The sequence below is a fragment of the Talpa occidentalis genome, unplaced genomic scaffold (assembly GCF_014898055.3).
Source record: "Talpa occidentalis isolate TD23 unplaced genomic scaffold, MPIMG_talOcc4v2.1 talOcc4.10, whole genome shotgun sequence".
NCBI classification, from domain to species: Eukaryota; Metazoa; Chordata; class Mammalia; order Eulipotyphla; family Talpidae; genus Talpa; species Talpa occidentalis.
Window position 1 is genome coordinate 61,231,061 of NW_023600993.1, and position 121,896 is coordinate 61,352,956.

Here is a 121,896-nt window from a genome sequence, read left to right on the forward strand (position 1 = left end):
TGTACACTTTCTGAACTTCTGCCTACTACTTCTGCAAAAAAGGGCAATAAACTTCTCTAATTCAGGAGGCTCTTATGAGGATGGCAATTAATATGAGACATAATTCTAAAATTGGCAAAGCAGTAGCTGGCAAATGGTAGATATTCAGCAGAAGTTGTGACGCTGTATTATATTTTGCTACTTTTAATATTATTGGGATTCAAACTTATACCCTTTCAAGAGTTTCCCAGCCTTCATAAATGGGATATTTTAAATACTTTCCTAATACGTTAACATAATATGGGAGAATCTAGTGCTTGATCTACGCATTCTTTAAACATTCCTTCTGAGGCCGTAGGCTGTGTTCACTTTTTTTTAAATTTATTTATTATTATTTTTATTTTATATATTTTTTACATCATTTTTCATTTTTGCACAATGTATGCATTTTTATCTTGGTTATAGTTCCCATACAATTCTCACCCCCCCTCGTTTTGATCCTACTCGCTCCTCCACCCCACCAGATGGCCTCACTCATAGCAGGAATTTAGAAAACCTAAATGAGGGACAAGGAAAAAGACTAATTATAATAAAGCAAAAATCAAAATCAACAAGCAACTGTGTTCACTTTTGTCTTGGGTAGAATTTTTTAAACCTGCAAGGGAAGTGATTTTCACTGATGGCAGAATGCCAGTTTTTGTGTAAGGTATTCTGGGAGATGGCTGCTCATTTACATATCATGAATATTATAACCATGGGCTCAGATAAATTCCAGTGTACACTTCAATGATCTCATTTGTTTTGTGCAGAAAGAGAATAGGACCTCAAATAATGTTTATCCCTATCTGCCAGGAGAGAGTTTCTTTAAGTTTAAAAGTAATGTGTTTATTGGCGTGTAGGGTAAGTAAAAGTATCAGACTTTTCCGCCCTCCCGCCATTAGATTAAATGCATGCCTGATGGCGGGTACCTGGAATAGGGTGTGGACTACACCTGGGCTAAGACTGGGTTTATAAGGGCGGCGTCATAGGGACGCCAGCAGAGCGAAAGAGACACTGGAAGAGAACCATCAGAGAAGCAGAGGTCACGAGTGAACGCCAGAGAGCCCAGTAAGAGTGAAGTCTTGCTGGGGGCTGGAAGGCCTGGCAGCCTCCTGCCCACCCCGGCACCCCTGCCTACCTTGTGCCCGATAAACTGGATAAAAGCCAGAAAAAGCCATGGAGGGCTCCAGGTCTCCTCCTTTACCAGTCTGCTCCAATCATGGAAAACCCACTCTTGCAGGCCCTGCATGGAAAACCTTCCTGGCACTACAGGGAGAGGTAACAAGGAGCATGGAGTTGGAAGCAAGGATATGAAGCAGACAGGATAGGAGGCAGAGGTAAACAATAAAGTAAATTCAGCCCCTTCTTGGTGTTATTCCTCAGTATATTGGATTCCGACTGAGTTCCAGCCTTTCAGTTCCCTGACTCAGTGGTAAAGAAACATTCCTGCCTTCTGTCACAGGGGTTTGCCATATGTGGGCCTGGGGTGAATTGCATGTTGAAGTCCAGTGTTGGATTTTCATTGGGCACTAAATGAACCATGAGGTGGATGAAGAGGCTGCACTGGTGTGGCCACCATGCACAGAGCTGAAACTGTCTACTTTGGTTGTTTTCTTCAATAACCTAGCTACCAACATGAGTTAGCTCTTATAGGTATCTCCAAATTGATAACATCTTTTGTTTTGAAACCACCCAAAAAAGTTATCTTGAATTCCTAACCCCTGGTATCTCTGAATGTGACCTTGGAAATGGACTTTGCAGATGTAATCAAGGCAAGTGAGGCCACTGGGTGGTAGATCTTAGTCCAATAATACTGATATATAAATAAAGCAGAGATGTGCAGAGGTTAGATGGCCATGCAAAGAGGAAGTCGGCGGTTGGAGTCACGCAGCCACAAGCCAAGGCACTACCAGAAGCTGGAACAGGCAAAGAGGGATCCTCTCCTTGGGGCTTTGGAGGGACCATGACCCAGTTGACCTCTTTATTTCAGAATTCTGACCTCCAGAATGTTGAGAAAACAACTTTCTGGTTTTTAAGCAAACAAGTTTGTGGTACTTTGTTCCAGCATCCCTAGGAAACCAATGCAGTATGTTCTTATGACTTAAGGGCAAGGTGGTAGAATGATTAACAGCAGGATCAGTGGAGTCAATTTTTCAGAGTTCATATCTCACCTATTTGACTTACCAGCAGTTTTCAGGGTTGTTGGGGGATAAACTGAAGTGACATCTGAAGAGCATGTGGACCAGAGTCTGGCCCTGGTGAGAAAAGTCCACATGTTTGATGCTGTCAGTACAGATGGGTGTGCCCTTTTGCTGCACCTCCCCCTGCAGTGACCTTTAGGGCTAATGGCTTTCGCCACGGTCCCTAGGTCCGGCTGGGCAAGGAACCAGCGCGCAGGGGGAGAACAGCAAAACCCCCTGAAGACATACCTGCTGCACCTCCCCCTGCAGTGACCTTTAGGGCTAAGCCACGGTCCCTAGGTCCAGCTGGGCAAGGAACCAGCGCGCAGGGGGAGAACAGCAAACTCCCTGAAGACATAGATAAGACGGAAGCCTGTTGAAAGATAACGACCACCAGGAGCCACTACAGGAATGCTGTCCGCACGGAAACTTATCTCACTTTCTCAAGACCCACAAACTTCATTCTAATACAACTGTCTCTATAAAATCTTTTCTCTTTCTAAAATCTTTTCTCTTTTTCTGTCTAAAAAGGTCATTGGTTTGCCGATTAAAAAAGAACATACGAAATCTAATAACTAGGCTAATTCAAATGAAACGTTTCTAAACTCTGTGTATTAATAGAACTATTAGCTTAATAATTTCTCTATTGTATGCTTAGCCTTGTTAGTATTAATCTTAATGATAAAAATATTACATTGTGAAAAGTAAAATTTACCCGTGCTAGTTAATAGTAATTTAGTGGTAGTGAGTAGTTTAAACAAAAAGTAATCACATAAAATAAAAAGAAAAATTAATAGCCTAACTACTTAGGAATGTGCCTGGGTCCAGATGTAAATCACTGCCCTGTGAATGATAAGCTAAACCTATAAGCAAGCTGATTTCTTCACTGATGTTCGCCATTCCTATGCCTTTAGAAAAACATATATATACTGGTCACCAACTCAAAGAAAATTACACTCAGATTTTCACTCTCTTGAAGTGTGTCTGTTTGTCATTTCTTTCACCGACGCCCTGACCACCCTGCACGCTTCTCTCAACCCTGAGGCGGCCTCATCTACTGCTGTGCTGGTCCGCGGCAGGTAGCGCCCGAACGTGGGGCCCGACATTGCATTTCATTGAGTCTTCCACCCAAAGAAGAGGTGAGTAACGAAGGGATCGTGTTGGGTAAGCTATCTCCCTTCTTGTGTATGAGTGTGAATGTGATTCCCTTAAAATACCCTCTTTTAAACAGTCAGGGATAGGATCCTCACTGGAGCGTCCGGAGCTCGCTGAAAGGGTGATCAGTTTGAGATAGTGAGAAGTTTTTCTAAGTGTGAATGCTCGTGGTGCTGCGTGTGTGTGAGAGTGTATGATTACGGCTCCACGGCCTCATGGGTACGGAGTCTGAGTGGGTTGCACCCGCGATTCCCGTGGAGGAACGTCATATGGCATAATGGTCATCTGCTCTTCGGAGTAGCCTGGTCCGAAACTTATACGGACAGACCGAGTTTCATGATTAGTTTTGACTGAAAAGCAACCCATCCTGTTGGTGATGTTCGTACTTTTTATGCTTCTCAATCCTTCTACTGTATAATGTTACCAAACTCTTATTTTCAGACCCTTGGAATCTGAGGTACAGGAGCAAGCTTAAGGATTGTCTGTTTTTCAGTTCATGTAGGAATTCCCTTTACCACTTCTTTTTTCTTTTTTTTTTAAAGATTATTTATTTATTTATTTATTTATTTATACAAGAACCAGGGTACAGGCTAGATGTGCGGGAGGGTGAGAAGATTCACTAGAGACAGAGCGGGGAACAGAACAGGCAGACTGACGAAATACACTGCTGAGGGGAGCAGTGGGTGAGACAGAAGAGGTCTGTCCTGCCATGTGGGTTGCTCCAAGGCCAGCAGGGATGGAACCAGCACTACAGAGGCTGTGGACAGCTTTACAGAGCTGCACTTAACCACCTGCGCCACCAGGGGAGGCCCTCCCTTTACCACTTCTCAGTGTTGGGTTCTCCTCACTCCACTAGAACACCCATGATGGTGAAAGATGCACTGCCCCATAAGAAAGCACATTCCATTTGCCGCCCAGGTGACTTTTCAGTTCTTGATATTGAAATATAACTGTCTAACTCTGTGATACTCGGTCATGAAGGTATAACATAATCTCCATAGAAAGTGGCAGTTCCATGTCCCCTGCCCCACATAAGTAAGGGTGGGCTGAGCTGTGAGGGTAGGCTAGAAAGGACTGGGGCAAGGACTTGGGAATAGAAGACTTGGAGGAGAAGAGAAACGTGCGAAGAAGAAACTGCATTTGCTTCTCGGTCTTGGTCTTGCACCAGGGACTTAGGGAACATAGGAGACACTTGGAAGAGACAGGGTGAGAGACCTGAGGGGAGGCTGACAATGGCAGCCATTATCTTGACTTGTACTTTGATTTTGCTCCTTTCATCCAAGACTTGTCTCACCCCTTCTATCTCTTTCCTATGGGTTCCCTCCAGAAGATGCCTTAGACTTGTGGCAAGTTTTCAGGCCTCAGTAGCTTCACTTTGGGCCAGCCTTGTTTGGCTGGGCATTTACCTGTAAGGGGTGGGTAACTTTGGGTGTTTCATTGAAAACTATCGTCCAGTGTTGGTGGATTCTTCTTTTCAATCTTCACCATAGGGTCTCAAGAACCCTTCCTTGGGCTTGGGAGCTGGGCCCCTCGGCCCCTCCCTCTGGCTCCTGGCAGATAGAACAGTGGACAGTGGCAGGTGTGCTGCTCGCTTACCTGCTTGTTTTGTGGGGGAGGTTGGGAAGGGACTGAGGGCCCCAGGTCTGTTGCCTTGTCTAAAGACAATCTGAGCAGTCTCTTTGCAGCAGTCCTGGGGGTCCCAATGGTCCGGTCCACACCTCCATAACATGATGGAAGTTGAGTCTGGTTCATTGATGGGCAGAGAATGAACAACTTGATGAAACATGATGGGTGACTATGTGGCATTTGTTATATTTTCAGATTTCTGAAAAATGGATAATTTACAGTTGCATAAATATCAGAGGTTTTTCCAATTAAATCATACCTATACCAAGAACACTTTCTGAGGGTGTTTTTGATAGTTCTGCAGTATCCAAGGGATAAGAACTAATTCTGGTATTAAAAGCAAAAATTTCAAATATAGATTATTTGGGCACATGGTGTATGTTATTGGTATTTATGTTTGTGAGAGCACCTCAGTGGTTTATTAATCATGATACAGATTAACTGAGGAGGCCAAGGCCCATCATACCAGTGGGACTTGCATTCTGGCTATTACTTGGTCCCGAATTTATTTCTTTAAAACTTGAATTCAGGGCCTCCCCGGTGGTGCAGCAGTTGAGCGCTGGGTTGCGAAGCTGCCCGCAGCCTCTGCAGCACCGGTTCAATCCCCGGCTGCTCCCCGGCCACCGAAGGAGGGTCCCGCATGGCGCGCAGACCTTTCCTGCCGCCCGCTGCTCCCCTCAGCAGTGTACTTCGGTCCTTCAGCCTGTTCTGCTCCCTGCTCTGGCTGTGGTGGATTCTCTCACCCTCTCATGCTTCTGACTGTACCCAGTGCTTGTATAAATAAATAAATAAATCTTTAAAAAAAAAAAATGAAGTCATTGCCAAGTAGCACTTCAGTGTGGTTAATGCATTTAGAACAGTGTCTGACATGTATTAGACAGTTCATAAACATTTGTTGAATAAATAAATGCCGTCTAAAAATATTCAAGGATGGGGCCTCCCCTCGTGGCACAGCGGTTGAGCACTGGACTACGAAGCTGCCTGCAGGCTCTGCAGCACCGGTTCAATCCCCGGCCACCGGCAAGGGTCCCACATGGAGCAACAGACCTCTCCTGCCGTGCCCGCTGCTCCCCTCAGCAGTGTACTTCGTCACTCTGCCTGTTCTGTTCCCCACTCTGGCTCTGGTGAATTCTCTCACCCTCCCTACTTCTGACTGTACCCAGTGCTTGTATAAATAAATAAAAATAAATCTTTAAAAAAAAAAATTCAAGGATGCCATATCTCTGGTTATTCTGAATGTCTAAGCCCATTGTACAACAATCATTTTGGTATAATTAGAACAGGAGGCTTATCAGACATAATTATCATTGCACTTCAGATTGTTTATTAAGCATTAAGTCACACTAAACAATCTAAGGGTCATAGGTATAATCTCATAATCACAGATTGCCCTAGGGAATATTTCAATAAGCTTTTCCCATAGCACTCACTGCTTTAAAAGCATGATAAAGTATGATTTTTTTAACCATCGATAATCACAGCCAAATAATGAATAAAAGCTATATCCACTGGACTAACTTTTTATGTAGCAAATAATACTTCTTCATTGATGAGTGGCTTAATGGATGTAATCACAGCTTCTGGATGACTATAGAGGAAGAAACATGTGGCCACATACAGGCGGGGTCCATGGAGTCAGGATGACATTAACTTTTCTGTCATTCTCGTTTTCAGATACACTTCTTTTTAACTTTCAATCTCTACAAAGGACAAAAAAAAAACATGAACATATGGGTGTATTAAAAAAATTAACTATCAGAATTTTCAAATACTTTTTGCAATATTGTGATTTATAAGAAATATATAATCATATGTCCTTGAGACATAGCTCCTGACTCATAACTCCTAAAATCCTTGTGTACAAGGAACAGTGAGCAGCAATGTCAGAGTCAGTGGGAGGTGCTCAAAGCCAAGTCCATGTAGAAGGTGGAGCCCTCCAAACTCCACCCCCTGAGAGGGGGCTGATGAGAGATGGGACAAGCTGAGGTGATTGTTGTGTGTGTGTGTGGCATTTTTCTTTTCTGGTGTGTGTGTGTGTGTGTGTTTCGTAGTAAACTGCCGGGGCTTTGACAGTTAAGCAGTTGAGGCTATAGGTAGTTAAGTGGATAGTGGGGGGTGTCTGTGAAGAAGCTTCCAGTTTATCACATAGGGCTTCAGCTTGTCCTTCTAGATTTCTGCTCAGCTGACGTTATCTGGGATAGGTCAGACTGCATCTGGCCATGGAACTGCCCGTAATTACTCTCTTATTTTCTCTCTCGGCTCTCCCTTTTCTCCTTGTGTAAATAAATCCTGTTATTGTTTCCCTTCATTGTCTGCTTTTGGGTCCTGTCCTGCATTTTTAAGCAGGTGGTTGAAGATGCACTAACCAGATCAAACCCAGGAATTTGCTGAGTATAACAAATGTGTCTACCATTATGTCAATGAGGTGACATGTAGATCAACTGAGATAGGGCTTGTTGTGAGGGGAACCAACAAGGCAATTAGAGAATTACAACTTTCAGTTCCATTCCCTGGCTTGGGGTGCAGGGGGCATGTAAGAGTTATTGAAAAGCCAGTGAGTTAATCATGCCTATGACATAAAGTCTCCATAACATCCAAAGGGACAAGTTCAGAGTTTCCAGGTTACTGAACATGCAGAGGTTTGGGAGAGAATGGCACACCTGGGGAGGGCATGGAACCTACTTAACTTTGCCCCATGCTTTATACATATGGTTGTTTCTGAACTACTTGCTTTTATTAAAATACCCAGTTAACTAGTGATTAAAATGTTTCTCTGAGTTCTATGAACCTCTAGCAAATTAACTGACCCCAACGAGGGAGTTGTGGGATCTCCAGGTCTCTAGCCAATTGGTCAGAAGCACAGATGACAATCTGAACCTGTGATTGGTGTGTGATGTGAGGTGGGAGCTATCTTGTGAAACAGAGCCCTTAACCTGTGGGGTCTGACGCTACCCTTCAGGCAGAAATGTTAAGACTGAATTGAATTGTAGGAGAGCCAACTGGTGTCCTGAGCATTATTTGTAGGTGTGAACATTGGACATTTGGTCTTAGAACTCCAAAACACTTCTTATTTGAATACAATGAAGGAATATAGTTTTCATTTGGTGAGATGGAGACAACGTGCAAGGTGAAAGGGTTTGAGCTGTAAGAAACTTCTTTGTAGTGCTTCTCTAAATTCCCTCATGATACATTTTATTTTATTTTTATAGTTATTTATCACAATTTATTATTAGTAATAAATAATAAGATCCACACAGGTAGATCTTGCTAGTATTTTGACAGTATCGGATTTAATTTTATCAAGAAGCATAGTGTCCTACTTTCTGGAAAATAGGAATAGTTCCTTCTTTCTCCTAGAGCTATGACCATAGCTCTATGACCATATCATTTGACATGATAACCTCATATACACAGAAGTAAAAACCAAGGTATTAAGATTTTCATTGCTCTAATTTATCTAGCCAAAACAATATACATTCATTATGATTTCTATTATACCTTTTATATTAAAAAAATGTTTAATCACGCTCTTGCCTTTTGAATTAATAATAAGCATAATGGGGCCTCCCTGGTGGCGCAGTGGTTGAGCCCTGGGCTACAAAGATGCCTGCAGCCTCTGCAGCGCCGGCTCAATCCCCGGCCACCAGCAAGGGTCCCACATGGTGTGCAGACTTCTCCTGTGCCCGCTGCTCCCCTCAGCAGTGTATTTCAGTCGGTCTGCCTGTTCTGTTCCCTGCTCTGGCTCTGGTGGATTCTCTCACCCTCCTGCACTTCTGACTGTACCCAGTGCTTGTATAAATAAATAAATAAATCTTAAAAAAAAAATAATAAGCATAATGATGCTACAGTTACTGTGACTTATTTCAGACTCATGCCCTCCTTTCTGATAAATTTTTTAAAGATTTATTTATTTATGCATACAAGAACTGAGGTACAGGCCAAAGGTGTGGGGGTAAGAGGATTCACCATAAACAGTGGGGAGCAGAACAGGCGGATCTGCTGAAATACACTGCTGAGGGGAGTAGCAAGTGAGATAGGAGCGATCTGTTGTGCCGTGTGGGTCATCTCCCTGACTGGGGATCGAGCTTGTGCTGCAGTGGCTGCGGATAGCTTCATAGTGCTGCGACTTAGCCCCTTGTGCCACCAGGTAGTCCCTCTGATAATGTTTCAAAGCTACTCTGTTACTGTGGACAGATGGAAATAGGAGCCTATGCTATGGTACCTCCTGATGAAATACATGCAAACATAAGGTTGCAGAAATGTTCATCAGGAGTGTTCACCTAGTATGTTTTTGCTTTGTGTGTATCTTCTAGCAGTTCTCTCCCCACATCCACATGCATTCTTAGCTCAGAGAAACAGAATGATTTGAAAAAAGGAACCTCTCCCTAGTGCCTTCCAGAGATGCTCATGAAACTGATTGGGAGTTGGCTCTGGGCAGGGTTGCTTCCCAGCATGTGAACAATGGGCCTTTTAGAAAGGCCATAGCAGGTAAAAGACCTGGTAGGTCAGGACAAGCTTTGACAAAGAACATAGATTGTTCTCCTCGCCAACCAGAAGTTATGGATAGACCACCCATAAGTAAAACACAATTTCTAACTTTTGATTTTTTGAGCACTATAGTAATTCAGGTATTTACAGTTAAAATTCAGAGTAGAAAAGATAAAACTGTATGCAATCAGTAAAATTAATTACATAAAAAACTTAGGGTCTAGATCTCCCAACAGGTTTTGCTAAGTGGGCAAAGGGTGTGAAAAAGAGGTTGGAAAGTTCATAGAGCCTCATCTACCACCCATCTCCCCCAACATGGGGCAAAAAGACAGAAATAGAGAGTGGAAGAAAGTTGACAAACTCCAGTGGGGATGGCATTCTTATGATAATCTAATAAAGAGGATTTTAAGATCATCATGGCTCCTCTAGACGTCATTTTAAAGACCCCCCCAGTTGCCAATCCTGCATTGTTTCCATGTGTTTCTTATAAGTTAATACTGATGGCTTCAGGGTTTCCATAACCTACAGGATAAATCTTCACACATGTGAAGTCCAAACATTTCCTCTACTGCACAGGAAAAGGTTCAGTCTTCCTCTTTTTGGAGGCCATGAGTCCTGCAGTCTTGAGGCACAGGAGGTAGCACTTACCTGTGGTGGCTCACTTTTGCTCCTGTTCTGCCAGAAGCAGGTCTGTCGCCAGCTCTCTGATGTGTTCCCAGGCAAGCTGCACGTGGGTAGTCTCCACGGTGCGGGAGCAGATGGCAAAACGCAGCACAAATTTGTCTCTGAGGTGACAGGGGACCAAGTGGATTTTTTTGGCACTATTTATTTTTTCCAGAAGAGCTTCATTCAGTTTGTTGGAACCCTGAAGGCATTCAGAGGATACACGGTCAGATTACTGAAGATTCCAAATTCCACTCATCACAAACTGAGACTTGAGTTTGGCAACTCTGCAACATACCAAAAAAAGAAGCTAGATTGCCACTTGTCTTTCATTTACAGAGGTGAACAGTTCACCTAGATACTACGATGTGGCTCAAGAGACTGCGGTTCTCCCGAGAAGATAATTTCTTTATGTTCTACCATGCAGTCAGAGGACACTTCTATGGTCTAGGTATTTTTTTGTATAGAATGAAGATTCCTAGGTATGTTATCTGTAAGTTGATGAACTTAAACAGAACTGGAGTTTCTAATGTACTTGTGAAGGGTCTCTGAGTCCTCACTGAAACATAGTGAAGAAAGTCTCAACAACATAGCAAAGCAGGGCCTCCCTGGTGGCGCAAGGGGTTAAGCAACACACTTTGAAGCAATCTGCAGCCTCTGCAGCACAAGTTCGATCCCTCCTTGGCCAGGGAGCTATCTACATGGCACAGCAGACCTCTCCTGTCTTGCCCACTGCTAGATCTAGATCTCCCAACAGGTTTCGCTAAGTGGGCGAAACCCAGCAGTGTATTTCAGTCAGTCTGCCTGTTCTGTTCCCCACTCTGCCTCTGATGAATCCTCTCACCCCCTGAATCTCTGGCCTGTACCCTAGCTCCTGTATGCATAAATAAATAAATCTTTAAAAAAAAAAAAAACATAGCAAAGCATATCACTAGAGTCTGGAAAAACTGCCATGAGCTGTAGCACCAAGGGGTCACTGGTGGACTTCCCCTTCCTCCCTCCAGCCTGGGGTAGGAGCAAAGAGATGAAAGACATGTTTGTGTCAGACAGAAAATAGAAAGCCATTCCTTTCCTGCCTGGGTGCTGCTTCCCTAGACAGTCCATTCTCCCATTTCTTTCCTCTCTATCATTTTTTTTTTTTTTTTTTGGTTGCCATGCAGTGCCTCCATCCTCTGTGAGGTACATAGTCAAAAGTAGAAGTGGGCTGGAAGTGTGGCCTTGCATCTTTGCTCACACAACATTCACAAGACTGGACTATTCATTGTTCTCACTCTGTCTTGAGAGATAAGAGGCAGGAAGGAAGGGGGGAGGGGAGTCCAGTTCTGCATGACGCTGGTACTGGACCTTAGACCTGTGCCGACCACTCAGCCCTCTTCTGGAACACTGGGTGGGGTTCCCATTGGTGGGTGGGGTTCCCATTGCTGCTAGCAACAGGGCCAAAGGCAGTTGAGAAACTGCTGATATAAGTCAGGACTAGATAAAGCTCATCCTATTCTGGCAGAATGCTAGAGGAGGCAGAAATTATGATATGAAGGGTATTGAACTATAGCAGAAAGACTCAGCTTAAGAGCAAAGTGAGCTACAGGAGACATCACAGGACTGGCTGAGATGAGGGTGAAGTGAAAGGGAATTAAATATGCAACACCAACAGTATAACTGCTTTATGTTAAATAGAATTCATGTTGAAGTGACCAATGACAGAGAGGACTCCAGACTCCCAGACCAAGAGCAGTGGGACAGAGACCCACAATGACAAGATGGTTGTTGTGGAGGCAGGAAAGTGATCAGTGCTGTCTGAGTAACATGCCTCCTTCATGTACTGGAAGCCACATTGTTCCACAACGGAACACTTGCATTAGCCGAAGAGAAACTTGGACTTAAGAATATGACTCACCATCTCACACGGGAGTGGACAGAGACTACATACATGTGGGTTTGGCGTCATCATAAATTACAAGAAGAAAATAAAAGTTTCACCTTGACATGCTTAACAAAAGAAGCCTGTTGCAAAAGGCAACACAGTTATGAGCCCATTTATAACATGGCCCAGAAGAAACAAAGACCAAAAACAGACAGTGGGGGACTGAAATGGGCAAAAGGTTTCTTTTGTAGTAGACAAAGATGCTCTAAAATTCAATTTACAGTCTATGCAAGCTCAAGCCCATGGATAGACAGGTATACTAAAATGTACACTTTAAACAGACAAAGTATGTGTTAGGGAAACAGTATCTCAATTTAACTGTTAAAATTTTAAATGGAAGTCCTACAGACTTTCATTTCAGTAGTAAAAGCACTGGTAGTAAAAACAAAAGCAAAACAACTGCTTGAGGGCAAACATGGCTAAGCAGGATGTCAAATAATGCTGAGAGAATGACTACATTGGGTGGTGCCATGGCACAGGCATTGGGACAACAGGATTTGAGGCTACTTCCCGTGTCTGCCCAGAGCACCCCTTTTCTGTGCCTCTCCACACATCCCTCAGTTCTCCCTTCTTTAAGCTGAGAGAGCTGGTACACCCCCACCCCTACCATACTGCCAGCTAGATGTATGAATTCTACTCTCTCTGTGTATTGCTTCTAGGCTTTTCTGTAACTGGTTGTCATCACCTAAAGGCTCTGAGAATCATGAGGGCAGGGCATGGTAAGAGGAGCCATATTTCTATTGGCAACACCTTGACCGTGCACCTGAGTCATTGCCACCTTTCCCCATGCCCTTCTTGGATTTAAACAGGGGCCGTGTAGAAAAGGGAGATTCTGTGAAAGCAAAGTTGACTAGAATGAAGTCACGGCAAAAGGCTGTAGTCCAGCCTCATTTACACAAGGTAATTTGTAAATGACACATGTGCTGCACGGCCTGAGGCCCTTTTAATAAACTCAGTCAAGGATCCCACAAAGTTGGCCCTCAGCCCTCCTGACTCCTCTCACAGAGCGATCACACCAGTCATGAGGCAGCCATGGAGCAGCCTCCTCAACCACCTGGAAGGGGGCTGTTCGGGTACAGACAGTGTTTCTGGGCTGGGGCCTGAGATCGGCATTTCTTACTCTCTCCCAAATGATGCTGATTCTGGTCCATAGGGTTGATACTCAGGCCAGAGGATACAGGCCAGAGTATTCCAGTGCAGAGATGTATGGATGAAGGAAATGAGGATCAAGGAACTACATGAACAAGAAGTTTCAGAGGACACCCAGGGAACAGTGAAGAGGACACAGAGAAAGTGAATGTTTGCAGGACATAGTTAGGAGTTGAGTGGGGTCAAGACCAGGAAGCTTGGAGAACATACTGGAAATGCAGACCAGGTGTTTTGTCTCTGGTTGGGGGGGGGGGCTGTAGGGTAAATGTTTTTTCAGGCTTTTCTGCTCTCCCACCATTAGGATTGCCCTGCCTGATGGGTACCTACAGTTGTTACATTGTTGTGTTGTTTACTTCTATGGGCCATGGGAGGAGTATTGAGACAGTCACTGAGAGAAGGAGAAGCAGGAGAGAGGCAGGATAGAGATAGGAAGAAAGAAAGCCAGAAGAGAGGGAGTGGCTTCCTGGCCCCCCAGCATCCCTGCTTGCAGTATACCTGTTTGCCACACTACATGTAAAGCTCAATGAAAGCCTGAGAAAGCCGTTGAGGGCTCCAAGACTCTCCTTTACCCATCTGCCGGATCATAGATAAACTGCCCTGTGGCCATCCTGCCACTACAGGGGCGGATGCATGTTTTGAACACAGAGGTCATGAAGGATAATTACTACTTTATTAGAAAGAAAATGAAGACGAGTGGAATCGACTCAACCCTACCTTTAGCCGAAAGCAGACCAGCCCCAGCGTGACTTCTGCGCAGATTTCAAAGCGGGGATCCTGCTGCACCAAAGACTCAAACTCGTGAGACAGCTGGACATGCTTGAGGGGAAAGAAGAAAATCCATCTGAGTGTCTCATCTCCACTTAATTCTCAACTTAACCATCTAGAAAACCTTATTAGGCTGCATATCTATAATTCATTTATATGCTTTTAGCTATTTCCAAATGTTTATGTCACCACTTACCAGCTGTTACCACACAGGTTGAAAAAAAATTCATTACCATGGGGAAAGGCCATGTTCTTCAGGAAAACACCAAGTACCATTTTCTTTTGTTTAGGGAACTGTTTTTATTGCTCCAAAACCATCTATTCTAATTTTAGAATAAACAATGTGAAGATGTATTTGAACATTCTGGAAAAGACAGAAGCTAACATTTGTGAAGGAGCCCACAGTGACATCTGTGGAGTGCTGGCTGAGGACTGAGGACTCTGCCATCATGTCATCCTCACAACCGTCTACACCGTTATACCCATTTTGCAGGTAAGGAAACCGAGGCTGTGAGTCTACTGTGTTGTCCTAACTCCCATCTTCAGCTCTAAAGTTTCTATAATTATTATTCTACATTTTGTCACCTTATGGAAATGAAATGTCATACTAGAAAACTGCCTTCTCTCAGGGAATAAGCTAACATATTTGATTTCTAAATGTTCACGGAGCTCAAAAGCTGATTCTTACAGGTTGTGATCTGAGAACAAGCTCTCCCTAGTCCAGGCACATGTATTGCTAATTTTAAGCCCAGGAATCCTGCATGTACTGTCACTTGTAAGGTACTCACGGAGTGTCTGAGCAGAAGTTCCATTGCTAGAAGCCTTGCCGGGACTGAACCCTCCTTTTTAAGCAGTTTCATTCACATAACAAACCCTCTGCCACTAGAGGGAGCCAAAGCCTTTGGTTTGGCCTATGATTCCCCAGCCAGGTTGGGGCCGCAGCACTTGCCCAGGGAGACACACAGCCGCAGAAGGATAGGCTTTGATCATCCAGCACCCACACAGGAGTGCAACCCCACTCAGAGTGAGGCATGGAGTATTTTTAACATAAAACAGCTCAGTCACACCCAGTTGTCCCTGAACTTAAAGCTGAAATCACTATGCAGAGATAAACCACTAGTTTTTCTTTTTTCTGCAAAGAAGCTTAATCTTCCCTCATGACAATGTTCTACAGTAGGAAAAGGAGGATCTTTTATCCATAAATCCATACACACACTTCTTTTCTAGTTCTATTCCCAAAGAGACTCTCACAGTGCTTTACAATCCCACATTTATCACAACAGTCTTGGAAGGCAGGCACCGGCCAGCTGTGGCATCTGGAATGGCTGAGTCAACGCTTGCAGATTGATGCCTTGCCCCCTGCTCTGTCACAGAGAAGGGTCCTGAGGACATTTTTCCCTGCCCACAGCTGCACAGCTTCAGTACTAGGACAGAAAATGAAGGGCTAGCTAAGTTACTGTTACTGGAGTTAGAAATCAAGTCATGCCCTGTTCCTGTGAAACTTGAGGACCTCTGGCCACCGAGATGTGCCACAGCTGAGGAAGAATGAGAATGGGAGCTATCACTGGAAATCAGGGGTCTTTGCAGATAAATCGGTGGTCCTGGGCAAGTTCCAGTCCATATTTAGGCCACAGTTTCTTCAACTCAGGAAAAAAAAAAAAAAAAAAAACAGCAGGTGATCGGGCCTGGAATAGATTGGCAGTTCTTTTTTTTTAATGTGTAGAAGAACTGGGGTGTAGGCCAGAGGTACAGGAGTTGAGAGGATTCAGCAGAGACAGAGTGGGGAGAAGAACAGGCAGATCTACTGAAATACATTGGGAAGAGGAGCAGTGGGCAAGACAGGAGGGGTCTGCTGTGCCATATGTGGGTAGCTCTCTGGCCAGGGATCAAACTCAGGCCATAGTGTAGCACTGAGACTAACCCCTAGGCCACCGGGGAGGCCCCCCCAGTTCTCAAATGTTAATGTTCATCACAGCTAGCACATTCACAGAGACTGCTGGGACCCTTAGGAGACCAGCAATATACACACTCAAAGTTGGGGGCTTGTTTGAAAACCACAGAGCTACAGGACACCCACTGCCACACAACACAAAGACTCTCCTTTGCTGGAGAAAAGCGTGTTGTGTGCCCAGTATTGTCGCTGTTGCCTGGTCCTTGCTACTGTGAGGTGTGGGTCAAGTACCAGTTCTGCAATGTTAATGCTGTCTCCATCTCCCAGAGATCATGACCTGCACTATCCATGGAAGCATCTAAAGGTTTCACAGCTGGGCACTGACCACGTCTCTCCAAATAGTCCAAGCCAACCTTTACCACTATTGTTTATCAAAACATCTTAATTCTCTTCTAGATGCCCCCAAGAAGCCTCTGGTATTCCCCAGATAAACAACAAAAGCAAGTCACCTTGCGGATATAGGCCTGCAGGCCCTTGACTCCATACATCCGGAAAACAAACCACATCTTCAAAGAACGGAATCTTCGACCCAGCGGTAACTGCCAGTGCTGAAATAAAATGCAGAGGAGGCCTGAGTGAGGAATGTTAGAGCAGGTTTCCTTTTCAACTTTTGTTTCTCTTGGAGGCAGCCTAAGTTTCCTGACGGTCACCCCCTCCAGCTGCCATGACTGGGTAGGTGGCAAAGCCAACAGCGCCGTGGTTTTCTTTGCAAAGCTCAGGAACAGATGGGGACATGGGAGCACTGGTGTTCCCTGTGTTCACCCAGGGAGGCTTGTAGAGCCACGGCGGGACTCATGACGCATGGTGACAGACGGGGAGGGCATGGCCCTGCTCCTGGGGCCCTTACAGCCCAGCCGAAGTGGGAAAGGCCTTTCAGTGGCTTCTCTGCCTCCAGGGAAGAAGGAAGAAGGAACAGAAACCCACATCCTGTACTGCACATTTCCTGTGATGTCTTGGCACCAAATTTTAGAGCACTTTTCTCTCCTGCCCCATCGATGTCCATGGAACCTGCCCACCCTCTCACCAGACAAGACATCAGACAATAGGTTGGTTCTCAAATAAGCTTTCCCATATTTTTCTGTATTTGTCTACTGAGCTTCTCCATCTCTTGCCTTTCCCATGGTCATAAATGTACTGATGCAGGCAAAGGATGACCCATGGGAAGGACACTGGGGCCATTTTGGGCCAAAAAAAAAAAGTGCTATTATGATTTTTTTTAAAATATTCATATTCTTTTTTGTTTGTTTGTTTGTGGGACCCTCCTCGCAGGTGGCGGGGGAACGGACCGGCGCTGCAGAGGCTGCGGGCAGCCTCGCAGCCCAGTGCTCAACTGCTGCGCCACCAGAGGAGGCCCTTAATTATTCACATTCTTTCAGAGCTTATAAAGGAGATGCAGAGGGTGACTCTCTCTTTCTCTCCTATTCCTGGTCCCTCTCCACAGAGCAGGGCTGAGACACAGGCTTCCTTTGGGAAGCAGAGCCCTCACCCAGGACTGTCTGTGCAGGGTGGGCACGGGGTAATAACATGCTGGGGGTTGGGCTCCACCAAAAGCATGCCACTTCTGAACTGCAGTTAAAGCACCAGGGTTCCAAAAAGGAGGCATCAGCACAGGTGCCTCTGTTTACCCCAGGCACTGCACTAGGTGGAGTTGCCACTTTTGGTGACAACTCTGTGAAGCAAGGTTCATTTTACTGAAGAGAAAATGGACAGGGAGAGGTTGTGGGACTCATCCAGTGCCACAGAGCCCAAATGCGGTAGAGTCCAAATGGCACCCACTGGCACAGAGCTACCTTTTATTTAGCAGAAATTTATTTGTTGTCTTTGAATGTGCAAGTTGTTAGGAGATCTTCAGTAAAATTAATCTAACTTCCATTTTTGGAAATTCAAAAAGAGAAATCTATAATCGCCACACTAACTCACTAAACAGGTAACTAACTAACTAAGCAAGGCTCTCTAGCATTGCTCAGTACAGATGCCACATTAAGTGCTTTAGACCAAAGTTCTTGGTTGTGTGTTTTAATTAGGTTCAGCAAATTCTTTAGATTCTGCAAACCTCTGTTTCCACATCTATAATGATTCCCACTTTACCCAAGGCCAGGTAAATTGCTGGCAAATGGCATTAAGTTTCTGTCTTCAGTCTACTGTTCACAAACATAAACAATGCAAAGCTCCTTTGCCAAAGCTGGTGTCCCACCTTTCTGCTTGGCGCTACGACTGTCCTTATGCCTGCATCCGCTAACGGGCATCAGTCCTGGTGGACCTGCAGTTTCTTTCAGCCCACACTCCCTGCCCCAAATCTTGGGGGTCTCTTCCCTAGTCTGAAACAGTGATTGGTTTCCAACCTTAGACAAAATGATGTCCAACCTTATGTTCAACTTTGGACAAAACGATGTCTATGTAATCTTTCTTCCCCACACCGAATGTAGTGTTTCTTCCCAAGGGAAGAGCCTGCACTGAAAGACAGCTACCCAACATTCACTGTGTAGGTGGAAACCACAAAAGAGCTCCAGAAGTGCATAAAAGCACATCAGAAAGGGCACAATGTTACTACCTCCTAACTAAAACAGCAGTAAATCTGCCTGCAATCTGGTCGGTGGCAGAGGGATGGGGCTGTGGGAGGCAGGTGACACTTGTGTCTATGAGAAGGGGAGGGAGGGAACAACATTCATAACACCAGACTGGTGCCCCAGACTCTGTGCACACCCAAGACTCAAAGCTAGGTTCCTCCACGCCTGTTTCATTCCTGTTGGTGATTCACTGTGACCTCTCCTACTTTGTGGCAATGATATTCTGAGGACTAACATATTTACATTCGTTTTGTAGGAGACCCGATGCTTCCAAATAATCTCACCAATTTCTTCATTCAATCCTTCATAAAATATGTCCATTTGTTCTTGGATGAACCCTGAAATATTTGCTGAGATATACTGTGCTGCCCCTGTGTTCTTTCTAGGGGTGCAGCAGAATAGTGTAACTATCCAAGAAGACCTCACAAACTAGGTGGATGTCAAGGGGGCAGCTGCTACATTCTCCCAGACAGCAACAAATGGGCCAGAGGACAGCTGTCCATATCTCACGTATATCTTATACACTGCCTGCGTATAATGCTGGGACTTCCTATCACAAGGAACGAGAAATGGCATAAGGAAGAAGCTGGAACAGCAGACGACCAGCAGAGGAGTTGGAGCTTCCCTTAGGACAAAAACAGTCATCGGAGTGAAGGAGATGTCTCAGGTCTTTTGGGAATGGCAGTTCCTTTGAACGTCCAGTTAGATTGGGCCTGTCATCTCAGAACTTCTTATGTCCTGACTCTTGATTCTCCCACTCCCCTCAGGGTGCCAGCTCCCCACACACAGTCACATCTCAGACAGAAGGCCAGCACCTTTACTCCCTGAGGAGTCAGAGTACACAAGTTCCTGCCCCATCTTGAGGACTGTAGACCACTTTTTTTCCTTATACTGCAGTTGAAAGGCCCAACAGAGTTGCCCCTGCCCTGTCTCATGTGCTAGTTATAACTCGCTAGAAGGTGTCTTCCAGCATGACAGCTGGAACAGCTCCCAGCTCTGCATCTGCATTTTGGATTACCACAGACTTGGGATTCCTCCAGACAAATCTCCCACTTACCCTGTAGTCAGTGATCAGTCCTGGAAGAAAGAGAAATAAAACAGAAACCATTAGACATCTGTACTGACACGTAAACCTCATCTTCTTGCATCCTACCCATCATCTCCTGAGCCACACATTAAACCACTGAGGGCAGGGGCTGGGAGCTCCTCCCCAAGTGGCAGATTCCAGTGTAGACCCAGAGAGCAGGGTGCCCAGAACACAAATGAGAGGTGCTGGATTATGAAAGAATATTATTCATTTCACTTCCCACAGTTTATATAAGCATGAAAACCTGAGATTGCACCTAGTATCCAGTAAATTGGCATTCAGAACATGTAAAGCCTTCATCATTCACTCGTGCATATGAAAGTGATTTTGCGACATAAAGAGTTTTTAGAATGTATATATATATATACACACACATAATATTACAAACTCCTGATGAGAGTGCATCATCATACTCTTGGATCTTAGCACAGAGAAGACACTGGTGAGTATCATTTGAATCAATTTAATAATCCTGAACTGAGAGCTTCACAGAAGTTATGAAAATTGCTCACTTGCATTTAGTCTCCCCTTGTGCCCAGAACAGTGAATCTCATATCATATGGGGAAAGAACACTGGGCCAAGAGTTCATAGCTGGGAGTTTCTATGTGGTTTTCCTGGGCAAGGAATCAGGTGGAATTATAAACATGAACTGTCGTCATTTTTTGGACTTCTGATCCTCTAATATAGTCCATACAAGACATTTTGTGAGTCATAAGCACCCCCACTTCTTGGGTCATAGCAGGTGTGGCATGGCCATAGTAGTTCTTCACCATGGGCCAATGCACCCTCCACCTTTGATTCACTGTGCAGATTGGTCTTTTTTTTTTTTTTTTTCAAGAAAATTGAAAATCCTGTTATAATTCCTTGACTGCCATCTGGCTGGTAGATACCAGGTCTTCTCTCAAATAGGATCATAAAAAGGCCAAGATGGAAGAACATGCAGTTTCTACCTCTTGATTTCATGAGTGACCTTAGATGGAAGTTCAAGGTTCCACAGCCTGTGTCAATTCCCAACCAGTATTTTCTTCCTTATACCATATGGGACTGAATTGGTAAACAAACACCAACAGCAGAGTCCTTAGAAATAACCTGATAGGGACTCATAGACACGAACATAAAAACAATAGCATCCAAAAGCATACTTGGCACAAAATAGACCCTCAGGGAGAATTTTTTAAAAACCCAGGAGATGTTGTGACTGAAGATAAATGCATGGCCCTCCTTTTTAGCTTACTCTACTTTTCCATCTACTATGATAGCCACTACTACACGTGGTTATTTAAATTTAATTAAAATTAGACATTTATTTTTCAATCGTACTAACCACACTTCAAGTGTTCAGTAACCACTTGCAGCTTAGCGCCTGCCATGTAGGACAGCACAGAACTTCAGTGTAGGAAATTCTGGTGGATGGTACAACTAGAAGTTTAGGTAAAAGATATTTGACACAGTAGTACCTACAGCCAAACCACCTAATTACTGAAAGAAGGATTCCACCCCTCAGTGAACCTGCTTCCTGAAAAACTGGATGAAAAACTGGTTCAATTAGAAGCATTCTAGCACAGTTCTGTCAACATAGAGAACCTCAGAGTTCTCTTAGTCAGCAATTTCCTATGATGGTTTTACTTACACTGTGGACTACTCAACACGTCTTATGTGCCTAGAAGGTCTTTACAGCTATGAAATATATATTATATGTGGAGAGAGCAGCTTCCTAATTTGTAAATAGTGTACAGTAAAAAAAATAAACACAAACAATGTGTAAGCAAAGACTGGCAAGAAATACAACCACCTATTAACATCTTCATTTGGATGGTGGATTATGGGAACTTTCTATTTGCTATTTATTTTCTAAATGTGCAGTTTTTATATGAAAGAATATAAAGTTTATCGGGTGTGGCCACTTTTCCATCACCTACATTGTGAAAGAAATTTGTTATAATTTTTTTTCTCCTTTATTTTGGGTTCTAGTTCAACATCTACCATGGGTCAGTTATTTATGTTGGCAGGGGTTCAATGAAACAATATATTCAAAGTGTAAATCAAGCATAGGGATGTGTTAGAACCCCAATCACTGCCACTGTTGTTGTTCCTGATGTTGCTACCACAGTCATCACTCCCTCTGTCCACATTGTGCCAGCAGGGGCAGCAGGACCCCAGTCTACCCTAGGGGCCAGAGGTTCTAATGGGAGAGAAGGACACATACAAGCAACCGATGAGCAACCTGGCTGTATGCTAGACTTGCTGCTGTGAGGAACAATTGAGGTACAAGTGAGAGGCCACTGCTTACAAGGGGTGGGCTGGGAAGACAGGCTCCCCATGGAGAGAGGAAGGCATCTTACGACTCTTGGGGGCAAAGTGGCCTGTGACCTGGTAATCTGGAGGTATGTGGTATGAGGCAGGGTAGGCCACCAGGGTGGCATGGACAGTTGTGGGAGGTTTTATTTTAGTAGTTAAATAATGAAGAGATTTTATTGAATAAAATGGGTCTTAAAAAAACTCTCAGCATATTTTCATTTCACAATGAAGAAGATTTAATAGCACTAGAATGAAATCCATCCAGACAAAATATATACTTATGTACCCAGTGGATAACTATTAAAATGTAAAGTTGCTATAAACATAGGGGTGCAGGTACCCTTTTGAATTAATGATTCTGTGTCCTTTGGGTAAATACTTAGGAATGGAATTGCACAATTCAGGACACAAAACACAAATTTCTTGAGAAAGCCTACTTTAATTGCTCTAGATACTATTACCTTCTCACATATTTAAAAATATATGGGGCCTCCCCGGTGGCGCAGTGGTTGAGCGCTGGTTTGCGAAGCTGCCCGCGGCCTCTGCGACGCCTGTTCAATCCCCAGCTGCTCCCCGGCCACTGGAGGAGGGTCCCACATGGTGCGCAGACCTCTCCTGCCATCCGCTCTCCCCTCAGCAGTGTACTTCGGTCCTTCTGCCTGCTTTGCTCCCCGCTCTGGCCCTGGTGAATTCTCTCACCCTCCCGCGCTTCTGACTGTACTCAGTGCTTATATAAATAAAATAAATAAATCTTTAAAAAAAATTTAAATAAAATAAAAATATATGTGGAATTTTTCCACCAGGAATATAGTGTAAGTCTGCTGGGCAGGGTGATTTTACTAATAATGCCACCAACTATCATATTCAAAGCATCCGTTCCTTGCTTGAGTACTTTCATCTAGTTGAAAACATGTTTTTTTTTTTTTTTTTGTTACATAAAGATTTGCTTTTAATGCATATCTGCCAGCAGTCAATCTTTTTCTGACAAATTTAAGTAATTCATGGTCATAATTTGGCAGACACTCTGGAATTATATTTCCCATCTGTCAATTCTATCCAACATAAAAAAAAAAAGACACTAATGAAATATAAACAACTCTTTCAAGGCAGCTCTGTCATAAAATATAAAATCTTTTCATTAATAAGCATAATAATTTATATTCTATAACTTTAATATATTATTTAAAATTTTCATTTTTAAAAATGTGCACCTTCATAATAATGCTTATTTCTAGTATGTTCAGTTTTTAAGAAACTTTTTTACTATGAAACAGTCTACATAGTTCATTATTAATATATGATGTCCTTGATCAAAATTTTGCTTCCATTCTCTGAAACTGAAACTTTCCAAAAAAATATTTTTAATGTCAAAAAAAATAAAATGTTAAGTTAATTTTTGGTGATCTGTTTAGAAAAAACAAAATGGGTCATTGCTTGTGTTGATTAATAGAATTTTTAGGGAAAATGCAAAAGCAGATTTTTTTTTTTTTGGCCTCAAATAGCCATAGCAAATATTTTGATAGGAAACAGCTTTTCTATAAAAGTGGGATAAAATAAAAGAAATACTGTGTGGGGATTTTTGTTTGTTGTTTTTTTTAATTCTGAGCCCAATAAAGTTTAATCAGATGTCCTTGGCTTAAATCCATTCTGAGAATTCCTTCATTGTTCTTGAACAACATTTTGCTTTTTTGCTATTTTTTCTGTTTAAGATAATTTGATTTGATTTAAATACCATTTTTTCCCTTTTTGACAGGAAATCAGAAACCTCAAAGTCACTCTTAACTTCTTTTCTTTCACCAATCCTTCCCCCAAGAAAATCACCTGTAGATTTTCCCCTAATTATTCCTTGAATCCTTGTTTAAAAAAATTTTTTTTGAAGTAACATTGGACTATAACACATATAGGTTTCAGAAGTACATCATTATAACAAAAACTGTATGTAGTACATGATTTTCACCATTAAGTCTATGAATCCCTCTTATCTCTAATTCAGGTACCACCATCCCAAGTCAGTCTTTGCAAGAGACATCTAATGTTTTGTCTGTTTTGTCCCTTTTGTGTAGGAACTGCCTCTTGTCCAATTCTATTCACATGGTTCCTGCTGGAGATTACACATTCATATTTAACTTTGCCTATCTATTTATGGTTGATTGGTGTAAGGGCAGTCATTTGTACCAAACTGGGCCAACAAGTTCTTCCTACCATTTTGCTTTTAGGACCAAGAGAGTAAGGTTAATCTTTCTTTAGTAACAATAGATATTTAATGTAAAATATCTAATATAAAATACTGTTAGCTATATTATCTGCCATGTGGATCAGAGCAAGAAAAGACAACTAATTCAAAAACTAGAGAGCAATAAGGAGATAAAGGGAAGAATTGCACTATTCCAGCTTCTTCCAAAACTTGCTTGTTGAATTCTTATTCACTTTGTATAATTTGTTTTATTTTTAAAGATTTATTTATTAATGCATGCAAGAACTGGGATGTAAGCCAGAGGTGAGGGGGATGAGAGGATTTAGCAGAGAGACCAGGGAGCATTAACAGGCAGATGTACTGAAATACACTGCTGAGGGGAGCATTGTGCCAGACAGGAGAGATCTGCTGCGCATTGTGGGTTGCTCCCTGGCTGGCTCAGGATCAAACTCCTGTTGCAGGGCCTCCCTGGTGGCTCCTCTGTCTTCCTGTTCCACCATCTAAGGAGATGTGAGACAAGGCAGTGGCCATACCTTCTGGAGAGTCTACTTTCCTATCAAGAGGAGAAGGAAAGGACAAAGAGATAAGGAAGCAATTGAAAATTAGCAAAGCAGGAAACTTCTACAACCCCTAGGGCAGGCATAGAATCAGAAGAGAAGGTGGTGTTGACAGAGGTGGTGTTGAATTGGAGCCATCAGTGAGAACTGAAACTGCAGGGGAAGGACTGCCCTATGGGAGCTAAAATAGTGGGGCCTCCCAGGTGGCACAAGGGGTTAAGCACAGAAGCTATCCACAGCCTTTGCAGCATGAGTTCCTTCCCAGGCCAGAGAGAAACCCACATGGCGCAGCAGACCTCTCCTGTCTCGCCTGCTGCTCCCCTCAGCAGTGTCTTCAGTCAGTCTGCCTGTTCTTTTCCTCACTCTGTCTCTGGTGAATCCTCTCACTCCCCACACCTCTGGCCTGTACCCCAGTTCTTGTATGCATAAATAAATAGATCTTAAAATAAAATAAAATAAAATAGCACCTCCCTGGTGGCTCAAAGGGTTAAATACCACTCTATGAAACTATCCGCAGCCACTGAAGTACAAGTTCGATCCGCAGTCGGCCAGGGAGAAACCCACATGGCACAGCAGACCTCTCCTGTCTCACCCGCTGCTCCCCTCAGCAGTGTACTTCGGTCAATCTGCCTGTTCTGTTCCCCATTCTGTTGCTGGTGAATCCTCTCACCGCCACCCCCCACCCCCCACCGCATCTCTGGCCTGTGCCCCAGCTCTTGTATGCATAAATAAATAAATAAATCTTAAAAAATATATAAAAATAAAATAAAATAGGGGGAAGTGACTGTATAAAACCTGGAACCACAGAAAACACACAGCCTATGTTGGAGATGATGCCTTAGAGATATTCTAAATCCCTCCCAATAAGTCAAAGTAACCAGGTTAAGGAAATTTAGACATATAATTTGCATAAATCAATCTTCTGCAAGTTAGAGCAAATGCATTTGAGACTAGCACAATGAATAATGGTTTTAGTTCATAAAGAGATCTCCAAGTCTATTCGGATTTTAAAAAAAGTTCACCTCAAAATTATAAAACTTTGGGCCTCCCTGGTGGTGCAAGGGGTTAAGACGCAACCTATGAAGTTATCTGCAGCCACTGCAGCATGAGTTAGATCCCCAGCCAGGGAGCTATCCACATGGCGCAGCAGACCTCTCCTGACTCACCCGCTGCTCTCCTCAGCAGTGTATTTCATCAGTCTGCCTGTTCTGTTCCCCACTTTGTTTCTGGTGAATCCTCTCATCCCCCACACCTCTGGCCTATACCCCACTTCTACACATAAAAAATAAATCTTTTAAAAAAATTATAAAACTTTAACAAACTGAAGTGCCTGGTTAAATGGATTTTCTTATCTGCCATTGATTAATACAACATAGGCCACATATTTTATTTGCTTCATCTCTGGACCCTAGCTCCCCCTCCCACTCCACCCCTCCACCCCCATTAAAAAAAGATTAATTAATGAATCAATAACTTTCTAGCACACGTTCAATGGGATTTTTGGAAAGGTACATTGTCAAAACATGTTCTGTTCAATATATCAAACAAAGCATCTTCACTTAATTTTGTCAAAACCAGTGCTAGTAGATAAATGGTCAGAAGGGACATTTTGGTTTTAAACTGCCATGATGATAACTGAGATTGTAATTATTCAAACATGAAATGTATTTTGAAAAATATGAGAACTTTGACAGTTCTGGTTCATAATTTTGCATTATTTTATGCCATTTCCATATTTTTTAGACTAGACTTATTTGCCAAGGCAGTTTTAGGTTCTGAGCAGAATAGAATCTTGTTTCTATGTTTACATTGTGTCTGGTTGTGAGGAGACAGTGGCTGCGCTTCTACTTTAGTCGCTGCCGCTTCCATTTCTGCCATCGTCTTCAAAATGACATTATTTTCCACAGGGGTCAAAATGACATTATTTTCCACATTATTTTCCACAGGATTCCTCATCAATAAATTAGGAGGGTGGGTCAAATATTCTCCATTCCATGGCCCCCCAGGATCCCCAAGTATCCATTTTATCTAAGAAAACAAAGTGAAGATGACAGAACTTTCACAACTCAGCCTGCCTTTCCCTCCAGGGGCTGCGCTGTGCCCCAGTGAGCCAAGTGGGCACAGTTCTGGCGGCAGAGAGCTTGCGAGTGATTCAGGTATAGGTTCTCAGGAGCTCCTTGTGGGAGGAGCTGCCTAGCAAATGGATGAAAGTAAGCCAATCACTGTGGCAGTGGAAAGCTTCCTTCTCGTCATGGTGGTATCACTGCTAAATTTTATTTTTTTCTCACATTAAATTTATTATATATATACATTATATATATATTTATTACATCATTGTTCATTTTTGTACAAGGTTTGCTTATTCCTCCCAGGTGTAGTCCCCGTAAATTGTAGTCACCAATTCACCTATGCACCATCACCATAGTCCTTCTCCCCGCTACCCTGCCACCATTTTTATCCCTTTCCCTCCCTCTCCCCTGCAGAATGTCTCTTATTTATACTTGCCTGCTAAATTTGTTTTTTTATTATTATAATTATTTTTTTCCTGCTCTCTTATTTGGCTCCTTTATATTCCTCATATAAGTGAAACCATCTGATATTTTTCTTTTTCCTTCTGGCTTATTTCACTGAGCGTGATCCCTTCTAGCTCCATCCATGTTGCTAGGAATGGCATGGGTTTATCTTTTTTGATTGCTGAGTAATATTCCACTGTGTTTATGTATCACGCCTTCTTGATCCAGTCATCTGTTTTGGGGCATTTGGATTGTTTCCATATCTTAGCTATTGTAAATTGTGCTGCAATAAACATAGGGATTCACTGCTAAATTTTAAAATTAACCCCTGACTCCTTGCCCAGAAAGCAAATTTGGGAGGCTTGAATGCATAAAAGGAGTGGACAGGACTGCCATGGGAACTGGGCTTTTAAACTGATGGTTTATTTTGCTAATTCAGATCAGTAGTCAGGACACACCCAAAACCAGTCACCTTAACCAATCAGCAATACCTGGAGTGTAAATAAAGCCTGGGGTTCCTCTCTGTCTGTGATGATAGCCCTTTTTGTCTTGCCCCCTTCTCCTCTCAGCAAAGCATTTCAATAAATCCCCCTTTTCTATTCTCCATGCTGTCTTTTTTCACCCCTGCGCCTCCAACCTACACACCGATTCTTCCCCCCAAACATTTGTGGGCTGCCCCTATGCGTTTTATTTCATCAGGACCACATGTATTTTTTCTTAATAGCCTTTTTTTTTAAGGAATCTGTACTATTTTAACAGGGAGGAAGTAGGCACTGCGGAATCTCACAGGAAAAGACAGCCTTAGATGCACTAGTTTGCGTTTTGGAGGAACTGAGATGCATGAAGAAGTCCTGAGTAACCTCTGGAGAAATGTCTCTGGAGATGTTTGTAGCTGCTCTCAGGCTACCTGCCCATTGCTTCCCCACCAGACTTTGCAGGTGTCCATATTGAAGCCTCATTCTATTACCCTTCACTTTTTATACTCTTCATCTTGCAACTCAACAATCTTCCCCTGCCACCATCACCTCCCCACCTCCCCTGGCCCCACTGGAATTGATAATAAGTGGAAGTAAGCTCTTTCAGAGAGATACCAGGCAGTCATGATCTTAGGTTTCTCTGTTGGAGGTGTCCATCAGGATTGATAGCCATGTGTGCTGCCAATCATCTCCCCTTGCTGCTCCTGTGCTGAGCAATTCTGGAGTGGGGGTGCCAACAAGTCCAAAGCCTCACCCCTGCCCCCTCAGGGAGATCTCTGTGAACAGGATTCCTTTCTGGCTCCCTGGCACTTTGGTATAGCTCTGATGACAACAAAACTGGACAGAGACAATAGAAAAGAAGGCCAGGGCTTACCTGAATCCTGGTGACTGTGCTTCAGGTAGAGAGGGTCCAGTTTGAAGGCTCCAGTTAGGTCTGTTCTCTTTTTCACCCTGGTTTTAGAGAAGAGAGAATGGCACTCAATAAGGATGTGCCTGAGATGGACATCGACAGCTTTGCTCCTCCTATCCCCTCTTCATCCTTGCTCAGTTCAGCACACTAGCTTGGGGACTCCGCTGCAGGCCCCAGTCTGCACAAATTCATCGCCCCACCTCACTGTAGCACAGCAGTCACCAGCAGACCTTCAAGTACTGGTGGGAGTATAATAAAGACAAATATTTGGTATTTGTCTCAGCTTACTGGCATACGTCTCTTAAGCCCTTGGGTGCCATGATACATATCTCTCATATATTTATGACATAACAGGTGCTGGCCCTGATAGCATTAAGAGGGAGTTGACATCAGGAAAATCCAGTCGTAGAGGGGTGGAAATTTGCTTTGTTTTTTTTTTAATTAATTTATTTTTTATTAAACATTTTTATTTTCATTCATCGTTATTCTTTTTTTGATTTTTCCCCTCAGGTGTAGTTCCCATAAGTCTTCCACCACTACACCCCCTGTCAACAGTTACCATGGTCCCTTGTGCTCTTCCCCCCCATTTTGATCCCTCTCCCTCCCTCTCCCCTGCTGTATGCCTCAGATCTACAGTTTGCCTGCAAGTTTTGTCTCTTTTTTTTTTTTTGACCCTTTCTTTGGTTTCCCTATATTCCTCCTATAAGCAAAATGATCCAGTATTATTTTTTTCTTCTGAGCATAATCAGAGGGGTGGGAATTTGCCTCCCCCATCCCCAATCTCTGCGAAAGTGAGATAGTTGGAGATTGAATTAATTACCAATGACCAATGAGTTAATAAATTATACCTATGGAATTAAAACTGCCATAACCCCCTTAAATTGTAGAGTTCAGAGAGGCTTCTGTGCTGGACACATCATGATGCACCCCAAAAGGACAGGGGAGCTCTGTGCCCCCCCACCAAGTTCCACACCTTGCCCTATGCATCTCTGCCATCTGACTGTTCATTTGCACCCTTTATTATAAACAAGTAAATGTGAGTGAAGTGCTTCCTGAGTTCTGTGAGTTGTTCTAGTGAATTATCAAACCTGAAAGAGCAGGGGTTGTGGGAATGACTGTATTTGTGGTCAAGTTGGACAGAAGTTTGGGTAATCTGGGATGCACTATTTTTTGATTTTTCTGACCTGCAGTCAGTCTGTGGGACTGAGGCCTTTAAACTTCTGAGGTCTGTGCTGACTCTGGGGAGTGTCAGAATTGAACTGAGTTATGGGATGCCTAGTGGTATCTAGAGCTATTGCGTTGATGTTGGAGGAGACAACTAGTAGGGTAGTGTTTACCCGCCTATCCTTCCAGGACTACAAGGTGCCTGGCTGTGGCAGGCAACACTAGTGAAAATTGAGAGGACGCACTGAGGAGCTGTGCCTGGTGCTGGGCATGCTGCCCTCAGAGCCCAGGTCTTTCCCACCTACTTGTCCCACAGAACACGAAGGGTGTTACTGCCAGCTAAGCTCCAAATTCTCCTTTGGACTGGGACTTGAAGGTCTAGCACTTGCTTCTCTGCCTCAACTGGCAGCATAGACATCATCTCAACATAATTTGTACCAAATAGAGTGTTCTTGGGGCAAACTAGAGAAGAAAGGTCAATGTGATTGTAGCTTAGGTTTGAAATCAAATATAATATGAGAGTCCTTGCAGATCAATGCCAGCAAGCATAAAATAAGGAGGTCAATATGTGACTTACAAATGAGGAGAGAGAGAGAAAGTGTTATTTTTTTTTTTATGCAAGGCAATTGTTATTTCTTCAAAGGGTTAAAAGACAGACCATGTCAGTGAGTGGCAGTAAGCAGTCTAATGGGTGCTACTTATGACTTGTGGTTCTTCCACTTCTTAGTGGGTGCCATTGATTGTGTGAATGTACAGTCATTTTGGTGCATTTTGATGTATCATTGGTATTATATGAGGAACCAATGGAGGAATTTCCTTGGGATTCTCCGTACTGGGAGAGCTCTGAGCCTAACTTTAAAGAGAGGGGGAACAAAAAGAATGGGGTAAAAAACTGGCTTTTGTAAATGAAATTCACATTTCTCTTCCCATAGACTACTAGCAATGACTAGCAGCAATTTTTTTTTTTGAAATCAAAAAACATGTGGTGGTCAAACCATGTTACCATTGGACTGATACATACCTTGAAAGTTTGATAGAACTTACTATTAGGAGTATTGGATATTTCTGTTGTATGAATTTAACTACTGGCACGTCATCTTTAATAGCTACAAGATCTTTCAGTTTTTCTATTTATCCTTGAGTCAGTTTTGGTAATATACTTTGTAGTTATTGAATATGTGTTGAACATGTAGAATATTGAATATGAATTATAGGGGCAAATGTTATTAATCCCAATTTGGGGCAAAATGTTATTCATAGTATTCCCCTACTTACTATTTAAAAAAATGTCTGCATCTGTGATTAAGTCCTTCAATTTCCAATAAAATTCATCTGTGTCTCTTCTATTTTTGATCCATTTTCCCACTGATCATCTATGTTTTCAGGTGGGTCAGGGACCAACATGTGACTTCATTGCTTTACTCTACCCTTATTTTCTATTTCTTCTTAATATTTTTAAATCTTTATTATTTCCCCTTCTAGTTCTTGACAATTAATCTGCTGCTGTTTTCTAGCTTAATTTGGGCTGTTAGCTCATTATTTTCTTGAGTTGCACTTTTCTATTATGTCTCCAAGTGTAGCTGTAAGCATAAGTCTTGCTGCAGTTTACATTCAGTGAATTCTTTGTATTTGCAATTTCTTATTGTACTTTATTCATTGTCTGTGTGTCCTGTGGGTCTGTGATGTGGTGGTCTGCTCCTCAATATTTAGGTCCTGTCTTTGCTTTTTTGGGTAAATTTTAATGTTATTATAAATTATAATTTAAACAAGCAAGCAGATAGTTGCATATGTGCAGGTGCACCTGCATACACACACAAACACACACACAGAGAAACATCTTTTGTAGGCATCAGGAGCTCTTTCATGGAATGGGACCCAAGGTGAGGAAGGTCTCTCCTTGTCACCAGACACATTACTGAGGATGACTTTAAGGGAAGAGAGGAAGAAGAATTCTATGTTATATTGAAAGTACAGCTTCTTAAGTTTGTCTTTAAAATCTACAACACTGCATCTGGCCAACTGCATGAGGGCCAGACCACTTCTTGGTAATAGCAACAGCTGGAACAAATTCCAACTGCTAAAGGGCATGGGGGCAAAGGGCAAAGAAACCAAAATGATACACAAAATTTGTATCCTCTTCTGTTTGCTTCAGTAGCACAGACGTTAACATTGGAACAATAAAGAGAAGATTAGCAGGGCCCCTGCACAAGGATGACACACAAATTTGCTTTACTTATAGGAGGAACATGGGAAACCAAACAAAGTCAGAAAAAACAAAAAACAAAACTAGCAGGCAAACTATAAATCGGAGACATACAGCAGGAGAGGGAGGGAGACAGATCAAAACAGGGGAGGGCAGAGCACAAGAGACTAGGTGATTTTGATTTTTACTTTATTGTAATTAGTCTTTTTCCTGGTCCCTTATTTGGGTTTTCTAAATTCCTGCTATGAGTGAGGCCATCTGGTATTTTTCTTTTTCTTTCTGGCTTATTTCACTAAGCATGATCCCTTCCAGTTCCATCCGTGTTACTGCAAATTGCATGTAAAAATCAAAATCAACAAGAAACTATAAACCAGAGACACACTATGGGGGCGGGAGGAGGGAGTAAGATGAAAACAAGGGGGGGGAATTGTATGGGGACTATAACCAAGATGAAAATACATATATTGTGCAAAAATGAAAAATGATGTATAAAATGATGTATAAAATTAAAAAAATAATAATAAAAAATAAAAAAAGAGACTAGGTGAGAGTTCTTGGGTGAAATAGTAATGGAAATTTTATGGGGATTACATCTGAGAGGAGGAATCAAACATTGTACAAAAATGAACAATGATGTAAAATATATACACATATAGATATAAAATAAAAAAAAAATTGTGCACTCTTGGTTCTAAAACAAGTTCTAGACTCAAATCTTACCATAACTAGAGTTATTAAAAATCTTCCAAATTAACCAAAGCAAACAACCCAGTCATAAAATGGGTAGAAGAACTAAAAAGATACTTCACTAAAGAAGAAATGCAAATGACCAAAATGCATATGAAAAAATGTTCAATATCACTAATTGCCAGGGAACTGCAAATCAAAACCACAATGAGATACCCCCTTACTCCAATAAGAATGTGCCACATTAAAAAACCTGAAACAAATGCTGATGAGTGTGTGGAGAAAAAGGAAACCCTCTTACACTGCTGGTAGGAATGTAAATTTGTCCAGTCACTATGAAAAGCTGTGTGAAGTTTACTCAGAACACTAAAAATGGAACTACCATATGATCCAGTGATTCCACTTCTAGGAATCTACCCCAAGGACACAAAACACTAATTCAATAGGAAATCTGCCCTCCTGTGGTTATTGCAGCACTATTTACAACTATTTACAATAGCCAACACATGGAAACAACCCAAATGCCCCCAAATAGATGAAATGACCAAAACTTGTGGTATATTTAAACAATGGAGTATTATTCAGTGATTAAAAAAGACTAACTCGGGCCTCCCTGGTGGCGCAGGGGTTAAGACGCAACCTATGAAGCAGTCCGCAGCACTGTAGCACAAGTTTGATTCCCGGCTGGCCAGGGAGAAACCCACATGGAAGGACAGACCACTCCTGTCTTGCCCGCTGCTCTCCTCAGCAGTGTACTTCGGTCCATCTGCCTGTTCTGTTCCCTGCTCTGTCTCTGGTGAATCCTCTCACCGCCCCCATCTCTGGCCTGTACCCAATTCTTGTATAAAATAAATAAATCTTTAAAAATAAACCAAGTTTTTTTAAAAAAAAGAAAAACTCATGCCATTTGTGGCAATACGGATGGAGCTGGAAGGGATTATGCTAGCAGAAATAAATAAGAAAGAAAAAGATAAAAACTGATGGTCTCACTTATATGTGGAATCTAGAGAAATCAAACAAAAGATCAAGAAAAAGTCAAAACTAGCACGACCATAGAACTGAGGCATACAGCAAAGTGGGTAGAAGTCAAAACAGGATAGGAAAGAACACAAAGGAATATGGTGAATGTTAATGGGTGTTATGGTGGAGGAGAACTATGGGGACTACAATGATGTAAGAAAAACAATTTAATAAATAAAAAAAGGAAATTTAGAAAAAAAATCTTTCAAAGAAATCGAATTTTTAAAAATCCCCAGTGTAAGAGAGATGCACAAAAGCTATAAGACCATTGTGAGGACATTCTATTTTCTTAAATCAAACTTCTTTTTTTGCAATATAGATAAAATATGATCTTAGTGTGTGGAATTTGAAGCTCTCTTTGGAAAATATTTGATAGCAAAGAGACATTCAGATCTGAGCAGAATGATACTTATTTTTATATAAAAGACTCAAAAAAACCAAATGAATAATAAATGACTTATGAACAGAATAATGAAATCATTATGAAATGTATTTACTATGCTTATGATGATTGCAAGTTTTAGAAACTTCAATTATCTTGTCCATTTTGATATTTGGAGAATATAACCAATGTGTTTACTTTAAATTATGAACTAACCATTGGTAAAATTTCATTAAACAAAAGAGAGAGCCTTCTTATTTTAAGGAATACAAAAATGTCCATGAGACTTCTTTGTTGTATTACCAAAATCTTTAAACATATCTATAAAATATTCATCACTTAAGATTATTTGTTTGCTTGTTTTCAAATCTTAAGAGTAAAGGGATGATTATCCATTTCTAAAACTGGTTCTTATACCAGTCCTTTTATTTGTATGCAATTGTGTTGGGATTGTTCATATTACTGCAATAATCTCATAGCAAAATATATACTTTGGATTCTACAAATACACAGGACAGGGCTAAACAACCTCTAAGTAGATTCCCCGCTTTCTCCCACTCCCTGTCACCATGTTACACAGCTCTTCCTGTCTTGCATCCTCCGCAGACACACTGACTGTCCATACTGGACCACAAGTGCATAGCACACCCATAGCAGGGAGCAGCTGCCTTGCAAACAGGAGGGATGATGCAGTCCAGCTATTCATCTTTGGCTTTTTAGGCTGTACTTACATGGTTAAAAATCCAGGAGTATTCTTAGCAGTTAGAGAAAAAGTGTAATCAGTGACAGCTTGAATGAAAGTGGAAATAGGATCTGTACCTGAATTTGCTTCATTCAGACCAAAAAACAGCATAATGCTCCATTTTCTTTTTGCATCCAACTGGAACAATTCCCACATGTTCTATATGTGTCCTTTTATTTGTGTGTGTGTTTGTAAAATGAGTATTGCTTTAGATATATGTGTATACATTCTCCACCTGCATCCGGTGAGATAGGAAATTCTCTGTTTTTTCTCACTTCTAGTTATTAATATGTTACCCCTATTGCTGTTAAATGCTGCATCTGCAAGCCCTGGCCTGGGTAGTGAGACTGTAAGCAAATCTACAACACATCTTGGGTTTCCAGTTGCCTGTTGCATTCCAGTTGAGTTGCCCCATTTTAACAACAATTCAAACAAATTAACAAAAAATCAAATTAGTTATAAACTGGTATTCCCCTCCTCCTCCTAGTCATCATTATTTTTTAAACATCAATGTGATGTAAAATTATCCACTTCAATTATTAAGTTCTTTTTCTTGCTCTAAGTAGAACTAACATGATTATGGCACTACTATTAATATTTTCCCAGGTAACTTCTTAGGAAATAGGATGACTTTCATTTTTTGTTAGCAAATGTTTTTAAGCATTTGAGTGAGATTCATTATGCATCCAAGAATAAAAACACAGAAGCAACTGAATTAGAAATATGTGATGAAATTTCCTTGCACTTGATTTGTGTTATTCTGCATAAATCAAATGAATTTTTTCTTTATTAGCTTCCTCTTTTCCTGTATCACTATGTTGCATTAATATATTCTAGGTAACAGTACAAAACCAGGGTAAGACTTAGCAAAAATTCCATCCATAGTTCAGAAGTGGAAGTAAGCAGTGAGTGAGAGGTGCATGTGCTCCTATGGCACTGGTACCTTCATCCGTGGAGTTTCTTTCATTGAAGTCATTATTCAAAGATTGGTGAATATAGAGTAGATGGTTTCCTCTTCAGAGAAGTTTCTTTTAAGCTCTTCTGCCCATTTTTTGACTGGATTATTTTCTTTGTTGTTGTTGAGTCTCATCAGCTCTTTGCAGATTTTTGTGATCAGTCCTTTATCATTAGTGTTGGGTGCAAAAATGTTCTCCCAGTTGGTGGGGTTTCTCTTTGTTTTTGTTATTGTCTCTTTTGCTGTGCAAAAGCTCTTTAATTTGATGTAGTCCCAGCTGTTTATCTTTGCCTTCACTATCACTGCTTTGGGTGATGTGTCTGTAAAGATGTCTTTGATGTGCAAATCACGTAATGTTTCGCCTATATTTCCTTCTATATATTTTATGGTTTCAGGTCTTATGTCTAGTTCTTTAATCCATTTTGAGTTGATTTTTGTGTATGGTGTGAGGTGGTGGTCAAGCTTCATTCTTTTGCATGTAGCGACCCAGTTTTCCCAGCACCATTTATTGAACAAACTTTCTTTGCTCCAATGCATATTCTTTGCTCCTTTGTCAAAGATTAGTTGACCATAAATCTGTGGGTTTATTTCTGGATTTTCTATTCGATTCCATTGGTCTGTATGTCTGTTCTTGTTCCAATACCATGCAGTTTTGATGATTATGGCTTTGTAGTATAGTTTGAAGTCTGGGAGTCTGATGCCTCCATTCCCTTCTTTTTTTTTTCAGGAGAGCTTTGGCTATTCGGGGTTTTTGGTGATTCCATATGAATTTCATCAATAATTGTTCTATTTCTTTGAAGAATGACATTGAAATTTTGATTGGAATAGCATTGAATCTGTATATTGCTTTTGGTAGGATGGCCATTTTAATAATGTTTATTCTTCCAATCCATGAGCAGGGGACGTCTCTCCATTTCTTTGTGTCTTCTATTTCTTTTAACAGTGTTTTATAGTTTTCTTTGTATAGGTCCTTTACCTCTTTTGTTAGATTTATTCCCAAATATTTGATTTTTTTTGTTTCAATAACAAAAGGGATGGTCTTTTTGATTTCTTCTTCTTCAGATTTATTGTTTGTGTATAGGAAGGCTACTGACTTTTGCGTGTTGATTTTGTATCCTGCCACTTTACTGAACTGATTGATGAGTTGAATTAGCTTTTCTGTGGAGTTTTTGGGGTTCTCTATGTATAATATCATATCGTCTGCAAATAGTGATAGTTTGACTTCTTCTTTTCCTATTTGGATTCCTTGGATGTCTTTCTCTTGTCTTATTGCCCTGGCTAGGACTTCCAGTATTATATTGAAAAGCAATGGTGAGAGTGGACATCCTTGTCTTGTTCCAGATCTTAATGGAATTGCTTTCAGCTTTTCACCATTGAGCATGATACTGGCTGTTGGCTTGTCATAGATGGCCTTTATGATGTTGAGGTATGTTCCTTGTATCCCCAGAATTTCAAGGGCTTTTATCATGAATGGGTGTTGCACTTTGTCGAAAGCTTTCTCAGCATCTATTGATATTATCATATGGTTTTTATATTTCTTTTTGTTGATGTGTTGGATAACGTTGATTGATTTTCGGATGTTAAACCATCCTTGTGCCCCTGGAATGAATCCAACTTGGTCGTGGTGAATTATCTTATGGATACATTGTTGGATTCTGATAGCTAAAATTTTATTGAGGATTTTTGCATCAGTGTTCATTAGGGAGATTGGCCTGTAGTTTTCCTTTTTTGTGTTGTCCTTGTTCGGTTTTGGTATTAGGCCAACAGGCATATGAAAAAATGTTCAACATCACTTGTCATCAGGGAAATGCAAATCAAAACTACCATGAGATACCATCTTACACCAGTGAGAATGGCACATATTAAAAAAACTAGCAACAACAAATGTTGGCGAGGGTGTGGAGAAAAAGGAACTCTTCTGCACTGTTGGTGGGAGTGCAAACTGGTCCAACCACTGTGGAAAGCTGTATGGAGATTTCTGGACCTACTAAACATAGAGCTTCCATATGATCCAGCAATTCCACTCCTAGGTATTTACCCAAAGGACACAGAAACATCAATTCCAAAGAACACCTGCACCCCTATGTTTATAGCAGCACTGTTTACAATAGCTAAGCTTTGGAAACAACCCAAATGCCCAAAAATAGATGACTGGATCAAGAAGATGTGGTACATATATACCATGGAATATTGCTCAGCATTCAAAAAAGATAAACACATGCAATTTGCAGCAACATGGATGGCACTGGAAGGGATCATGCTCAGCGAAATAAGCCAAAAAGAAAAAGAAAATACCGGATGGTCTCACTCATAGCAGGAATCTAGAAAACTTAAATAAGGGACCAGGAAAATGAATAACTATAAGAAAGTGAAAATCAAAATCAACAAAAAACTATGAACCAGAGACACTTTTAGGGGGGCGGGGGTGGGAGGGAGGGATTGGGGTCAGAATGGGGGGGGCTGCAATTGTATGGGGAATATAACAATAAAATTTATTAAAAAAAAAAAAAAAAGAAAAAAAATATAGAGTAGATGGTGAAAGGGAAACTTACCACATGGCAGAGCAGTCAAAATTCACCAAAAGCCATTTGTGGGGTTAAAGTTAAATGAATCTGCAAACTGCCAAGGAATAATAACAACAAAATAAAATAGTTGTTAGTGTTTGGTTATAACACAAGATCCCATTCACAATAAAGAACAGTGTGCTTTCTCACATGCAACACGAGTCCTTAAGAAGATGTGGGTCAATCTGCTCAAAAGGGTCACATAAACTTTTCTCAATAGGCCCAGAACAGACCTCTTGTAAACTTGGAATGAAAATTAGAGGTCAACCAAGGTCCTGTAAACCTTAGCAGTTTTATTACCATTACTTAAAAAAATGCAGATTGTTTTGCTTGAGAAAAGTGAGGGCCCGAAAGGAGGGTAGGAAAATTTTCTGTTCTTGCCTAATTACCCTTTTCTAACTGCAGAAGAGATCTATATGTCCTTAACTAGCACCCCTTCCCCAATCAAAGAAGCAATCATTACTCTATCTTTTATGACCCAGGAAAATAAAGTTTGGGGACCTCAACAAGTTTGAAATTTATCATTAAACATATTCTGTCTACCTAAGAATCTCACTTTTACTCTCAGAGTAAGAATCAGATCATCCCCTTCTTGTCTGTCATGTAAAGTCTCCCCCCTCTCTATTCTTGATGCGCCAAGCCCCCAAACACAATATTCCTGGCCCCCGTTATCAATTAAAATTTACAACAATGAGGATTCCTCATATGCATATTATTAAATTGTTTATTTTTCCCTTTGTTAACCCATCTTATGTCTGATGCTATTTTGATTCCTTGCTCTGCTTGAGAAGGACTCAGAGGTATACAGGATGATTTTTGTTTTGTGCTCTGACAAAGGAAAGGGAATAACAGGTGTAGGACTTGGGGATGATGCTGACTGAGGCCATTTGAGAAGGTCTGGATCCTGGAACTCACTAGGACAGCCCCTGACCTGTCTGAGCCTTTTTGTATTCATTTAAAAATGGGAATAACAATGCCTCATCCCATATGAAACATGAAGCTGGAGCACAAAGAGAGAGAGCGAGCTCAGATAATTAGGGTTTGTAATTTCTCAACTGCTTACTCCTTGAAGACAAGAATGGGGAGATACGCTTTGTGGAGAAGTCATGAAATTACAGTCATGAATCCCCAGCTCTTGAATGAAGCAACTCCTCAGTACAAACACAGCAACTATTGATGATTTGTGGTTGCTAAGTCAGTCAGGAGGTGGCCTTGTGGAACGTAGGGATGAGATTACAGTACTGTCTTCCTACTCCAGTGTGAGTGGGGTGGTTTGATAAGACCTATTATAATACGACATGGACAGAAGCTTCAGGTGGCCCTAAACTAGGCTCCCTGCAGGAAGTGAAAGGCTTGCTGAGTTGGGCTGATATGTGCCAGGTGTCCTGCAGAGGGGCATCCTCTGGGACAAGGCTTAGGGTCCACTGGCTATGAAGATCATCGGTACAATTTCTAATGTTCCGGGTTCACTGTGCTCAGGATGCAGTGCCAGGCACCCAGAGATGTCCAGAGAGTGTTTTTGGGAGAAGAGTAATGAAGAATCTCATTCTTTATGTGATGGAAAGACCAGGGGATTTGGAGTAAGAGTCCCTGACTGTGGCCTCAGTTCTTCATGCTCTATTTGAGGGCCATTGGTACAGTGATTCTACAGAGATTTATAAATGAAGGGTTGGCAATGACAGATGAGTAGATTAAGAATATGTGGTAAATATGCACAGTATAATCAGGTCTAGAAAAAGATGAGCTTTTGCCATACGCAACAAGATGGAACTGGATGGAACTGAGGGGACTATACTAAGCAAAATAAGTCAGAGGCAGAAAGATGATTTTCACTCAGGTAAAATATAGATGAACAAAACAAAGGGACAGAAAAAAAGCTAAGCAAAACAAACTCTAGAAATCTGATTCTAGATTTGAGGCTACCAGAGAGGAAGAGTGAAGGGTGATAAAAAAGGGCAGAGGGGGTCCAATTAACTATGGCGGAGGATTATGAACATTTTGGTGTTGGGTGTGGTGTGGTAACTGTGAAGGTATTTGTGAAATTTTCTGGGGCACCAAAACTAACACATTACCCCCACCTGCATCTCCTATCTAGCAAGCAAGAGAGCAAAGTTATCTTCTCAGAACAGGACAGACTGAGGGAATCAATCTTCTGCTTGAACTTTGTAAAATCAGTCTTTTCACACCCACCAAAACCAAGGAGTCAGATGAAGATTTAATCCTGAGTACCCATCTCTCCTGTAAGGGTACCATTTAATAATATTTAAAACTAAGCCCCCACTTCTTGCCCAGCAGGCAGGTTTGGGAGGCTTGAATAGATCAGGGAATTGGAGATGAGGACCAACCATGGAGATGATAGACCAACCACCATGACCAGAAAAACCAGCCCGGCTCCAGGAATGCAGAAGCAGAGGCCAGGACACATTGTCAAAGGTCAGCATTTGAGATCAGATATCCCAGCAGATAAATGGTGCAAACTCGCATCCCAGGTAAGAAAGCCCTCAAAACAGAACTTCAAATTCTCCTTTGTGTGCACCCCTTGCTCTCTTACAGGGTATTTGAATAAGTCAGCCTTTTCTGTTCTCCATTGTCTTTGGTGAATTCTTTCAACCCTGTGCCTCCAGTCTCAACTCTCCACCCCTCCTACCCCAGTCCACCCCATGTTTCTCCCCACTACATCTGCAGTGCATTCTTCTGGAAGGAAGAGATTAAATCCTGATTTGCCTGCTTCTAGATCAGCATATCTTTAGGTTGGGACACATTTAGAACTAGAAATCCTACCAAGAATACATTCTTAACATCACCAACTGACTGTTCCTACTTACATAAACTAAATTCAAACTTGTGTTTATTAAAGCAGCTCTCACAGAGCAAAATCTGTCAGACTGTTTCCTGGGTTAGAATATTCACTTTGATTATCTAATAAACTCTATGTCTAAGTATCATTAAGATTTTTTTCCCAATTAACACACCATACATCTAAAATGTGAAACTATACCCCACAATCATATACTGTGCTATAAATCCATGCTACCTCAATGAAAAATAAAAGTATATATAAATGAGGGGTTAGAACAAGATAATAATACCAGAGCCGTCCAATTAACACTTACTGTTATTTTGGTGTGAAACTTATTTGGTGTAGCACTTACCACAATTGAATCAAGGGCTGCACCTTGAAGACATTTGATAAAATCAAAATATGCAGAAACTCAAAGTATAACAAAGAGAGACTGAAGAAGGACATAGGGAGTTATTTCTGTGTTAATCCATGAGGTGATATTGACTCCTTGGTGGCAACATAAGCCACTTCACAGTTCCATGGACTCTCCCACTTTGAAATTGTGTCTCAATTCATTTTTATTTGGGAAAATTAATAGCTCTACTTTTCCTCGTAAAATGAGATATTAAAATTTGTGTCTATATTTTAATATCTGTTAAAAGATATTAAAGATATTCTAGTTCTGCAAAGACTAAAGTCACATGAAATGTATCCACATTCTCTTTCAAACTACTATTTGAATATTAGTAATAATGGGAATTTTATTTCATATATACCACATTAGGAAATTGTACTGATTTAGCCTATGAAATAGTTTATGCCTATCATGGTTTCTTCAACTTCATGAACTAGCAAAGTTCTCAGAATACATGCATCTTTATAAATGATAGCAAAGTGAAAATTTCATAATTAATCTACAGTAATCAGAAATAACCCATTTTTCATTTGATTACCAACATCGATGTAAAAGATCAACAATTCTTCCTGTTATCTGAATATTTTAAAGACAATCTTCATTATATTTCTAACATATTGTTGGAAGCCAATGGATAACAAACGTAAACAACTGGCTCCAACTTCACACATCAATTCTTGGTACCACCCTATTTTCCAGCAGAAAATAAAAGATTTCATTTCAACTAACAAAAGTGGCCAAGGAGGGCACCTTGCATTTTCACTGAGCTATCAGAGTGGTGCATTCTTCGGATTTAGAAATCTTAGGATTTCCAAACATGTGCCTGGTTTATCTTGACTGCTGAACAGGACCTGAGTTCCCTGAAGACCCCAGCACTAAATCCACAATTGAAGCAGAAATAAAGATAGGGCCCCAGTCTGGTTGAATCTAAAGGAAGCCTTGATATCATCCTAAGACCTGTGACTCCTCTATTTACTCTGGCTTTAGATTTGAGGTCTGAGGAGGAAAGGAGGGGCCTGGGCCAGATGAATGACAGTGTGACGATGGGGGCAGGAGACAGCATTTGGTCAGCTGATGCTACCTCATGTCAACCCACTTGGGGGCTGAAGATTCATTTCCTTACCTTTTTTAATAAAAGTAATTTTGAGAAGCAGACAGGGAATTACAATGAGAATGGACTTTATTTGTTGATAAAAGAGAACAAAAGGTTAAAGAAGCACTTTGTTTGCTAGGAATTTTATTAGTTCCCTCCTAGGGGGCTGGCTGATCTGTTTAAATTTCTTTCATTACCCAACTGTGATATTTTCCTCCTGCAGACAGAGAGAAAGCTTCTTTATCTCTAGGGTAAGGCTACAACAGGATATTGCAGTTCTCTTATCTGACCCATTGAGTAGCAAGGCAAGGAGAGAATCTGTAATAATAGAGGGGAAATGGGAATGACTCACTGTTGGGCATGAAATCCTGACTGCAGCTGATAGAATCTCCTGCAGTGCCTGCCTAGGAGGACTGAGGGTGAGGCCTCTCTCTCCACCCCCATGAAAGATGAAACCTCGGTATGTCATGTCATGTGAAAGGGAGGGGAAGTGGTAATAGGAAAAGACCCTGAAATTCTGAACCTGATAGAGTTGGAATGGGTATCTTGTCTCTCTTCCCTGGAGTCTTCAGGGAAAGACATTTCCAGCAATGTGTAGCATCTCCATAACAGAAAGTATATGGTGTGTGGGCTTCACCTCCCCAAAAGGATCAGATAGACTTTTCTCTGTAGGCAAGAGTTGCTCTCTTGACCCCTTGGTATGGGACCTGGAGGTCAATCCAGGCTTTGTGAGCCTCAGGAGTTTTATTACCATTGCTTAAGGTACACAGATTGCTGTGCCTTGAGAGCAGTGAGGGTTCTGAAGCCTAGGAAAAGCTTCTATTCTTGTCTATATCCTCCCCTAAGAGGGCTAAGGGATGTTCAAGGTGATTTCTTTTGTTCTCAGACAATGGTATGGAGATTTATTCTTCATTCTTCACACCAAACACTTCATGACTAACCACCAGATCTAGAGATTGGATGCTAGCACTCAATTTTCAGGACTTCTCCCTACCATACCTGTCTCCCCAATATTTATTGAAGCCTCCTGAAGCACCATTTACCTGGAGATTGATCTATTCAGAGCTCCAGAATAATTATTGAATGAAAAATTGAGTAAGTGAATGAATTCAATGGAGATATAAACCAGAAAGCTCTTTATACATTAGTAAAACTAGATTATTCTGTTCAAAGAAAGATGGAAATATTTGCATTCTATCCCGCTGATGCCCACTTTCCTGGTATTGTGGAATTATGAGAATTCAAACTGGTAATTAGAAAGCTGATTGGCAAGCGTGACATGATATCAGAGAGAGATTCTGGGAGACAGTTTCTCCAGGACATGGTGAAAAATTAATAATAGCACGTAATGTATGCACAGTGCATGCTGTGTGGGAGATATTATTTTTTTAAGGCTTTTAAATATTATTAACTTCTTCGATTCTTTCAACAGTCCCTCAAAGGAGGAACCATTACTAGATTTCATTTGTGAGGTGTAGAGAGGAAACTTAACCTCCCCAGTGGGATAGAACCAGTCCTAGGGTAAAATTGGGTTTCAAACAGGCAGTCAAATGCCATAGCCATGCTTTCACTCCCCACCTGCATATGAGAGGGGTCTCAGGAGACCTCTGCCTCTGAGCAGACAACCCAGAGTCACAGCTTCACTGACTTACTGTCTCCTTCTCACTGCCCAAGTCTGCCTCTCCAATCCTTTATTGCATTTACATCTGAATTTCTGGCAAATAGGAACTCCTGCCCCTTGAGCTGCTCCAACAAAACCATGCTGGAGTCCAAAATGGCCCATCAGAGCACATTCCTCAGGACATGGCTGTGTTAAGTCTATGCTAGACTTAACTTAGGCAGACAGAGCATTGGTCAATAGTTTTAATTGCTCTCTCTCAAAGAAGGAAGTGTTTTAGTTGGCATTGCAGGCCATATTTAACAAATTCTGGACATGACATAGGACATTAAAATGCATTGGTAGCTGCTCGTTTAATATCGATAGCAGTGAATATCAAGTTTGCTTACATGGTCAAAACATGATTATTATATTGAGCCCGGCTAGATAGAATTGCAAGTCAGAATTTTAAGTTAGGGCCTCCGCAGTGGCTCAGCGGTTGAGCACTGGGTTGCAAAGCTGCCCGCAGCCTCAGCAGCACCGGTTCCATCCCCGGCTGCCGGGCGAGGGTCCCACATAGCGCGCAGACCTCTCCTACCGCCCGCTGCTCCCCTCAGCAGTGTACTTCGGTCCTACGTGTTCTGCTCCCTGCCCTGGCTCTGGTGAATTCTCTCATCCTCCCGCGCTTCTGACTGTACCCAGTGATTGTATAAATAAATAAATAAATCTTTAAAAAAAGACAAGGAATTTTAAGTTACCCTTGATCTGAAATGCATTAAGATCTTATCTTATTCCTACATATGTTCCTACAGTTTCATATGCTAAAATATACCATATCCAGTTATGCCTAAGATTTGAATACATTAAAAATAGTTGTAGGCACACTATTTACAATAGGTAAGACTTGGAATCAATCCAAATGCCCAAAAATAGGCGACTGGATCACCAAGATGTGGTATCTATACACAATGGAATACTATTCAGCAATCAAAAAAGATAAACTAATGCCATTTGTAGCAACATGGATGGAGCTTGAAAGGATTATGATCAGTGAAATAAGTCAGAAAGAAAAAGAAAAATACTGGATGGTTTCACTTACAGTAGGAATATAGGGGATCAAGGGAAAAATAATAACCAAAAAAAACCTGCAACAAAATAAAACAAAAATAAACAGTCAACTATAAATCAGAGACATTCTGCAGGGGAAGAGGAGGGAAAGGGATCAAAATTAGGGCAGGAAGAGCACAAGGGACTATGGTGATGGTGCACAGGTGAGATGATGGTGGAAATTCTATGGGGACTACAGCTGAGAAAAGAAAGCAAACATTGTAAGAAAAAATAAATAAATAGATTTATAAAATAGATTAATTAAATTAAATAAAAAAATAGTTGCAAGTATCAAGAAGACAGGCTGTATGACCAGGGAAGGCTCTCAACATGTTATAAGAAATGCAAGTTCCAATCATCACTGGGACTGGTTTGAAAATAACTTCTGAAACAAACACAACAGTGAATTTAATGTCACATCTTTATAAGAAGTCACTGATAACATGACACTTTAAAAAAAAAAAGATTGTATAAAAGAGCAAAGAGCGGGCCTCCCTGGTGGCACAAGGAGCTAAGTACATCCCTGTGAAGCTATCTGCAGCCTCTGCAGCATGAGTTATCCACATGGTGCATCAGACCTCTCCTGCCTCACCTGCTGCTCCCCTCAGCAGTGTATTTCAGTCAATCTGCCTGTTCTGTTCCCCACTCTGTCTCTGGTGAATCCTCTCACCCCCTGCACCTCTTGCCTGTACCCCAGTTCTTGTATGCATAAATAAATAAATCTTTAAACAACAACAAAAAAAGAGCAAAGAACACACCCACCTCCACTCCATTTAGAAGATGCCGGAACTCAGGGCAGATGAAGGCACTGCCCGCATAGGCAGCATCGATGTGCAGCCACAGGTTCTCTTGGTTACCTAGAGTTCAGATGAAACTTGTGAGTTCTCAAACAGATGCCTTCATCATTTGGGGGTAACAGTTGGGCTCATCCAATTCCAGAGTCCTTGCACATAGTCCATCAATAGCATTTGTTGACCCGTGTTCTGGATTCCTAGTAGGGCTCCTTTCCTCTGAAGGCCACAAAACTGAGGACAGAGGTTGTGTGCTGTGTCCCCACAGTGTGTGGTACACACCAGACATTCAACATGTACATGGAAAGTGAGGGGAAATGGAAACAGTTGTGCCCTTGACTTTTAAGGCTCCTGCTTCTGCTCAGCCTGACTCCAATGGACCAACAAACTCAACCCACCAGGCTACCCCCATCTGCTTCTAGTTAACTTACCTGCACATGTGCTCCCCCACCTGGAATTTCCTCTTGATTCTCTTGACTCACTCATATGAAGTCTTTCCCATGAGAAACACTGGAGGAAGGTTGTGTAGACACTCCACAACACCTTGATCTGACTCACTCCAGCCCTGTGTGACCTAAATCCTTTATTTTATACTCTCAGAATTTCAGAGATTATCCTCAGCTCCTTTGTGGATACAGTGTTTTCTTTTTTTTTTTTTTAAGATTTATTTATTTATTTATACCAGAACCAGGGTACAGGCCAGATGTACAAGAGGGTGAGAAGATTCACCAGAGACAGAGTGGGAACAGAACAGGCAGACCAATGAAATACACTGCTGAGGGGAGCAGCAGGCATGACAGGAGAGGTCTACACCACCATGTGAGACCCTCACTGGCCAGCCAGAATCGAACCAGCGCTGCAGAGGCTGTGGACAGCTTCACAGCATGGGGCTCAACTGCCTGGGCCACCAGGGGAGGCCCCTGGATACAGTGTTTTCTTCCCAACCATGCTGTTAGAGACTTGCAGGAAGAGACCATGTCTTATTTGGGAGGTAAAATGGTCCCTTTTTTTTTTTTAAGGATTCATTTTATTTTTATACAAGAACTCGGGTATAGGCCAGAGGCATTGGAGGGTGAGAGAATTCACCAGAGACAGAGCAGGGAGCAGAACAGGCAGATGAACCAAAAACATTGCTAAGGGGAGCAGCGGGCAAGACAGGAGAGGTCTGCCGTGCCATGTGGGTATCTCCCTGGACAGCTGGAACTCGAACCCACGCTGCAGAGGCTACAGACAGCTTCACAGTTCTACACTCAACCCACCAAGCCACCCGGGAGGTCCAAAATGGTCCCTTCTTTAAATGTACTTTCTCAGTTTGGATATATTTGGTTCAATTCCTGCCACCCACAATCAGCAGTCATGTGGCCTTACCTACTGACTCCAAGCTCCTTCTCATGAGTAAATGGAGAAAAAAGTAGCACCAGCAACTTAAGGGGTAAAATGAGGGAACATATTGCGCCTGATACAAGTTAGCACAGAGTTAGTGAGGAATCTGTGTGATCATCTCCATCTCAACCCTGGGTAGTTAACTGATCATATACTACATAAGCATGGAGATTACAGGATTTCAGAGTCTTTCCTTCTAGATAAGGACACTGCTCTTGGAACCACTGAGTCAGGGAACACTTGTAGGAGTTAGTCACCACCTGCTCAGTACATCCACACCTGCTGAAAAATTCACGGTTTGTTTTTTTCATGGTCACACATGGAATGTGTATTACTCATACATGACACACACTACTCTTACACAATGAGTACTAATCATACATGATTCCTACATGACACCCATACATGATGTGTTGCCCATAGACAATACAAGTGTTACCCATATATAATGAATGTTAATCATACATGATTAATGTTGCACATTATACTTGTTACTCACACATGATGATGTTACTCACACATGATGCTTACTGTCCACACATGGTGTGTGCTACCAATATATGATGAGCAACTCTCAGCTCTGCTGACAAAATACCTAAGAGGCATTTTGAAACCTTGATTCAGTTTGATTTTCAGGATTGAAGGGATTAAAGCCCTCATTTGATCAAGATCCAATGTATTCCACAGACTGGCATTATGGCCACATAGTGTCCACTGTCCTGTGTGAGATCTGGCAACTAGAACCCAGTTTTATACCTGGTGAAGAGTGCCTGCTTCATCACCTCATGAGAACTGGTCTCACTGGTGTCTGCAGAACCCCGTATGATGGGGCAGCAAGCCAGGGAAAAGAGGCTTATCCTAGGAAAAAAATGGACAACCCCTGTTGCTTAGATATGCTGTGGTCAGATAGAAATTCTACATTGAGGGCCTCCCTGGTGGAGCAAGGGGTTAAGATGGAACCTTTGAAGCTATCCGCAGCCACTGCAGTATGAATTTGATCCCCTGCTAGGGAGCTATCCAAATGGCGCAGCAGACCTCTCCTGTCTCACCCGCTGCTCCCCTCTGTAGTGATTTCAGTAGATCTACCTGTTCTGCTCCCCACTCTGTCTCTGGTGAATCCTCTCACACCCCTCCCACACCTCTGGCCTGTACACAAGTTCTTGTATGCATACATAAATAAATCTTAAAAAAAAAAAAGAAGAAGCTCTACATTCACTTATAAAAAGACATAATATCACAAAACAAGTTTGAACTTTCAATACATTTGTTTGGGGTGCTTCCAGAATGCTAGTAAGGGAGCTTCATTTCCTATTAGGGTTTCTTTTTAGTTCGACAGACACCAGTGTCTGAGTTTGGTTCCAGATAACAGGCAGAGGGTTGGGTGAACAGATGGGCAGGCCAGAGCATGGAGTTGCATGCCACAGGATGAGATCCACCCTGCACTGCGGTCAGCCCCATCAAGGGAGAAGGGGTCACCTCCTGCTACCAGTGCCATTTCCTATGCAGGTCCCACGGGTGGTAGCAGCCAGGCCCCATGCCCTCTCATGTTGCAGCCCCTCACCCACACTGCCATCCTAGAAGCAACAGGGGTCCTGCCTGCGTGCTTCACCTTCCACACTCCCAGAACCCCCTTCCTCTACTTCCCACTTTCACACCCCCTTCCTGTCTCTTTCAACTATCTGCTTTCTGTGTCTCTTTGTCTTCTTAATAAAACCCACCAAGAAATTCCATTGCTCCATCCAAGGGACAGATGAATTAAGCAGCCTCTCAGATGAATTAAGCTAGAAGAAACTAACAAAAAAATGCCTTTCCTAAAGCATTTTTTGGAAAAAATCATCTTCTAATGTGCACTCTGTTTTGTTTTGTTTTTGTTTTTTTGTTTATACAAGCACTGGGTACAGTCAGAAGTGCGGGAGGGTGAGAGAATTCACCAGAGCCAGAGCGGGGAGCAGAGCAGGCAGAAGGACCGAAGTACACTGCTGAGGGGAGAAGCGGGCGGCAGGAGAGGTCTGCGCGCCATGCCGGACCCTCCTCCGGTGGCCAGGGAGCAGCCGGGGATCGAACCGGTGCTGCAGAGGCTGCGGGCAGCTTCACAACCCAGCGCTCAACCGCTGCGCCACCGGGGAGGCCCTAATGTGCACTCTTTGGTAAATAGCATCTCTGAATTATTTTAATGGCTTATTCTAGTACTATATTCTTATATTTTATAACAGTCAGCTAAGATCTCAGAACACACTTGTTTGGAGTTGAGGAATGCTAACTCTCGGTGACAGTCAAGTGAATGGAGTTAGAGAAGGGAGAGTGGTCACAGGCACTCACTTAACTGTGCAGGCATTGCTGGTTAGTAACAGCGTCAGCAGTAACCACTATAATTGTCAAAATTAAGTTCACATGTATAAACATTGGCAGCAAATGGAAGGTTTTTGGCATTCACACACGTCTGCTCCCTCAGCCAACCCCAAACAACTCCCATGTTTGGCACTAAAGACATCACAAATCTAGCTCTTCCCACAGCTCCCAGACCTGGGGCTGAGGGAGCTACAGGACAGCAGGATAGCCTGAGCTGGGTCCCTGGCTGCAAATGCCAAGTGCCACGCACTGGCTGTCACCGCCTTGGTCTGGTAGGCAGCCAGCCCTGGCACTCAGGGAACAGCAGGGCCTCGTGGTCCATGCCCTGCAGAAAACCTCAGCCTTTAAATCCAATAGCCGGGAATTACATCAGCCGGTTGCTGCCCAGGACAGCCAGTTCCCAGCCTGACATCTGAGTCAGAGAGGACACAAGATGCTGGCCCTCACCGACAGGGGATTGCAGCTAACGAGGTCAATGTGATGGCTGTCCTGAGCCGGCTAGTCTGTGCCTTCTCCTCAGCCCTGGGCCATACATGACTACCTTTAACCAGCTGTTCTTACAGATTCCTGCACAGGTCATAGATAGGGGAGCAAAACCTATGTGAACAGGCAATTTTGCACCTATAGCCACTCATCACAGCCTGTCACTGTCACCTCCTTCCTCCAGCACAAGCGAAATACTGTACCTTTTATCTTGCATTTTCTGTACCGTAATTCACCCTTTCAGGAATACAGGGAGGGAACTATCATCATTTCACAGTTAAAACTGCTGTTCTCGTCTCCCCTCTACAGATGGGAAATGGAGCTCAGATTGAAGGCACACAGTTTTATATGCTGAGCCCTGGCTGCACCATGGCTGTTCTGTGGCCCTAGCTGAGCCCAGGTACTACATCACCCCATCTCCCAAGAGCTCACATCAGGGAAGAGGGTCCAATCACCAGAGGATGGGCCACAGGTGGACTGCTGTTAGATGAGGTGATACACATGCTGGGAACAGGTAGATGGGAAATGAGCCAAGGCCAAGTGCTTGGCCTGACATTTAGCACAAGCTACAAATCCATGATCGAGGGTCTGACTGGCACCCTGTGCCATGCACCTTCAGGTGCTGAGCTCCACCCTCAGGGCAGTAGGTCCATGGGACTAGAGGCTCCCAAGGCAGGGGAAGGGGAGTTTCCAGAACCCATGGTTCTATGAGGAAAGGTCTCTGGCCATAGAGTCCCTCCAAGGCCTGTTGCACTCTCAGGACCATAATGAAAGGTGGATGCTTAGAAACAAAGCTGCTTCTTCTACTTCACCTTTTTCATTCTCCAGCGTCTCAGAAAAATTAAATGTCCTAAGTGAGAGCAGAAGGTGAGAAAACACAGCAGTGTTCTTTGGAGAAGTCTTTTTTTTTTTTTCAATATTGATTTGTTTCATCAGGTTAAGTAATTTACTATCTGCATTCAGTAATTCCAAAAAGGCTTAAAAAGAGATCCTAGAGACTTACTTCTGCATGACCCATGTGTGAGGGGCTGTGTCTAAAAGGTGAAATTGTTCTCCTCTATGGGCCAATATCCTTCAGTTTCGTGTTACTGGTTCATTGCTAGAAACGTATCTTTTTCTTATAATGTGTGCTGGTTAAAAGTAAGCTCAGCTCTCATCCAGTTAGCACAAATTCTGAGCTTGAGAAATTCAAGCAACTTAGGCTTATATTATTGCAAATAAAGAAGAGTTTGCCAAGCTATGATAATATTAAGTTCTTATGCTAACATTATACTTCATTAGGATATAGTTATGTTACAGATAAGTATATTCTATTAGATAATGCAAATATTATGGAGGAGAGCCCAAAGAGGAAGTTCTACCAAATACCCGACATATTGAGAATATTTTCCAGAAGAAAATTTAATTAGATACTTACAGATAGGACCCACTTCTAAGAGGTTGTCAAAAGAGCAGCAGGATGTGGTCCCCAATGTAGCCACCACCTGAAGAATGAAAAGCAGAGCTCTTTTCAGCCTCCATGTCTTAGTGGCCATCATTCCCTCCATACACACAACCACCCTCTAAGTCCAGCCCAGATCCTTGAACATGGAGCGCAATGAGTATATGCTAAAAGGAGATGCGAAGCTATAAATGTGCACTTAATCTTTGATGAAAGCATCATGAAGATTGAGAGAAACATATTCACTGACAGCAAATGAGACTGTGAGGCTAGACCAGGGCATGTGCATGATTCCCCCAAGAGCTGTGAGCATCACTGAAGCTGCACCATATAGCTGGCATTTCCTGTGTTTGTTTCCTTGTGTTCATAGTGACTGTAAGGATAGATTTCCTTCTGTGAGGCAGGAAATCTAATTTTCTGTCCTGGTTTGGTGTGTGAGGAAAGCAGAGCAAGCAGGCTGGCAAGGACCACATGACAGTGGGCTGGTGCTCTCAGGATGTGGTGAAATCTCCTTTTAGAACAGCCTTCAAGGGCAGTTCAGAGCCATGAAGAATTTGATCAAGAGTACCCTTCACTGACTTGACCTTTTCTCTGAATGAAAGTATGCCCAGCATTAACTTCATCCCTCAAAAGAAGATTTGTTCTAAAGAGATTCATGGGAAAACCCTACTGACATTGAACATAATTTCTGAAGGGGCATTTCAAGGCAGTGTTGTGCACTGCTGGTGACACCACTGAGAAATGTGGACCAAGTCCTGGACCTGCTCTTGCTCTCCCAGCCCTTTGTGATCCAAAGACATGGATCATTCCCACACACAGGGCTGTATCCCCTGTAAACAAACCAATGGAGCCCTTGAAACTGGTGTCCATATCTTATTTCTGTACATTGCCAGAAATGTACACCTTGCTGGACATGGAATAACTGCCAAAACACAAGCACTAAAATCAAACTCTCTTAAAATGATCAAAAATCATATTATGTTTACAAAAAGAAAGAGCCTGATAGATTTGCAATGCCATGTACTATCTGGATAATGAGGTTTCTCCTTAGATAGAAGTATGGAATATCATTCAATCTATGTAGTATTTATGAGCCCCCATTAGGATCCCAGAAATACCACATGCCCTGAGAATAGAGACGAAGAGTTCAGAAATGTAAAATCTAACAAGCTTGAGAACCAGATCAGAGGCTTTCTGGTTACGTTTCGCCTATACTGACTTAAAAACCAAGTACACCCCTCAAAGTGGTTTTTTGCAAGAAGGCATCATGCCTGCCCTGTGTGAGGCTCAGCTGGCATCCCAGCCCTCTGTGTGCACAGTTGCTGGGGCTGGAGAACAGATCTTTCCAGGGACCAGAGTTGTCCTGTGCCCAAGGGCAGAAGGTGATGGCTCCATCTATGTTTTTAAAAGAATAGTAAAAATTATGTAGTTAAAAAAATATATGGTGAGTCAATCATCTTAATATTACTTGCGTATTTATTTTCTCATGTTTAAGAGCTTCTTGGGAATGTGTAGTTCAGCAATTCCTTCCATTTCACCTCATTTTCCACTGATAAATTCTAATTGAATTAAGGGCAATAGCTTATTTTGTTTTTTGAAAATTTTTAATGGACTTTTTTTTAATGAAGTCAACATGGGTTTACAACACTGTATATGATTTAGAGGTATAGGATCACACTCATCAAGAGTGTATTATCATTCCACACGCACACCAGAGTCCTCCACCAGAGTCCATGGTGCCCCATCTCCACTCTGCTCTCTTTCATCCACTCCCCCTCTTGTATCCTCAGTTCTGCAGTCAGCTGTCTATGGTTTTTCATTGGTTAAGTTTTACCTGACCCTTTGATTTATTTATTTATATTCCACATTTAAATGACACCATCTGGCATTTGTCTTAATCCTCTTGATTTATTTTGTTGAGGTTAATCCCCTCTACTTCCATCCATGTTGTTGCAAATGGCAAGAATGTCTTTTTTTACAGCTCAGTAGAATTTCATTGTGTATATGTAACACATTTTCTTAACCTACTCATCTGTCTTTGTTTCCATAGATTGGCTATTTATTGTAAATAGTGTAGCAAGGAACATAAGTGTGCAGAGATCCCTTTGGATTTGTGTTTTTGCGTTTTTGCATTTTTCAGGTAGATACTCAGGATGGAATTGCTGGATTTTGGTTTATAGCCACCCTTATTTTGATATTTTAAATGTAATTATTGATGTTTTTGTTCTGAGCATGGAGTATTTCTGTAAAAACAAAAAAATCTTGCTTGGTCGTAGGAATGACTCAGTTGAGAGTAACAGAGCCTGTTCTCTGAGTACTCAACTCTTTGCAGATTTGGAACTTTGCAGAAATGTTCTATTCAGTAACCTTTGAGTTGGATACTTTTATGACCCTTACTTTATAGTTGATTGAAGTACAACTCTCAGAGTGGATTAAAGTCTCTCAGAAAGGCAAAAACAGACCAGAAGTAAGCCCAACCAGAGTAGATAACTGACTGTTGCACTAGTTAAAGTGCCCAGCACCCTGGGCCATGTCAGGGGCCCTTCCAACAATCCAAGCCCTTTGCTGCAGCTCAGTATGGAGACTGTGGGCACACAGTAGGGTCCAGCAAGAAAGCATCAAGCCAGCAAGGCAGCAGGGGGGCACAGTGTTCAGCAAGGCAGCAGGGCACAGTGATGACAAATCGGCTTGTCTTAATTCTCAGAAGCCACTTCAAAGTCAGCACCTGCTCTGCCCCAGGCTCTGATTACCTCGGCTCAGCTCAGTGACACTAACCTGATTTCAGCAGCTCTGCAGAGGCGTAATCACATTTGTGCATAGGGAGGGAGGGAGGAGATGTGCAAGCACCCCTATCTCAGAGAGCCCTTGTTGCTCCTGCTGTGCAGAGCCTCCTCCCCCACCTGCCTTGCCCATCAACAGACAACCATTTTGCTGGAATACATGTCCTCCAGGCACTACCTCTGCCTTTGGCCTGACCTTATCAAATTAGTTCTGGGGAAGGCAAATCATCACCAGGAAGAAAGAGAACCTTTATTTAAGGCCCAACAAGGTCATTCTGGGCCAGATATTCAGTCCTCCCAGTTCAAATCTATAAAACATGCCCTTTACTCTCAGCAGTTGTTCTTGAAATTTGAGGGGTCTGGAACCTATCTGTGAATATAAAGAAGGCTATTAGTCTGCATCTCAGAATTATTCATATCGATATTAAGCACTTGCAGAATGTTTCAACGGGAACAGCTTCATAGTAAATCGACACTAAAGTCACTGCACTTGCTGGCCTGGGCTAGTGTCTGTCTCCAGCTTCAAGTCTCTTGACTGCCCACATAAGGTATAAATCCAGCTGCATTTCCTAGAATATCCTGTGATGGTTCACATCTCTAACTTCACAGTACTCTTTATTCAACACCAAAAAATAATTTCTGCCTGCAGTTCTCTAGGGCATGGATATGCATTGTGTTATCTTTTAAGAGAAGCTTCATTGACCTTCTCACCAATAACTTAATTCTACCCTCCACCCTTTGTCCAGTGCATTTCTCATCAAATAGGGCAAAGACCCCACCCACCCAATCAAGAACCATTCCATGAGAGAAACCACCATGATGCTTCACAAATCCCCAGGGACAGGTACATGGGGTGATCTGATGGAAGTAAGCCCTGGGTGAATGCAGGAAGGCAAGCATGGGTGAGCTTGGAGATGTCTCTTTTCACCCAAATATAGAATTGGTCCTTCTCTGTTGCTTCTGTTAGCAAAATATCACAAATGCCTCAAGTATTTCCTGAAATTTTGGTATTCAAAGCAAAATCCTATAAGTTTATTCTTTGGTATGTCATCTTCCTGAAGAAAGATAAAACTTAAGTTTTATTCCTCTCAAAACAGTATAATCTTCTTTTCAATTCTTGTTTCTCTCCTCACTTGTTCCCTTCACTTGAGCATATAAATATAAATCACATTAGCTGCCAGAAGAAGATCAAAAGGAGCTCCAGAAGAGGACCGATACGAGTAAGACTCCAGTTACAGTAATAGTAGTCAAAGTAGAAATAGTCAAAGTAGAAATAGTCTACCTTCCTTGTTCATTAAAGAACATAGAATTGGATGCCTAGTGGCAAACTTAAGGAAATTTCCTTTCAAGATATTCATAAAATTGGTCAAACCTTTCATCATTTGAAAAAAAAATGTTGCTAGAAGCAAAAATGGTTCTATGGGAGTTCCTGGCAGGACCCAGATGCATTAGACAGACTTGGCAACACCTGTGACACACTCAGACTGCCTAGGGAATTTAGAAAGATGGAAAGGAAAGAGAGAAAATCATCAGAACCCTGCTCCCCATCCACAAAGCCGTCACAACATCTAGAAGTAAAGGAGGAAAAGTTTGAAGACAAGAAACCAGGAGAATCCTGAAACATCAAAGGGATCCAGTCAACAAAAGGTGGGCAAGCAGGCCTCCCCACAGATATACAGCTCCAGGAGAGGGCCTCTTTAATGCTGCACCTCCCTTCCCCCTCTTGGAGACCAGAAAACTTTTAACTGGTCATTTGTACTTATGTGGGAAGGATCAGCAGGAGCCTATCAGGGCTCATCACTACATTGGGGGCCTCTTGGTACCCCAAGCCCTTAGAGGAGGGAGGCTGCAGTAGCCCCAACACCCACCCAACTACCTCATGGGCCCAGAAGTTGTGTCCATGCTCCCACACCACAGCTGCAGCTATTTTGGGCCCATCCGAGCTTGTTGTCTTTCTCTTCCTATATATATCTACCCTCCCTGGGAAGACCACCCAACTCAGCCCCACGGTAGTCCCCTGTGTACCAGATTAAAACAGCAACATCTAATTTACTGGAAAATGTCAGAGCCCTGAGGGCAATTCTCCGCCCATCTGTTTGTGTGTTTGTTTATTTAGTGGTCAGTTTGCTGTCTGTTATATTTCCCTCTCTATTATTTCTGTTTTCTGATTCTTCTATCGTTCTTCTTTCTCCCTTTCAACATCACCATCACCATTTTCTCTTCTCCTTCTGCTACATCCCCACTTCCTCCCCCTCCCCTTTCCTCATCCCCATATCAGGCCCCTTCCTTCTTCTCTCACCTTTGTCCCTTCTACATTTCCCTATCATCCTCTTCTTTCTCCTCATTCCTTTTTTTCTCTTATTCTCTTTTGATCCTGGTATTCTTCTGAGATACCTAGAAGGACCTAGCAGTTCAACATAGAAATACATCCCACCCAGACTGCAGACACCTCCCACCGGACTTGACCTCAGCATGGGTCTGGAGGCACAATAATCCACAACAGACTATCAACTACCACAGGCAGAGACATTGGATCTCATCCTACAAACTGGGGGCTGGAAAAGCAGGGGCTCCTACTGCAAAGCACTGCTCAGAACAACACCTACAATAATAGAGGAGTGTCCAGACATCTGAGCCATGGCAGCTCAGAACCTAGGCAGACACATCCACTCCTGAGCAAGAGAAATCAGAAGTCATGCCCACCAGCACCAGCAGTACAGGGCACTACGAAGAGAGTAAAGCTGAAGGCAAACAATGGGAAAAAAGAACATTACAAATGATCAAGCAGGCCCTTCTGGGAACAATACACCACAGAAAAAAGTCAACCTCCAGAAACCAATAACATGGACATGGAAGAATATCTCCGCCTAATAGACAAAGCATTCAAAAAGGCCATCATGAAAACAATGAAAGAGTTAAGAGAAAACGCAGAGAGAGATAAGGATATAATCAATAAACTGAGGAAGAAAGTGAAGAAACTGGAGGATATCCAGAGATTAGGAGAGGAACACAATAATTCAGGGAAAAGCCATGAAAATAGAATGGAAGAAATGGAGGAATGGATCAGTACTCTTGAAGATACAGACATAAAAAGAACCAAAAAAGAAAAGGAAAGAGAAATACAAATAAAAAAGAATAAAGAAGCACTTCGAGAACTATCTGACACCATGTGGAAAGGAAATATAAGAGTCGTAGGAATCCCAGAAGGTGAGGAGAGAAAGGAACTGAGAAGCTATTCAAGGAGATAATTGAAGAGAACTGTCCAAGCATGAAGATGGAAATGAAAAGAGACATACAGGAAGGTAGAAGAACACCAAATAACCACAACAAAAGGAAAACTATGGCAAGACACATAATAGTAAAGTTCCCAAAGGTCCAAGACAAGGAAAAAAATAATGAAACTAATGAGGGCAAACAAACAGATAAACTATAAAGGAAAATCAACTAGGCTGATATCAGACTTCTCTGAAGACATACTACAGGCAAGAAGAGGATGGAGTGACATATTTAATAAATTCCAAGTCAACAAATTCCAACCAAGAATACTCTACCCCACAAAGCCCTCCTCTTTCTATGAAGGAAAAAGAAAAACCTTCTGAGATAAACAAAATCTCCAGAAATTCATTACTACTAAACCCCAACTCCAAAATATATTACAAGAAACCCTAAAGTCAAAACCAACAAAGGAATGAATAGGAAGAACAGAATAAGGTAAGGGGGCCTCCCCGGTGGCGCAGTGGTTGAGCGCTGGGTTGTGAAGCTGCCTGCAGCCTCTGCAGCGCCGGTTCGATCCCCGGCTGTTCCCCGGCCACCAGAGGAGGGTCCCACATGGTGCGCAGACCTCTCCTGCTGCCTGCTGCTCCCCTCAGCAGTGTACTTTGGTCCTTCTGCCTGCTCTGCTCCCCGCTCTGGCTCTGGTGAATTCTCTCACCTTCCTGCGCTTTTGACTGTACCCAGTGCTTGTATAAATAAATAAATAAATAAATCTTTAAAAAAAAAAAAAAAAAAGAACAGAATAAGGTAAGGAATAGATTGACAAAAAGGCAAACAAAATGGCTAATACCGATGCTAGTGTATCAATATTAACTCAATGTAAATGGACTAAACTCATCAATAAAAAGAAAGAGTAGCAGGCTGGATTAAAAAGCAGAACCCAACCTTCTGCTGTCTACAGGAAACACATTTAACTACAAAAAATAAACTTAGATTGAAAGTAAAAGGTAGGAAAACAATTCTACAAGCAAATGGACCAAAAAAGAAGGCAGGACAGCTATACTTATGTCAGATAAAATAGCCTTTAAACTAAAAAAAGTAAAAAGAAACAAAGATGGTCATTACATTATGATTGAGGGGACAATACATCAGGAAGACATAACATTCATCAACATATACTCACCAAATGAAGGCACACCAAAATATATCAGACAATTAGTATCATCTCTAAAAACAGACATTAGAAAAAATACGTATGTAGTAGGAGACTTCAACACACCACTCTCACCAACGGACAGATCAATGAGACAAAAAATAAGTACACTAGAGCGCTAAATAAGGACCTAGACCTCATGGGCTTAACAGACATCTACAGGACACTGCACCCAAAAAATCTGAGGACATATTTTTCTCGTGCACATGCATCATTCTCCAGGATGGATCATATACTAGGACACAAAACAAACATCAACAGATATACTAAGATCAAACTCATACCAACTATCTTCTTTGACCACAAAGGCATCAAGATTGAAACCCACACTACTGGAAGACCATTGGTTCGATGAGGATATCAAAGAAGAAATTAAAAAATATCTTGAGATGAATGATAATGAGGACAACTCTCCAGAATGTATGGGATACAGCAAAAACAGTTGTAAGAGGAAAACATATAGCAATACAAGCTCACATCAAGAAACAAGAAACTATTCAAGGGCCTTCCTGATGGCACAAGGGGTTAAGTCACAACCTATGAAACTATGCACAGTCACTGCAGCATGAGTTTGATCCCCAGCCAGGGACCTACCCACATGGTGCAGCAGACCTCTCTTGACTCACCTGCTACTTCCCTCAGCAGTGTATTTCAGTTAATCTGCCTATTCTGTTCCCCACGCTGTATCTGCTGAATCCTCTCACTCCCTGTACCTCTGGCCTGTATCCTAGTTCTTATATGCATAAATAAATCTTTAAAAAAAAAAAAGAGGGCCTCCCCTGGTGGCGCAGTGGTTGAGCGCTGGGCTGTGAAGCTGCTGGCAGCCTCAGCAACACTGGTTTGATCCCCAGCCGCTGGCGAGGTTTCCACATGGTGCGACAGACCTCTCCTGCCACACCCGCTGCTCCTCTCAGCAGTGTATTTCGTTGGTCTGCATGTTCTGTTCCCCACTCTGGCTCTGGTGAATTTTCTCACCCTCCCACGCTTTTGACTGGATCCAGTGCTTGTAGAAATAAAAATAAATAAATCTTTAAAAAAAAAAAAAGAACTGGCGAAAGAACAACAAAAAAACCAAAAGCTCAGTATACAAATCAAAGCAGAATTAAATGAAACATAAGTTAAAAAAAAAAAAACAATCCAAAAGATCAATGAAACCAAAAGTTGGTTCTTGAAAAAAATGAACAAAATAGACAAACCTCTAGCCAGGTTCATGAAGAAAAAACAGGAGAAAGTACAAATAAATAGGATCATAAATGAAAGAGGAGAAATTACAGCAGACACAGCAGAAATCAAAAGAAAAATCAGAGATTACTATGAACAGTTACAAGTAAACAAGTTCAACAATCTAGAAGAGATGAACTAATTCCTATAACAATATGATCATCCAAAGCTAGATAAAGAAGAAATAGAACATCTAAACAGACCAATTACAAGCATTGAAATTGAAACAGTAATCAAAACCCTCCTTCAAAACAAAAGCCCAGGACCAGATGGCTTCACAAATGAATTCTACCAAACATTCAGAAATGAACTAGTACCTGTCCTACACAAACTTTTTCAAAAACTTGAGGATGGAATACTTCCAAATATGTTTTATAAAACCAACATTACACTAATACCAAAACTGAACAAGGACATCACAAAAAATGAAAACTACAGGCCAATCTCTAATGAACACTGACACAAAAATAGACAACTGAATCAAGAAGATGTGGTATATATACACAGTGGAATACTATTCAGCAATCAAAAAAGATAATCTTATGCCATTCACAGCAACATGGATGGTGCTAGAAGGAATTATGCTCAGTGTATAAGTCGGAAGGAAAAAGAAAAATATCAGATGGTTTCATTTAAAGGAGGAATATAGCAGAACCAAATAAGACATCAAGGAAAAAAATAATAACAATACAAAACACAGCACAACAAAACAAAAACAAACAGTTATAAATCAGAGACATCCTGCAGGGGAAGAGGAGGGAGAATGTGCAGAGGGAGGGAGGGAGGGGCACAGGGAACTGTGGTAACTGTGCAAGGGTGTATTGGTGAAGGAAATTCTATGGAGACTGCACCTGAAGGGGGGGAAGAAAATGTTTAAAAATGAACAATAATGTAAAAAATATATAAAAATATATTTTAAAAATCCTCAATAAAATTCTAGCCAACAGAATCCAACAATGCATCAAAAAGATAATTCACCATGACAAAGTGGAATTTATCCCAGGGACACAAGGATGGTTCTACACCCAAAAACCAATTAATGTAATCCAACACATCAACATAAAGAAAAATAAAAATCATATCACCATATCAATAGATGCTGATATGATTAGCATTCGACAAAGTTCAACATTCATTTATGATGAAGGCCCTCAAAATTTCTGGAATAGAGGGAACATATCTTAGCATAATAAAGGCCATATACAACAAACTCATAGCCGATATCTTTCTCAATTGTGAAAAGCTGAAAGTTTGGTAGGTCAGGAGTCTTCCTGGGCTAAAAATAAGGTCAACACCTTGGAGGCTCAGATGAGAAGTTCTTTGCCTTTCTAGTTTCTAGAGGCTTCCCAACTTCCTGAAACATGACCCCTTTCTTCCTCCAATTAACCCAGTGATGATAAATATATAAATAAAAAATATACAGTTAATAAAATATTTCTGCATATAATCTCAGTATATTTGAAAGAATTCCCTAACTTGTAGAAATTGTGACTTCCTGTTTATCATATTCTGTCTAGGGAAAAATAAAATTTACCACCATCTTTTCATATTTGACAAAAGAGGAACTTCCTGGTGATGTAGGCGGTTGAGCACTACAACCTGTGATGCTGTCTGCAGCCTCTGAAGCACAGGTTCGATCCTGGCTGGCCGGCAAGGGTCCCACATGGTGAAGCAGACCTCTCCTTTCTTGCCCACTGCTCCCCTCAGCAGTGTATTTCTTCAGCCTGCCAGTTCTTTCCCCGCTCTGTCTCTGGTGAATCCTCTCTACCCTCCCACACAACTGGCCTATACCCCAGTTCTTGTATAAAAATAAATAAACATTTAAAAAATTAAAATAAAATAAAATAAAATTTGACAAGAGATATAGAAGAAGACACAAAGAAATGGAAAGACATCACTTGCTTATGGATTGGAAGAATTAACATTATCAAAATGGCCATCTTCCCAAAAGTAATCTACAGATTCGATGCTATTCCAATAAAAATTTCAATGTCATTTTTCAAAGAAATAGAACACATATTGATGAAATTCATATGGGAATGGAGGGAATGGAGGGAATGGAGGCATCACTCTCCCAGATTTCAAACTATACTACAAAGCCATAATAATCAAAACTGCATGGTATTGGAACAAGAACAGACACACAGACCATATTTATCATCATTGTGTAATCCCCATAAAATCCCCACCATCAATTCACCTGTGAAACTTCACCCCTTGTGCTCTTCTCTCCCCTGTTTTGATCCCTTGCCCCCCCACTTGCAAAATGTCTCATTTATGGTTGTCTTTTGATTTTGTTGTTTTTTCACTATTATTATTGCTATTTTTTCTTGATCCTGTATTTGGTTCCCCTATATTCCTCCTATAAGTGAAACCATTCAATATTTTTCTTTTTCCTTCTGGCATATTTCACCAAGCATGATCCCGTCTAGCTCCATCCATGTTGCTGCAAATGGCATGGGTTTATCTTTTTGATTGCTCAATAGTATTCCATTGTGTATATATACCATTATACACAATTCTTCTATAAAAAAGTAGAGGTTGCAACTAAAATAGGACCCCTAGAATTGATAAAGCCAAAATTATTCTGACAAGGGAGTCCCCAGACCCTGCAGTGTTCTCAATCCTCAACACATATGGGAGTCTTAAAATTTCTGGGAAGCATCCAATGCCTGGCTCTTTCCCGTGAGATTCTGGTAAAATTCACAGACCAGGGCTCAGGCATCAGTATTTTTTGCAAGCTCTCCAGGTAAGTCCAACATGCAGTTATGTGAACAGGGAACTGGGGTCATGAACATATTTCAATTGCCATCACACATGATGTATCTGTACCAAGCATCCATGGCCACATCAGAATGACAATTCCCAGGCTCTAGTTGCAACTATTTCTTCCACACTGGAAAATGCTTACCTGCACACAAGTGCTATTTGGCTATTTAGATATGTCGCTGCATGTGCACAGCACATCTCTCACAAAGGGCTCACCTTAGTATCCACTGAGGATTTTGTATTTTTAACTCTTTCATGTCTCTTTATGACAGAGCATATGGCACAGAATGCTGCCCAAGTAACACTGAACCATGTCACTTTTAATGGGAACCAGAAACAAGACATAAAGGTTTAGCAGAGTCTCCCAAGCAGAGTTATCTGCTTTTTCTTTCTGAGATTAACACCAGCAGAAAAAAAAATAAAGAAAGCCTTCCTCCAATATTCCTGAGAGAGAACCAGGCTGACACATCAGTACCACCTGGCCTTCAAACCACAGGATACCTGAAAGTGGTTGGGGTACCCAGACCCTAACCAGCCAGCAAAGCACAAATATTTCCCAGTGTCTCCTGCAGGGAAGGCTGTGGAACTTACAAAGAAAGGAATCAGGCCTGCTGCCTTATCTCTCTCCAGGGCCTCTTGCAAGGCAGATGCACGCAAGGCAAAGTTGCCATCTGAAGGAATGGCTTTTAGTTTCACTCCACCAATTAATCCAGCTCTTTCCACTGAGGAGTGTGCCTGGAAAGAACGAGCAAAGTTAGATTGGCATGGCTGTTCCACACAGTTGTTCGGAGAGATACTCCCATTGCTTCAAGCTCAGTAAATAGGCGCTCAGAAAATTCTGTCTGAAAGAAAGAAGCCAACAACATGGCACCATCATTGGGTAGCAGATCTGTCCTCTTTCAGGGAGTCAACTCCTTGAAGTGCCACCCTCTGTCCTTCAGTCTCGACCATCACCGTCTATTGCTTTATCTTAGCCTGGGGTCTGGCCCTTGTCCTAATGGTCTACTTTGAGGCCAGGAGGGCCCAGCAGGAACTGCAGGCATGGAGGCCTGTGGGCCTAGGCAGACTGCTTGCTCCAAACCTTTCCTATGACCCTGGCAGTGAACCCCTGTGGTTTCATGTGAACAATGAAAAAATAGCAAATGCCTACTTCGGAACAGAGTTGTGAAAATGATTAATAATGCCATAGCACCCAAGTATGGTGCCTGGCATAGAAGGCACTTAATAACTCACTATCTTCACTCTTTTCATTTGAGGTTCTAAAATCACCTGCGAAACTTATGACAACTCTAGAAAGTTGTTCTTTCCATGATCTGTGTGCGCTGTCTTCTAACTTCAGATGAGAAGGGAAATGATAGGGTTAAAATGTTTGGTTATTTATGTAACTAACACTCTGGCCTATATTTCATGGGTTAATGTGGTCTAAAATGTAGATCTGACTCAGCATGGAACAGCTGGAGGTGAGGAGTCTAAAGGAGAATGACTAGGTATGATTGGATAGGAGTCCCGGGGAGCAGTGACAATAGAGCACCACGAAAACCACCAGTTTTAGGTGGTCCATGAGAGATGACCGCCTGCATGCACCCTGACCCCGAAGTAGAGACTATTGGTGTCCTTCCCTGGTCTTCTTGTTGCGTCCACCCCAAGATGCAGTGGATGCTGGCTGGTCACAGCACCTGGTTACTCCCTTCTCAGGAGAGCTGCTCTCTTCTTCCAGAGCTGTTCTGCCTCCCCCACAAGACACCTTTGCAGGTATAGGAAAGGCTAGCGCCAGTCTCAAGGTGGGCTTCATGCACCAGGTAGCCCCTCCTAGCTGCAGCTGTCTACTTTCCCAGAGACCACAGCTTTGATTTCTCTTCTCCTGTCCTGTTCTGCTCCACTAACTCTGGCAGGGGTCCTTCAAGAGCATCTCCTCAATAAGCAGTCAATATCTACCACTATGCATCCAGCTCTGCACCCCAGAATCTGACTATGGAGACACAGGGGAATTATACTCTAGAACCCATACCCATCACTAAATGTAATGAAGTCACCTAACTCCTGTGTACCTAGAAGGGTACTAGTGCACCATCCACGGTGCACTGAGAAAACAACACAAATCATTTTCTGCATGGCTACATTCCCTCACAGAAACCCCTTTGGGAAAGGCTATGCCTTAGTATTCACAGCAACTTATTCTCAACATGTATTTATTGAGCGCATGGGTGCATTTAAAAAAGTTTCTTCATGTTCTTCTAGAAAATAAAGGCAATGTGAACACAAATAATTTTCTTCATGTGAATGTGAATGCATGTAACACATAGAGTTAGGCAACAGCAGACATATCTTTCTGATTAAGCACTGAAATATGGGTATTATATTTATTGGCTGTATATATTTATGAACTAGAACAAAATTGTCACAGTTGAAATGTCTGGCTTAAGAAATTCATTACAGTTAAATATGTTGGGCCTCCCTGGTGGAATAAGGGGTTAAGCACAGCACTATGAAGCTACCTACAGCCTCTGCAGCATGAGTTCAGTCCCTGGCTGGCCAGGGAGCTACCCACATGGCGCAGCAGACCTCTCCTGACTCACCGGCTATGCCCCTCAGCGTGTATTTCAGTCACTCTGCCTGCTCTGTTCCCCACTCTGTCTCCAGTGAATCCACTCACCCCCCGTTCCTCTCGCCTGTATCCCAGTTCTTGTATGCATAAATAAATAAATCTTAAAAAAAGTTAAATATATTAGAAATGTTAAGTCAGCTATTCTTTGCAAAATTCATATATTTTGAGTGTAGTATAGTTTGTGATTGCTTTCCGCCCTCATGGAATTACTTCCCTTATGCTGCTCAATTCTCTTTCCTTCTCACACAATTCTGACAGTTTTTTTTTTAAGATTTATTTATTTATTTGTTTGTTTGTTTATTTATATAAGAACTGGGGTACAGGACAGATGCACGGGAGGGTGAGAGAATTCACCAGAGAAAAAGCAGGGAACAGAACAGGCAGACTGATGAAATACACTGCTGCGGGGAGCAGCGGGCGTAACAGGAGAGGTCTGCTGCGCCATGTGGGACCCTCACCAGAGGCTGGGATCAAACCGGTGTTGTAGACACTGCGGACAGCTTCACAGTGCCGCACTCAACTGCCTGCGCCACCAGGGGAGGCCCAATTCTGACAGTTTTTGTTAAAGTTTTCTTAAGTGGACTGGCCAATGAATTCATAATCAGTGCTCCTCATATGCAGACTCCTTAAACCCTACAAAGCACCTTCATGCCCTTTACCTATGTCCTGCCACTACCTGGCTAAGCAGCAACATTCAGGGGAAGGGGCTTTTCCCCCAGTGAGTATGAAAGAAAGAATTAATGTGATTTGACTGAGATCACAATACTTAAAATAGGAGATCTGAGACTTGAGCCCAGGTGACTGACCCCTAGTCTGACATCCCACAATATAACTCTTAAGGTGCCAGAGGATTTCAGTGTAAGCCAGTACAGGGGCATAGCCACAGAACCCATCCTGGTGGTCTCCCAACACATCTATTTTCCTTTCAACTTCACCTAAATTTCCCCAAGAACCCACATCTTCTCTTAATATAGCTCTCTATCTCAGTGATACCTGAGCAAATGTCCTTGCATTTGACATGATTCAGCACAACTTTGTTTTGATTTGATTTGACATAAAATAAAGCATTTAGATCTTGAGGTTTGGTGGGACTTTAGCCCAGACCCACAGATAGCTCACTCACTTGGTCTGATGCATAGGCCACCAGCTTCTCCATTATGGCAGCTTGTGTCAGTCCTGGGGACATGGTCTGCAGGTGGCGCGTCACTTTGGTTCGAGCTGCCAGCAGGGCCATCAGGGTGGCTTCACTGGCACTTCCCTAAATCAAAGAAAAGTTTGAAATGAGATTCAAATGCTGCAAAGTAATCAGTGTCTAAACTGACTGTGTGTCCATTTTTTTTTAAAGATGGATTTGAAACTGCAAAGTCCATTCTATGTTGCACAGAAAACATCTGAACACCTGTGATGCCACTTTAGCTCTTATTAGAATTTCAACATTTCTTGATTAATTTTACATAACAAAGTGTTAGCGTGTACCAAGTTCATAGTGCTACCCTTTTAGCAGGCATTTCCCATTCCTTAGGTGGTGTTACACCATGTCTACCCAGGGAACAAGTAGCCAAGTTCAGGTCTGTATGTCCTCAGATAGAAAAAACTTTATTTGCTTCTAAAATGTGGTGCATTTTTCTTGAGACTCAGAAATTGCCTTGAAGGATCTCCCTCTATCGCTAATATTACAGATTCCCCAAACTCACACAGTAAAGTCCTCACCCCCACTACCTTAGAATGTGACCACTTTGGAGATAAGAACTTTAAAGAGATCACCAAATTAAAGTAAGCTTACAAGAGTAGGCCCTAATGCAATCTGACACATAAACTTATAAGAAAAGGAAATATAGACACAGGTATGTACACGCACACAGAGGAAGGCCATGTGAGGACATAGGGAGAGAGTGACAGTCTACAAGCTGAGGAGAGAGTACTCAGTGGAAATCAATATTGCCCATATCTTGATCTTGTACTTTCAGCCTCCAGAACTGAGAAAATAAATTTCTGTTTTGTAAGTCCCTCAACTCTGCAGTATTTTGCTACACCAGCAAATTAATACAACTAGTGTGAAAAATGTATTTTGGCAAAATAGTAAAGGATGGTGCAAAACTCATTTTTCTGACTTTGGGAGTGGGCAAATGATTCAGCAGCCATTGAAACTGGGGCTTGGTGGCACAAGCCACTGGGCTTGACTGGCTTTGCCATGGGTCCCGTCATCTGTGGTGTTGCCAGGAGGCTGAGTGGCAGTGGTGGTTTCTCGCCCTGCTGCCCAAGTGTGTACAGATGGCAGCCAGAGAGCACTGCTCTGAAAGTGGCAGTAGGAGATGGGATTTCCTGCCTACCCCCACAGCGTGCTGCTTGTGGGCAGCCCCTCCCCTGCTGCAAACTAGTCCCTAAGGGATCCTAGGCCTCCCTGTAGCAGGAAGCTGGGGGACAGCTACATGGAAGTTTGAAGGTTGGCCTGGTGATAACTGGGTTTGAGCAAAAGAGCTGCCCCTCCCCTGCCAAGGTTCCAGCGCTTGTCCCCAGAAGCATGCTGTGTGCAGGCCGGTGGCAGGCAATGGGCGTTTAACCACTCACCACCAGTGGTTCCACTGGGGCGCAGGCTGCTGGCAGAGGCCAACAGTAATATCAGGTGGCAGTGGTTCCCTTGTTGTGGTTCCCCCCTGGGGCTGCTGTGGCAAGGTTGTCTTATGCTGGAGCAAGCTCTTGCAAAGGAGGTAACAGCTCACCCTGCAGCCCCTGGTTCAGGGCTCTAGGAGAAGCATAAAGCTCCAGTGGGCCAGCTCCAGTGCTATGGCTCCCTGGAGCTGCAGGCAGTAGAGAGACCCAGAGAGTCCTGGGTCAACATGACAGGATCCCAGTAGAGCCCACCCAAGTTGCTGCTGCAGTCACTACCCTCCCACCCACACCCCCAGCACCAGCACCAGGTGCAGAGTGCCTCCAGCCCCACTGAGGCTGGCTCTGTCTGTGGCTTCTCAGACCCACCAGTCTATGAGCCTGCCCTAAGGTCAGGGCGGGTTGGGTTTGTGCTGCCACCAAGTTTTCCTTTTTATATTTGATACCAGATCATAGAATGGACCAATCAGGTTCAAGCCCAGCTCATTAGTTAATTATTCAGATCAAAAAATAAGAATGAGCTGACTGATGCAAAATGGTCCCATCGGTCACTTAGGATTGAAAACAGTCCAATCAGGCTTGCAGGCTGGGGGACACTGAAAGAGGATATAAGGCAGGGCAGGAACCAGCTTAAGAATTTGTTCTTGGCCTCCAAAGAAACAAAAAGTATCAGCAGCAGTACTCTGTAGAAAGAAGAGCGGCTGAAGATTTTTATAAAGACCTACCTGCTACATCTGCCTCCAGTCCTTCCCTGACATCACCTGAAAGGAGCACCATAAGCCTTGGTCTGGTATCTCCAAGAGCTGTTTGTTGTTGGTGTAGGCCAACAACTCACAAAGACCTGTTAGCACTAGTAGCTCTGACACCACCTGCTGATGACTGGAGATGACTGGCACTACTGGCCAGTGTTGTCCAGCACTGATGACAGCTGACGGGCACTCTGTGTTGGGGTCACCTTTGAGAGCTGTCCACCACTTTAGATCATCTGGCGCCACCTCCCAGGGCTGTTGCCTCCATTGCTATGTGGTCCAGCTGCAGTGTTATCTCAGTGGACACACCTGTGATCACCTTCAGTTGCCACCATGAGTTGGATCTTAGCCCATTGCTTACTGGTGTGCCATGAGCTCCAGGCCCTCATTGACAGGACAGCACCACCTTGCATGTTCTGTAGCTCTATTGCATCAATTCAAATATACATATATACTATCTTCTTAATTCAGCCTTAAAGTGAGTTTTACATTTTCATCAAATTTTATTTTCATTAATAAAGATTTTACATATGGTTAGGGGACATGACTAGCAGGGTTAAGTCAGCCATTTCATGGATCCAAGTTCCAGTCAGCAAATATGGGCCTTCCTCTCTATGTGCCCTCAAATTTTGTGAGTTATGAATCTACCCATGGCCTCATTCACTTCTCACTGGAAATGGAACAGGAAAAGCTTCTGAAAAGATGCTCTTGATGGCGAGAGTCCTCCTTCTCATCTAACACTCAACATTGGATTGCAACCCCCTTTCAAAATGTACCCACTGTCTTGAGGCATTGGTGCTCACATCACCCCCAAAATGTTCATTATCCTCTGATTCACATTCTAATGAAAGGCTTTGAATCACCATGCCAGTTAAGTATGGGTTTTCCTTTGGAATCTAGCCAGAAGCTATGAAAAAAACTCCCCTACTTTAAGGGAGCAAAAAGTGATTAAAAAAAAAAAATGAAAGAAATTGTCTTTGAAGCATCCAGAACTTTGTGCAAGCTTGTCTTAAGGCAACCTGCAGTTTGACTGAGTGGACCATGAAGACTAGAGGATTTTACGACCTTTTGGAAGTGTATCTGTGACTGGGATTGGTTGGATGTGTGGGTTCCTGAGCTGAGAGCAATAATGACACCTTTACTTTATTGTGCGGACAAAAGTTACCATGGTGAGCCTGCTAAAAGGCAGAAGGAAACATGGCAAGACTGATGCTGTGAGCAGAATTGTCCTTTTACCTTCTGTGTTTTCAAGTGTCACCCCCCACACAGTGAGAAACTGATTTTTTTTTCCATGAGAGCTTTCAGACCCAATTAAGAGACCATTTTTGCAGCCCTGTTTGTCCAGCTCAAAGGAGACTTGACTCAGATGTCCATCAATCATAGGCTGACAACTGGCAGCTGTGAGTATGGCTTTGAGGGACTTGGTGTCCCTTAGTACTTGGGCCCCTTGACCGTCACTAAGCTCATGTGCTCTCTGAGACCTTGAAAATTATAGTGGCCTTGTTCCTGGGAAGATGAGGCTTCCTGCTGTGAATACAGACATGCTGCCTGCTTTTCAATCAAGTGAGTTTGATTCCAAGGGAGATTGTGTGGAAGCAGGACTGAAAGAATACTGCCAGGATTATTCCCAACAATATGTTGGGGTTTCCATTGTCTCTGGCAGATGGGATTGTCTTAAAGGAAAAGATCATTGAAAGATGTAACACATGACTTGTGCACACCTCTGGCTGCTCCAACCCCAGCCAGAGATCAGGGCTGTGAACAACCCACAGGCCCAGTTCTTAGTTGTCCCAGCTTGGTCTCTAATTAACTGTTGTTCTTGGGTACGATTAAAGACCTTTCTGGACCTTTCTGGATAATAAAGATTATCTTTATGCAATTTGAACCTTATAAATAACTGGAGGTTGAAAAACGATGACATAAAACACAAGAAATAAGCTAACATATAGTGTAGTTCAGAGTAGATCTTCCATAATAAAAAAGTAGGCCTTTTATAATAAAAAAGTAGGTCTTTTATAATAAAAGTACACCTTAGATTATATGGGGTGTCTGTAAGAATTTTGAGAAGGATCAAATTAGAGAAATAATTTTGGGCTGCTGAAAAGAACTGAATGTGAAACTGATTCAGTTATAAGATCCAAAGACTCATAAACATGTATTTCTGTTTTATTTTGATCTTTGGTGAGTAAATGAATGATGAATATGGGAGATCCATAGAGAGAAGCTGAAAATGTTAGAAGATTATTTGATGTCATCCCAAAGGGTGTCCTCTGAAATATTATGAGAGTGAATTTTTTAATTAATTTATTTATTTATACAAGAACTGGGGTACAGGCTGGATGTGCAGAAGGGTGAGAGAATTCACCAGAGAGAGAGTGGGGAACAGAACAGGCAGACTGATGAAATACACTGCTGAGAGGAGCAGCGGGAGAGACAGGAGAAATCTGCCGTGCCATGTGGGACCCTCGCCGGCCGGGATCGAACCTGTACTGCAGAGGCTGCGGACAGCTTCACAGCGCGGTGCTCAACCACCTGTGCCACCAGGGGAGGCCCGAGAGTGAAAAATTTTATACCACATAAATATCTCACATAACATTTATCTGAATTGTAACACATTATAGAAAAGCATGGAATATAGTCTCAAAAAAGATCAAAACAATGGGAAATGTTAACAATTAAAATCATAAGCAAAATTCAATATAGAGAATTTGTATTACATTACCCTAATTTTGTTTGCATACACACACAACACAGGTATGAAGTAACATTGAGAGGAAGCATTCCAAAAAAGCTTCCAATATTTTTGTAACTGATGTCCAGTTTTCCATGAGGGGAGAAAGCTTTTTTTAAGCTGAACCAAATTAACACTGAGGGCAATAAATTAGCAATGTGAAAAATGAAAACAGTAATGTGCAGAAAATCATGAGAAATTCATGACAAATACAGAGGAGAAAGTGGGCCAAAAGGAAAATAAAGAGAGAAATTTAGAAATGATGGAAAAGGTAAACAACTTGTGAAAAAATTGAAAGCAGATAATAAGTGGTCCACAAACAATTACTAAAGTAAAATAGAGGGGGAAATGTCCCTGGTGAAGAAAGAGCTATTCTTGGATTAATAGCCTTCCAAGTATTAGAGGAGGGGGGTCAAAATGAAAGGAACAAATGAGTAAACCTCATCCTGGCAAATGTGTGGAATTCTAGAAAAAACATAGGCCTGGGTCCTCCCTGGTGGCGCAAGGGGTTAACTTATGAAGCTGTCCGCAGCCATAGTGGCACGAGTTCGAACCCCCGGCCAGATTGCTACGCACATGGTGCAGCAGACATCTCCAGCCTTGCCTGCTGCACCCCTCAGCAGTGTACTTCAGTCAATCTGCCTGTTCTGTTCTCCACTCTGTTTCTGGTGAATCCTCTTACCCCCCACACTTCTGGCCTGTACTCCAACTCTTGTATACATAAATAAATAAATCTTAAAAAAAAAAAAAAAAAGAAAGAAAGAAAACATAGGCCTGAAGCAAGCATCCAGATTGTGTGTAGAGTTAAATTATGCCCAGGCCTGGAATTGAGTCCAACTGAATTAAAAACCAGAGTCACCTCCTTGAACCGCCACTCTCCCTGTTCCTTACAGATTCCGTTTTCTCTTTTGTCAATGTTTTGTCCTGCTTTTTATTAGAGGAGAGCAATGGCGAATCTGGACTAATGTGCCCTGGAGAATCTGGACTAATGTGCCACTAGACAACAGGAGAAAATGACCCCCTCTGAGATGAAATGCAACTGACGGGGCAGACTGGGACCCCAATGCACAGATCCCTTCCCCAAGTAAGCGGGCTTGTGACATCCTATCTCTGAGTGTGGTCTTTGCCAAGGAGGTTGTTTGGGCTGCACAACTTCTGAGAAGAAGAAAACTGTTTAGGAAAACTGAAATACTTAACATTTCCATGAAAATTTTTGCTATTACTATGCCACAGTAGATAGCATCATCCTGAAGCTTTTCATATCCTAGATAATGTTTCCTTGTCCTCAGTTCCTTACTCAGAATCACTGACATTGGATAGAAAGTACACTAATCTAAAGACTGTGAGGAGAGAGGGCGGAGTGAATGCTTCCAGGGCTGGCCACATTGGCCTGTTGGTTTCAAAGAAGTCAGTCATGAGTCACAGAGCATGGCTTATTTATCAAGTAGATCAGGATCCCTGCGTCAGAATGATCTGAGATACATAACAGAAGGCAATTTCTTCAATCCCAAGACCAATGGGATTGAATCTCTAAGAGGAGAGTCATCAGTGCTCTGGTGCACGCTGGATGTAGTCAGCACAACAAGGGAACTTGCTGCTGTGACTGCTGTAACTAAGAACCTTGATACAGGGAAACTGTCCTGGATTATCTGAGTAGCCCCATCTATTAACATGGGACTTTGAAAGTAGAGAATCTTTCTTATCTCTGTTCAGAGGGAGATGTGACAGTAAAGGAAGGATCACAAAAATGGAATTACTGTTGGTTTTGAAGATGGAGGAAGAAAAGGGTCATGTTTCAGGAAGTTGGGAAGCCTCTAGAAACTAGAAAGGCAAAGAACTTCTCATCTGAGCCTCCAAGGTGTTGACCTTATTTTTAGCCCAGGAAGACTCCTGACCTACCAAACTGAAATAAAATATTTGCATTATTGTAAGTCACTAAAAATGTTATTAAGGTGATCATTTGTTCCAACAACAGAAAACTAATTCACAGGAATTTAAAAACCTTCATCTGGGCGGCAATCCTAGATTTGGAAATTAGAGCTGGCTTCCTACTTTATAGTTTGATCACAACAGTCAGGCAATGTCAGACAAAGGCAGCTGGGATTTGGTGTTCTCACCAGCGAAAGGGCAGGTTAATAGACAACTTAACTAGCTCTTAGAGCCTTCAGGATAACAACAGCTGAGAAAGGAAACCCCCCTTTCTCCCTGAAGTTAACCAGGTTTTCCCAGTACTACTATCATAAATTTGACTTGAGAAAAATGATGCCAGGAAGGGTGATGGGTTTGGTAAATTCCATCTTCTGTGCTAGGAAATCTTTAAAAAGCACAGACTCCAGGCCTCCCATGGTGGCACAGGTGGTTGAGTACAGTGCTGTGAGGCTGTCTACAGCCTCTGCAGTGCTGGTTCGATCCCGGCCGGCCGGCGAGGGTCCCACATGGCACAGCAGACCTCTCCTGTCATGCCCACTGCTCCCCTCAGCAGTGTATTTTGTCAGTCTGCCTGTTCTGTTCCCTGCTCTGTCTCTGGTGAATCCTCTCACCCTCCCGCGAATCTGGCCTGTACCCTGGTTCTTGTATAAATAAATAAAAATAAATATTAAAAAAAAAAAACAGACTCCAAGTCTTCCTAGTTATATTTGTTCTGCAGACCCTGGTGGACAGATATTCCACTGTGGCTGTCATTTGCAGCAAGTGGCTACTCTCAAGGGCACATGTCAAATGAACAGAATGAATTAAGTTGTAAAGAAAAGGCATCGACCTTAGGTAAACGCCTGTTGCCCAGGATGTAGTGTCACCCTGGGGTCAGCACTGATCAATGGTGAAGATAAGGATCTGCACAGACTGGGTCAGGCTTGACTGGAGAACTTCCCAGCTGGGAACAAATGGGCAAGTCATCGTACTGCTCTGTGCCTTGGTTTCCTCATCTATAAAAAAGGGGTGTTAAAGTGGCCCCCAGTTCATAGTGTTGTTGTAATAACTAAATTAGTTAATGCCCGGAAAGTGCACAGGCATGGTTAAAGGCAACAGAGACACACAAATGTCAGTTGTGTTATTACTATTTTCTGGAAAGTAAAGGCAGAAGTCTATCATGAGTAGGGATCTGGGGGAAATTAGTAGGAGAGAGTACTGTGCTCCCAAACCAGATCCTACTGATTCCAAGAGCAGTTTTTCTAACTTTTTTATTTGCCAGAAGAAATATGAGGTCTCTATCCACCTGCTACTGTGGAAGCCACCCATCCCAGAAAGCCTGGCACCACCCCTCCCTGGCCTTACCTGGATCACTCCACCCCCCTCTCCTGATTCCCCAGCCAAGAACACCTCTGGCAGCTGCAGCATCTTCCCGAGCCAGTCCATCATTACTGTTTCCAGCTCTGTGCAGGCTGGGCTCGCAGCCTATGGAGGGAGAGAGGACAAGAATCAAACACAGGCCTGCTGCCCGCAGCTTCCTGTGCACATGTGATAAAGGCGTGTGACAAAGAGGAAAACTATTACTTCTGTCATGCAGATTTTATCAATTTAACTAAAGGTGTTAAACATTTGCAAGTGGTGGAAATGAATGTGATGACACACTTCCTCATGGCAGAGACCCAGAGACTGCCAAGGGGCCTCTCAAGGTGGACATGATGCTGTGTGCTTGACATACATGAGACCCCTCGTCCTTCTCACACTCAGAAAATGGAGGGAGTCACACAACCTGGATGGCTGATATGTACAGAAGTGATACTCTACTGTACATGAGGGTTTGCACATTCCTAATGGTGATCTCACATCCTCCACCTCAGACTTGGGTCCATGGAAATGCCGCTCTCTGCCCCCCCACACTACATCTTAATTCTCTAGAGTCTGGTATGGAAAGAGAGGCCAGGTCTTGCAGAACTTCAGGAGCAGGGTAGGGTTAAACTTTCTATTCAGTCTCAGATTAAAATTGCCCAATTTCAAATGTTATTCAATGCCCAAAACATGTACTCCTTGACGCATCAGAGAAAATGGTGGGAAGAAATGCATGGATCAGCATATTAAATGCATGGATCAGAAATGCATGTCCCATTGTGCCATAGCACTAGCACCATGTGCTTGTACGTTCGGCCGTTTATTTGCAGATTTAGAAAGCTCACTGGTGAACCTTCTTCCATGATGGATTGGAATGAAATGGACTGAGTAGAGAAGAGGGGCTTCTGGGGTCCTGGAGAAGTCACTGACCTTTCCTTTTATGCCCTCAGAATGGTGCTGTATGGATTCTCCACTCTGGAGATGCATGGGAAGGGCTGGCTGGTCATGGGTTTCCGTTAATGGTGGATTGGTCTCCCCCATTCCATGTGGTCTCACTGTGGTGCTCGGAGGAGCTCTCTGCTTCCCTGCACACACCAGCCCATGATACACTGCTAGTAAGAATAAGCCAGGCTTTCTCTCTTCTAGGCATTTCAGGCAAAGGGTCTTACCCCATTTGGGTTAAGCCCACTCCAAACAAAGCAATGGCATTTGCCATTAGGAAGTACAGGTCTTGGCTGATACAGCCTTGGGGATAGCAAGGCACCCCAAGTGAAATCAGATTGTCCTCAGAAAGAACAGACACAGTAGGATAAATGTCAATTCACCACGAAGATAGGATAGCTCTGAATGAGCAAAGCTGAATAAGATCTGCTGTAATATCTAATGAAAGAAAATGTCCTTCAGCAGGAGGTTCAGTCAGCAGAGACAAAGGAAGGTCACCAAGGCTATACTGGCCATGCCAATGCTGCTGTCCCTTTGGGGAGGGAGGCTTGGGCCACCAGACAGAGAAGTAGTTCAGCAACTGTGACAGGAGCTAGGGATGACCCCTGAATCCTTCTTGGGGCTGTGGACCTACAGTTCCTCAGCAACTCCTGGTACCCCAGTCTAAAGAGTAAGCAAGGCTGGATGCAGTGATCAGCTGTGCATTCATAAATGGCAGCCCTCTGATGGACCTCAGGCCCTTCTTCAGCATGAGTCATTACCCACAAATCCACTCAGCTGCAAGACACAAGCAAGCCAGTGGCCACTCTAAACCTGAAAGGTCGAGGGCAAATCTGGCCTTTGAAGAAGTCCCCACAGTGTGACTGTCTTGGGGTTCTTAACAAAGTGGGCAGACAGCTTGACCTCTGAGCACCCTGCATTTGGAGTGACAGAAATCTTTCCTGTGCTGTGCTTAGAGCCACATAGAAGAGCCAGTCCTGACTGCCCTTTTGAGCACACACTTTTCTAGGCATTTTATCTGCAAATAAGGTGGGGCTGGGACTGGAATCATGGAGGCAGGAGCTGGCCCCATTTCTAATGAGGCTTCTCCCAAAACAGTCTCTGCCTAGAGACTGGCATAGGCATTTCTCAAAGTGTTGGTTGTATAGAAATGCTCTGGTCTGCTTGTAGAAATGCAGATTCCCAAGTTTGAGCAGAAACTCCAGGGTACTTCTAATAAAACTCTGTTATGCAGAGTTAGCTTTTGGTTTTTGTCATATTTCGAGGAAGGACACTGTATTTCCCTGTATTTCAAATATGTATTCCCCAATGATGTACCCTCTTCAGGGATGAATCCTACTTCACTCCAAGTTGGCACTGCCACCTGTTTATGTCCTTGAGAACTGGTGCCATGTCCTCATCAACCCCCCAGGATTGCCCAATGCTCACCCAGGAGAAGCCAATGCAGCCGATGGCCCCACACAGCATGTCTGCAAGCATAGCTGGGTACGAGCTGGCTGTGGGGAAGTAGGCGAAGAAGTAGGGGCTATGCCAGTGTGTCACCTGTGCAGAGATGGACAGTTACTAGGGGTGCAGGGGAAGCCAGCACCATGGGCAGAGGATCCAGCTACCCCTGTTCATAGCAAATGATGTCTTGAAAAAGAAGCTCGTTTGTGAAATTCTTCTTACGTGTGCTAGCTAGTGAAGGAGCTGCACCTGAAGACAACCTCTATGGTAGAAGACTGCCTTTCCTAAAACTGCTCCACATATATAAAGTCTATATTAGAAATAAAGAAAAATATCTGATTCTGAGATTTCCCCAGCTGGTCTTACAGTTGCCTCCTCACTCCCTTAAACAATTCATTCCTCCCACCTTGTGTGTGCTATCATTCCCCAGAGAAATCAAGGATGTGTGCTCCAATTTTTGCTTCTTTAATTTTTTCTTGCCACTGACATACCATCATCTAAGAAAAGAATAATGCCCTAAAAATACTCCTTCCCCCTCAGTGGAGAAGAGCATTTCCAGGGATTGTCACTCAGTCTCCATTCCGGGTTGTAACCACAGTACCAAACCCCCGGAGACATGAGCAACTCTCTGTATCTCCTACCTCTGCATAATTCCCTCCTGCCCATAACTTGTTGGATGTTGGAAGTATCCATAGTGTTAAGCAATGTAGCCCCTGGGATTCCTGGGCTGCCTCAGGCAATTGATCGCATCTCTTTGCGCTCTAGCCTCTGTCAGGTGGAACTAAAACAAGTATCTTGGTGTTTCTTATAGCTCTAAGGTACTTCAGGCCTGTCTCAGAAATCTCCAGGCCTGTGAGGTAGCTGGCTGAATTAAATTGTGAGCACATAGGGTAAGAATCACCCAACATCCTGTTTGAACAGGTGGACTAAATTGTGAACTGGAAGGTCCTGCCTAACATCTTGTTTAAACAGCTAGGCCCATCTGACTAACCAAAGGCACCATGGTAGAAAAAAGGTGCTATATCCTGACTGATAATTGTTTTACAATTTCCTGTAGGTCTCCTATGTGCAGTTAGTAAAACTCCTGACCTAGGGTTACAGGGTCTCATTAGCATGTTTTATTGAATACCCGTGTGGAGACTTCAGATGCTAATGAGATGGGCAACCTGTGAAGCATATAGCTCTTCTGCCCATGTCCCAATATAGCCTGACCCATAACTTGCTATGACGTTGTTCACCTCTACCCTGCCCTGGTGGGCTGACCCCTTAACACCCTTTACCAGATTGCCTCAGAAAGTGAGGCTAGAAATTTCCTCTTCCAGTGCTGTGTCCCTTGAGCACAAGACTGATAAAACCTTGTCTGGATGTAATCTCTCCTGTCTCTTCATTAAATTATTTTACAAAGGGCTACAACCTCTGAAAGAAAGCCCAGGTTGGTAACAGCTGTGGAGATGTTCTGTCAATGTTAGTCACTTTCACAGAAACACAAACATTTCTTCCTTGATAATACAAGTTATTAACAGTCCATGCTATGTCTCTTAAGACATAGCATGGGAGACCCCCAGATTATGAAATTGACCAACCAGAAGTCCATTCAACAGGATCTACCTGGTTATGGGGACTTAAGACCTGGTCCCACTGTCACCACGACCAGCCCACTCTTTGGGCTGAGGGCAGGTAAAACCCTTGGAAGGATGGGAAGTCAGTAGGGATGTTAGTGGTGGCCTGGGGTCGAGGGGTACACAAATATTAGGGGCCCAGGGAGGATAAAGCAATTCAATTTGGGTGCAAGAGGTGTGGCCAAGGGCAGGGAAGGAGAGAGGCATCTCAGTGGAGGGACAGGGCAGGGAGACAGGCAAAACTGGAGGGCTCAGACAGAGAAGTTGGTAGGGATCACGAACCTGTGAGGAACAGTAAGTGTGTGCCCATGGGCCATAGTACTTTTAAGAACTCAAAAAATGTTTTAAATTAGAAGAAAAAGTAAGCTTTCAGGTTAAAGAAAAATAATTAAAATATTAATATATTTATGCCAATGCATTCATAAAGCATAATTTTCCATATATCTACGGAGGGTGTGAAAATGTGGTCTTCTCAGGGCCTCCCGGGTGGCGCAGGAGGTTAAGACGCAAACTTTGAAGCTGTCCACAGTCACTGCAGCACAAGTTCGATCCCTGGCCAGGGAGCTACCCACACAGCGCAGCAGACCTCTCCTGACTTGCCCACCGCTCCCCTCAGCAATGTATTTCGGTCAATTGGCCTGTTCTGTTCCCCAGTCTGTCTCAGGCGAATCCTCTCACATCCCACACCTCTGGCCTGTACCCCACTTCTTGTATGCATAAATAAAAAAAAATCTTTAAAAAATATGGTCTTCTCCTTCAGGCACCAGGGGCTCCTCATTGTCCCTCTCCTCACTCATATTGACACCTAGGAAGAGACAGAAGAATTCCTGACTAGGGATACGTATGTTTTGTTGTTTGTTTTTTTTTTTTCATTCTCAACTAGACACAACATTGAGGTAAAAGACACTGCATTCACTCCATAGACAACCCAAGAGCTTATCTATGTTCCCTGAGATCACAATTCCCACCCTAAGGTGCTCCCTCAACAGGTGCACTGCCCTGTGCTGCTTTGGGTCTAACCTCTAACCCAGCAGACTTCAAGTTTTGCCCTGGAGTATATGCTTTGCGTCCCTTCCTTTTTTCCCCCACCCCAATTCAAGTGTACCCCCAGAGTGGTGGTATTTGGAGGTGGACCTTTGGGAAGTGACTAGAGTTAGCTGAGAGCATGAGGGTGGGGTCTGCAGATAGGGAAGAGTGCACAGGAATACACGGCAAGAAGTCAGCTCAAGAATTCTCCCGGAGAACTCAGTCTGGAGCACCTGATCTTCGACTTTTAGCCTCTAAGTGTGAGAAGTAAATGTGTGTTTTCTAGGCCACCCGCCTGTGGTATTTTGCATGGCAGCCAGAGCAGACTGGACACTCCCTTGGCCTGACATTTACCACACCTCTGCCCGGAGGGGTTTAGTGCTGAGACGTTTAGTGTGTTTGCACAAACTCTAAGAGTACTGGAAACTTCACTGCTTCCCTCACAGCATAAATGTCAAGGGGAACTCCAGGGAAAATGGAATGTGGGCATTGGGCTTCAGAGAGGCCTTTGGTATTGGTACCCTACCAGTGGGGCACAGAGCCCCAGAGTCAGTGCTGTGTGACCTGGGTCACAGGTCGTAAGGTCACAGGGACTTGGCATCCTGTCTGAAAATGAGGACATAAGATTTGAGGAACCAAGATCCTTTCCACTTTTAGGTGCTACTTCCTTGGCAGGGAAAAATACTACTGTGGAAACAAAGTTGTGACAAATTCCCTTTACATGTGAACTCTCTGCTCCCCTGAGTGAAGTGCAGAGACAACTGTCCTGGATCCTTTTTGCTCCTGTCTTTGTCCCTCAGTACCACACATGCTAGCTGTCACTCACTGTCCACTTTGTGTTGAGCCTCTGGGCAGCAGCCATAGCACATTGCCCACCCTCAAAGTAAATAAAGCATCGATTTATTTCATACACACTAATTTACCCTTTGCTCAACCCAAGAATAGCAGGCGTGGGCATTATTTTGAGCATCTAGCTTGAAATCATAGCTCAGGGTCATCTCATTTCCTTCAATGTCAGGTGTCACATGCCCACTCACTCTGTACCCCATTCTCAGACAGAGACTTGACCTGAGGGCTGTCGGGGAATAGCACACTCACTGCCCTTGGAGCCATACCATCTAGGATGCCAACCTGGCTCCATCGTTTATGAGCCGTGTGACCTTAGGTTGATCAGCTAATCTTTCTGGGCCTTAGTTGCCCTCAGCTATAAAATAGAAATGACATGAGTTTCTCTCCATTGTTATAATTGTAAGGATTAAGTGAAATAATATAAGTGAATTGCCCATGCCCAGTGGGTGCTACTTCCATATCAGCCCTCTGTCCTCTAGTCATAGGTACAGACTTACCCCTGGCATGATAATCTTCTCCACATCATTAATGATATCCTCAAATGTGTCAGGCTCCTGGGGGGCAGCGGAGGGTATTAGGGGGCGCAGATAGCCAGGCTCCACATCAGGGTACACTTGTCGTCCCTCAATCCCTTCCATGTAGTCAGCCACATAATCCACCATCTCTTTCCCTCTCCTTCGGAATTCACTGGCATTCATGGTGAGCGGGCTTCTTCAGAGAACTGCCCAGAGAGAGAGGAAAAAAAATCAAGTGGCAAACATAACAATCTCTAAACTAGTGGGGCAATCCCAACAAGTTATTAATGTTACCTTGGCAGTGACTCAAATACCTGGTGACAGTCAGATCCCAAGTAAGGAGCACTTTCTTCCACATGTGGATAGCATGGAAATGGTTCTGGATTTGGAGACTGTGAGAAAAGCTTATATTACTATTATCCAGCTATTCAACTAAAGACAACACAATATCTCAATTTTTTCATTGTCTATGTCAGAAAGATAGGCTCAAACAAACATTTAATTTCATGTTCCATTCCAATTTTCATAACAAATGTTAGTCTAAGTCCTCCTTTCCCTTTACTAGCATGGAAGACAGACAAGCAGTTTTAATTCTTTGAGCATCTCTCCTCATGAGAATTGAAGATACTAATCCTGAAGGTATAATCATAGATGTATTAAAGACCTAAGCCCAGAGCCCAGGGGTGTGGGGGAAGCAGCATAAACCCCATCAGCGTTAGTCTTCTTCCTTCCTCTTGATTCAACCCCTAAGATGAAGACTGAACTAGCCAACATGAAAGTGTTCCTTCTAGGGGAAATACAGAGTTGGGTTACTGTCAGTCTCTAGTCCCATTTTTGTTAACCTGTCAATTCCTAACCTTAGAAATGTGTCTCTTTTTAAAGACATCTTATTTAATATATGTTGGCTCAAGAATTTGTACTCATGGCCAACAGCATCATAATTCATGTGTGAACAAAGCTTATTTAACATACATATTTCCCCCTAAGGCATATCACAGTCTTCTTGCATCCTAGACAGAATTCAGCATAATATTTGGGGGTGAGGTAACCATTGAAATAACCAAGAATTAGACCAAAATGTGAAGAAAATACACCAACACTTGAAAAAATACAAGGCAGTGTTACCTTCTTCGACCTCAGCTGAGAACAAGCATATTAGATGATTGAAACTTTCATCTCTCTATACATGTATATGTTCATGAGAGACTATGAAAATCAATACTTATGTGAATACTGATGTGAGATTGCAAATGAACTTTGGCCAATAGGTGATTTTATACATAGAATATCTAAGAATGATAAGAATTGACTGTATTTTTAAAGCAGGAAACTTGGACAACACAAATAACACTCCCATCACTCAAAATTTTGGTACACGTTCTTCCAAACTGTTTCCTATGTTTGTAAGAGATATTTCTATGATAAGAAGGGGATGCATTTCTGAATTCCCACCATGGCTGAAAGCTTCATAATTGAAGAGAACGTTTTTTATAGGAATAAGTGCTAAGGAGATGATTGAACATCCACTGTAAACAGCATAGATTTGGATTTCAATGGTACAGGTACCCTTGATAATTGGCTTCGAGGAATTATTTGCTAAAATTGGACTCAGGACCTCCGTGGTGGTGCAGGCAGTTGAGCACTGCACTGTGAAGCTGTCCGCTGCCTCTGCAGCATGGGTTCAATCCCGGCTGGCCGGCAAGAATCCCACATGGCGAAGCAGACCTCTCCTGTCTTGCCCGCTGCTCCCCTCAGCAGTGTATTTCTTGTCTGCCTGTTCTGTTCCCCACTCTGTCTCCAGTGAATCCTCTCACCCTCCCGCACATCTGGCCTGTACCCTGGTTCCTGTATAAAAATAAATCTTTAAAAAATAATAAAATAAAATTGGACTCAGCATGCCAATGAGCAGCCAACCAAGAAAAAGTCTCAAAGGTGGCTGACTGGCTCATGACCATGAGGGGTCTTAGTCAATGGTGAGTGAATTTGACATTTCCTTCTCCTTCCTGGGCATTTTCCCCAGTGTTCTTTCTCAACTTACCCTCTGCTACATGGACACTACAGTTATTAGATCAAACCTCCTTTTCAGTGTTCCACAAACCTCCTATTTGTGGGTACTTTTTTCTTCTAAGAATGCAGGGGTGAGAGTAGTTAGGATAAGAGAGAAGAGTCTATATTATACAAACAGTAAATGCTAGAATAATTGCATGAAAGAAACCAAAATGACTGAAGTTTCCTCACACATTTATAATTCACAAGCTGAAGGCCACTGAAGGTCCTGCTTATCAGCCAAAATACCATGGTCAGACTTCCCAAAGGCTCTTAGTACAAAGCTACAAGGCCTTATATTTATAAATTCTCTGGCCTGTTGGCTTCAAAATTAATTTTTCATTTGGAGTGTCTCTGATTATTGCAAAGTTTGTATACAGAGTGAAATTTCAATAGAAGAATGTCAAATTAATTTTCAAATTCAGCCAAAACTATATAAAACTGTAGGTCTTCTTATCACCTTGTTTTATTCACTTAGCAATTAAAAGTACATTTGACATTTTCCATGTTGATAAATATTTTATATTGCCTGATTGTATTTCACAATGTGAATGTGCTGTATTCACAATGTGCATACTATAACTAAACATTTGGATCATTTTCAATTTTCATCTGCATTTCACCTGCAGGAAGAGCTGATATAGCCTGATGATTAACACTCCAGGGTCGAGTCAAAGGTCTCAATGCTGATATTTATTAGTTTTATCACCTGGAATAAATTGCTACTGTGGTAAGTCTCATTTTCCTTAACTGAGAGCAAATATCATGATAATAATAGTACAACCTTAAAGAATTATTTATGTATTTAAAAAATACATAGCAACAGCTTGGAACAGAGGCATTTTTAATTTTTCTATAAAACTCTGAAATGTACCTTATATTTGCCTTTCAGCACATTTAAACAATTTTAAAAGAAGAGCATTTCTTGTAGTGATACAAACTTTTCAGTGTTTCAAAATAATGTGTTTGGACAAGTTTGCATTCCCACCAGCAGTGTAGGAGAGTTCCTTTTACTCTACATGCTCACCAACATTTTTTGTTTCCTGTTTTTTTTAATATGTGCCATTCTTGCTGGTGTAAAGTGGCATCTCAGTGTGGTTTTGATTTGCATTTCCCTGATTACAAGTGATGTGTTCTTGTACAAGGGTCTATGGTGATGGTGCACAGGTGAATTGGTAGTGGGAATTTTGCAGAGACTATACCTGAGAGGAGAAAGCATGCTTGCACAAAATGGAAGAATGATGTAATATATATATAAAATTAAATTAAATTTTTAAAAATAAAAGTGTGGCCTTACTTTCTGGAGCACTTTTTCTTCCAAATTGCTCTCTCACAGGTAGGTATAAGGATGTGCATTTTGCCACAAAATCACCAACATGTGATCTGAATAGTCATTTTAAGCTTGCCAGCCTGATAGGTATTAATGATCATGATTTACTTTGATTAATGAAGTTGAACAACTTTCTCCAGGTCATTTGACATTTGGATTTCTTTTTTTTTACACATTGTTTTATTCACTGCCTTCTTTCGCATTAGTGTATTAGATATTTTCTTATTTAATTGCAAGAAGAATCAGCATTATCAAAATGGCCATCCTACCCAAAGCAATACACAGATTCAGTGCAATCCCCCCCCCCTCAAATATCAATGGTATATTTCAAGGAACTGGAGAAAATGCAACTGAAATTCATATGGAATCACAAAGGATTCTGACTGGCAAAAGCAATTTTGACAAAAAGAAAGAGAACAGAGGTATGACATTTACAGATCTCAAGTTATATATTATTATCTCAAGCTGTATTTTATTTTTTAATTTAATTTAATTTTATATATTTGACATCATTCTTCCTTTTTGTACAAGCATGCTTTCTCCTCTTAGGTGTAGTCTCTGCAAATATAGTAATTAAAACAGCCTATTACTGGGACAAAACAGACACACAGACCACATATATTTTTGACAGTTTATGACAAAGGAACCAAAACATGCACTGGAAATTTTTCAACACATGATGTTGAGAAAATTGGACAACTCTATGCAAAAGAACGAAACTAGACCATTATCTCATACCATACACCAAAATCAACTCAAAATGGATCAAAGGTTTGGTTGTAAAACTGAAACCATAAAATACAGAGAAGAAAACACAGGCAAAATATTTCATGATGTAAGTTATAGTGATTCATTTAGGGATTCATCCCTAACAGTAAGAAAACAAACAAGGACATAAACAGTCGGCACTAGATCAAACTAAAAAGCTTCTGTACAATAAAAAAAAAAAAGCAAAATGAAAAGTCAGCCTCATGAATGGGAGAAAATATTTGCACACCATACATTTGACAATGGTCCAATATTGTAGATATTTAAGGAACTTATAAAATTCTCCCAAAATAAAATGAATAACCCAATTAAAAAATGAGCCAAAGAACCAGTCTTCCAAAGAAGACTTTCAAATGGGAAGCAGGCACATGAAAAAATGTTCATATTCATACTGTTAAAGATGGAGGCATTTAATATTTCCCCATGACATGCTATCATTTTCTTTTTCTTTTCTTATTTTTTAATTTTTATTTTGTTCAGATTTGAAATATTCACTTTCCTTTCTTTTTCTGACTTTTTTATTTTATATATTTTTATATCATTTTTCATTTTTGCACAATGTATGCATTTTCATCTTGGTTATAGTCCCCATATAATTCCCACCATCCTTGTTTATAGTAGGATGTCAAGTTATTTTTATATTTTTATGTGATTTTCAAAAATAACTAACATTTTTTGATTTTCAGCATATGGTCTTTGTTTAGAATGACCTTAGAATAAGTTTTGTGAAAATTATTCAATTTTAACAACTCCCTTATTTTATTTCATTTTCTTTTCTGTTGGAATCAAGTACAATTAAATTTTTTTAGTAATTCAGAAAAATGTTCATAATCAGTTATTATTAGAGAAATGCAAATCAAGATCACAATGAGATATCATCCCACATCTGTGAGAATGGCCCATATATATCAAAAAGATCAGAAACAGGGGCCTCCCTGGTGGCGCAGGCAGGTGAGCGCAGCGCTGTTAAGCTCTCCGCAGCCTCTGCAGCGCTGGTTCTATCCCCGCCGGCCTCGGAGCAACTCATGTGGCCAGCAGACCTCTCCTGTCTCGCCTGCTGCTCCCCTCAGCAGTGTATTTCATCAGTCTGCCTGTTCTGTTCCCCACTCTGTTTCTGGTGAATCCTGTCACCCTCCCGCGCATCTGGCCTGTACCCTGGCTCTTGTCTAAATAAAATAAATCTTCAAGGAAAAAAAAAGATCAGAAACAAGTGTTTTCAAGGATGTGAAGAAAAGGGACCCCCCTACACTGCTTGTGGGAATGCAGACTTGTCCAGCATTTATGGAAAGCTATAGGGAGGTGTTTCAAAACTTTAAAAATGGATATACTATTCAAACCAGTAATTCACTCTTAGGTATCTACCCAAAAATTAAAAAAAAAGAAAACTTATTCAAAAGGAAACTTGCAGTCTCATGTTTATTGCAGTGCTATATACTGTATTTAAGTTATGAAAACAACCTATGTGCCTCAGAACAGATGAGTGTATCAAGAAGATGTGGTATATATATATACAATAGAATATTATTCAGTTTTCAAAAAAGATAAACTAATGCTATTTCCAGTAATATGAATGGAGCTTCAAGGTATGCTAAGTGAAATACATCAGAAGAAGAAAGATGTCAGATGTTGTCACTAATACTAATATGTGGAATACTAGCTAACTAAATTAATTGTCATATAAAGACAAGCTAAAAAACTAATCCTTAATAGCTGACTATATTTTTTAATGAAAAAAGATAATACAAAACACAAGACAAATTATAAACCAGAGACATCCTGAAGGGAGGAGGAGGGAGAGGAATCAGAGGGAGGGAGGGAGGAGCACAGGGCACTGAGGTGATGGTGCACGGGTGCCTTGGTGAAGGAAACTCTATGGGGACTAAACCTGAGGGTGGGGGAAGTAAACACTGTTTAACAATGAACAATGGGCCTCCCTAGTGGCGCAAAGGGTTAAGCACAGCACTCTGTAAATATCCACAGCCTCTGCAGCATGAGTTCTATCCCCAGCCAGAAAGCAACCCACATGGCGCAGCAGATCTCTCCTAACTAGCCTGCTGCTCTCCTCAGAAGTGTATTTCAGTCAGTCTGCCTATTTGGTTCCCCACAGCTCTTTCTCTGATGAATCATCTCACCCCCGCACCTCTACCCTGTACCCCAATTCTTGTATGTATAAACAAATAAAATAAAAATGAACAATGATATCAAAAATATATTAAAACTAAATAAACAAATTTTAAAAATGTAAGTGCTCTCTGGGACAACATAAAGAGAAATAATGTCCATATCATGGGGATTACAAAAAGAAGAAAAAGAGAGGGTCTTAGAAAATCTATTTAAATAAATAATCACTGAGGGGCCTTCCTAGTGGCCTAGGGGTTAAGTGTCAGTGCTATCACTGCTATGACCTGAGTTTGATCCCAGCCAGGTAGCTACCCACATGGTGCAGAAGACAGACCTCTCCTGTCTCTCCCGCTGCTCCCCTTAGCAGTGTATTTCAGCGAATCTGCTTGCTTGTTCTGCTTCCCACTCTGTCTCTGGTGAATCCTCTTATTCTCCCAACCCTCCTCATCCCCCCACATACACATATATAACCAGTTCTTCTATGCAAAAATAAATAAAATTTTAAAAAAAGAAATGATCACTGAAATTCATCAGACTCTGGAATATAAACCAAAAGCTATGATCTAAGAGAAACAAAAGTTTCAAACAAAATAATATCATATTGACATACACTAAGACATATAAAAAGAAATCTGTTGAAAACCAATGATAATAATAGAATACTAAAATTATTAAGAGAAAAAAGCATAACCTATAAGGAAACACCAATCAGATTATAAAGACTTCTAGCTGAGAATCCTCTACCTAGCAAGACTAGCAAGATAGAAGTAAGAGTAAGGAGCTTCACTAACAAACAAAAACTAAAAGATTTTTATCAACACCAAGTCATCATATGTGAAAAAAAATCCTAAAGGGGAGTTATCGTAAAGCAACAAAATAGTTAATATTGAAGCAAAAGATAACAAAATTACTTAACATGGAGGAGAAGGGGGAGGAAAGCAGCAATGTAGCATGTAAGAACCATTCAGAGAACAGACTGTTCAGGCCCAGCACATTATAACCCCAGTAGAGCCCCGAACAAAAAATAATAGAAATAACACACAAGACAATGGAAATGGAACCCAAACAAAATCTAATGGGCGCTCTCAAAAAACTTAAAAAGATAAGACAAAAATTTTAAAAATGGCCATAAAAACTTACATCTCAATCACTTTATATGTAAATGGCTTGAACTCAACAGTCAGAAGATGCTAAGTGACTGAATGGATTTCAAAACAAAACCCAACTGTTCATAAGAAATTCACCTCACCAACAAAGACAAATATATATTCTCATACCTCACCCACCAGTAAATGCCAATGATATTCCATCAGAATCCACTGAGGCCCTCCATCCTTTGCTCTCACCCCTCCCCTTCTACTGGAATTCAGTGTTGCTGTCAGAATTTGAGCATTTGTTTTTGTATGTTTCTGTGCCTTGTTTTTTTTATAATCCACACAAGTGAAGTCATCTTGTATTTGTCTTTCATCTTCTGACCTATTGCGTTTAGCATACTCCCCTTCATGTCCATCCACATTGCAGAAAATGATTGATATGTCTGTTGAAATAAGAAGTATCAGTGCCCTACTACTAATGTGTTTCCGTCAATATCTTTTTTTTGGTTTGTTAATGGCTGCTTTACATATTTTTTAAAAATATAATTTATTTATTTATATATTTTACATCATTATTCATTTTTGTACAATGTTTGCTTTCTTTTCTCAGGTGTAGTCCCCACACAATTCTCACCACCAATTCACCCATGCACCATCACCATAGTCCCTTGTGCTCTTTCTGCCCTTGTTTTGACCCTCTCCCCTGCAGAATATCTCTGACTTATAATGGCCTGTTAATTTTGTTTTGTTTTGGTTTTTATTGTTAATATTTTCCCCCTATATCCCTCCTATAAGGAATATTTTGCTCCCCTATATTCCTCCTATAAGTGAAACCATCCAATATTGTTTTTTCCTTCTGGCTTATTTCACTGAGCATAATCCCTTTTAGCTCCATCCATGTTGCTGCGAATGGCATGACTTTATCTTTTTGATTGCTTTACATATTTTGATGCTCCTTAGTTAGGTGCATAATTATTGACGAATGTTATGTTTTCCTGATGTGTTTCCCCTTTAATTATTGTAAAATATCCATCCCTGTCTCATTACTCTTTTTGGCTGAAAGTCTGTTTTATCTGCTATAAGTATGGCTGTCCCTGCTTTTTTTTACAGAATAGTAGGATTGTTTTCCAAGCTTTTACTTTGAGCTTAAGTTTATCATTGGAACTCCAGTGGGTCTCCTGGAAATAGAAAAAAGTTGGGTTTCAAGTTTTATCCTACTGGCTACTCTGTGCCTTTTGATTATCGAGTTCAGGACACTAGAATTTAGGTAAATTGTCAATATATACGTATTTCTTGCCATTTTCCTTTGTTTTCTGGATATGTTTGCTGTTTTTCTGTTCTTTTGTCCTGAGGTTACTATGCAGTTTACATAAAGGGCTCTATACTTCTGACTTATCTTAGATTGAAAATAAGTTAACCTTGTGCATCTTACACAAAACCCCATTTTTACCCTCCACCAATATTGCTTATTTTTGGCATCTTTTTTGCTTTCAAATGAGTTTCTCTTTCTTTTTTTTTTTTTTAAAGATTTATTTATTTATTTATACAAGCACTGGGTACAGTCAGAAGTGCGGGAGGGTGAGAGAATTCACCAGAGCCAAACAGGCAGAAGAACCGAAGAGTACACTACTGAGGGGAGCACCGGGTGGCAGGAGAGGTCTGCGCGCCATGTGGGACCCTCGCCCAGCGGCCGGGGATAGAACCAGCGCTGCAGAGGCTGCGGGCAGCTTCGCAACCCAGCGCTCAACCGCTGTGTCACCCGGGAGGCCCAGTTTCTCTTTCTTTTATAGCAATCCTTTTAATTTTTTTTTTTAAGATTTATTTATTTATTTACACAAGCACTGGGTACAGTCAGAAGTGCAGGAGGGTAAGAGAATTCACCAGTGCCAGAGCAGGGAGCAGAACAGGCAGACTGACGAAATTACACTGCTGAGGGGAGCAGCAGGAGTGGCAGCAGAGGTCTGCGTGCCATGTGGGACCCTCACCTGCCAGCCAGGGATGAACCGGCGCTGCAGCTTAGCAGCCCAGTACTCAACAGCTGCGCCACCAGGGGAGGCCCTCCTTTTAAAATTTTTTGCAAGGCAGTTTTAGAGAGATGAATGCCTTCAATTATTGTTTGCAAAGTTCTTTATCACTCCTTCAATTCTGAGTGTTCACCTGGCTGGGTAGAAGATTCTTGTTTGGATAGCTTTTCCTTGCAACATGTTGGCAAGGTCATGCCATTCCCTCCTGGCTGGTATGGTTTCTGCTGAGAAATCTGCAGGTAGTCTTGTAAAGGCTCCTTTTTTGTGACTCTGTTTTTCTCTATGCTCTAAAGATTCTTTATCTTTATTTTATGCCATTTTAGTTATAATGTGTCTTGGTGTATGTCTGTTTGAGTTTATTTTGCTTGAGCTTCCTTGACCTGCATGTGTGTTTGGGGAAATTCTCAGCTATTATTTCTAAAAATAGGATTTCAACTTCTTTCTCTCTCTCTTCTCCATCTATAACCTCTTTTATTCAATGTTGTTATTTTTTGATGCTGCCCATAGTCTCTTATGCTGTCTTCTTTAGTCCTACCTCTTTTTTCTTATTCTTTTTTGATGATTTCCAGTATTTTATTTTTCAACTGATTCCTCAGCCTCATTGAATCTATTGGTGAGCCCCCTTATTGTGTTTGATTTCAACTATTACATTTTTCATTTTTTTTGTAGCTTTTTCATATTTTCTCTATCCTTGTTATATCTCCTTTTTTGTTCATCCACTACTCTTCTAATTTCAGCATCCTTAGAACTACTGCTCTGAAGTCTTCTTCTGTTAGTTGGTTATTTCTGTTGCATCGGGGATTTTCCCCCAAGATTTTGTCCTGATCTCTTAATTGGGGTGAATTCTTTTGCTACTTAACCACATTTGATGCTCTATGATTATTTCTATGAATTGAGCTAGACTGCTTTCCTTCTCAGTCCTGCTGTTACAGTTTTGCTTTAGAATTGCATACCTGGATGTTGTGTTTTTTGTTCTGTTGTTGTATTAGCAGAAACCTCATAACCAATCAGTATGACTGGAGCTTAAGAGTTAATGAAAGGTGGTCATTCAAGAATCCAATCTGGAGGGTGTAAGTTGGATAGGGGAGGCATGTCAAAGTTGCTCCAGTAGTTTGACAAGGGCAAGCGTCTCCCTCAATATTTCAGTTGCTTGACTTTAGGGTTGAATCTGTAATCAAGGTCTGATCAAGATTGACTGAGGCAGCAGACCACCAGTTGTGTTGTCTCAGGAGCCCAAAACTTCAACTGACCCACCAACTATAGCCAAGTTCTGATCTCAGCAGTTTTTGTTGGCGATGTCTTTTCTTTAAGGCTCTGACATGAGCAATGTTTCTTGGGCCGCAGGCAGGTTCTGGGTGAAGTTGCAGATTGCATAATAAATAGGCTATCCAAAGCCTGCCAAGCTCAGATGGCACTATTGTTTTCTGTATTTGATGCAATAAGACTTTGAGCCAGGAGGGATGAGTGTTTCTTGGGGCCACCAAGCTACCCACCAGCAGCCCCAGGTCCTGTCAGCTTACACCTGCCCAGTGGTCAGTGTTCCTCACGGTAGGTGGTGCTTATGGGATTGTGATGTGCTGTGAATCTAGGTAGGGGAAGGAGATGCTGCCTTTTGGGGCAGTCAGGCTAGCTGCCTACAGCTATCAACTTCATGTCTGCTTGTAGCATAGGAAAAGTCCCCAAATCCTTGTGGGGGATAGGCAGCAGGTTTTGGGGACTGCTGAACTAGGCACTAACAGCCCAAGATATGTTGCTCAATTCCTGCCCAGTGATCAGTGTTCTTTGCAGTAGGCAGTCTTCTGTGCACTGTGAACCCAGAGAGGGAGTCCAGGCAGGGAAATGGTGGGTATTTTATGGGATTCCTGGCTGACTTCCACCAGCTCCAGGCATGTCAAATTCATGCCTACCTAGCCAGTCACCAGTATTCCTTATAGTATGTGGAGCTAGGGCAGTATTTTTGTAGCTGGTATTTCTTGTGACTTGGCTGCTGGGAACTGACTTTCCTGCTTTCCCGAGGGATAGGGGGAGGGCCTTGCCCTTATCATCAGGCAGTAAAACCTGCAGGAATTCAAAGTCTGACCACTGCCTCCAGCTTTAGGAAATATACCGGCGGGGGCGGGGGGGTGTGCGGGGGAGGGAAGTCAGGGAAGATTGGAAGGGAGGCAGGAAGATTCCTCTCCACCTCTGGGCTGTAATTTTAGAGACCTGTGCCCCCCAAATTCAAGACTTCCTCTGCCTTTTGAGCACTCAGCACAGCCACTGTTGATGGTGGCAGGAATGGCTGTGCACTCTGCTGCTGCTGTGTTTAGAGCTCCACCTTCACTCTCCTGACTCTAACAAGTAATTGGCTTCACCTTCCATGCTTGGGTAGATAGGTGTCCTCTGGTGATAAATTGATGTAGATGTATGAGATAATAAAGTGTTTTCTGGATGCACTTAAGGAGATGTTTTTCTGACATGGCTTACTCCATCACATTTTCTGGGGGTGATCTATTGGTTATATTTTCAAGTCATTCTGTCACTTATTTGGTAATTATTTATTACAAAGACCTTTCTCAAAGTCTCTTAGAGCAAAACTATAATCTTGTATTCATTTTGTAGGTATTTAATATTTCATGCCCCAAGCTGGGCAAATATTGACTGAAAAACGCAGATCATAATAGAACCTAAGACTGATACCTTTCATGGCTCTTGAAACAGCTTCTGTTGACATAATCTGATCCAGCATCAACCAGAAGCTATACACCCTAGTATTTGCATCCCTTGTAGACTGTGTGTGTATGGGGAGCTGGCTCATTCCTGGATTTCTGGCTCAAAGTCTTATTGCATCAAATACAGAAAACAAGAGCGCCAGCATCACCTGCTCAGGAAGATTGAACTCCCCAGCACCCCTTCATACATCCTGATTGTTTTTGTCATTTATCATTCCAATGATATTCTTTGTTAACTGGTTTCTCCAAGCAGTATCTCCAACTCCTTATTTTTATTTGCTCAGGACAAGTCACTGACTCTGGGCCACAGTAAGTATTATATTTATTTATTTATTTATTTATTTATTTATTTATTTAAGAGGCATGTATTTTTATTTATTTATTTGTTTTTTGTTTTTGTTTTGTTTGTTTTATTTATACATGCACTGGGTACAGTCAGAAGTGCGGGAGGGTGAGAGAATTCACCAGAGTCAGAGCGGGGAGCAGAGCAGGCAGAAGGACCGAAGTACACTGCTGAGGGGAGCAGCGGGCAGCAGGAGAGGTCTGCGCGCCATGTGGGACCTTCCTCTGGTGGATGGGGAGCAGCCAGGGATAGAACTGGTGTGACAGAGTCCGCGGGCAGCTTCACAACCCAGCGCTCAACCGCTGCGCCACCGGGGAGACCCACAGTATTATAAATATTTACTGAATGAAGAAATGTGGATGAATAAATGGAAATATTTTTGGTCCTCTGAATATTTTACTACTGAAATATGCTATATTAAATTCTTACTTTCAGCCTTTTAGATATCCCAAACCAGCAACTCATCACACACCTGCCACAAAAAAGTCACAGGAGACAATCATGCTCCAGGAACAATGACCCTTCCCCTACAGAGTCCTGATGCACCCCTCCCCGGACCTCTTGTGTATTTCAACTCATGCTATGCCTCTGGCCCTTCAAGCTCAGCCCCCCAAAACACCAACATGGGTCTCCCAGTTTAGGCCTCAGTTGTTCACTCCGTTCCTCTGGCCCTCTGTTTCTGATGTCACAATTGAAAATATCCCCCTCTCTGGACCACTGGGATCCAACCTCTGCAACAGCCTTTTTACCAGACCCAAACCTGGCTCTAGGCGGTGTTTTATGGATATGGGGGTGGGATGGGACCAAGCACCCATGGGATCCTGGGGTAGAGTTTTGGGGAGGCTGACAGGATTAACTCCATCAGACCATTTGAGTGTGTAGGTGAGTCGGTCCCTCCAGCAGGGCAGGGATCACAGGTGCCCAGGGTCTGCTCCTGTCCTTACCATTGCTCACATATATGGTCTGGTTTTGCTTCAAACCCTAGTGTACTGTAGATTTCACTCACCCTTTCCTGGCTTACCCTTTCTATCTTGATAAAAAGAAAAGCATTTATATTTGTAGGGTAAATGAAGATTGTTCAAGCTTTTGCACTTTTGGCCTCAGTGGCTATCACCTGCAGCCTTGATGCAGGAGGCGCTTGGGAGCGTGGGCTCGGGGTAGGTGTGACTGGTGGTGGACACCTGGAGTATGGTGTGGGTGTGTGTAAGTGGGCACACCTGAGCCTGGAGGCTGAGCATATAGGGGGGTGTCACACAGAGGAAGGTGTGCCGCAGAGGACCCTGCGACGGAGTACAGTGGAGAGTGGCAGAGAACAGCTACGAGAGAAAAGAGCATACAGGAATTCACAGGGGGACCCAAGTTGCTGTCTCCCTGCTGGCTTGTTTCCCCTGTGTATTGTTAGAAAACCTGCGGGGATGATGCCAAAGGATCCAATTTTCTCTTTTAAGGTACCTGAACCAACAATGAACCTACCGGGCCTGGGATGGTTGCAGAACAATATTTTTGTACTATTCCAGGAAAAATTAAACCATTATGACTCAAAAAGTGCATCTACCTCTAGAACTGTAAGACCTTGTCTCTTTTCTCCCTCAAGTATATCAATGCAGTCACAAAGTTAATTTGGCAGTTTATCCTCTGAATTCACTGAATTCTGATGAACATTTTCTCTGTGGGTTCAGGAACATAAACCCAACAGGAGAGATGTTTTTAACCAACACCATAAGGAAATTTCAAAAAAATGAGAGTGTTCTAATGGTGACAATGGCTACCTGTTAACATCCTAAAATAAAAAAATCCTTCAAGTTCTTTTTTATTCTTTGTTTTTAAAGATTTATTTGTTTATGCATACAAGAACTGGGGTACAGGCCAGAGGTGCGTGGGGTGAGAGGATTCACCAGAGACAGAGTGGGGAGCAGAACAGGCGGAATCACTGAAATACACTGCTGAGGGGGGCAGCAGGCGAGTCAGGAGAGGTCTGCTGCGCCATGTGGGTAGCTCCCTGGCCGGGGATCGGACTCTTGCTGCAGTGGCTGTGGATTGTTTCATAGGTTGCATCTTAACCCCTTGCGCCACCAAGGAGGCCCCTTTTTTACTCTTATACTCCAGTTAAAAGGAGGTTATTTAGGAGCTTTCCCTTTTTTAAGTATGAATTTTGTTGGTGACTGTGAAGCATATGAAAATAAAAACAAGACTCAGAAGGATGGGGGGACACCACGAAGGGCACCAGGCCCCTTTTCTGTCATTGTGTCACTTACTACAGTCCATTCTTTAATGTCTCAATCTTTCTTGGGAAGCATTTGTGTAGAAGTACTTTACTCACAGTGCTGCCAGGATGAACCCCAGATTATGTGTAAGAGTTGGAGTTCACCTAAAACTGTTAATAATAGGGTAAATGGGGAGGTGGGGGCAGGAATAGGAGTTTATTTTCATCTCAATCTTTCTATGAACTTAAAACCACTCAAAAAAAATAGTCTATTCATTTGTTGAGTAAAAATAAATGTACTAACTGAGCAAAAGTATCTCCGTCGTGTCCTTTGAGAACCAACAGCTGCCCTTTCCCCTCCTTATAATACTACTATTTCACTCACATTTCTATTCCAAACACTCAAGTCCAGCTATTTACAAATGGAAATCCCACTGTTTTACAACTGTTGCTTCTTTTAAAGGCATTAGATTTAGATCATGCTAATTAACTTCTCATGTACTTTAATGAAATCAGTCATACATCCCCTGCTCATGGATTGGAAGAATAAACATCATTAAAATGGCCATCCTACCAAAAGCAATATACAGATTCAATGCTATTCCAATCAAAATCTCAATGGCATTCTTCAAAGAAATAGAACAATTATTGATGAAATTCATATGGAATCACCAAAAACCCCGAAAAGCCAAAGCTCTACTGAAAAAAAAAGAAGGAAATGGAGGCATCACACTCCCAGACTTCAAACTATACTACAAAGCCATAATCATCAAAACTGCATGGTATTGGCACAAGAACAGACATACAGACCAATGGAATTGAATAGAAAATCCAGAAATAAACCCACAGATTTATGGTCAACTAATCTTTGACAAAGGAGCAAAGACTATGCATTGGAGCAAAGAAAGTTTGTTCAATAAATGATGCTGGGAAAACTGGGTCGCTACATGCAAAAGAATGAAGCTTGACCACTACCTCACACCATACACAAAAATCAACTCAAAATGGATTAAAGAACTAGACATAAGACCTGAAACCATAAAATACATAGAAGGAAATATAGGCGAAACACTACGGGATTTACACATCAAAGACATCTTTACAGACACATCACCCAAAGCAGTGATAGTGAAGGCAAAGATAAACAGCTGGGACTACATCAAATTAAAGAGCTTCTGCACAACAAAAGAGACAATAACAAAAACAAAGAGAAACCCCACCAACTGGGAGAATATTTTTGCACCCAACACTAATGATAAAGGACTGATCACAAAAATATGCAAAGAGCTGATGGGACTCAGCAACAACAAAGAAAATAATCCAGTCAAAAAATGGGCAGAAGAGCTAAAAAGAAACTTCTCTGAAGAGGAAATGCAAATGGCCAACAGACATATGAAAAAATGTTCAACATCACTTGTCATCAGGGAAATGCAAATCAAAACTACCATGAGATACCATCTTACACCAGTGAGAATGGCACATATTAAAAAAACTAGCAACAACAAATGTTGGTGAGGGTGTGGAGAAAAAGGAACTCTCCTGCACTGTTGGTGGGAGTGCAAACTGGTCCAACCACTGTGGAGAGCTGTGTGGAGATTTCTGGACCTACTAAACATAGAGCTTCCATATGATCCAGCAATTCCACTCCTAGGTATTTACCCAAAGGACACAGAAACATCAATTCCAAAGAGCACCTGCACCCCTATGTTTATAGCAGCACTGTTTACAATAGCTAAGCTTTAGAAACAACCCAAATGCCCAAAAATAGATGACTGGATCAAGAAGATGTGGTACATATATACCATGGAATATTACTCAGCATTCAAAAAAGATAAACACATGCAATTTGCAGCAACATGGATGGCGCTGGAAGGAATCATGCTCAGCGAAATAAGCCAAAAAGAAAAAGAAAAATACCGGATGGTCTCACTCATAGCAGGAATCTAGAAAACTTAAATAAGGGACCAGGAAAATGAATATAAGAAAGTGAAAATCAAAATCAACAAAAAACTATGAACCAGAGACACTTTTTGGGGGGTGGGGGGCGGGAGGGGAAGGATTGGGGTCAGAATGGGGCGTTTGCAATTGTATGGGGGAATATAAAAATAAAATTTATTATTTAAAAAAAAAAGAAAAAAAAAGAATTATATAAAATAAAATATATTAAATAAAAAATATATTTTACAAAAAAAAAAATAAATATCTGTTACAAAGGTGTTTAACAAAGAGCAACTGAAAGGTGATCTGGAAGCATGATAAAACATGGAGAACAGGGCCTCCCTGGTGGTGCAGGAGGTTGAGCGCCATACTGTGAAGCTGTCCACAGCCTCTGCAGCATGGGTTCGATCCCAGCCAGCTGGCAAGAATCCCACATGGTGAAGCAGACCTCTCCTGTCTCACCCGCTGCTCCCCTCAGCGGTGTATTTCATCAGTTGGCCTGTTCTGCTCCCTGCTCTGTCTCTGGTGAATCCTCTCACCCTCCTGCGCATCTGGCCTGTACCCTGGATCTTGTATAAATAAATAAATCTTAAAAAAACATGGAGAACAGCCCCCCAATACTACCAACCCAATTTTTTATCTAATATCAAGGATCTTAATTCAACTTTCTCCCATCAACCCAAGTAAAAAAAAAAAAAAAAAATGAAATCACAGTCATGAACCTAGAGCACCCTTCTTACAGAAGCACTCCCCCGGAGTACTCTTCTTACAGACCACACTTCCTCAGCAAAGTACGCAGGGTGATTCACCTCACAGTCCTCCAGCAGGGTAGCTGCACAATTATGTCAGTAAGGTCATCAGCCCATAAGTTTTAAAAGCTACAAAGAGCAACTTTATACAAAAGAGGGTTGTTTTCACAGTCATATCAACAGAAGGTATCCTTGGGATATGAAACCTATGTAACAAACGAGAAAGTAGACTTTGGATGCAGACTCTTTGAGTTTGCATGTGTCTTGGGGCTCATCAGCTCAGGTATCCAGGAAAGGGTTGCAAACCTCTTTGAGCCTCCATGTCCCATCCCCACCCTAACCTGGAGGGACAGAAAAGCAGACTATGTTTTTGGATCCCAGGACACTTGTTTGGAGCCACACATTTATCAGTGTTGTCCACAGTGAGCTGGCATCACACAGTAGATGCAGCCAGTGTCACAAAGGAGGGGGACACCTTTGCTCTCATCTCCCATCTCTGCTCCATTGGCACAACCCTACCAGGAACAAAAAGTCCTGGGAGTCAGGGAAACACTGCCTGCAGGTCAGGAGGGGAGAAACTTGAACTCATTTAATGCCATCGCTACGCTGATTTTACTGGTAAGGCCTCCCAAATCCAGATATGTTAAGGTCTTTCTTGTATATGAAGCTGGTTGATGCCAGAGCTGAAGCAGAACACTGCATTTTCTGCAGCACTTTGCCCTTTATGCCAAAGTACCCTTGCTGTTCATTAAGGTAATTAAGCCGTGAACTTATTTCTACACACACACACACACACACACATTCGTGCGCACGCGCGCACACACACCCCACTTTCTTCCACTTATACAATTACTTTTACATAAATTGGGGTATTGTTGAAATTTGTCAAACTAGGGTCCCTCATTAGTTTAGAGAACAAGTTAACATTTATATTAACTTGTATGTCAAGTTCTTTGCATATGTTCCCTTATTTAACCTTTGTAATAAACTTGTCTAGTCTATTACCCCTTTTGACAAAGGAGAGTGGAGAATCCAAGGCTGGGGGGTCACAGCTGACCCTGGCACTCTGATCCTTGTCCTCTCACCCCTGAATGCTTTGAACTCAAATATAGGCACTAGGCATCCTCAAATACAGTTCAGCTTGGGTCAGAATGAGGAATGATAAATCACAAAAAACAAAACAAACAAACAAACAAAAGGCACAAGTAAACCTTAAGTTTAGAAACTTGAAAAGAATAGTTTCTCCCTGAGCCTCTTATAAAGATAACCCAAAATCCCAGGAGTCATACTGAATTAGCATATCTGAGGGGCCTCCCTTGCTTTAGATCAAGTTCAAGACTAAGGCAACAGCTTGCAGCAAAGGCTTGCATCACCAGCTTGCAATGCCTTGGGATAGTCATCCATCCCTTCAAGTCTCCACCTTCAATCTGCAAAATGGCCATGCTGCCAAGCACCACAAAGAAAATCAAAACATATAAAAATGCTGTAAATTTTGTTACAATAGGAATATAAGTTCTATTAATGTTATTATTCAGTTTTCAGACCTAAAGTTCTACCTGTAATCTTGAAGAATATTATTTATCATTAATATTAACATTACTATTAAATTGGCATTCATTATATCTGAATGCCTGATATAATTTGGTCAAGCAGAGATGAAGAATGGTGGGCTTGTGCTGATTTTATTTTTCAAAAAATAATGTTTAATGTTTATTATTTCTAGAAATTATATTCTAGAAATTCTAGGAAGAATTAGTTTAAGAAACTCTAGAAGAGTGGTTTTCTCTGCATGCCATAGGAATTCTTGCAAATCTGTAAATAGATCCCTTTACATGTATATACATTAATTAATGGCCACCCAATAGAAATGGTGCATAGTTTGCAAATTTTAAATATATAGCCACTTTTCTGTGTCACTATATGATTATCATATATCTTCATTTTTTATAACTCCTTTGTTTTTTTCTCCTTTCCGAAGGAGGACACCCATTTTTGGTTGGTCTTCCTAGCATGTATGACCTTTCCTACTTTCCATGCCTCTTTGGTGATATTCCAATGCACCATCTCAAAGGAGAGCACTGTCTCCTGAGCAGACAGGTGGTGGGGTTCTACTTCTTCCTCTCTGACCAGGGTCCCTGTTACACTCTGTAATATGGGTACATCAAAACAACAATTTCACAAAGCAGTGTCTGTCTTCTTAGCAACCAGTGGGTTCAGGGTCAGCGTAACAGGGCTTGACTGACTTGACTGACGTCCAGTCTGGCTGCAGGAGGTTGTGATGCTCTGGGGACTTGGTGGCCTCTCTATGTCTCATTTTCTTGCTTGTCAACAGGGCAGCAAGACACTGCAGGCAGAAGGCACTTTGAGCTGTAAAGCTGTCTGTCTACTGTTTATTATTGTTGATGTTATGAAAGAAAGGCAGGAGCTTCTCCTTAGCTGGCCAGACCTGCTGCTGTTGATAGGAGCACCAGGGGGCCATGAGAGAAACAAAAGGAAATTCCCACATGGACAAGGCCCAAAACTTAGGGAGAGCCTGCTCCTCTGATGAGAAAGAGAAAGAAACTTTGTGCTGCTATTTCATATTCGTTACCTGATTAATAAGCAATGCCACATCTAAGTTTTTTCTTGATTGGTAATTCTTTTATGGAAAGGGGCTGTAAAGAACGTATGTCATGATTTTCAATTTTCTTCCTATGGGAAAATACTACCAATTCCACTCACATTCTCTAGTACTATAACATAATACAAAGCTAACAAAAAATCCACAACTTAAGTATTTTCAAAAGAAGAAAAAATCAGTATCATTAAACTTGTTGAGATGATTTCAGTTTACTCCTAGTCTCACACATTTCAAAGAGTTGACATCAGGATATGTGTATTACTGTTTTTATTCCCCACTTCTTTTTACCACCTGCCTAATTACATATGCAGAATCACATTAATACAGAGCGTATATTTGCCCTTATTGATTTCTGCTAGCAGGGATTTCACAGGCTCAGCTCGCCTTCCCAGCGGTCTGTCTGGCTGTCTGGGTAAGATAGCCATGAATCAAATGAAACAATGCAACTGTGCTGCATGTTGCTTTTTTCCCTACCAGATTTGTGCCCCAAAGACATTAATTTTGCAATGAAATTAAGAGGTATGTTTTACAATTCTCTTGCATGTTGCCAAAAATCTTTGCAAAAAGCCACAAATGACTCAAAGATGTCACCTATCATCAGGCATTATTATTCATTCAGATTTTATCATTTTAATTCATGTTTGTTATTCTAAAGAGTTTATGTAAGACCACCCTATCATTTTAATGTTAACATTCCTCCTCTGTTTCCATTTTACTTTAGAGGAAAATTTTCTTAGAAGGAAAGCTCCTTAAAATGTTTCCCTTATTTTTTCCTCAATTCTTCCCCTCCTCCTTATTCTTTCAAAATTACAAAAGGATTTCACAGATCACGACCATCTGCCTTTCTTTAGTGTTGGACATTATATTATGTTCTAGTTGGTTGCTTCTTTTCAGAATTATCCCAACATCCTGTGGCTATGTCACATATTGATTTATGATCTATTATAAACATATGACACCTGCCATTGTGAGTCTGTTTCATATGCTTTGGCACACTCTAGGGGTAGTCTCCATTTTGTTCACCAATCAGTTCAGAGGTAAATATTGACTCCTCAATTCAACGTAAATTCTTCATTACTCCCTGGCCACATTGTTGGCCTATCGCCCTGCGTTATTAAGAAGCAGACATCTGAGGCTCCTCCAAGTCAAATTCTGAGAATACTTTGGCATTTGATTGCCACTTCCAATTGTCCAAGAAACAAAACAAATCAATATCACCCACCCTGCTCCTAAGCTTGCTGTGTACCTTATCTCATTTAACACTCTCCACAGCCCTGCAAATGAGTATTATTTTTGCCATTTCCCCGAAGTACAAGAGGAGCTAGTGCCTTAATCCAGTCCACACAACAGTATCAGGAACAGTGGCTCCCAGCATTTCTGTTCTGAAGCCAGGCTTCTCTCCTGACACCTGTGACCAGGTATCCATGTGTACCTGTGACCTGAGCCCATATGTGTCCTGAGGTATCAGAGCCCACAGATCCCAGAGAGGACTCTGACCTGGTCTAGGAGCAGCACCTGCCATCAGAGTGTGGCCAGGATCCAGCCCATTGTTCATTACATGCAGAAGAACACACTCCACCTGGGCTGGGCTGATCCCAAGAGAACAAAGCATAAGCTGAACAAACTGCTCATTTCTGCATTAAAGGAGGAGGCTCACCCCATCTCTTTCCAAACTGAACAAATGCTGAACAGTGACTATACATATCTCTTAATTCTTCATAGCAGTTCTGTGACATACACAGTTACTCATAGCAGAAATGAGGAAACAATCTCAGAGAAGCAGATAGTTTGTCTAGGTCCATGCCATCCATAAGCAGGTCTACCCTAGTAGGAATACCAGACCTTCGGACTGGATACCCAAGCCTACCATTTATTGAACCCCCAGATACCAAGGAGAGCACAGTAAGATCTTAGCCTTTCCTCTGAGACCATGTAAAAACCCACCACCCCAATATGCCCTGAACATCCGCCTCTAGAAATTTCATGAGCACCAGACAAACTGAAATACCATTGTTATAAAATATCTGATTGCCCTGGTGTCTTACCCAAACTTACCACCAAACTCAAATGGAATTTCCAAGAGCCCAGGTTGAGAACTCCAGAACGCTCAACACCGTGAAGAGGTGAAAGCAGACACAACAAGATCCTTCAGCTCTCTCTTTGAATTTGTGGAGGTTTAAGGGGTTGGTTTTATTTCACTAATTTTGAACCAACTGACTTTGTGCAGAGGCACAAACACCATGTACCCAGAAGAAAGAAAGAGAAGAAGCCGATAAAAAATATAAGATGCTGTCTCTTTCAAAAATACACAGACACCTTCTCCCGCTTGTGCCTTAGTTGCTTCAGAATGTCCCCTTCAGAAAGTCCCCTGCCCTCTTGGTGACCTTATGGCTGCCCACAAGCAAAGAGTCTGTTTCTGGTATCCTTGAAAACCCAAAGAAGTCAATTTTTTTATGCTGCAATTATTCCCTTTGCTTTCAGTTCTATTTCAGAGGGGAAAAACTGCTGATTTGAATGAGAAATCAACTCTAAGAAGCCCAGCTCTCAAAGCCTTTTATGAGAAAAATAGATTAGGGGGAAACCCAGATCACCTGTTTGAATTTCCCTTGGAAACTGTAGAAAACAATATAACCCCGGGTTGAGTGGAGCACTCAACAGCTTTGCAAATTCCCTCCCACTTTCTGATATAAAGATTACATTTTTATTAATATTTATTCTACTATTAGCCACCTACTATGCTCCTGGCCTTTTACAAACATCAAACTAGATTTTTTACAATTGTGTGGGAGGACGCCATTAATCTCCTTTACAGCAGAGGACCGGAGACTGGGCAGGGGGCTTACTGCACTCCATGCAAACCAGGGTGTCTGACTCACAGTTCCTCCTTTCGCACACCAATTCACAGCCTCAGTGGGCTCCAGATCCACCATGAGCCTACCTGAAAAATCATTTCCATTCATGCTGTTATGTTACTTACCAACATGGATCAAAGGACATGGGCAAAAAAATCATCAAAAGTTTTGGATTCTGTATCTGATCTGTTACTTAGAAATGACATTCAAAAATGCAGCCGCATTAGACTGGCACAGATTTCCTCAAAAAGTTCCTATAGCATCCCTCACCTGTACACCGCTGGATGTAAGTGGTCCAAGTCCCACTTGCAAGAGGAAATTAATATCTGGAATCAACAGGCAACACCCCACTTCACAAAACAAGGGTCACAATCATTCATTGGCTGGATTCTTCAAGGAGTCTGATCCGCCGGGGTTAAGAGGACAAAGAGCGATACTCACAGGCAGCCCCGAGTTGCTTATTCTCTGTCCTTCCTCTGCTCTCCTTGGTGACAGTTAAAAGGCACAGAGGATGTGATTGCCATTTATGTAGACAGAGTGTCTGCCTCCCCAAAGCCAATCAGAATGGCTTGCTCTGCCTTATTCACCCGGCAGCATCTCCCCCAACTCCTGCCTCTCAGCTGCCTCCTCCTCCCCATCCCCCAACAGGACTTGAGGCTGGGCGGTGGCAGAGCAGGGCCAGGCAACACAGGAGCTTGCTGGCACAGGGCAATTAGAGACCAAAGGGCAGGGGCCCTGCTTCCCCAGCTGACTATGAGGGATCCAGATTCAGGACAGTTCTGGAAATGCTCCTGGGTGCCCTGAGCAACACCAGGGTATCCTCCATTCAAGGAGTGAGAAAATGCAGCGAGAACAGCAAGAGCATAGAACAAGAGCAGCTACTGCTGGCCAGTCTGTGTGGGTTCCTCCCTCCCTCCCTACCGAGGGGACTACTGAGACCCCAGTGCCAGTATGGCCTGTCAGTTTAGAGTGCCTAGACCTTAACCCAGGTCAGAAAGAGAAGCAAAGGTATATGAGCACTACACCCAGGTTCATGATCCCTGTGCTTTCACCCTGAATCCTCCCAGTATTCAAAACATGAATTTTTCTAAAACTTGGTTTAGGCTCCCCCTCCCCTCCACCCCACTGGGCCCTAACAGGGAGAATCAGAGACCTTAACTGTGCTGATCATTGTGGGAGGGGCTGGTTTAGGGTTCTCCTTTAAAGTGTGCATAGAGCTCTGTGAACCTGGGAAGGGAGGTTGGAAGGAGGAAGTTGGAAAGGGGAAGACCAGAGACCATCCAGACCAGGAAAGGCATGCAGGTCGTTCTGCCCATGACATACATGTAGGCACACATGCACCACACAATGCATGTGTGCATAAGCAATTATGCATGCATGTGTACATGACCATACAGAGTGTCTAATTCCCCAGAGCCAATCAGTCAATGTACACATGGCATATGCACACATATACACATTTTCAGGGCTTGTGGTGCAATCAGAAGCTGGGATCTTCCCATAGAGAGCCACCCAAACCCTAGCTTTAAGTAGCAGCTCTTCAAGGATGCTGTAAATGGCCTCCCTGGTGGCGCAAGTGTTTAAGACGCAACCTATGAAGCTATCAGCAGCCACTGCAGCACAAGTTCGATCCCCAGCCAGGGAGCTACCCACATGGCACAGCAGACCTCCCCTGTCTCTCCTGCTGCTCCCTTCAGCAGTGTATTCCAGTCACCCCAGCCAGGAAGCTATCCACATGGCGCGGCAGACCTCTCCTGTCTTGCCCACTGCTCCCCTCAGCAGTGTATTCCAGTCAATCAGCCTGTTCTGTTCCCCACTCTGTCTCTGGTGAATCCTCTCACCCCCCACACCTCTGGCCTGCACCCAGCTCTGATATGCATAAATAAATAAATCTTTAAAAAAAAAAAAGCTGCTGTAAAGCTGCAAACTATAAACCTGCTGTAATCCAACTTCTAAGATGTGAGAGTCTTAACACTTTTGCTGAAATACATGAAATGGAACCTGGGCATGGAGCTGGCTGAGGGTCAGGCAAAGAATCTAGAGGGACTGTTTTGGCAGCAGTTTGCTGGGGACAGTGACCCTTCCCACAACTTCCTTCCTCTCCACAGTCTTACTGGGAACTTGAGACAACAAGAATCCCTCTCCCAGCCCTGTGAGATGAGCCTGCCACAGAGAGAGGCAAGCCAGCCAGGGCCCTTGACTTCACTGCACTCAGGGAATGGGTATACTGCGGGAAGGGCAGGGGTCAGCGCACAAGATTGTGGGAAACTTGGCAGTTCTTGGTTCAGGTTCCCAAGGGGTCTGAGCTGATTCACCTGCACTTCGGGGCCTCCTCTTCCAGCATATAATTTGGCTTAGTGTCTGCCCTTGATTAACCCTGACTGAATACATGGAGACAATGCAGACAGGGGATGCTGGTGTGGGAGGGGTGGCTCATAGGCCTCTGGGAGGGGAGCTGACAGAAGAGTGTCCTAGCATTTATAAAGTTTCTAATTGATAAATAAAAAAGAAAAATATGAACATGAAGTTATTCTGAGTCTGGGAAGAACTGGCTGTTGAGGATCAAGCCCCAGGCAACTTCAGGTGCCCAGGCATGCTGAGGTATATCCAGACACATACACAGCAGAAAAGATGAAACCACACCAGCAAGCTATGCCCAGGATGAAAATTCAACCAATCACTGCTTCACAAACTTTCTACCAATCAGAATTGCATAAAGTGAACTATATTTGCCTAAAATGAACCTAGTCCCATCCATTATGCTTATGGAAGAACACTGCCCTTCATTCGACTTGGGTATTCAACCCAAGTGCTTCTTGAGGCTGTATCTTCCACTTCGTAGTCTTAAAGCCCCAGCTTGTAAATGCTTGAGCTGTAGAGCCTCCCTGGTGGCGCAGGTGGTTGGGAGCAGCACTGTGGAGCTGTCTGCAGTGCGGGTTCTATCCTGGCCGGTGGGCGAGATACGCACATGATGTGGCAGACCTCTCCTGTCTCACCCGCTGCTCCCCTCAGCAATGTATTTCAGTCAGTCTGCCTGTTCTGCACCCGCCCTGTATCTGGTGAATCTTCTCACCCTCCCTCACATCTGGCCGGTACCCTGGTTCTTGTGTAAATAAATAAATCTTAAAAATAAATAAATAAATAAATAAATAAATAAATACTTGAACTGTAAAGCTGCTGTGATGCAACTGCTAAAATGTGAGAGTCATAACACTTCTGCTGAAATACATGAAATAGAAACAGGTTGCTATAATTCGATCAGACTTCCTTGTAGAGGCAGGCATATTATAGACATTTTTATATATTATTGCTTAATCTCTCACAACTACCTTAGAAGGTAGATAATGTGATCATTTCCACTTTACAGATAAGGAAACAGATCCAAAGAAGTTAGGAAATATGCCCAGTTAACATGTGCAAGACTTGTAGGGAGAAAATTATAATAAAATTTATGGAGTGATGTTGGAGACCCCTAAGGCCTGCAGTGCTGAGACAAGGAAAACATCAAGGTCATAGCTACAAAAGTGACCAGCCCAGGTCAGAGGACTGGCCCGTGTACAGACCAGGATGTTCTTTCTTGTGTCTGAAGCTATGTCTAGGGGACAGACTAGATTAGAAAAAGAAGCAGAATGACCTGATGGTGCAGAACCTTGGCGGTAAATGTGTGCCCGGACAAGGCCAAATGCTAAGAGAATACTTCATTGTCTAGTAACTAACCTGAGGAGGTGGGGTGGTGGGGCGGGGTGGGGGGGTGCTGCTTGTGTAAATAAAAACGAGTTGCACCAGGCACTAGGGACGCTTGAGCACAAATGAGAGGCCTTGCTACCCTGGATCACGCTTCTCTTAAAATCTATTTTATGTCTGTCATTTCTTTTTTATTTCCTCGGTTCAATTGGATTCCTCTCTCAACCCTGTTCACTGGAGCTGGACTCCAGCAGAGAGACATTAAATAAATAAATGGAAATAAATACCCATGCATGGATAGGGACACTTAGAATACTTCCATTTTCTGCAAACTGATTAACAGATTCAATTCCATTTAATTAAAATCCCATCACAGACATTTGGCTCTAAAATTTAAATGGGAATTTATTTTACTTTAAAGTAAATAGATGTTTCAATTCAGCAAATGATTTCTGCATCAAAAGAGAAAGCGAAATAGTGCAAGGAGTCTTGTTCTACACTTGCCAAGACAGATGAAGCTGTAAGAACAAAGGTAACTACTGCTGAAGTATAGAATTGCTATTGATTTTATGTATTTAATTCTTCTTCTGGCACAATAACTGTGTTCCCTTAGAAGGCCTAAAATTTTGTTAATTCACATGGATTTTAGCATAAGCAGTGATATCATTTGTGAATTGTGAAAATGATTCTTCTAGTTCTTTTGTATTTTGTGTCTTTTTAAAATTTATTTATATATATTTTACATCATTGTTCATTTTTTTTAAAGATTTTATTTATTTATGCATACAAGAAACTGAGATATAGGCCAGAGGTGTGGGGGGTGAGAGGATTCACCAGAGACAGAGTGGGAAACAGAACAGGCAAATGGATGGAAATACACTGCTGAGGGAAGCAGAGGGTGAGTCAGGAGAGATCTGCTGCGCCATGTGGGTTGCTCCCTGGCTGGGGATCGAACTGGTGCTGCAGAGGCTGCCAATAGCTTCATAGGTCTTAACCCCTTGCACCACCAGGGAGGCCTTCACTGTTCATTTTTGCACAATGTTTGCTTTCTCCTCTCAGGTGTAGTCCTCGTAAAATTCCCACCACCAATTCACCCGTGCACCATCACCATAGTCCCTTCTGTGCTTCCCTCCCCTGTTTTGATCCCTCTTCTTCCTCCCCCACCATAGAACATTTCTGATTTATAGTTGCCTGCTAATTTTGGTCTTTTATTTATTTTTTTCCTGATCCCTTATTTGGTTCCCCTATATTCCTCTTATAAGTGGAAACATCCGATATTTTTCTTTTTCCTTCTGGCTTATTTTACTGAGCATAATCTCTTCCATCTTGATCCATTTGCATTGTATTTCTTTTTCTTACCTTATACAAATGTCTAGAACTGTGTTGTCCAATACTACAGTCATAAGCCATGCAGGACTCTGAGTTCTTAAGTGCAGCCAGTGCTACTGAGGATATGAGTGCTTAATTTAATTTGTTAAAATATGAACTGAAAAAATGAAGCAGTGTAAAACATTTCCCCACTACTCAATTTTAGCATAAGATAACATTTCACTAGTTTTATTACATAAAATAGTTTCATTGTGATACATGATTATTTTTAATGTGGGTACTAGAAAATATAGCATGTGAATTTCTATATGTGCTTGGCACTGATTTAGGACCTCCAGGACACTGTTAAAAATAGCAGTAGCCGTAAATCTCCTTATCTTAATGACTTTAAAAAAATATGTCTAACATGTCACTATTAATAAATGAGCTTTATTAGAAATTTTTTATTAGAAGATTTCTTTTATTTCTATATTAAAATAGATGTTTTAAATTCATCAAATTATTTCTACAGCAAAAGAGAAAATCACATGCTATTCCTTTTAAAAATTGTTTCTATGATGAATGACTTTAATTTTCTAATTTTCAAGTATCTTTTTATTGTTAGGATAAATGATGGTTTATTAACATTTTATATGAAATTTTTATATTGATCTCATGCATAAAAAATATCATTTTTTTCTTTCTAAAAATTCTCTCTAGTTTCAATGTCAGATTCTATGGTCTCATAGTCAGATTTGAAAATAATTTCTTTTATCTTAATTCTCTGAAATAGTTCTTATGGTTTTGAAATTTGGAAATGTCCAGTCACTAAAAGAGTGTTTAAAATCATTCATAAAATTTGTTATTGCCCTCCTGGATTTTTTAGGGAATATTTTTAAAGATTTCTTTTTCTTCTTCAACCCAAACTGATGTTATTTCATCAAGATATCAAATTTAACAAGGGTTTTTATTGTTAAATAGAAGAAGACACAAAGAAATGGAAAGACATCCCTCGCTCATGGATTGGAAGAATTAATATTATCAAAATGGCCATCCTACCAAAAGCAGTTTACAGATTCAAAGCTATTCCAACAAAAAACTCAATGACATTCTTCAAAGAAATAAAACACATATTGATGAAATTCATATGGAGCCACAAAAAAACCCTCAAATAGTCAAAGCTCTCCTGACAAAAACAAAGGAGAATGGAGATATCACACTCCCAGACTTCAAACTATACTGCAAAGCCATAATAATGAAAGCAGTATGGTACTAGAACAAAAACAGACACATAGACCAATGAAACCAAATACAAGGCCCAGAAATAAAACCACACATATACGGACATCTAATCTTTGACAAAGGAGCAAAGAATATGCAATGGAACATGGACAGTTTGTTCAATAAATGGTGCTGGGAAAACTGGACCTCCACATGCAAAAAAAGTGAAACTAGACCACTGCCTCTCACCAGGCACAAAAATCAATTCAAAATGGATAAAATAACTGACAATAAGACCTGAAACCATAAAATATATAGAAGAAAACATAGGTAAAACACTACAAGACATACATCTCAGTAACATCTTTAAAGACTCATCCCCCAAAGCAAAGAAAGTGAAGGAAAAGATAAACACCTGGGATTACATCAGACTTAACAGATTTTGTGCGGCAAAAGAGACATTAACCAAAACAAAGACACACCCCCACTGACTGGAAGAAGCTTTTTGCATTCCACACAACTGATAAGAGGTAGATCACAAAGATATACAAGGAACTCACACTCCACAAAAACAAAGTGAACACTGGCTTGTTATCCAGTCCAAACATGGGCCAAAGAATTTAAAAGACACTTCTCCAAGAGGAAATACAAATGGCCAACAGGTATATGAAAAAATGTTCAACATTCCTCATAATCAGGGAAATGAAAATCAAAACCATAATGAGATACCACCTTACACCAGTAAGAATGTCACATATTAAAAATATTAGCAACAGGGATCTTCCTGGAAGTGCAAGTGGTTAAGATGCTGCACTATGAAGCTATCTGCAGCCACTGCAGCTTGAGTTAGATCCCCAGCCTGCCAGGGAGCTATCCACATGGTGTGCTCGCTGCTGTCTCGCTCGCTGCTCCCCCCAGCAGTGTATTTCAGTCAATCCGCCTGTTCTGCTCTCCACTCTGTCTCTGGTGAATCCTCTCACACCCAGCACCTCTGGACTGTACCCCAGTTCTTGTATGAATAAATAAATAAATCTTTTAAAAAATTAGCAACATTCCTACACTGCTGGTAGGAATGCAAACTGGTCTAACCACTATAGAAAGCTGTGTGGAGTTTCCTCAAACTACTAAAAATGGATATGACCCCACAATTCCACTCCTGGGGATCTACTCAAAGGACACAAAAACTTTAATTCAAAAGGATACCTGTACCCCTATGTTTATTGTAGCACTGTTTATAGTAGGAAAGACTTTGAAACAACACAAATGTCCAAAAATAGATAACTGGATCAAAAAAATGTGGTCTATATACACAATGGAATACTATTCAGCAATCAAAAAAGATAAACTAAAGCCATTCACAGCAATAAGGACAGAGCTAGAAGGGATTATGCTCAGTGAAATAAGTTAGAAGGAGAAAGAAAAATATCAGATTGTTTTACTTATAGGAGGAATATAGGGGGACCAAATAAAGGATCAGGGAAAAAATAGTTACAATTAAAAGCACAACAGAACAAAACAAAACAAAACAAAAAAACCAGACAACTATAAATCAGAGACATTCTGCGGGGGCCGGGGGGGGTGAGGCAGAGGGATTGAGATGGGGGCGGAAGGAGCACAAGGGACTATGGTGATGTGTGTGCGTGAATTGGTGGTGGAAATTCTATGGGGACTACACCTGAAAAAATAAAGCAAACACTTTAAAAAAAAAAGGAATGAAAAGTGAACAATGATGTAAAATGTATATAAATAATTAAAAAATGTTTTCAAGGGGAAAAAAGAAATTTAAGAAAGGTTTTTATTTTTTCATGATATTCTCATTACCTTTATACTTTGCTGGATCTATAATTATGTCCCCTTTTTCATGATAATATTACTCATTTATCCTTCCTTTTAATCTATGTTTAATATTTCTAGAACTGTGTCTATTTTATTTATCCTTAAAAATTTTTGGTTTTGGTTGATTCTTCTAAATCTATAGTTACTTTCTTTTCCATTAATTTTCCTCTCTATTATTACCTGCATTCCATTGCCTTTAGGTTCATTATGCTGTTCTTTTCCTAACATCTTTAGTTGAGTGATAGCCTAATTAACTTTCTAGTATAAGCAGTTAAAAGTATATGCTTTCTTCTCTGTGCTGCTTTCAATTTATATCTCAACACATTTTTTCAACTTTTAAAGTGTAGCATTTTTCTTATCTCATTTATTTCTAAGATTATTTAATTTCTGTTTTTTTTCTTTGATGCAAAATTTATGTATTGCTTTACAAAAAAAGTTCTAGACATATATAGATACTTTTGCTTATTTCTTTTAAAAAGTCTAATTTAATGAATTTAGTTTATGTTCAATGAATATGGTGACGTGATAACTATTCTCTGAGTGATTTTGAGACCTGTATTATGACTTGCTACAACCTCAAGTTTCATAAACTTTTCATGTACATTTGAGAAAAATGTGTATTTCATAATTATTGAGTCAAGCATCTCATATATATTAATGATATATATTATATATATATTATATAATAATTATCTATCTATTGCCCATAAACCAAGACTATTACATGCAGTGATGAAATTTTAGAACTCTTTACTAAAATTTTTGTTAGCTTGACCTATCATACAGTTTACTACAACTGTTGAAGAAGTGTTGAAATGTCCCAGTATGGTGGTGAATTGGTTGATTTCTACTCTGTGTAGAGCCAATATTCACTCTATACACCCAAGACCCTTCCATTAAGAGTCTATATGTTTAGAACTGTGTTATCTTCTTGGTGGACTGAACCTTTTTTTATCCCTCTATATGTAATGAATTGCCTCAGAGATTACTGAAATGATCAGTAAAATGTGAATGCAGCTTTTTTCTCAAGGTTTCAGTTTTAAGAAGGACCAATATTTTCCCAGCATCAAAATGTCACAAATCCTCTCTGAGGCCATGCAGGGTGAAACTGCTATGGGGTGCCTCCACTCTACACCTTCATCAATGATTCCAAAGAGGAAGGCTGAACTATGGAATGACTTACATCAGAAATACGATCACCCCTTGTCAACTGGACCCAACTCACTGGATTGCTAAGCTAGCCCACAGTGATCTAAGTTCCTGAAGGTTCCCATAAGGGAATTTCAGAGCTGGGAGCATGGGACCCTAAGCCACTTATGAAGTGACTTATGTAGGAAAGCATGCCAACTCTATCCTTATGCTACCTCAGCAGCCCAGAGTCTGCCTGCCTGCATCCAGCCTTACACTCTTCACTTTCCAGCCATGCCCTAAGCCACCCCTACCATTTCCCACCTCCCACCCCTTCCATTTCTTTGCTGTCAACAACCCTGCTCTTCATGTTCTGTCCCTCCAGACCCTATACCCTGAGCGTCAGATGCCTAGTATTGCATATGCAGCATTAAGTGCTTTAAGAATGCAATGCCAGAATGGCAGGACAGAAAGTGGCAGACTGCAGAAAGAAAATATTAAGTGCTCATTGTCACTAGCTGCGAAGTTTCACTCCAACCTCCTTATCTCTTCCATCTTGGTTTTCTCACTTGAGAAATGGAATGTGATTAGAGGTCAAAAATGTGAATCCTAACATACACTAGATACTCAGAAGTTACTATTTTAGCACAGGTCTGATGTGGGGGTCCTTGTGGCCCCAGCCAGGTAAGACACTGGCAAGCAGCTAAGAAAAGGGCCTCAACTGTGGGGCCGAAGTTTAAAGAGCCTCACACCGTGGGGCTGAAGAAAAAGGGCCTCACATCGTGGGGCTGAAGACTTTTAAAGAGCCTCACACCATGGGGCTGAAGATTCCTTGTGCTTCACATCGTGGGGCTGAAGATTGAACATCCCTTTGTATTTTGTTCTTGGAGCAATAATAAGAAAGAACTTCTCAGTAAATACATTGGACAATAAATTATACGTATAAGAATATTGTAAATACTTGGCATGGAAAATTACTTGCTTAAAAATTAAACACTGAATAATTTGGCCCACTTGACAATGGGAAATAATTATTGTGCAAGGCCATGTCTGATAAGTAACTCAGAGCTGGTCATAATAATATTCCTCATATGGAAGTTCCGTAAAGAAGCCTTGTAATGAATCATAAAGTTGATTACGCTGGGAGTCTCTAGGTAAAAAAAAAGTTCTAATAACTGATTACTGGTTTCTAGCTGCAGGCCATATAGATAGAGGAGTCTCCTGATATTGTAGTCTTGGCGATAGGGCAGTACCAAGGACTGTTAGCTGACCTAGGTAGTTGTTTAGGCTGAAATAATGAGTCAAAATTTTAATTATCTATTAACTTTTTTTTTCATTAACAACGATCAAATCAACAGTTATTAATTAATAACAAAATGTCAGATAGAATGGCCAGAGTAAAAACCTCCATCAAAAAACATGTGCAACGCGCCAAGCTGTTATAGAGCAACCCCGATATTAAACGGGTTCCTGGCTGTGGGTCCTCACCCGCGCGCTTTAAAGGGACTTATGAATACTCTACTACAGACACACACAAAAGGGTTAATAAAAGGTTTATTTACAAGAGAAAAGGAAATAAGGAAAATGTACAACTCAGGGAGAAAATAGGGAAATAAAGTCTTTAATGCGTCCTACCCGATCCGACGACCTGGAAACCCAAAGTCATTCTCAGAGCTGGCCGGACGCTGCGAGCTGGCCGAGAGTAAAAATGGGGGATCCCCAAAGCCCACGTGTATGCCTTTTATATCCACCTGGCTGCTTAACCCCACCCTCAGGTCCCAGCCATCTTCCCTTTGGTGGTGATGGGATTTGGAGTTCCCAGTGTCTTTGGCTTTGACCTGGGGTGGGGGTGGAGTCCACAAAGCCTGTATGGAATTAGCTTTGGGACATCCTTTTCCCCCTAACAATTCCCCCCTTTCACTTTTTGCCACCATTTCCATGGTGATGAAGATCGAATATATGGAGGTTGGGATGCAGTCTCAGATGAACATTTTTTCAGGTTCCAGTGTGAAAGAAAACCAGTCTCTCCAGGTATTTGTCCATTGTGGAAAGCAAAAGTCCTCACTCCAGGAAAAATAGTTCATCAGTTCAAGCCAAAAAAAAAAAAAAAAAAAAAAATCTGGAGGCATTAGCCAAAACAAGACAGCAGATATGTAAAAATCACAGGAAAAAAAAATCTTAAAATGGTTCAACTGATGTAAAACACAAATTTTCTCAACCTTGATCCCAAACTTTTAACAGCATAGCAAAAGTTTGCAAACTAAATCTACTTTTAAACCATTTTTCCTATTTTTGCATAAAATTACAGGGCAGAAAAACGTTCTGTTCTAATCTTCTTCTTTTTTTAATTAATAAATTTTATTTTTATATTCCCCATACAATTGCAATCCCCCCATTCTGACCCCAATCCCTCCCCTCCCACCCCCCACCCCCCAAAACGTGTCTCTGGTTCATAGTTTTTTGTTGATTTTGATTTTCACTTTCTTATAGTTATTCATTTTCCTGGTCCCTTATTTAAGTTTTCTAGATTCCTGCTATGAGTGAGACCATCCGGTATTTTTCTTTTTCTTTTTGGCTTATTTCACTGAGCATGATCCCTTCCAGCGCCATCCATGTTGCTGCAAATTGCATGTGTTTATCTTTTTTGAATGCTGAGTAATATTCCATGGTGTATATGTACCACATCTTCTTGATCCAGTCATCTATTTTTGGGCATTTGGGCTGTTTCCAAAGCTTAGTTATTGTAAATAGTGCTGCTATAAACATAGGGGTGCAGGTGCTCTTTGGAATTGATGTTTCTGTGTCCTTTGGGTAAATACCTAGGAGTGGAATTGCTGGATCCTGTGGAAGCTCTATGTTTAGTAGGTCCAGAAATCTCCACACAGCTCTCCATAGTGGTTGGACCAGTTTGCACTCCCACCAACAGTGCAGAAGAGTTCCTTTTTATTATATTAATTTTTAAGGTCGTTTCTTTTCTCAAAAACACATAGGCCTCAAAATGTGTATGGGAAAGGAATGTACTGATTGTTTTTGTTTTGCTTCTATGCATACCATGATGTAATCCCACCGCTTGCCTTAACGTATAAATAAAGACCCACTGAGACCCTCAGCAGGAGATGATTTTACCAATATAAGAGTGTTTGTGTCTGCCTCACCCCTCTCCCCTTCAGTCCTAAGGTTTGACCTAGACTGTCTCATCCTTTCAGGGACAACTGACCTGACATTTTGCCGAAAACTGGTCTTCGACACTGATGGAGAAGCAATGATGTCTTCTTAAGAATGATGTCTTCCATCTTTACAGACACATCACCCAAAGCAGTGATAGTGAAGGCAAAGATAAACAGCTGGGACTACATCAAATTAAAGAGCTTCTGCACAGCAAAAGAGACAATAACAAAAACAAAGAGAAACCCCACCAACTGGGAGAACATTTTTGCACCCAACACTAATGATAAAGGACTGATCACAAAAATATGCAAAGAGCTGATGAGACTCAACAACAACAAAGAAAATAATCCAGTCAAAAAATGGGCAGAAGAGCTAAAAAGAAACTTCTCTGAAGAGGAAATGCAAATGGCCAACAGGCATATGAAAAAATGTTCAACATCACTTGTCATCAGGGAAATGCAAATCAAAACTACCATGAGATACCATCTTACACCAGTGAGAATGGCACATATTAAAAAAACTAGCAACAACAAATGTTGGCGAGGGTGTGGAGAAAAAGGAACTCTCCTGCACTGTTGGTGGGAGTGCAAACTGGTCCAACCACTATGGAGAGCTGTGTGGAGATTTCTGGACCCACTAAACATAGAGCTTCCATATGATCCAGCAATTCCACTCCTAGGTATTTACCCAAAGGACACAGAAACATCAATTCCAGAGAACACCTGCACCCCTATGTTTATAGCAGCACTATTTACAATAGCTAAGCTTTGGAAACAGCCCAAATGCCCAAAAATAGATGACTGGATCAAGAAGATGGGGTACATATACACCATGGAATATTACTCAGCATTCAAAAAAGATAAACACATGCAATTTGCAGCAACATGGATGGCGCTGGAAGGGATCATGCTCAGCGAAATAAGCCAGAAAGAAAAAGAAAAATACCGGATGGTCTCACTCATAGCAGGAATCTAGAAAACTTAAATAAGGGACCAGGAAAATGAATAACTATAAGAAAGTGAAAATCAAAATCAACAAAAAACTATGAACCAGAGACACTTTTTGGGAGGTTGGGGGTGGGAGGGGAGGGATTGGGGTCAAAATGGGGGGGGTTGCAATTGTATGGGGAATATAAAAATAAAATTTATTAGTCTTCTGGTGGGATTATAACCAGCATGACAAGTTGGCAAGGAAGATTTCTCATTCCTTCCAATCACAAGACATGATAGACTCTTTTTTTTTTTTATTTACATGATAGACTCTTAATTCACCTCTAACCAGACTACATCATATGTCAAAGAAAAAAAAAAAACCCTTCACAGTGTTCAGATTAATATTATAAAGGCAAGGAGAGCACTATCTATTAATCATCTCCCATGTTCTGATATTTTCCACACATTATATTATTTCACCCTTCTGTAACCTAACAAGGTCAGTGTTACTGAAATCTCCATTTAACAGACGAAGAAACTGAAGCCCAGGCTAATGAAGTGTTCCAGGTGCACTGGTAGTAAGTGGTAGAGAGAAGCCAAGTTCATGTCCATCCTGCCTTTGCTATTAAGCTGCGGTCATAAAATCATCCTCAGCACACAGGGAGGTGACCGTGGGCATGTGAATACTCAGTGTCAGACCCCAGCACTGAACCTGCTAGTTGCAGCAGAAGAGAAAGCATTGAGCAAAGAATAAGTAATCTCCATTCCCAAAGTGAGCTAACCTTTGTGCAGACCTTCAGTATGTGAGGCCAGAGTGTCAAGGTACAAGTATTGCCATTCCAACAACAATAATATGATTAAATATAAAACTGGAGACTTACTTGCTGGAAATTCTAATTCCTCACAGGTCTGCTCTCCTTCAGGAGTCTCTCCAGCTCTGGGATTGAGGGAATTGTGGCTCAGTGGCTGGAACCTTAATACTCAGGCAGCTCTCTCTGACTGCCACTTCAGATTCACATGCTCCCTGATCCCTGCATTTTCATGATTGTATGCAGGTTAAACATTAATTTCTGATGGTGATAAAGATTAAGTAAATCTTGAGAAGCCTGTCGGAGCAACTCATGTCTGTAGTTCCCAGAAATCTCTTTCTGGGAATCTACTTATTTTATCACACACCTTGGCAACTTCACTTCTCTATTACCCAGTCACCAGAATTCCAAATTTCCCCAATCAGCCATCACTTTCAACAAATTTCAGCCCTGCTTCCCAAACAGCCTGCACTTTCTGTTCTGTTAACATGATTTTCAAACTGTTGAAATGATAGTTAAGATTCATGGAACAATACTGTGGATAGGTTTTTCACAACTTTCTAGAAAAACCAAAGTGAATATGAGTTTAAAGCATGATTTAAAACATGGTTCTGAGAATGGGTGCAGGAAGTCTGCAGGAGGCTGGAAGCTGGTCCTTCTGGTATCTGCAATTGCTCCTAGCATGGAACTCAGAAGGTGGCATGAACTTGGAAGAGCAGAGTGGCATGTGGATGAGTTCTAGGTAGCTCCACAAAGGACTGGGCACTAGACAGGGAGGACAGAATGTTTGTGACCAAGATGCATTTTTCTGGCTGGATGCAAGGAAGAATTCCCTCATGTCCTGCCCTGGGAATAAGAGTGGCAAACCAGGAATACAGGAGATGAAAGCAGGATGACATTGAGAAATCCCTAAGTAAACCTTTCTAAGAATCTTTGGAGGAGAGAGGGAAGAGAGGAAGCACTGGCCAGTTGTCCCTACAGTGACATATACTAAAGTGCCCCATGTATCGTCTCACTTCATGGAGTCTTACAGGTGAGACTAAAGTAGTCATTGTCCCTAGCAAGGAGATAGCCATGTTATGGCAGCCTACTGGTAATAGCATCTGTGCAGGCCCTCAGAATAGGGAGAACATGGTGTATTCCAGGCCCCAAAGAAGGCCAACCATCAAGGACCATGCAAATTAGAGGGGTCTTTCTGGCGATCTTACGTAATTCGCATTCCAGGCCAGTATTGCAGTACTTAAACTTTATAGAGCATTTGGATATTGGGAAGGGCAAGAGTTCCCTTATAACTTTTCTTTAAAAAATCCCTGCTACTTGGGCCTCCCTGGTGGCGCAGGTGGTTGAATGCTGCACTGTGAAGCTGTCTGCAGCCTCTGCAGCGCGGGTTTGATCCCGGCCAGCCGGCGAGATTCCCACATGGCACAGCAGACCTCTCCTGTCTCACCCACTGCTCCCCTCAGCAGTGTATTTCTTCAGTCTGCCTGTTCTGTTCCCCACTCTGTCTCTGGTGAATCTCCTCACCCTCCTGTGCATCTGGCCTGTACCCCAGTTCTCTTATAAATAAATAAATAAATCTTTAAAAAAATCCCTGCTACTTTCACATGTTTTATTGAAGAATAACTTTATTTTTTAAATTATATAGGAGCTGGTGAGAATATTGATTCTGTGCCTTTTTGTGGAGCAGAAAGTTTTTTCCATTTCAGTAAAGTCCAGTTTATGAGCTTTTTCTCACTTGGAGCTACCTTTGTTGTTGCAGCTTAGTCATTATCAAACACTATATTCATCGGAATTTCTCCTATGGTACCTTTGAGAAGTTTCAGTTTTCACATTTAGGTATTGACCCTTTGAGTTAATTTTTATGAAGGGTGGAAGGTCTATGATTAGATTCATGTTTTATCAAGGGGATGTCTAGTTGTTCCAGCACTATTTGCTGAAAAGGCTATCTTTTTTTCCTTTGTGCAGGCTTCACACCTTTATCAAAGATCAACTGATTATATTTGTGTGGGTTTATTTTTGGACTTTCTGTTGCATTGATCTATTCATTCATTCTTTCGCCAGTACTACAATGTCCTGGTGGAGTCAGACCTCCATCTTCATTTTCTAGTTCAGGGTTTTTGTTGGGCATGAAATAAGTTTTGGAGGTCTCATGACCTAGAAGAACTAGCATTTTGGCCAAAGGTGTGGGGGGGTGAGAGAATTCACCAGAGACAGAATGGGAAGCAGATCAGGCAGATTGACTGAGGGGAGCAGTGGGCGAGACAGGAGAGGTCTGCTGTGCCATGTGGGTTTGCTCCCTGGCTGGGAATCAGGCTCAGGCCATAGCAGTGATAGCACTGAGACTTAACCACTAGGCCACCAGGGAGGCCCTCTTGACCATTTTGAAAAATGAAATAGAACAGAGCAGAGTGAAAAGAACAGAGAGGCATTGTACCTAATAAATATTGGGTTTTTTTGAAACTTTTGTTTTTAGTTCTGTTTGTGTATATGTATACCAAGTCATAATATAACATAGGCTTCAAAAGCCACCAAGGACACACTTTCTAGAGAAATAAAATAGATCAAGATTTGTAAAATCTAAATGTGGGGAATAAAAAATGACTGCCAAGAGCCAGAGAAGGCAAGGCAATCGACTACCCTTACATTTAATTTTTTCAATTAAAAAATGATATTCATGTGTTCCTTAGTTATTTGCAGTTTTTCTTCTGTGAACTTCTTGCTTCCATTTCCTGTACTATTTCTAACCACAGAGTGACCGGACTTAGCCAGGGGCTGGGTGAGGGGACTGTCTGGGGTGCTTTGGGTCCTGAAGGCAGTGCAGGGCTCCAATGTGGGAGCTACTGGCCCAGGCTTTCTTCAGTCAGCTTTGATACCCAACTAAAGACAAAGTGATCAGCTCATCTACTTTTATTTATTTAGTAACTTTGATTTTTTTTAAGATTTATTTATTTATTTTCATATAAGAACTGGGGTACAGGCCAGATGTGCAGGAGGGTGAGAAGATTCACCAGAGACGGTGCAGGGAACAGAACAGGCAGACTGACAAAATACACTTCTGAGGGGAGTAGCGGGCGAAACAGGAGAGGTCTGCTTTGCCATGTGGGATTCTCACTGGCTGGCCGCGATAGAACCTACGCTGCAGAGGCTGCAGACAGCTTCACCGTGTGGCACTCAACCACCTGCGCCACTAGGGAGGCCCTCATCTACTTTTAAACTAATTATAATTAAGCTAATGTGTTTCAGTGCAATTGCACATGTTATTATCTTGTTTGCACCTCCCCTGGGGAGATAGAATTGGTGTTAGTGGTCCCGTTTTGCAAATGAGAGTTTGTGGGATAGCAGTAGAAGAGGGTCTCATGCAGGGGTATTCATATTGGCAAGAGGGAGAGTTGGAAGCACATAGATTTTGTGGGAAGATCTGTCTTTGCCTAGATACCAGGTCATAGGTGAAGTATAATGTAGTGAAGGCCTCTCTGTAAGAAGCTCAGTGCAGATCCCAGCTGCAAAGAAAAGTGTATGGAGAAGAATTGGAAAGGACCCCAGGCAGAGAATCAGGGGAATGGCATTCAAGGCTGGCTGTACGTAACATTCTGTGTTCCCCTGAACAAGCGTAATTGAGAGATTCTCTTCCTTCAGGGAGTGGTGAGCTGGCTTGTGTGCCAGGGACAGGGGAGGGACAGTGACATAGCAGGGATTGCACTGTTTCCATCTCTAGACCATTTCTATCACCACATGGAGGGACTACATTGAGCCTGCCAGCAGGCTACAAGAGGATGGAG

General features: G+C 41.9%; 1 protein-coding gene and 1 pseudogene across 1 annotated transcript; one reads left to right on the forward strand and one right to left on the reverse strand.

Moving 5' to 3' along the window:
- Window positions 1-6,303: 6,303 nt before the first annotated feature.
- DDC (dopa decarboxylase) lies at window positions 6,304-118,325 on the reverse strand. The gene is given in 17 exon segments (XM_054695867.1): window positions 6,304-6,679; window positions 10,116-10,332; window positions 13,915-14,016; window positions 16,366-16,464; window positions 19,541-19,560; window positions 28,484-28,560; window positions 38,225-38,270; window positions 38,273-38,291; window positions 45,993-46,087; window positions 51,654-51,720; window positions 63,465-63,608; window positions 66,602-66,736; window positions 74,839-74,958; window positions 77,206-77,319; window positions 81,215-81,438; window positions 81,527-81,624; window positions 118,190-118,325. Coding segments are annotated over 14 exon segments (1,446 nt in total). The 5' UTR covers window positions 81,416-81,438; window positions 81,527-81,624; window positions 118,190-118,325; the 3' UTR covers window positions 6,304-6,679; window positions 10,116-10,125.
- Window positions 31,827-31,920, forward strand: LOC119237814 (U6 spliceosomal RNA; annotated as a pseudogene).
- Window positions 118,326-121,896: the final 3,571 nt, after the last annotated feature.